The sequence below is a fragment of the Euphorbia lathyris genome, chromosome 9, assembly GCF_963576675.1.
Source record: "Euphorbia lathyris chromosome 9, ddEupLath1.1, whole genome shotgun sequence".
Lineage (NCBI taxonomy): Eukaryota > Viridiplantae > Streptophyta > Magnoliopsida > Malpighiales > Euphorbiaceae > Euphorbia > Euphorbia lathyris.
The window spans coordinates 18,220,779-18,364,957 of NC_088918.1; the positions used below are offsets into that span (position 1 = coordinate 18,220,779).

Genomic DNA, 144,179 nt, shown 5'->3' on the forward strand with positions numbered 1-144,179 from the left:
CCTCTTTTTTACAGCCTGAACTGCAGAAGCTTCCTCAAATCCCATTTCAATCAGTTTCACAACAGCTTCATTGGATGATGAATTATTGCCAGCCATGGCATTAAAAATAACTGGCAACACAGAAGAGTAAATAGAATATAGAAATGAAACTAGAGATGAACGGGGCCGGATGAATGGAGAATAAATGAACCTCTCTTATCATACCTATGATTGATGGAAACCGCACCCCTGGTACTTAAATTCCCCTGAATATTCAGAGAACTTAGCCTCCAATAAGGGATTGGATGACACTAAGTACCAAAGCCAAAGATAGGTATCAGCAAGAAGGAAGTAAATCGAAATATGAACAAACTAAGTTCAAGATAGTAAACGTGCACAATAGTAATTTAATCAGCTAAAGTAACGGTTCCGTAGTTCACACAGAACCACAAGAATTAAGTGACAAGGAAAAAGTAATACACAATGTGATTATGTTTATACGCAAATGGCATTTTCATTTCTTCCTACATATATGGTAAGAAGTTAATAACCTTAACATTACCATTATACAGAGCAAACTGAATAATGACTATGATCAGCCAACAACCAATTCTTAAAGAGGCATCTATGTGCCTCTGGAACAACAAAATGAAGCCTTGAAGACATAAAGATTGTGTGATTTAAAGGGCAAACAGAACAAAAATAACCTCATCAGGGACTCCATGGATGTAAAATTCTAGCATTCCAGCTAAAATGGAAAGCTCTCTTGAGTGAGCAAAATAGCAAACTACCTTTGAACTATTCAACAAAACAGAAAGTTCAGCACCCAAATCTGAAACTTACCAAATGCACATTGCAAGTTCCATCATTCTTCAGCTTCACCAACCATACATAGACCCATAAATGTTAAAAACATGTAAGCACCAATCAAACAAGCCTGCAGCATTGAATTAACTTTGATTTTTTATTCTTCTGAAACAATAAAGAAAAAACAAATTAACAAGCATCATAAAATGAAACTACAATTCCTCTTAATTATTCATATACCACAGCAACAACCAAAAAGGCATCTCGATATTTTACCTTAGAATGGATGTCTGAGGGTTGTCTTTAGCACCGAAAGAGGAAGCTGAAAAATAAATTAATCCAAAAGAAGACAACTTCTGCAAGTATCTGAAACCAATCAAAAGAACAAAACTCAAACTAGAATTGGAAGGGGGCCGCGCGAACGCAGGCCCCCACTGGCACAAATTATGACGTAAGCTCTCCCTCTTGGGGAGACTTTAGGGAAGCACCCCTCCAAGGTGCAATGGAGGTCACAACCCTAGGCCATGAGCCTCATTGATCACCCAAAGACCCCGTCCAGGTAAGTATGTTACCTCTTCGTTCTTGACTCTCATTTATACCGTTGCTGCTTCATCATCCTGCTCGTGCTTTCCGATGTGGGATTCGCTCTCCAGGCTTTTCTTCCTTGTTACGAGTTACGACCCGCTGTTGAAATTAAAATTAAAAAATCAGTTGGAAGAATAATGGTGTCTTTAAGCGGACAAAAATGGAGGTTTTCAATAAACAGGAAAGGTAATGGGAAAAGTTGTTCCATTGTACGGATGGCCACTATGATTAGAGAGTAATTTACATTCATCGCCTCTAACTTTGCTCTTCCTTGCAAGATTACCCCTCAATTTTCAAATCGATATAAAAGCCCCTCAATTGTATTTTTTTTTTTTTTTTTTTATAAACCTCAATTGTATTTTTACTAACATAAAATTCTTTAGGTTTTGACCACTCTAACATGTGTTGTTAGACACTCATTTTTTAACAAACGGATGGGTTGTAGGCATAATTTCACTACGAAAGAATCAAAATATTTGTGCGTGGTTTTTTAAATCATACAGATTTCTCATGTCCAAAAATTTATGATTCAACTGATGGAGAAGTTGAAAAGCTCTATGGCTCTCATATGCTTGTTCAGACCGGAAGGAAGCAGTTCAACAAAGGTGAAAATTTGCTGGTGAGTGAAGTTCGGTCAAACATTAGCGGTGGCGACCAAGGAGTGGTGGTGGAGCATGGTGGTAAGATCCAAAACACGACTCCCATATTTAATGGCATTAATGATGGGACTAATGGCGACATTAGTAGAATAATTAATATAACAGTTGATTATGAAGAATGAATAAATCATGGATCAGTTACTATGGAAAAAGTCCAAAACAATTGTCAATAATGTTGAACAAACTCCGATATTTAGTGGCATTAATCGTGAGACTAATGGTGACATTAGTGGAATAATTAATAGGACAGTTAATTATGAAGGAAGCGTAACTCATGGGTTAGTTACTATAGAAAAGACCAAAACAGTTGAACAAACTCCCATATTTAGTGATATTAATCGTGGGACTAATGGCAGCATTAGTGGAATAATTAATATGGCAGTTGATTATGAAGGAGACATAAATCATGGGTCAGAGCATTAGTTTGGAGCAGATATTATGGTTATGGAAGTAAAACATAGAAGGAAAAAAAGATGTTTTAAATGATGACGAGGAACCAGTTTCAAATAATAATTTAATTATGCATCCAAAAAATAGGTTTCAGGTGGGCTCTGCTGGCAGGCCCACCCATCATCATGAGTTTATTAGCCTGGAACTGTCGTGGACTGGACAATCCACAAGCAGTTGACGTTTTAGTAGATCTTGTTCAAAATTACACAGACACTTCAATTACTTCTGGGTCATTCTGGTTAGGCATTGGTGTTGTGCTTAGGGACAGCACCGGTCACTTTTGTGGTGCATTTTCAAAATGTATTGCTAGAAACTTTTCGGTTAGGGAAGGTGAAGCTATTGGTATTAGATAGGCTCTCAGTTGGATCAAACTCAAGAGTTTGGGTGGTGTGGATGTGGAGTCAGATGCGTTGTTAGTGGTAGAGCATATTCATCAAGCATATTTTCGTTCTTCTTGTAGTTCCATTGTAGAAGATTGTAAAAGTCTTATTTCTAATATCAATGACATTTTTATCAGAGTTATAAGTCGTTCTGCGAATGGAGTGGCTTATGTTTTAGCTAGGTCTTCTCATTCCTTATCAGAACTTGTGGAGTAGGATATTGTTTCTCCAGATTTTATTTTATTTTACATTTCTTGCATGTTAATTCCGTTTAATGAAACTTATTTTTTTCAAAAAAAAATGTAATATTATATATTTTTTTATTTTTTAAAATCAATTGTTTTATAGATTTACCTTTTATTATAATTTTCTTTTCAAAACCTTCTGATTTTTGTACTGAAAAAATAAAACATATTGTTCAAAAACTCAAAATCACCCATACAACCACCTGTGCTCCTCATCGTTCCTTCCCTGAGCTCTCAAGCACATCGACTATTATTTTCCTTTTTACAGCAAACACAAAAAATCACAAAAGGCATCTCTTTTAACTAAATTCGTAGCAAAACATAAATGGAGACATATTCACCTTGAAATATGACATGCATGTGTAGATCCAACTCTTATAGAAGGTGTGGTAGGGATAAAAAAAACGAGATAAGTTATCATGTGTTTGTTTAGAAGATGAGAGAGTGAGACAAAAGACACTAAATTGGAGGGTTAATAAAGGAATGGTAGAGAAAGGTAGGGAAAGGTAAGGAAAATTGGATGAAGGGTAGGGAAGGGTTAATAAATGAATGGTAGAGAAGGGTAGGGAAAGGTAAGGAAAGGGAAGGAAGGGTAATTTCTAACCCTTCCAAACCCACCAAATTGGAGGGTTGAAAATTGGATGGAATTTTTTAAAAAGAAACCCTTCAAAACCCCTCCAAACTCTTACCTTTCTAATTTTTTTATGTTCTAAACATGAGTTTGTAGAAACCCTTACTAACTCTTCCCCCTCCCAAACAAGGGTTTCTATCAACTCTTACTAACCCTTCCCTTGTTAACCCCTCTTAATCCTCCATCCAATCAAACCCTAAAGTTATACCTAGAAGGGGGTGGTATAAGACATAGGAGATAACTTATTTAGATGGAAATGTCTAATTTGTTCTCAAATTTTATTATTTATTCCATTTGGTGTGTTTTGAAAATTTAGTAGCATGTTTCAAATATTTCTCAAGTTAATTTTAATCTTGAACTTTTAAAAACCTAAGTTTGTCTATCTATTATTGTAGTATCAATGTCGAATAAAATTAATTAAATTTAATTTATCATCTTAAATATATTAGTTATTCCATTTTTTATGTTTTGAAAATTTAATACAGTGTTCCAAGTATTTCTCAAGTTATTCCATTTTTTGTATTTTGAAATTTTAATACAATGTTCCAAGTATTTCTCAAGTTATTCCTTTTTTTTTGTATTTTGAAAATTTAATACAGTGTTCAAAGTATTTCTCAAGTTAGGTTGATAGATTAAATTTAATTAATTCTAGTCCAGGTTGATACTACAATAATATATACTTTTTATTTAAATTTGGATAGGGGTAATATGGTAAAATAAATCATTTTATCCATATCTCTATCCCTATCCTACGTATCAAATGTGGGATAATAAAGCCTCATGTCTTATTTTTATCTATATCTTTATCCCAACCTTTATCCATATCTCTACCCCCCATAGAATATCAAACGTCCCGTTAAAGTATGCTTGTTTTAGGGTTAGAGGAGGTTAATTAAAGAGAGGTTATTTTGCTAACCTTGCCTGGAAAGGAGTTTAAATGGAGTTGAGGGTTAAATGAAGGTTAGAAAACTTTAAAATAACCGTAATTTCAGTCCTACCAAATTGGTGGGATTTGAAGGTTAACTAAAGGGTAAATTACACCCATAGCCACTGAACTTTACATATTTTAACATTGTAGCCACTGAACTTCAATTCTTACCCACTGAACTTTACACTTTTTAATACCGATGGCCACTCAACACCTCAAAACGACTGTTGACGGCCTTAAAATAAAAATTCGAAGAGTTAATGATATTCTAAGAAACTTTAATTCTTCAAAATGAAATATTAATTTGTGTTTACTTGACAAATTAATGTAATGTTTTATTTGTCATTAACAATATTGATTCGTGTTTAATTAACAAATTAATGTTATATAATGTTTTTTCAAAGCGTATATTCGAATGAAATTTCTTTGTATTTTGAAATAGAATTTACACATAGAGACAAATATTTACTCTTACAAATTTTATTCATGCTCCATACATTTTTTATGTCTCTATGCTTTCACTTCTTCATGTTCCGGTGATAGCTTCTCTGCACAAGGCGAAGTTTGTATGGTATCTTAAGATGTAAATGTGCATAATTGCTTGTTTAGGTTCTAATAATATAATCAATTCTTACGCAACATAGCATACGAAGAAATTGTGACATTTACATTGATTCTGAAATTTCGACAATCATCAAAGTTTTGTTTTTCTTTACTATAAACAGAAAAAAAAATCATAAGCAATTCAAAAAATTGTGACTATAAAAAAATAACATAATCACAAAATGATAATTTCAAATAAAATATCACAGAGCTAAGAATTTGCCACACGTTTAGAGGGTGAGATCTGTTAAGATTTCACTCAATTCTCTGACACGATAAGATTGGTGGAGCATATATTCTTTCTGAATGTTATAGTCAGCAAGTGTATGACCATCCTCAAGTTGTTTTCCATTATAACTCAACCTCTGTTTGTTTGGGGGTATCCTTTCTTTATCGTGGATTTTAGCCTTTACATTCTTAATGGTGTCTGAGCTTTCCACCTCCAAAGTGATGGTCTTTCTTGTAAGAGTTTTCACAAAGATTTGCATCTGAGATTAAATATGCAACAACACATATAAGAATTATTATAAATCATATAAATTCCACTTTTACAAATTTATTATAAATCATATCAATTCCACTTTTTCAAAATTCCAAATATAAATCAATAACATAAATTATAGATTAAGCTAAAATTAAAATGCCTTGAAAATTACCAACCATACTAGTAGTATGATTATAGAAAACCTCAACGTCAGCATCCAACAAAAGACTACCAAAAAAAAATATAAGCAAAATGTAAATCATCATCATGGCCTAATAAACATTACAAAACCTAATTTTAAAATTCCAAAAGTTAACTGTAAAATCACAAAGGATCTCTTCTAACTATGCAATAACCGCTCAAAATTAAGGTATAATTTCTTTCTATAGCAAATAGGACAATTGATGGATCTACAAATCCAAGAAGTTGTTCGATAAATGAAAGTGAAAATCAAAGAGAAATAGAGACTAACCGTGAAAGGTTGAAGAGATTTGTTGAAGAATTACGTAGTTAAAGATTTCTGATATCTCAGCCTAGAAAGGCGTTGGACACTTATTATAGTTATCTCGCCTCAAGGGACTTGAAAGTGAAAATTGAAGAGAAATAGAGACTAACTGTGAAAGGGATAAGAGATTTTTTTGAAGAATTATATAGTTAAAGATTTCTGATATCTCAGCCTAGAAAGGCGTTGGACACTTATATAGTTATCTCACCTCAAGTGACTTGAAACTACAAGTTGTTGTAACATAGACATTTTTTTATACTGAAACTATCTTATTAATTTGTTTAGAATTTATTTCATTATGTAAGTTTTTTCATTAAATCTAACTCGTAAGTTATAGTATTTTCCTTTTTTTCTTATTTGAGTATTGACTTAGAGTTTAATTAGTTCGCCAATTCATTCATTAAAAGACAATTAAGTCTATTACCTTCTAAAATTATCAATTATCAATTATTAACCTATACCTTGAAATCTGAATAAAATCATAATCTTCTAAAATTGTTAATTAAGTCTTCAACGTATATTGAAATTGCTAATAAGCGAAATAAATTTTTGGTTTGGTTTTTTTTATATTTTTTCTTCGATTTTAATAAGTATTTTATGATATTTTAAGTTTTGATTATTGGTTTGATTATTTTATATTTTTACTAGTATTTTCAGTTATATTTTTATCAGTTCAGTTTCAGTAAAAAAAACAGCTAAGCTTAACCAACATAAATATTATACATATGCATATAAACAAGTATTTTGGTAAAATAAATTTAATTTGGTTTCGTTTAACCGATTCGTTTTTCTAAAAACAAACTGATAACCGAAACTTGAAAAATCATAAAGTACATATCAAAATAGAACTGAAAACATAAAATAATTGAAATTTTATTTCAATTAAATGAGGGATCCAATCGACAGTTTTAGCTTACGTTAGAACTTAACTGATGATTTTACCTAATTGATTTTCAAGATATAGGTTGAGGACCTAATTAATGATTTTAGAAGGTTATAGATGTAATTAATGATTTACGGTTATAAGTAAACCCAACTATTTACATTATAAAAACACAAAAGAAAAACCCAAATTCATTGCCCCACCCACATTTTGCCTGCCTTTAGCGTATTATGTATTTTTTATTTTCTATCCTATCCCACGTATATATTAGGGTAAATTCAAAAAAAAAACCTTGTGGTTTCATGTTTTTCAAAAATAAATCCTATGGTTTGTTTTTACAAAAAAAAGGACCGTGTCATACTCCGTTACAAGAATTACGGAAAATGACATAACAATGTTTAACTTGATGACGTGGCAAAGGGTAAATGGTCCGAATTTGTTGGGCGGCCTATAGGTGTCTTTCCTTTGTTGGTCCCATGTGATTAGTTCCAAGGGGGGATTAGGAACTAATGTAACTTTTTCGCTAATTAATCTTGCTGACTTGATAATTTTAGTGAGTTTATTAACTCAGTTTGGTCAGCTTGGCCGATCTTAGTGTGAGACAGCTTTAGTCAGATGTTGACTAAGATTGTTTCACTTGTGAGTTGGGAATTGTCACTTTTGTGGTCAGCTTCCAACTCAGCACTCTAATTTTACTCAGTGTCAGCTTTAAACAGTTTATATGCTGAGTAAGTATAACAAACAACACATGCACATATATATATTAAGAGAGTTAGAAGTTACTCAGTATGACTTATCCTGTTTCGGCCGTCTCCGCCTACGTCCAGTCCCCAGACTCCTCCGGGCTTTTAGAATCCAATACTGAGCTTTTTAAAGGTAGAGCACAAACCGGTTACAAGGCAGTTGAATATGCAAGAGTACCTTCCTCTATTCGTCTACTCAACTCCTACTAAGTGCTACAACCCAGCACCTAGATTTCTCTACCACTGAGTACTTAATACCGAGTACTCAGCACAACACTCTCAATATTACAATTGAAAACAAACTTGTTCTTTTTCAGATAAAGAACACTTTAGATGATTACAAACAATCAGTCTAGCATTTACACAAGGAATAAAAAGTTGGTGTAAGATCTCTTTCTTGTTTTTGAGTGCTTTGAATTTGTATCTTTCTCACTTGTATTTTCTGTATTAATCGGCTTGTGATCCAAGAGGATTGCTTGTCCTTTTATAGTTGTATTTTGAGGATCAAATGATTTGAATTTGATTTGTCCGTTGAATCCAAAACGGCTCTTTTGGGGGACAAACTTCTGGTCAGCTTCAGATGTGCAGGCCAATCTTGTTTTCTGATTTCTTTAGATGTCAGGCTTGTCTTCTTCCTACATGCTTTGTCTTCTTATGGCAGTTTGTCTTATAGCAACGAACAGTTGACCCATGCATCTCGGAATTTGGCTTTTGCGTAATTCCAAGGCTTCAATTATTGGTGCAGACAGTTGTCGGATTTGTCTTTTAGCTAACGGATCATTCATGTTGTCCTGAAGATCACTCAGCTTCACTTCGATAGTCATTGTCTTTGATTGTCACCAAATCTCATACTGAGTTCTTTTTCACTCAGCTTCCATGGTCAGCTTCGTTCTGCAAGATCTAGTTCTGAAGCAGACTTCTTTTATGCTGAGCTTCGTTCCACTCAGCTTCTTTGATCAGCTTCATTCTTAAGCTGTTGTTTTGAAAATGACTTATCTTCTCTTGTGCTGAGTTGCTCTTCACTCAGCTTGTGTTGTGTTCTAATGCTGACTTTGTCCTGTCTTAATTTTATTTCCTTTTGCATTTATGTTTATACTCAATATTGAACAAACGGATTAGTATAATTAAATCAAAGCATTTAAATTTAATTGTCTCTTAATCATGGATTAAACTTAAATGATTTTGTTAAATCAAAATCTTGTGGAAAGGTGTTTCAACAAACTCCCCCATTTTGATGTTGGCAAAATATTTAATTTATGGAACTCAGTATTGAAATTCCCATGATTGAATTATTTTTTATTCTTCTGAAATTACTCCCCCGTAAGGGTTGCATATATTGTCTTAACTTAACTCTAAACCTTCTAAGATTTAATTGAGTAATAAGGGAAGACCTGTTTATACTGACTTAGTTCAATTCTAGACCTTCTAAGATCTAATTCAGATGAGCCTAGGTCAACTTTCAGAAGAGTTCAATGTTTACTCAGTTTGATACATGAATAGTTTTGGTATCAGAGTTTATGTGTGGATGTATCAGAGTTAATGTGTACTGAGTATATTTTTAACTCGAATTTATTTGTTTGTTCAATTTTAGACAGATCAGCATATAGTATAATAGTAAGCATCACTTATGAAAAACAATGTGAATGAAAAGATGCTTAAGATGATATAAATGGTCAGCATACAAAATACACAAGTCAATTTCTTAAAGCTAATCTATTTTCTATTGACTTGAGCTACCCCTTTGCCTTTGTCTTTCCTCTTTTGCTGACTGCCTGAAGTTTCTCCTGCCGTTGGTTGAGTTCCGTCAACTTGTGCTTTCTCCCCCGTTTTGCCACCATCAGGCGGAGGAGGGATGAAGGTTTCATTGAGAGCAGCACGAGTTAGCTTGACCGAATACGCCTTGAGACGTTTCGTGCTTTCAAATAACCCATCAAGCACTGGGACTCCATCATCCAGAACTGAACCGGGGACTCGAACAGATGCGCTGATCATGCTGAGTATGTATTCCTGTGATTTAGTTAGCCATGATATTGAGTCAGTTAGCTGGGCATAAGATTGATGGTACATTCGAAGTACAGCCTTGTCGTAAATGTCACACTGAGCATTTGTGTGACGCACATGTCGAAATAAGCTTTGAGTAGTTTGTAGGATAGTATTGGTTTTGACCAGGTCAGTTTCCATTTCCTCTTTACTCAGGTTTAGAATACGGACAGCTTCGCTAATTTCATCCATCGAACATTGGGAAGTTGAGGAGAGAAGTTCACGAGTGCCAGTCAGCTCAGAAGTTAACTTGGTAAAATAGTGACTTAACTTAGCAGATGCAGCATAGCCCATGTTGACTGCAGGTAGAGCGTTGATTTGTCCCTGAAGTGAATTCATATGATTCACCATCATCAATTGCAGTTCGGCCAGCTTGACAATAGATTCTTGCCTGGGTTGCTGGGCTTGGACCGTGGTCATGACACTTACTAAATCTTTGAGATTCTTGATCTCATTGAGAAGATGAGTGACGGACGAGAATTCTTGTGATCCAGCATTTGCAGGCCTAGCATGGTTGGTATGAGAAGAGTGTAAGTCCTGGAGAAGAGTTTGAGCGGAGTCAATAATGCGACGTCCAGACTCAGTTGCATGAAAATAGGCATATTGTGCCTCAGGATTTAGCTCAGTGGTCGGGATTCTAGTAGCACCAGATGGAGGAGGTGTTTGGTGTTGTCCTTGAGTGGAAGTGTCAGTATGGTCAGCAACTGGACTTTAATTTTGATTAGCAGCAGGAACTGACTGCTCAATATTCTGCGAAATGGGATGGGAAGGAGGTGGATCTGCAGAGATATTTACCTGCTCAACATGGACTTGAGTTGGTGCAGGAAGAGGCACCTCAGGTTGAGCAGGATTTTCCTTAGCTTGCTTGTCTCCTTGAGCAGCTAGGACATCGAGCTCTCGCTCGGCTTGGTTTGGATTTTCTGGAGTCTTGGCGTGTTGCTCAGTATAAGTAACAGAGGCTTGTTTTTCATGTGTAGAGGACTCAGTATGCTTTGAGAAGAACTTAAATTGTAGATCCATGAGGTCAGTGATTTGATCCCTCAGAGGCGAATCATCTAGGAGGTCAATGACTGGAGATTTGTAGGCCTTCTTCTTAAGCATTTTCAACTTTTTGGTCTTTGGTGGGGAAGGGTCAGCAGGAATAGAATCAAGAGATGACTCTACCCCGAGATCAGTGTTGAGGCCTTTCATGACTATTTCTTGCTCTGTGAGCTCAGCATCAACTGTCTTACTCTGTACAGCTGAATTTTCAACTTGCTCAAGATTCCCTGTTTGTTCTTACTCAGCATGAGCTTCTTGATGTTGCTCAACATCCTCATCATTATTATGCTGACATGCATTGTTTCTTAGTTCTTCTGCTTCTTGATCAGCAGGGATTTGCTCAAGGTCAATCTCGTGGCTTCTTATGAAGTGGGAATCATCAGGAACTGCAAAACTAAGAGGGATAGCATCAACTGGACTCAGATCAGAAGTTTTCTTCTTCTTCTTCAGAGGGATTTCCTCACTTCCCAGTTCATCGGGCTCATCTTGCCTCTTTCTTTTCTCTGCTGACTTACCCTGCTCAGTATCAACTTTCTTCCCCTTTGAGACAATCCGAATTTTCTTTGGAACAGCATCAACATCTTTTGAGCTGGTTTGGATTGCTTTCTGTTTCTTCTCTCGCTTGGTTTCATCAATAGGTTCAGCTATGGCGATGTTCTCTTCCTGAGGTTGCTCATCATCAACTTCCTTCTCGATTTCCTCGATGACCCCTTTTCCCTTCTTGGGCTTGATGGGTTGGTCATATACTAACCCAAACAACAAGGCAACCGTGATTTCAGTTCCCCAGGTTTCTGTTTTATTGATCAAGTCGATTTAATGATCTTCGAGGATTCTGGTAATAAGAGAACCCAGCCTGAGCTTGATAGTACTCCGTTGAAGTGCTCCTACCAGACATACGGGCATATTGAGAGGGTTGTAGGTCAGCATGTGCCAAATGAAGCACTGCTCGAAGTTTGAAGCTGATGATGCTGAGTTGATTTTTGGGAAGATGAAGTTAGTCAGGAGATAGTGAGCCATCTTTTGATTTTGACCCATGCATGTACTAGGTATTTCTCCTTTGTGTTTCGCTGGTATACAGAACGTTGCAACGTGGTCAAGCTTTTCTTTAGTAGTCCTGAATTCCATTCCGGTGTTTGGCAGATTTAGTAAGGTTGCGAGATAGGATGGGGTAATCGTTAGCTTCTTACCTTTAACGTGGGTTACCAGATGGTCAGCATCATTTCCATCAACACAGAGGTTGGAGTAAAATTCCCGTACTAACCTAGGGTAGGTTCTACCAGGAAGTGAAAAGAGTCCAGCCCATTCATTTTTCTCAATCCATTCACAGAACGGTTGCTCTTCTGTTATGAAGCTCGGAGAGAACCATCGACATCGAAGAACCTCATGATTCTTTACGCTCGGGTATACTTTAACAAAGAATTTTTCATTGGGCTGCTTGTCCTTCTTTTTCTTCTTCTTCTTTGAAGAGGTTGCGAGGTTAGTTTTAGGGTTCTTGTTTGGAGTTTGGTCATGTTGACCCTGTTCTTTAGTAGGGGTCTCGCTCTACTCCTACTGAGGAGGAGACTTAGGGTTCTCATCGGTGTGGTCGTCGTTGTAACCACCACCGGAGAGATTTTGGGAATCCGTCATGATTACGAATTCTTTGAGAGGATTTTGGGTTTTTGAGAGAGAGAAATTTGAATGCCAAGAATTTTGAGTGCAAGGAGTTCTAAGTGGGAATTCTTCCACTATTTATAGAGGTTCGGATTGATCTTATTCGTTGAACTAGCCGTTTTACCTCGAGATGATCAACCGACAGAGATTCTGGCATTTATGACACGTTCAGCGCATGAGTTTTTGAATTATTGCTTACGTTATCCTAGGTAGGTATTTAATACGTGTGCTAGCATTTAATGTTTAATTGAGTTTCACTCAGTATTAAGAATGTCAGACGTTTGAGATTCTGAGTAGTCAGTTTTACGTAGGATAGTTGTTTAGTAACTTAGCTTAGGGTAATCACTCAGCATATATGTCTACTCAGCATAGGGTGATTTTTGTCATTTTTAACTCAGCATGCAACAATTACTAATTTATCACAAATCACTCAGCATGGTAATCACTCAACATTCAATTAAGCACATAGAATTATTGAAGAGGATTAGACATACCGATAGCTTCCCTTAATATGTTAAATTGCTCACGAGCCAAGGGCTTCGTAAAGATATCTGCAAGCTGTTCATTTGTTGATACGTAGGTCAGCTTGATCTCACCCTTGAGTACATGATCTCTGATGAAATGATGCCTTATGCTGACATGCTTCATCCTGTTGTGTTGGATTGGATTGTTAGATAAGTCAATGGCACTCTTGTTATCACATTTGACCTCTATTGTTTCTGTTTTGACACCATAATCCTCAAGCTGTTGCTTAATCCATAGGACTTGGGCCACACAGCTTCCAGCAGCAATGTACTCAGCTTCAGTTGTGGACAAGGCCACTGATGACTGCTTCTTACTAAACCACGAAACCAGACAGCTTCCTAGGAAATGACATCCTCCTGAAGTGCTTTTTCGTTCTAGCTTATCTCGTCCATAGTCAGCATCAGTGTATCCAAACAGTGTGAAGTCACTTGTATTTAGATACCACAAACCTGCATTAACTGAGCTCTGCAAATATCTGAAAATTCTTTTTACAGCTATTAAGTGAGATTCCCTGGGGTCAGCTTGGTATCTTGCACAATAACATACTGAGTACTGAATGTCAGGTCTACTAGCAGTAAGATAAAGTAGAGAGCCTATCATACCTCGATATAACTTGTTGTCTACAGACTTACCTTTCTCGTCAGCACAAAGGACAGTGTCAGTACCCATTGGGGTTGATATGGGTTTACATTCTTCCATATCAAACTTCTTTAGCATTTCTTTGGCGTACTTAGACTGACTAATGAAGATGCCATTCTTACCTTGCTTGATTTGAAGTCCAAGGAAGAAGTTGAGTTCGCCCATCAAAGACATTTCGAACTCAGTTTGCATCTGTTTACTAAACTCTTTGCATATAGAATCCTCAGTAGCACCAAAAATTATGTCATCTACGTAAATTTGTGCAAGTAGGGTATTTTTACCCTTTTTCTTGATGAACAAGGTTGTGTCAGCTTTGCTTCTGACATAATTCCTGGTCAGCAAGAAGTTGGTCAACCTCTCATACCAAGCTCTTGGAGCTTGCTTTAGGCCATATAGGGCCTTTTTGAGTTTATAAACGTGGTTTGGAAATTTTGGATCTTCAAACCCTGGAGGCTGACTAACATATACCTCTTCGTTTATAAAGCCATTAAGAAATGCACTCTTAACATCCATTTGATATAATTTAAAGTTCATAAAACTAGCATAGGCACACAGTATACGTATAGCTTCTAACCTAGCAACGGGTGCAAAGGTTTCACCGTAGTCAATGCCCTCTTGCTGACTATAGCCTAGGGCTACAAGTCGGGCTTTATTTCTGACTATGTTGCCTAGCTCATCTAATTTATTTCTAAAGACCCACTTAGTTCCTATGGTCTTTTGATTCCTAGGTTTAGGTACTAAATCCCATACCTCATTTCTTGTGAATTGATCAAGCTCTTCTTGCATAGCGTTGATCCAATATTCATCGTGCTCAGCATCAGCAAAATTCTTTGGCTCATGCATTGAGACGAAGGCAACATTGCTGAGATACTTCCTAAGCTGATCTCTTGTCATCAGCTTGTTGTCAGCAGCATCAAGAATGGACTTCTCCGAATGTCCTCTTGGGATTTTTATTTCTTTGGGCAATGTTGAGTTGTTTGGAACATGTGTTTCTACAATCTCTGCAGGAATAGATTGGTCGGCAAAGGTTATTTCAATTTCTTGCTTACCTTTGGTCAGCCCTTGTATTGATGACTCAGAGGCTCCATTTTGATCAGCGGAAGCTGAGCTTGGTTCATCTTCATCGAGCTAAGTTGACTTTCCTGCAGGGTCAGCTTCATCGAACTCAATATGGACAGACTCTTCTACAACTTGAGTTCGTTTATTATACACTCTATATGCTTTACTGTTAGTTGAGTACCTTAAAAAGATCGCTTCGTCAGCTTTAGCATCAAATTTTGCAAGATTATCTTTTGTGTTGAGTATAAAACATTTACACCCAAAAGCACGAAAGTAGCCAATGTTGGGCTTTCGTCCTTTCCAAAGTTCATATGGGGTTTTCTTAAGAATGGGTCTAACTAAAGCCCTATTGAGAATGTAGCATGCTGTGTGGACATCTTCACCCCAGAAATACTTAGGAAGCCTATTTTCACTCAGCATTGTCCTAGCAATTTCGACAATTGTTCTGTTCTTCCTTTCAACAACCCCATTTTGTTGTGGTGTTCTAGGAGCAGAGAAATTGTGGTCAATACCACTAGCTTCACAGAATTCATCAAACTGTTGGTTTTTGAATTCTCCACCATTGTCACTTCTAATATGAGCTACTTTTAGGTCTTTGTCATTTTCAAGTTTCTTAATCAATGTTGTGAACATCTCAAATGTTTCATCCTTGCTACTCAGCAAGATGATCCAAGTGTACCGAGAGAAATCGTCTACAATGACTAAGGAAAATTTCTTACCTCCCAAGCTGAGTGGCTGGACAGGTCCGAAAAGATCCAAGTGTAGTAATTCCAATGGTCTCTTGGTTGAGACAATATTTTTACTTTGAAATGACTTCTTAGTTTGTTTACCTTGCTGACAAGCATTACATAATTGATCTTTTTCAAATTTAAGTTTGGGCAATCCCTCAACTAATTGCTTTCTAGCTAATTTGGCAAGAAGGTCCATGCTTACATGACCAAGTCTTCTATGCCATAGCCAGGAGTTATCCTCTTTAGACACTAAGCATATATTTTTAGAAAACTATTTTTCTAAACTCAGCATGTATACATTGTCTACACGAGGGGCAGTTAAAATCAATTCGTTTGTTTTTCCCTCGAGTATTTGACACTGAGTATCATCAAATACAACCTTTCTGCCGCTCTTGCAAAGCTGAGCTACACTTAGCAGATTGTATTTGAGACCTTTAACTAAGGAGACTGACTCAATAGTAGGGTTACCTCCGATAGTACCTGAGCCGACTATCTTACCCTTCTTATTGTCTCCAAAGCTTACACTTCCACCTCGTTTAAGCTCTAGTGTGATGAATTGAGTTTCATCACCAGTCATGTGCCTCGAGCATGCGCTGTCTATATACCACAGTTTTGATTTCTCCACGCATCTCAGGCTCACCTGCATTTTAGACTATTCATCTTTAGGTACCCAATTCTTTTTGGGTCCTCGTTTGTTAGCATAAACAGGTGCAAAGTCATATTTTAATTTGTGACGACATACTTTTATAGTGTGGCCACTTTTACCACAGAAGTCACAGTGAATTACCCTTTGAGGGTGATGTTGAGGGTGGTCAACATTATTGTTCTGAGCATGCTAACATACCTTAGTGGTATGTCCTTTCTTTCTGCAGAAGTCACATTGGACAATCCGCTTATTGTACCAACACACTTCTCTTGTGTGCCCCTTTTTCCCTCAACAGTCACACTGCGTGAACTGTTTATGCTGACTAGTACTTGAATACTCAGCATGGGATTTATTTTTATTTGAGCCTCTTATTTGGCTCTGTAGGGTAGTGACATCCTTTTTCAGTTTCTTTGAATCTGATTGGACCTCCGAGACAAACTTATGCATAAATTCTATGTTACTGTGCAAAGTTGAATTGTCTTGGAGAAGATATCGGAGATCACTGAGCTTGACCTCTTCAATCTCATCACACCGCCTGCTGAGTGCCTTTACTTTCTTATTGCATTTTTTAGTTAGCGCATATAAATCACTCAGGGAGTTTATCATCTCATTTCTAAGCAAAAGTAAGGATGTTACCTCATTATTGTGTTCCTCCTGGTCAGTTTCATCAGAGAGGTCAGCTTGCTCAGAATAAGTGCGGTCAGCATCATCGGCCATGAAGCATATATTTGCTGTTTCATTTGCATCAGCTTCTGATGAGGTTGACTCATCACTATCACTCCATGTGGCTACCATAGCCTTTATGCTACCCTTCTTGTCTTTCTTCAGCATGGGACAGCTTGACTTGATGTGCCCAGTTTGGTGGCACTCGAAACATGTGACAGGCTTTGAGTTGTCCTTCTTATATTTGTTGTCGCTAGGCTCAGCTTTGTATTTGTCATTTCTTCTGAATGGCCTTTTTTTGTTCCTATCATTCTTCCTTAACAGCTTCTTCATCTTCCTGGTGAACATTGCCATTTCCTCATCATCAGATGAGTCAGCTTCGGTGGAGTCAGCTTTCATGACAAGTGATTTTTGTTTCTTGTCTTCTGACTTCTCTTTTTCTTCAAAGTTTTTCATTGATATATCATGAGTCAGCAACGATCCGGTCAGCTCATCGTACTTATACGTAGTCAGGTCCTGAGCTTCCTCCACTGCAGTCTTTTTGGCCTGCCAGCTTTTGGGAAGACTTCTCAAGATCTTCTTCACCTGTTCTTCCTCGGTGAAGTTCTTTCCAAGTCTTTTCAGCTCATTTATAATGTTGGTAAATCTAGCGTTCATTCTCGAGATGTCCTCATTATCATTCATCTTGAACAGCTCGTATAATCTCATATGTTGATTTACTTTTGATTCCTTGACCTTGCTTGTGCCTTCGTAGGTTACTTCAAGCTTTTTCCAAATCTCCTGTGTTGACTCGCAACCTGAAATCTTATTGTATTCTGCAGCATCTAAAGCGCAGTGAAGCATATTGATAGCCGAAGCATTGTTTTGAAGTTTTCTAAGGTCATCGTCTGACCACTCAGTTTCACTCTTAACAACTTTCTCATTGTTAACAGTTTTATATGGCACGTATGGGCCTTGAACTATTGCAAGCCATGCACTCATGTTTGTGGCTTGAATAAAGTTCTTCATCCTATTCTTCCAGAATGTATAATTAGATCCAAAGAATAGGGGAGGCCGACTAATTGATAATCCCTCAGGGAGTATCTGTGTTGTTTGATTCCCGGGAAGGAAACGAGTGCTGTTCTCAGCCATTTCTTCGGGATCAGCTCAAGATTGTTAGATCTTTGAGTTAGTGAGCTATTATGGCTCTGATACCACTTGTTGGTCCCGTGTGATTAGTTCCAAGGGGGGGGGGGTTAGGAACTAATGTAACTTTTTCGCTAATTAATCTTGCTGACTTGATAATTTTAGTGACTTTATTAACTCAGTTTTGGTCAGCTTGGCCGATCTTAGTGTGAGACAGCTTTAGTCAGATGTTGACTAAGATTGTTTCACTTGTGAGTTGGGAATTGACACTTTTATGGTCAGCTTCCAACTCAGCACTCTAATTTGACTCAGTGTCAGCTTTAAACAGTTTATATGCTGAGTAAGTATAACAAACAACACATGCACATATATATATTAAGAGAGTTAGAAGTTACTCAGTATGACTTATCCTGGTTCGGCCTCTCCGCATACGTCCAGTCCCCAGACTCCTCCGGGCTTTTAGAATCCAATACTGAGCTCTTTAAAGGTAGAGCACAAACCGGTTACAAGGCAGTTGAATATGCAAGAGTACCTTCTTCTATTCGTCTACTCGACTCCTACTAAGTGCTACAACCCAGCACCTAGATTTCTCTACCACTGAGTATTTAATACCGAGTACTCAGCAGAACACTCTCAATATTACAATTGAAAACAAACTTGTTCTTTTTCAGATAAAGAATACTTTAGATGATTACAAACAATCAATCTAGCATTTACACAAGGAATAGAAAGTTGGTGTAAGATCTCTTTCTTGTTTTTGAGTGCTTTGAATTTGTATCTTTCTCACTTGTATTTTCTGTATTAATCGGCTTGTGATCCAAGAGGATTGCTTGTCCTTTTATAGTTGTATTTTGAGGATCAAATGATTTGAATTTGATTTGTCCGTTGAATCCAAAACGGCTCTTTTGGGGGACAAACTTCTGGTCAGCTTCAGATGTGCAGGCCAATCTTGTTTTCTGATTTCTTCAGATGTCAGGCTTGTCTTCTTCCTACAGGCTTTGTCTTCTTGCGGCAGTTTGTCTTATAGCAACGAACAGTTGACCCATACATCTCGGAATTTGGCTTTTGCGTAATTCCAAGGCTTCAATTATTGGTGCAGACAGTTGTCGGATTTGTCTTTTAGCTAACGGATCATTCATGCTGTCCTGAAGATCACTCAGCTTCACTTCGATAGTCATTGTCTTTGATTGTCACCAAATCTCATACTGAGTTCTTTTTCACTCAGCTTCCATGGTCAGCTTCGTTCTGCAAGATCTAGTTCTGAAGCAGACTTCTTTTATGTTGAGCTTCGTTCCACTCAGCTTCTTTGATCAGCTTCATTCTTAAGCTATTGTTTTGAAGATGACTTATCTTCTCTTGTGCTGAGTTGCTCTTCACTCAGCTTGTGTTGTGTTCTCATGCTGACTTTGTCCTGTCTTAATTTTATTTCCTTTTGCATTTATGTTTATACTCAATATTGAACAAATGGATTAGTACAATTAAATCAAAGCACTTAAATTTAATTGTCTCTTAATCATGGATTAAACTTAAAATGATTTTGTCAAATCAAAATCTTGTGGAAAGGTGTTTCAACATCCTTTTCTTCTTCTTCTTCTTCTTCTCCTCTCTTCTCTTCCCACATTTCTTCTCTTCGCCATAGCCATTTTCTCCTCTTCTCTCTCTTTCAATGAAGCTCAAATACACTCTCCCTTCCTAATTTCGCACCAAACTTCCTTCGCCATTCCTTATTCTTCAACATGTTGGATCTTAACCTCTCTATTCTCTCCCCCGATTCTCTCAACATTCCGGCAGACGGCGACGATCCTGGGATCACCCTTAACAACCTTTTAAAAGCTTCCAATCTTCAAATGGAAAGTTCTGGCAGCTTCAACTCTTCCTCCATGACGAGGCGACGATGGTTTTTTCCTTCTCTTCCTCCCTCAGTGGCCATCAATTTGAGTGACCAAGATCGGGCGAGAACCATCCTTGATGACGGTCCAGAAGCGGCGACGGTCGTCCGAGATGATTTCAGATGGCGGGTTAGATTGTTAATTTTGTAAATCAAATATTAAAGAGCAGTTGTATAAGTAAATACAAGACATAACCAATGAAATTTAGCTAAAATAGGATGAGAGATAGTAAAAAAACAAAAAACAAAGGATCAGTATAGATAAAAGTATTAGTTTGTATTGATGTTTGAGAAATAAGGTTGAGCAAAAGGCGTCGGCGGCCATGGCAGGGGAGCTGGCAAACAATCTGGTGCTTAGATAGGTCCCCCAACAAATTCGGACCATTTTACCCTTTGCCACGTCATCAAGTTAAACGTTGTTATGTCATGTTCCAAACAATCCAGCAAAAGGAGCGGCTCTTCAACTCCGGTCAATAGTGCGCAAGAAAACGGAGGGGCAACGCCTCTGTAGAAAGGTTATTTGCTTGCTCTTACATGACTTGTTTGTTTGTTCGTTTGTTTTTTTCTCGTAAATAGGAAGAGTTGAGTCATTTTTTATTCTGAATCCTCTAGTTTTCTTTCAACTCATGCTCTGGATGCGTGAATAGATATAGCAAGACATTCAAAACAATATGTACAAAAATAACACTTTGATGTGTCTTTTAAAAAATAATAATTAATATTTCTATTTTCCCAAAATATAGACGCTACATAAAGATTTCAACTTTGATTAGAATATCTCACTATCGATGAGTGTTTTCCTTTTTGTTGGTGATTGTTTTTTTTTTTACTTTTCTGTCTTTCAACCTATGGATCTCGAAACATCTTTTAGTGAAAGTGTTATACTATAGAGGAGGAATATACCCCTGGATTGGCGTTTCAACTAGATGATGTTGTTATTCAACTAAGACCACCAACATGGAGCTTGGTTGGACGCTTGCTCACTAATTATAACTTGTGTGTTCCGATGATGAAGAATAATTTTGTAAAGTTATGAAGGCTCGTAAAGAATATGTGCATTACTAATCTTGGCCTGAACTTTTTTCAATTTGATTTTTTACATCCATTGAAATGGGAACGAGTCGTGAAAGGAGGTCCATAGACATATGAACAAAATCTTTTGATCATTGAGAAACTAGAGGATGGCCAATGTCTTAAGTCTTTAGTGCTATACACCACTGAGTTCTGGGTCCAAGTCTTTGAATTACCGACGAGTTTTATGTCAGAAAAGGTAACGGTATGCATTAGGAACTATCTGGGGAATTTTGTGGAGTCAGATGCTAATCATTTTTTTTGGAATTAATTGGACTTATATGAGAATCCGGGTCTCGTTGGATGTAAAAAAACCATTGATGAGGAAGATGAAGATAACTATGATGGCCGGAGATTTTACTTGATACATTTCGATATGAGAAGTTACCAACCTTTTATTACTACTGTGGCAAAATCTGTCACACGGACAAATACTGCATGGATTTGCTAGAGTTGGATGATCTGATGAATGCTGAATGGTTGTATGGTGTTTGGTTGAGAGGTCAAACACACTGGAATTTAAATATGCTGCCTTTTTTTTCTGTTGATGGCACTGCCGGTAGTAGTTCCCTAGTCTAATGCTAGGTCTTGGAAGGAAGAGGTCCAACAGGTATGGAAACTAACAAACCCTTGGAAATCTGCACAATATCTTCTCAAGCAAGGCATGTACCAGTGATAAGGATAATTCCTTTTTTAGTGGAGTTGACAACTTGGTAGGAGTCAACGATCCTCCAATTGCGCTAACCAATAATAAATATGATGGGATAATACTTACAAACCCTAAAAGGAGGCGATAAGAAGAACTAGGCTTTGATAAGGCTACTGATGTTCACAAGTCCATGGACTGTGACAAGGCTACTGATGTTCTAATTTCTAGATTCGCCCAGTGTCATAAGTACTATAAGTTGGAACTATTGGGGGGGCATGAGCAACCAAATACAGTTCGGTTTTTCTATGAGCTTGTGTCAAAATTTAATACTGGTTTTATTTTTCTTATGGAGGGGAAGTGTGATCAAAAAAATTGAAATAATAAAGAAGAAAATTTCTTATATCGGGCTTTTCTTTGTTGATCTTGTTAATTGTGGGGTTGGTCTTGCTCTCAAATGGGTGTCGAATCCACCAGATAAATAATTGTTACAGACCGAACTACTGGTTTGTAGAAATGGTAAGTAAAGATCGTACCAGAAGGATTAATACTGATTCAATACGTATATAACTAAATCCAATTAATGTAAATTGAGGGGGGAAATGATTGTTTGGTTGTTAACTTGAAATAAGCTCCGTGAAATTGAAATGAAATTAAACTTGGTGATTACTATATGAGAGAATATCGATCAAGGGATATTCGCAGGCATAACAATTATTTCCTTGTTGATCATTGAAAGTGAGATGATATCATAATTAATATGATCTGGATTGGTTATAGTCGTTCCTTATTCATTCCTGACCTAATCCTTCCTTAATTGTAAAGCAAATCCTAGAGCACCTAAAGACAAGCCCTATTCGGCCAGACAGTTCTAGCTTAGCGCTTAGAATTTAATCTGTCGAAAGCATTAGGGATTAAAAGGACCCAATCTAAGTTAACCGAATTCTTAGCGATTTCGATTTAAACCAAGTCACACGTTTATGCGCTTGAACATAGTTAGGATTTCGGATGATTACAAATCCTATGGCCTAACGTTGTTTCAATAAATGAAAAACCCGAAGCCCGGCCGAACTGTGGCCTTAACTTTCATTGAAGGTCTGATTTTATAGATTAATAAATATGTGAACATATCAAATAAAATTAGATTACTGAAATTAAGAACAACAATCTCACAATTGGAAATAATGCTAGCCTTTAATTAATCCCTTAATCGAATGAAGAAATTAGTTACACATAGTCATGAATCGACTATAATAGCTTACAAAGGCGAAAATGGTGAATGTAAAGTAATATGAAAATAATGTTGAAGCCTACAAAACCCTAACAGTGAAGATAAAATTGTCAAAATCAAAAGTGAATCCAGAAAACAATGGTGGAGTTCCTTTATAGTGTTGATTACAAAAATCTTCAATCTTCTGAGTTCCTTCCTTGATTTCAGGGATTTCCTTCGTTCAAAACATGTTGTTGAGACTGTGGAGATAAGTTAGTTTCTGATTCTGCTGACTTAGCGATTTGAATAAGTCGACCCCATTAGTCTTGGCCAAGACTAAACCAGTGGCGATCGCAAAACTGAACTTTGAGTGAAAAAGGGTCCAAAACAGCCTTCCAAGCCTTCTTTTCTCCAATTTGATCCCTGAAAGCACTTATGCAATAAAACAAGTAAAAAGGCCCAAAATGATACAAATAAAGGGGAAATATCCATAAAAAGGGCCTAGTAAACTTGCCATTTTGGACACTTATCAGTCATTGACCTTTCCGTATTAGTTACAGTATAATTCGATCCTTTATCAACTACATCCTTGAACAGAATCTTATGACTATGGATTGTGTCAAGTCACATATAACGAGATGTTCATTTTACTTGTACAAGCCGAGTTAACTCTAATTAGATAGGTTAAGTGAAATCTCCATTTCAAGTCTTAAGCTATCACCTTGCAAGGATTTAGAGTCAAGTCTTACACAAGCGATCCTTGGACGTATCTCCCATTTATCAGGAGTGACAAATGCTCAATCCAATATTAACTATCCTACAATTACTTCATGTGATACCCAATGTCTGCCGTACACACCCCAAAGTCATCCCTGTTATGGATCGTGTTACAACAGGATCAAAGCATAATGTCCATTTGTGGATCTTTGAAGCACAATCCAATTGTAATCAAAGGACTATTAATTTAATCCTTGTATCATGGTCTTTTTGTGAACATTAACTAAATCAACAAAGAATATACAGACTCTGATGGTTAAAATGTCCCTGGCCAAGGGACTTAAAACAGGGGTTGTGTCAAGAAATGGGAAGTAGGGCTCAAAGGTGGCTAACTAAGGGCTGGTTCTGTCTTTTTCATCGTTAGTCTTGGGCAAGACTAAGGGTTCAAAGTTTATTTGAAGTGGCTGAAAGAAAGAAAACCTACTGCCCTTATCATGGTTAGTGCTTGGATTCATCAATATGGTCTCTAAATGCATAACATGGAAAGTTCTAGAATTCAAAACTAGAATTGGACAACACTCAGAAAAATAGAACAAAGTGTAATGTTTTTGTTCTTGCAATTCGGCTAAAAAACTTTCCAAAAATTGGGGCAAAAATGGTGGTAAAAGTTTCAAAACGTTTTTCGAGTCCGGGTTGAAAGACTTCATAATCAATTAAACAATTTAACAAAGCATGATGGGTTACCTACTGATCCCGGATCTTTTCAAATCAAAGGTTGTGAATTTTCATAAAACGAGCGGGTCTACGTACTAGAATAGCTTCGGTTGTCAACAATTCCAAGTGTGGAATAAAGACCACAATGACACTTAGGAACATGCATTTGAGCGCCCACCTCACACTTAGTCAAAAACTATAGTTATAAACAAAATTGGTGGGCACCTCACACTTAGTCAAAAACAAAAATTTGCACAAGTTTAGCATTTAGCACACAAAATTCACAAAACTGAAGCAAAAATAAAAACAAACTCCTAACACCTAGCAAACCCTTCATGTAAGACTCAATTGTCCCTCCCCCACTATTATGATGCATCATCTCGATGAAGAACTAAAAGCAGCAGAAAAAAGGAGAAATGATAAGAATAACTGCCCTGTGGAGGAGTGAATCCAACTGAATCAAGGAGCGAAGGGATGCGGAGGTGTGAATCCAACCTCCTTGAAATAGGCTGCCTGGTTCTGGTATATTTTCTGAATTATCTCTGCCATTGTGCCAACAACGACAGCCAAGGAAGCTAGTTGCTCGGTAGGGTCATCAAAGTTCCGGTTGAGAGCTGAAGTTTCTCCCTGTTCTGGAGGAGGTGCGGCTTAAGATGCAAACTTTTTGGGAATCTGACCTGCGTGGAGGGGTAAGTCGCCTGTAGGGATAAAAGAAACAGAACCTCCTTCCTCGGTCCGGATTAGCTTCATGGCTTTTAACAAATTTAAATCAAAAGGGAGCATGCGACAAGCAACATGCAAAGGGCATTCATTCACATCAAGTTCACATAAGTTAACTGCTAAGCATGTGATGATATGCCCTAAGTAAAATTTAGCTACCTTTTTCATCATTTCAGAAAATTTCAAGGCTAGCCAATAGCCTAAATTGACTTGTCTCTCAGTCACCATGCACCATAGGAAAAACAATTCCTGTTTAGACACAACAGTCGGGTCCTCATTCCTGGCCGACTAGTTAATAGCCAAAAATCTATGCATGAAACGGAGAGGTTCAATTAAAATTAAGTTCGCCTTAGATTTTGAGGGGCTAAAAACAGTGTCTGCTAAACCAGTAAACTCAGAATAAACGCTCACATCATTAAACTCAGCAGGATAATCACACAGCATATTAGAATAGGCATCAGTATATCAAAATTCTTTGTCAAACAAACCTAAAGCTACATTAAATTCAGCAACAGACAAGTTAAAATTTTTATCATTTAACTGAAATTGAATGCACGAAGCCTGTGTTCGCTTCATTTTCTTTTTATCCACAGTAAACGTACTGAAAAACTCATGCATTAGACAATTATAAACAGGGTAATTCAACTGAAAAAATGGCTTCCACCCAATATTATCCATCAAATCATGCACATCAGACTTAATATTTAAGGCAACCAATGTGGCCTCGTGCAAATAACGACCCTCAACAAAAGTTATGAGTTTTAAGGAATTGTACCTCTGTTGGTGCACAGGCAAGTCGAAAGTCAGTTCGATGTCGACGACTATGGGCTTGGATCGTTGCGTTCCTTTCTCTAAGGGAGCCCGGGTCATTTTCCTTGGTCGTGTGGAGCAAGTTGGAGCTGCGGCCTGCTCAAGTTGTTCACTGTGAGTTTCCGAAGCCTCTGATTCTGCTTGCTCGAACGAGTTGTTGTGCAAGCTGGAATCGGTCTCCATGGAGTCAGTGCAGCTTGACCCGGAGAGTTCAAGAGAGATGGTCCATTTGGGAGGAGGGGCAAGTCGCTGGGACTTTCGAGATGGGGTCGGTCTCTTAGGTGGCGGGGGCTTTCTCTTTCTCCGAGTCTTTGGTGGTGGAGAGCGGTGGTCAGATGTTGGGGTTTAGTGTCCTATAGACAATTGTTCTAGGATATAAACTAAATATGAATGAAGTGTTCTTTATGTCATTTGTTTTAATAAGATATGGTTTCATAACTATATAAAGGCAACCCCTTTTAAAGAACTAAATAAGTCTAATAAAAGGAAATCTCTAAGTTTGTTTAAAGTGATTATAAAGTGTTCATACAAGCATGAAGTGAGACGAAACTTTATAATAAACTAATAAACTTAAAACCACCCCAAGTCAAGTAATATGTTTAGGATTGACATATCACTGTTGAGACTTGCATGTAACAATGTCTTCTGTCAAGACAGAGAGCTGATCTCATAAGCTTCAGATATACAGATAATCTGAAAAGTTGCATGGATCCAATGAAAGGGAGTTCATTAGGATTGGGGACCCGACTTGAGATAACAGGATGGGTAGATTCATCCTTGTCACCTGTTCATCTCATTGGTATTAATAGGTATAAGTAATCCTCAGACTCAAAGGAATGTTAATTGGTGATTCTGGATTATGGAATGTGATGCTTTGATCCTATTGTAACACGATCCATAACAGAGATGACTCTGGGGTGTGAACGGCAGACGTTGGGTATCACAGGAAGTAATTGCAGGATAATTATACATTGGATTGAGCATTTGTCACTCTCGATAAATGGGAGATACGTCCAAGGATCGCTTATGGAAGACTTGACTTTAAATCCTTGCAAGGTGATAGCTTAAGACTTGAAATACAGATTTCACTTAACCTATCTAATTGGAGTTGACTCGGCCTGTGCAAGTAAAACGAACGTCTCTCTATATGTGACTTGACATTATCCATAGTCATAAGATTCAGTTCAAGGATGTAGTTGATAAAGGATCGAATTATACTGTAACTAATACGGAAAGGTCAACGACAGAATCAACCTGTCTTCCTATAGCTCTAGAGGAATGTTTCGGATTTGCTAATCACATTTTGCGTACTCATTCCGTTATGCAAAGATTAAATATAATTCTGTGAAAATTAATTTAATAGTTGCATACGGCTAGAAGCAATAAGAACCTAATGGGTCACACATAAGACTTGGAACCCAAAAGAGAAACATATGTTAATTAATTGATGGAAGGCCAACTGAGTCCATTAAGGCCCAGTTAGTGGGGGGCGATTTTATGTATGATAAATACATAAATATTTAATTTGATTTTAACAATTCTAATTAGATTATAATTGTGAATTAAATTAATTAAAGGATAAATAAGTTAGGAGTTTTAATGAGATTAAATTGCTCCTATTATTATCCCATAAAGTTATTATTATTATCTTTATATTTAAGATATAATTGTAAATAATAAATAAGAATTATATTCCGAATTAAATTCTTATTCAGTAACCTAATTCTATCTAACAAGGTTTTAGATACAAGAGAATATAAATACCCCCCTACATGTAATTTTCGAAAGATACATAGACAACCCGGGAGAGAGAATTTCGACCCACAGTATTGAGGACGAGATTATCTACCGCTTCCTTCCGTTCAATTGATTTTCATCTCTTTCTCTTATTTCTTGATCTTGTGTTGATTTATTGGAGACAATCTATTCTTGATTGTTTTATACAGTTGATATCTAACTTGATTTTGGATTGTGTTTTTGTCTTGTGCTCGGGAACTCGAAGTAAGAGTTGTGGGCACTTCAATTGCAACAGTAGATAGAACTCCAAAAGGTATTTCCTTCTATCCCTCTTTATATGAAATAACGATTAACGGATCTTGGGTTAATGGAAATAGGTTAAAATTTTTATATTTCCGCTGCCAAACGTTTGCCTATTTTCCTTCAGTGGTATCAGAGCTTGCGTTAAATCCGTTATTTCATATATGAAAATTTAGAAGTTTTTCAATCAGATTCAATAAATATTTATAGTTAGGTTAATTAACAAATCTATTTTGATTAATTAGTTCTAAAGATAAATAAGTTTTAATTAATTGCTAATTAAAATAGTTTATGCATATGTTCCTAATTATTTTGGTTGATAATCATTATAACAAAATCTATTAGTTTTATAGTTAGATTGATAAAAGTTAATTTTATTGATTCTAAAGATAAAACGGAAAATCTATAATAGGTTTTCTTATTTTCTGAAAATCGTTTTAAAACTGATATATATATATATAATTATATAAAAAAAATAAATGGACAGCAGCTCGAGTCGCGCCTCACGGCGCAACCCGGCCGCTGTCCTGCGGTTGCTGCCTCGCGGCAGCAACCGCGGAGCGGCTGGCCGCCACTGCCGGAAGGCAACGGCGGGGCCAGGCGCAGTAGGGCTGCTGCCAAACGGCAGCAGCCGCGTCCTCGGGCCCGTCCCGAAACCCACGTATTTTAAAATCGTTTTAAAATAGTTATATATATATATATATATATATATATATATATATATATATATATATATGTTTCAGAAATTAATAGTTTTTTGTTTTGATTATCGAATGAATGAATTTATTTAAAAGTTTGTTTTACCTATTTGTAAATCACAAGTATTAAATGAATTGAAATCAAAATAATTGGGACATGCATAAATAAAGTTTTGTATAGTTGTATTAATCTAAAAGGTTAATATAGAAGATACGAAACTATTAGAATTAAAATTGGATGAAAGTTAATTGATGAGTTAATGCGATTAACCTAAATATTACATAAAGTATTTTATGTAATCAACCAATTAAATTTATTTAATTGAGTCTATGCATGTTTGGAGTTATGGACATATTTGGACCCTCTTTTTAGTCTTTTGGTATTTTTGAAATAGGGCATGCGAGTCCTGTCTTTCTACTATCTATTGTAATTTCTCCTCTCATCTAATTCCCTTCAAGTTAATTGAAGTTTTCTTTAGTAGTATAGAAATTAATATGTAATTTCAAGGCACCATGGAGAAGACGGAGGACCTAAAGAGAAATATGTAATAGTTAGTATTTTCCTAGGTTTGGCCTTTTTATTCCGTCTCTGGCTCAACAGAATAATTTAGATGATATGTCCATAACACCAATGTATGTGTCTGATGTATGCTAAAGCAAATCAAGACTAAGTTAGATTATGAGACTTAAAATAAAAATCTCTCACTAATTAAAAGTTAAGTAAATAAGTAAGTTATTAAAATCGGTTGCCCCTCCCTAATATTATAATTCAGCCGGCAGTACTAGGGGCCTTTGGGTTGTTGAGCAAACTCAAGCTCGGGGTCTTATGGTAACACCTGAATTATTGAAAATCAACTTTTCATGAATATGGGGTAATACTTAAATTAGATTATGATAATTGGATGAGCAAACTCATATTATCATAAATTAATGGGCAATATGGTTGGGATTAATATGAATAGCATATTTGTTACTAATGTGGTTAGTAACCCAATAACCTAGGAATCACATCAAAGATGTGATTGATTAAATGAATCTACGTAACAAATGAGACTAGCTTGTTGAGCAAACTCAAGGTGAAATCTCAGGAGTTAGGATCCTAGCTCACTAAAGGATTTGTGAAATTCTTCGAATTAATATGGAGGGCTATTAATTTGGCAAAATAGTGGGAGCAATCTAAGATGAACTAAAAGACCTATAATTTTAGATTGATGTATTTTAAGGTAAATGAATAACGTACGTTTACTCTTTCTCACTCTCAGGTTTAAATTAAAACACTCCTAAAATCATGACTAAAACCAATCTGCAAAATATACTTACCGATAACAAGTTGAACGGTTCAAACTTCACCGACTGGTTTCGTAACCTCAAAATCATTTTGAAGTTCGATAAGATAGGGTATGTACTTGATACAACGATACCCCTTATCCCAGCTGATGATGCTCCCATCGAAGAGATTGATGCTTACCAGAAGCACAAAGCTGATGACGATCATGCGGGATGCATCATACTTGCATCGATGACACCGGAATTGCAAAGGCAACATGAGGAAATGGATGCATATTCCATCATCATGCACCTAAAAGAATTGTTTGGGAAACAAACTAGGTGTGAACGCTACGAGATATCAAAATTGCTATATCGTTGCAGGATGCAAGAGGGCACATCTGTGATGACACATTGTGTCAAGATGATTGGCTATATTACCAAGCTTTCTAGTATTGGATTCGCGATGGATAACGAACTAAGCATAGACTTAATTCTTCAATCCCTTCCAGAGAGTTATTCACAGTTCATCATGAACTACCAGATGAATGACTTGCAAACCTCTCTTGAAGAGCTTGCAAATATGCTCAAGTCAGTTGAGCCCAATATGAAGAAAGACAAGGCAATACCGGCTCTTGTCATAGAGGTGTTTGGGGAATGGAAGCAGAACTTCCTTTTGGTTCTCCCCGAAAACGCTTTGGTGCACTAAACTAAAGAGAGTTCCGCGAGGGATCAAAGAAGAGGAAGGGGAATTTTCCCAATCCTAAACATCCCAAGAAAGGCAAGAGGGCCATGCCCACTAGAGCTAAGGGAAAGGAAGTGAAGAAGCCCAAGGGAGAGTGCCACTTCTGTGGTAAAGATGGGCATTGGAGAAGGAACTGCAAGGAGTACCTAGCCTCCCTCAAGAAGGGAAAAGACGGTGCTTCAACATCTGGTATGTTTTATATTGAAATAAATACAATTTCACAGTCTGAATCTTGGGTACTTGATACCGGATGCGGATCTCATATTTGTACAAATATGCAGGAACTAAATCGGACTAAGGAATTGAAGAAAGGAAGCATAAACTTGCGAGTAGGAAATGGAGCAAGAGTTGCTGCCTTCGCTGTTGGAGATTATGCTTTAAGTTTGCCCTCTGGGCTTGTAATAGAATTAGGGAACTGTTTGTATGTTCCAGAAATATCCAGAAACATTATTTCTATTAGCCGTCTTGTTGACGACGGTTTTCATATTTCAATAAAATAGACCTGGGCATGGGCCGGACTCGGGCCGGGCTTGTCGGGCTTTTAATAAAGCCTGACGAGCCCAAGCCCTGCCCAGCCCGTAAGAAATTTAGTCGGGCTCGGACTCGGGCTGGGCTCGGGCCTAAGATATGAATCCCAAGCCCGCCCGTCCAAGCCCATCTGTATATTAAAAAATATATTATAATTTATATTTATATATTATAAATATATTGATGCAACTGAAAAATCTTCTCTTGACTCTTACCTCATTATCAACATAATCAAACGAATTTCATGTCATCTTCTTTTATAATTTCAAACCACTGTTACATTTTTTTTCTTTTTTGGATAAATATCATTTATGTTTTATTCAATATCATTGGCAATTACTTTGTTCTCTTCTATATATATAAAAAAAGAGGTAACTCCTTTCTTTTATCTTCACTAATAATCAACCTGTATATCAGGTCATTCTCGGTTCAATTGGGATAATAAATTTTATTCGACACTACTGAGATTAAGAATTCAGTTCCTCAACATACCAATTCTCAATATATATATTAATTTATATATATATCACAACAATTTTTTTTTTTTTGAGAAAAATCACAGCAAACATCATTTGTATTTATATTTATATAAATATATATATTATATAGTATATCGGGCCGGCCCGATGTAAAATTCGCAAAGCCCAAGCCCGCCCAATTTTTAGCGGGCTTATACGGACTTGGGCCGGGCCGGGCCTGACAGAATTTTCAAGTGTCCAAGCCCGGCTAAATGGGCTTGGGCCTGGGCGGGCTGGGCAGGCTTACCGGCCCATGCCCAGGTCTACAATAAAAGACAAACATTGCGAGTTTTATAGAGATGAGATTTTCTATTTTTCAGGAATATCACAAAATGGGATTTATGTGCTAGATGACAAAATTTCTATATTCGCAATTGATACCAAAAGACATAAGCTAGATAATTCGACTTACTTGTGGCATTGTCGTTTAGGCCATATAAACAAAAGACGCATGCTTAAGCTACACCAAGATGGGCTTATAGATTCAATTGATTCTGAATCATTGGAAACATGCGAAGCATGTTTAAAAGGTAAAATGACAAAGACACCCTTTAGCAATAAAGGTGAGCGTGTATCAGACACTCTAGGATTAATACATTCAGATGTATGCGGTCCTATGTCAGTCCAAACGAGAGGAGGATTCAGATACTTCATAAGCTTCATAGACGACCACACCAGATATGGTTATGTTTACTTAATGAAGCACAAGTCCGAAGCTTTTGAGAAATTCAAATGCTTCAAGAATGAAGTAGAAAATCAATTAGGAAAGAAAATAAAGATACTTCGATCCGATCGAGGTGGCGAATATCTTTCAGATGATTTTCTGAATTATCTAACTGAATGTGGGATATGCTCACAATGGACACCTCCCTATACACCACAACACAATGGTGTATCCGAAAGGAGGAACCGTACCTTACTAGATATGGTACGATCTATGATGAGTATATTGTTACTTCCAAAGACATTCTAGGGCCATGCCTTAGAAACTGCCCTCTTCACCCTAAATCGATACCAACTAAATCCGCTAGTTCCACACCATATGAATTGTTCGTTGGTAGGAAACCCACATTCTCATTCATGAGAGTATGGGGTTGTTCAGCATTTGTCAAACGCATAGCGTCAAACAAACTAGATTCTAAATCTGATAAGTGTTTCTTCATTGGATACCCTAAGGAAACTGTGGGATATTACTTCTATCATCCAGATGATCAGAAAGTAATAGTATTCAAGCACGCTACCTTCTTAGAGAAAGAGTTTCTCGAAGAAACAGAAAAGGGAAGCATGATTGAACTTGATGAAGTTCAAGAACAAGAAACACCGACTGAAACAACAGAGGCAGTTGAGGAACCCGAAGCAGTCCCATTAGATGAGACTCAAGTTCCACCCATTCGTAGATCACAAAGAGTTCGTGAACTCCCAATTAGATATGGTTTTCTAGTGGGAGATGATGATGAGGTTCCCGTGTTAGATGACGAACCCGAAAACTACGAAGAGGCTCTTACCAGTCCAGATTCTAAAGCATGGCTCGAGGCCATGGATTCTGAAATGGATTCCATGTACACCAACCAAGTTTGGACTTTGGTTGATCCACCCGAAGGGATAAAACCCATTGGGTGCAGGTGGATCTTCAAAAAGAAGACTGACATGGATGGAAAGGTTAGCACCTACAAAGCTAGGTTAGTTGCGAAAGGATATCGTCAGAAACAAGGAATTGATTATGATGAAACTTTCTCTCATGTGGCTATGTCCAAATCAATCAGAATAATGCTCGCTATTGCCGCTCACTACGATTACGAGATTTGGCAAATGGATGTGAAAACAGCTTTCCTAAATGGAAACCTGCTTGAGGATGTATATATGATGCAACCTGAAGGTTTCATATCAAAGGATGCAAACAAGGTTTGCAAACTTCAGAGATCCATTTATGGACTCAACCAAGCATCAAGAAGCTGGAACAAGCGTTTTGACGAAACCATAAAACAATTTGGTTTCGAACAGAATTGCGAAGAAGCTTGCATTTACAAGAAAGCAAGTGGGAGCTCAGTAGCATTTCTAATATTATATGTGGATGATATATTATTAATGGGAAATGACATAGCTCTACTACAGTCGATAAAAGTATGGTTATCAGGTAACTTCTCCATGAAAGACCTTGGTGAAGCAGCTTATATACTTGGTATAAAGATCTACAGAGATAGATCAAGAAGACTGCTTGGTCTTTCACAGGCTACATACATTGAAAAGGTGCTAAAGCGGTTTAGCATGCTTGAATCGAAACGAGGTAACTTACCCATGGCACGTGGAGTAAAGTTAAGCAATCATCAATGTCCTAAAACCGAAGATGATAAGAAGCGCATGGCTGTAATCCCGTATGCCAGCGCAATCAGTTCGATTATGTATGCTATGCTTTGCACTAGACCTGACGTAGCGTTCGCGTTAAGTATAACGAGTCATTATCAAGGTAATCCGGGAGACGAGCACTGGAATGCCGTCAAGAACATTCTTAAGTACTTGAGAAGGACTAAAGACAAGTTCCTAGTGTACAGAGAAGGGGATCTGAAAATAGAAGGATTTTCAGACGCCAGTCATCTCACAGATGAGAACGATTTTAGATCCCAATCAGGATACCTGTTTATCTTGAATGGGGGCGCGGTCAGTTGGAAGAGTTCCAAGCAGGGAAGCATAGCTTCCTCTATGACCGAGTCAAAGTACATCGCTGCTGCGGAAGCAGCAAAGGAAGCGGTTTGGATTAAGAAGTTCATTACTGAACTTGGTGTGGTGCCTGACATTGTAAATCCCATTATACTGTACTGTGATAACAATGGAGCCATTGCGCAAGCAAAGGAACCACGGTCTTATAATGCATCCAAGCATTACCTAAAGCGATAACACATTGTAAGAGAGATTGTGGCAAGAGGAGATGTGAGAATAGAAAGAGTACCTACTGAGGACAATGTTGCAGATCCGTTGACAAAGCCCTTAGCCCAGAAAGTACATGATCGTCATCTAACTTCTACTGGGATAAGTTGTAGAAACAATTGGCTTTAGTCCAAGTGGGAGTATGTTGGGGTTTAGTGTCCTATAGACAATTGTTCTAGGATATAAACTAAATATGAATGAAGTGTTCTTTATGTCATTTGTTTTAATAAGATATGGTTTCATAACTATATAAAGGCAACCCCTTTTAAAGAACTAAATAAGTCTAATAAAAGGAAATCCCTAAGTTTGTTTAAAGTGATTATAAAATGTTCATACAAGCATGAAGTGAGACGAAACTTTATAATAAACTAATAAACTTAAAATCACCCCAAGTCAAGTAATATGTTTAGGATTGACATATCACTATTGAGACTTGCATGTAACAATATCTTCTGTCAAGACAGAGAGCTGATCTCACAAGCTTCAAATATACAGATAATCTGGACAGTTGCATGGATCCAATGAAAGGGAGTTCATTAGGATTGGGGATCCGACTTGAGATAACTGGATGGGTAGATTCATCCTTGTCACATGTTCATCTCATTGGTATTAATAGGTATAAGTAATCCTCAGACTCAAAGGAATGTTAATTGGTGATTCTGGATTATGGAATGTGATGCTTTGATCATGTTGTAACACGATCCATAATAGAGATGACTCTAGGGTGTGAACGACAGACGTTGAGTATCACATGAAGTAATTGCTGGATAATTATACATTGGATTGAGCATTTGTCACTCCCGATAAATGGGAGATACGTCTAAGGATCGCTTGTGGAAGACTTGACTCTAAATTCTTGCAAGGTGATAGCTTAAAACTTGAAATACAGATTTCACTTAACCTATCTAATTGGAGTTGACTCGGCTTGTACAAGTAAAACGAACGTCTCGCTATATGTGACTTGACATTATCCATAGTCATAAGATTCAGTTCAAGGATGTAGTTGATAAAGGATCGAATTATACTGCAACTAATACGGAAAGGTCAACGACAGAATCAACCTGTCTTCTTATAACTCTAGGGGAATGTTTCGGATTTGCTAATCACATTTCGCGTACTCATTCCGTTATGCAAAGATTAAATATAATTCTGTGAAAATTAATTTAATAGTTGCATACGGCTAGAACAATAAGAACCTAATGGGTCACACATAAGACTTGGAGCCCAAAAGAGAAACACATGTTAATTAATTGATGGAAGACCAACTGAGTCCACTAAGGCCCAGTTAGTGGGGGGCGATTTTATGTATGATAAATACATAAATATTTAATTTGATTTTAACAATTCTAATTAGATTATAATTGTGAATTAAATTAATTAAAGGATAAATAAGTTAGGAGTTTTAATGAGATTAAATTGCTCCTATTATTATCCTATAAGGTTATTATTATTATCTTTATATTTAAGATATAATTGTAAATAATAAATAAGAATTATATTCTGAATTAAATTCTTATTCAGTAACCTAATTCTATCTAACTAGGGTTTAGATACAAGAGAATATAAATACCCCCCTACATGTAATTTTCGAAAGATACATATACAACCCGGGAGAGAGAATTTCGACCCACAGTATTGAGGACGAGATTATCTACCGCTTCCTTCCGTTCAATTGATTTTCATCTCTTTCTCTTATTCCTTGATCTTGTGTTGATTTATTAGAGACAATCTATTCTTGATTGTTTTATACGGTTGATATCTAACTTGATTTTGGATTGTGTTTTTGTCTTGTGCTCGGGAACTCGAAGTAAGAGTTGTGGGCACTTCGATTGCAACAGTAGATAGAACTCCAAAAGGTATTTCCTTCTATCCCTCTTTATATGAAATAACGATTAACGGATCTTGGGTTAATGGAAATAGGTTAAAATTTTTATATTTCTGCTGCCAAACGTTTGCCTATTTTCCTTCATCAGATACCTGAGGTGAGGACGTCGGACCTGTAGGAGGTGGTAAAGGTGCCGAATCTGCTGGAAGTGGTGAGTGGTTGCTCGCTGTAGGTAGCGGAGAGTTCAACCTAGCAGGGGGCGGTGATTGGTGGTCCGCCAGTGGTGGTGAAGGTGTCGAACCTGCAGGGGGCGGCGATTGGTGGTCCGCCAGTGGTATATCGCCGATGGAATCGGTCTCCTGAATCCACACCAACATCGCGGCTATTTCGGAGGCGGAGGGAGAGTGGAAGCGGTATGGAGAGTCGGAGAGTTCCTTTGGTGAAGGAGTTCGGTCCGCCATCGGTGCCTTCCCTTTCTCCTTCCTTGAGTATCGGCGAAGGTTCGCCGGAGGTGAAGGGGACTCTGCGTCGGTGCGGTACTGGCGGGGAGGAGAAGGCGGTGAGTGGTAGCGGCTCCGCCTGGGAATGTCGTTGAAGTAGCCGTCCATGGAAGCTTGAGGGAGATGAAGGGCCCGTTTGTTTTACCTACTGTTTGCTGTTGCGGTTTGCTGTTTGCTGTTACGGTTTGCTGTTTGCTATTATCATTTGCTGTTACGGTTTGTTGTTTGCTGTTACGGTTTGCTGTTTGCTTTTTGAAAAAGGTACTTTTCCAAAAAGCAGACATTCTCTCCTTTTGTAAAATGTTGCTTTTCAGGTGTGAAAGGCAAACAGGAGGTCACTAACCAAACACCTAGTGCTGCTTTTCAGATTTAAAAGGCAAACAGGAGATAACTAACCAAACACCTAAAACTCTCTTTTTTGAAATGAAAAGGCAAAAAGGAGCATGAAAAGTAGCAACCAAACCGACCCGAAAGGTTTTGGGTTTTTGGGTAAATGCTCGATGAAGAGGGAGAGGTTTAAGGGTAAAGGGTTTTAAATTGTGTTTAAACTTAAAGTGGGGTAAAAAGATGCATTTAAATTTTTAACCTATTTTAGGCCCATTATCCTTATCTCATTTAGCTTCTTAGCCCAACTCCATAAAAACCATTGCCTATACCTGCAATTAACAAAATGAAATCCAGAAATCATCTAGAGAAGGGATGAAGTTAGTTAAATTAGTTAAAGAATAAAAACAGTAAGAAAAGCTGATATGAAAAGAGTGGCTAGTCTTGGGCAAGACTAGGCTTAGGGTTGCCTCCCTGTAGCGCTGCTATTTTTCGTCTGAGGCTAGACGTAACTAAACTTCAGTGCTCAATCTTCGGGAACTTCAAAGCAAACTTCATCGGTCCCCTGGGCTTGGAATCCTTCGTAGAATGGCTTTAGGCGATGCCCATTTACCTTGAAACATTTGTCGTCCTTCAAGCTTTTTATTTCGAATGCACTATGTAAGAATACCTGTTTTATCACGAAAGGACCAATCCATTTGGTCCTTAATTTGCCTGCAAATATCTTGAGCCGAGAATGGTACAAAAGGACTTTTTGCCCGACTTGGAATTGCTTCCGAGTGAGTATGCTGTCGTGGTAATTTTTGGACTTCTGTTTATAGATTCTTGAACTTTCATAGGCTTCGCCTCTCAGCTCTTCCAACTCCTGTAGCTGTAATTTTCTCTCTTCCTCTGCTTCATCATAGGCCATATTACATTTTTTTTTACTGCCCAAAATGCCCTATGCTCCAGTTCCACGGGGAGATGACATGGTTTGCCGTAAACTATTCGATAGGGAGACATCCCAATTGGGGTTTTGTACACTGTTCTGTATGCCCATAGGGCGTATTCGAGTCTGACGCTCCAATCTTTTCTTGTGAAATTCACCGTTTTCTCTAGGATAGACTTAATCTCTCGGTTCAAAACTTCAGCCTGACCATTGGTCTGTGGGTGATGTGGACATACGATGATTGACCCTATACTTTTTAAGCAGGGATATCATTACCCGATTGCAAAAATGAGTCCCTCTGTCACTGCTTAATACTCGGAGCATGCCAAACCTGCAAAATATGTTTCCCTGCAAAAACTTGACAACTGTTTGAGCATCATCAGACTTGGTGGCAATCGCCTCCACCCATTTCGAAACATAATCCACTGCCAATAAAATATAAAGACAACCAAAAGAATTTGGGAATGGCCCCATAAAATCAATGCCCCATACGTCGAAGATTTTGCAAGTCAAAATCGACGTAAGTGGCATTTGATTACGTTGGCTTAAATTTCCCATTCTCTGACAATTGGCACAAGATTTGCAAAATAAGTATGAATCGCGAAAGATGTTGGGACAAAACAAACCACAGTCGAGTACTTTACGTGTTGTTCGCCTTGGTCCGAAGTGACCACCACACGAACCTGAGTGGCTGAACTGAAGTATGGACTCGATTTCGGTTTTTGGGATGCATCGCCGAATCATCTTATCAGAATAATGTTTCCATAAATACTGCTCATCCCAGATGTAATATTTGGCTTCCTTTCTCAACTTATTTCTTTCGTTCCGGGTGAGCTCTTCCGGCATTACCCCTGCAACCATGTAATTTACCAAGTCAGCATACCAAGGTGCAATTGTATTAATGCTAAACAAGTGTTCATCGGGAAATTCATCTTTGAGCTCTTCATTGTCATTATCCGGTGAGAGAAGTCGGCTAAGGTGATCCGCCACTAAGTTTTCAGACCCTTTTTTATCGCGTATTTCAAGGTCGAACTCCTGTAACAGAAGTATCCACCGAATTAGGCGAGGTTTCGCATCTTTCTTCTTCAATAGATACCGCAATGCTGCATGGTCAGAAAACACAATAACCTTAGTGCCAAGCAAATAGGAACAGAATTTTTCTAAAGCAAATACAATAGCTAAAAGTTCTCTTTCAGTGGTCGAATAATTGCTTTGGGCGTTGTCAAGCGTTCTCGACGCATAATATATAACGTGAGGTAGCTTGTCCACTTTTTGTCCTAGAACAGCACCGATTGCGTAATTTCTAGCTTCGCACATAATCTCGAAGGGGTAATTCCAATTTGGTGGTTGGATGATAGGTGCCGAAACTAGCTTATCTTTCAGTTCATCAAATGCGTTCTTACAAGTCTGATCGAACTCAAACGCCGCCTCTTTTTGCAGCAATTTGCACATGGGCGGTGTTACCTTGGAGAAATCTTTAATGAAACGCCGGTAAAAACCTGCATGGCCAAGAAAAGAACGGACCTCCCGGACACTTCCGGGGTAAGGTAAAGACTGAATTACATCAATTTTTGCTTTATCTACCTCAATGCCTCTAGCTGAAACCACATGTCCTAGAATTATACTTTGATTAACCATAAAATGACACTTCTCATAATTCAGGACCAGATTAAACTTTAAACACTGTTTCAGCACATTACCAAGATTAGCTAAGCATTCATCGAAGGAGTCACCATAAACAGTGAAATCGTCCATGAATACTTCGATAATCTGTTCGACATAATCAGAAAAAATGCTTACCATACATCATTGGAACGTTGTCGGAGCGTTGCATAGTCCGAATGGCATCCTTCGATAGGCAAATGTACCAAAGGGACATGTGAAAGTCGTCTTTTCCTGATCTTCGGGTGCCATCGGAACTTGGTAAAAACCAGAATAGCCATCCATATTACAATAGAATTTCTTACCTGCCAATCTTTCTAACATTTGATCGATAAAAGGGAGCGGGAAGTGATCTTTTCTTGTGGAAGCGTTTAGCTTTCTGTAATCGATACAGACGCGCCATCCGTTTTGCACTCGAGTGGGGACCATCTCTCCCTTCTCATTTTGAACTACCGTAATTCCCGTTTTCTTTGGTACCACATGGACTGGGCTTACCCATTTGCTGTCCGAAATTGGGAATATAACGTTTGCATCCAACATTTTCTGAACTTCTTTCTTTTTATGTTGTCGTAACACCTCAATCAACTGCCTCTCTTCGTCCGGACTTAATTTGTTCGAAATTATTACCGGCAATGTCTCTTCAGCTCCTAAATATGCATATTTCAGATGTTTAGGTAGCTCCTTCACCTCTAATTTAGGTGCCTGCACAACAGATGGTAAAGGGCGCTCATTAGCCTTGATTTTTTTAACATGAAAAGTATTTCCTACCTGCTGATCAGATTTCTCCAAAGCGTCGACGATTTCTCTTATGCTCTCCTTCATGTATTCACTGTCCATAGTCAAGCTTTCGCTTAGCGCAACCTGCAACTCATCTTTTCCACTCAAATCTAATATATTTTGGGTTACAGGTTCGATAATATCAATTCCACACACAGAAGATACGTCAATTGGATATTTTATAGCATCATAAACGTTAAATTGGACAACCTTACCATCGAATTCCATGGTCATCATCCCTTTATGGACGTCAATTTTTGTTCTTGTCGTGGTTAGGAAGGGTCTCCCAAGCAATATTTCAGAAGATTCTAAGGTATTGTCATCGTTTTGCATATCCAATACATAAAAATCTGCCGGAAAAACTAGGTCGTTGACCTGAACTAAAACGTCTTTTAAAACACCCTTTGGGTAGACTAAAGCTCTGTTGGCAAGTTGAATTACTACACCCGTTTCCTCTAGTGGACCAGCATTTAAAGTAGAGTAAATAGACATAGGCATGACGTTAATTGACGCACCTAAATCGCACATTGCCCTTTTGATACTGGTATTACCGATTAGACAGGAAATAGCAAACATACCCTTATCTTTGCACTTTTGGGGTATTTTCCTTTATAAAACAGCGGAAACATTTTCTCCCACTACTACCTTTTCATGCCTGGCTAGCTTAGTCTTATTTACACATAATTCTTTCAAAAATTTTGCATACCGAGGTATTTGCTTAATTGCATCAAGTAAAGGGATGTTTACCTCCACCTTTCGAAAGCTTTCGAAGATGTCCCTTTCTTCCTTCTCTCTCTTCGATTTGGCTAGACGGCTAAGAAATGGTGGTCTGATTACTAAAGGTGGGTCCTGGTCCTCAATTCCTTTTTCTGGAGGTTTGTCGTTTGTGGGAGTTTCAGTCTCTTTCCCAGTCACTTCGCTTTCATTCGTAACAACTTATTGCTGGGCGCAGGGTGGTTTAGTCTTGGGCAAGACCAAGTCTTTCCCAATGCGCAGTGTGATCGCACTTGCATTCTGTCTGGGGTTTGTTTCGCTTTGTGAAGGCAGCTTCCCCTGAGACTGTAATGCACTCAACGAGGTTGCAATTTGACTCATCTATTTCTCCAAATTTTGTAGATTTGCTTGAAGATTGGTGTTAACCTTGCCTTGTTCTTCCTGAAATTTGGCTAATTTTAGCGATAACAGACTGATCATTAGAACTAGATGCCATACCTGAGTTGGGGTCTGCCTGAGGGGACCTATATTATGGAGGCCGATGGTACTGTTGCGGGGCATTTGGTTGAAGAACATTGTTTTGTTGTTTATAACTGAGGTTCGGGTGATCGCGCAATCCGGGATTGTACATGTTAGAGTACGGGTCACACCTCCGCTGAGGTTGTCCTTGATACCCGAGAGCGGCATTGATCTATTCTGGAGTTCCCTCTTGCAACGTAGGGATTCGTCAGTAGCATTTCCGGACACCGCACAGATCCTGCATGCCTTTACCTGTACCGTTGTTCCTAAAACCAAATTTTGAACAAGAGAGGTCAGAGAATTAAGTTTTTCCTCAATGGCCGAGGTACTTACCTCATATGTTTTCCTTGGGCTCTCTTGTTGTTTCCCGAACTGTTGTGACGTTGCCGCCATGCTTCGGATCAGTTCCTTAGCTGCTGCTGGTGTTTTATCTATGAGGTTTCCCCCACTGGCAGCATCTACCATTCTTCTTTCCATGCTCAGTATTCCCTCATAAAAATATTGAACAAGAGAATGTTCGGTGATACCGTGTTGGGGGCAGTGATGCGTGCCGTCTAGTGTAGTGTTTTCTACGACAAAATGTATATTACGATAAGTGTGTTACGACTATGGATGTGATCTTTCTAAATGCTCTATATTTACTAGACGTCACTACTTAGGGGCAAGTGTACCCCGTCGTATCAAGTAATAATCCAATTAAGACCGGGTATCGAATCCACGGGATTTATAACTGCAAGTATTAAACGACTCGGTTTTATACGTTATTTAAGCGGTGAATACTTTGAGGTGATATGGGGACCAACTACAAACTACTCCTAACTACGGGTGAGGCGAATTTATATAACAAAACTCTACGAAGTGATGTGAATGCGATAAGTTATAACTATGACAAATAATGACTTCTAATGTTTATACGGTTGATGGTTTGCTCTTGCAATGACGATTACGTGTAGTGTGACCGACCCGTGAAGTACTTAGACTACGTGGTTCCTAGTCAAGGCGTGTCTAATGCTTGGGACCAGAAGTTAGGGCCTGTAAGTTTCGTGGCTTGTCAATTCCTACGGTTTCCGGTTTGTCACTTCTAGTAAGGCAACACCTATATGAATCCCTAAAGATAGCCCGAATGGCGTCGGAAATCGCGTTCTCCTACACAATAATCAATTATGAATATCAAAACAAGTAACAAACATCAACACATATATAGAAAAGAAGATTATGAATCATAGATTATAAATATGAAGAATGTAAATATGAATTACAACCAAGCCTAGTACATAGGATGAGTTCAAGCTAATTAGCAAGTGAAAAGGGAAGAATCCACCCTTGGAACTAGCTAACCGGACTCAAAGCCGTCTCTTAGGACTTGGATGGTGGAGCTTTCGAGCTTGGTGCACGGAAATGGAGCGGAACTTTGATGGAATGCCGGAATCAACGAACAAGCTCTCAAGGTGGAAGAGTTTGGCTATATAAAGCCTAAAATCTAAAACTAAAAATTACAAGGTGTCTAAGATATGTATGGTCTATATGGGGGTGTATAAATGAGTGCTAGTCACTCTTATTTATACATCAAGCTGGGGGTAAGATTGTAATTCCACAAGGTGCAAGCATGGAGGAACATAATTTTATGCAGAAATCCCATAATACGCCCCGCGTATGGTGGTATCCGCCCTGCGTGTGTGCCCATTCCGTCAGAAATCTCCTGCATGTGGACCAATTCCATATCTTGTTGTCTTAAACACGCCCCGCATAGACTGGGATGTGCCTCGCATGTTTGAGTTTCTGAGTTTTTATTGCTTGAATTGGGTCCTTTATGCCGTGCGTAGCTGAAGCACGCCCCGCGTAAATGTGTCTCTGAGCTTTTTGCATTGAAGAACTTCCTTACATGCCCCGCGTGTAAGGTGGTACGTCCCGCGTATGGATAGTTGACTCGGGGAGACTATGCACTCTGACTTTCAGGATTAGGCTAATCATTTCTGACATGTGTCATACGCCTCGCGTAGGTTGGCATATGCCTCGCGTATGCTGACTAGATCCCACGTGGTGCTTGTGGATAGGGTAATTATTTCTGACTTCATGTTTCACGCCCTGCGTAAGGAATGAGGCGCCTCGCGTATTGAGTGGATTTTCACTCCTTGCTCGTACCTGAAATACAAATCTCGAGGGCCGAGTTAGCTTGACGTTTTTTATTTCCTAAATTAATCAAAAACAAGGAAAATTAACTGAAAGCACGGAATTTATTTTTATTTCGTTATTTTTATTAAAACACTCTATTTTTGTAATTAAACTTATTTATTTCTTCTAAAATTAACCCGTAAATCACGTAAAAAGATAGGGGTAAAATACCCCTATCAAACCTCCTCGGACTTTAAAGTTTTACTTGTCCTCAAATAAAAGAAATCGAAAGACAAGGGATTGAGATTATTAAGAAACAAACCGTCGGTCGGTTTTACCAAGTGCGTGATTTCAAAGTTAAAGTTTTATGCAAAGTTTTCGGTGAATACCCACGCAAACAATCGAGTGACCAAAACTTATTTGAAACCTCCATGATCAAAATTAATAGGCAATATTAACGGGGGTTGATTATCTTTTGAGAACATGATAGTAACTCACCAAGGTATTTCACTCTTACGCTCAAACTTTGGTGGGTCGGTATTTTAGCACTCTTCTTTGTACTTACCCGAGATCACTTTGAGTTTGCATTTTTATCCGGGTTTCTCCTCTTATGTTATGGTTTAGACAATATTAAAAATGAACCCGGAGGGGGGTTGTAATGTGAGTGGCTTTTTTAGTGGTTAATTTTTAGAGACTCGAGTTTAAATACCACTTTAGTGATCGCACCGTATTTTTATTTAGGCCTTGGCGAGTTCGTAAGGTATGGCTCGAAATTGCTCAGGTGGAGCTTGAGAATGCCTTTTTGCTCTTTGTTATGTTCTTCCTTTTCTTTTTGTTTTGAGAGCGGCACAAAAACGATCTCGAGAACTTATGGTGTTCACTTATTAAGGCCTTGACTTATTTCGGGTGCGAATTGATTTTGTTGGTATTTAAACAAGAGGAAAAAGAGGGTTAATTGTTAAAAGGGTATTAACAAGAAAAGTCGGTTAGTAGGCTCAAGGTGGTTTCCTAGAGGTTGATAAAAACGAGAAAAATAAATTAAGAAAAGAATTAGACTAAGTGGGCTCGTTTTATCATCTATTGTCATTTTAACCAAAATAGGTGTACTTAACCCGATATTAGGTGCAAACTCTATGAGTCGAGTGAAGTCAAAGCTCTCAAAAAATTGTGAAAGAAATAGAGTTCTCGTACGAACTCCTTTAGGCTCAAAATTACCTCACAAAATTTTGGGTTCAAATTGTGTACTATCGAGTCTTCGCTAAACTTTCAAACATCCCGTTTTTATTGCCTTTTTAAATTTCATTATGGAGATGACATGTGGGTTAGGACTCGATGCTTTTGTTTAGTATAAACCTAGGCTTTGCATAAATTCTAGAACTTCAAAATTAAGACTAAAATTTCTTACTAAAGCCGATCCTTTGTGTTCCGTCTTTTTATTTTAAGGACAAATAACGGAACTTTTATTTTATTTCCGAGGGGGAGGTAGTGTGTCGAAAAAAATTTAGAATCGATAAATTTTATTTGATTTTTATTTATTTTTGTTTTTGTTAGTGCAAAACAAACTGAAATTGCGGGGTTGCACGGCCCTCCGCGTTATTAAAATGACGTCTATTCCAAGGACGTCGTAAAAGAAGAGAAAAACAAAAACAAAAGTATACATGAAATGAAAATTAGGCCCTTTAAAGGTTTGGTCCTACACGAGGCGTGCCCCTGGGGGCGCCCCGCGTAGGAGGTGTGTTTTGAGCTCTTTTTGGGCAGAGACTCAAATACGCGGGACGCAGGCAGAGGGGCGCCCCGCGTGTTTGAGTTTTTGGGCATTTTATACACGAAAAACGGTGATCACGCGGGGCGTAAAAGGGAACACGCCCTGCATGGAAGGTGCATTTTAGGCCGATTTTGGCCAGAGGCTCAGATGCGCGGGGCGTGATGGTGTGGACGCCCCGCGTGAGATATTTGGATATGTATGGGATTTGTTTTTCTTTTAATTTATGAAAAATAAAAATAAAAATAGAAAAATGAAAATAACATGAAAAAGCAGAAAAAAATAAAAATAAAAGTGAAAATAAAGATTTAAAATTTAAAAATAACACTGACTCAAAGGGGAAAAACTAAATCCACATAAAAGGGTAATTAAACAAAAACAAGTTTATGATACATATAAACAAGAGGTTCGAGAAATTCAAACCAATGTTACGTTTAGAGTCGAAGTAGCTCGACTTTCTCGTGCGGCGGCTCAATGTAAGTTGTCCGTGTTGGAACTTGACGGGTCCGAACTTCCACTATTCAGGAGCATTATCGCCTATCCGGACTCCCGATTTTTGCCCCGCGGATTTTGTTCGGTGTTCGCCGAGAGGGTTCCTAGTGGCCTTTCTTGTTGCTGACGATTCAGATGGGCTACTTGGCGGCTAAGGTCCCTGCAAAACACCTCACTATCGGCTAAACGAGTTAAGATATCCTTTAGTAAGGACGTTACGGACTGGCCGTGCACATTATCGGGGGGTTGTGTGTTCCGATTATCGGGCATCGCTTATGATTGCCCTAACCCGTTTTCCCGATATTCTTGCTTAAAGCCGGATGGGGGCCTCAACACATTATTATTATTGCCATATGACAAGTTCGGGTGTTGGTACCGAGGCTGCCAACCGCTGTTATTATTATTGTGGTGGTGATAGGAGTTCGGGTTAGGATTATACCTTGGATTGCCTCCTATATAACTTACATTCTCGATGTCACCGGCGAAAGGGCTGTCGGCTTGGCAATTGAGTCCGTCATGGTCTCCACCACAGTGATTGCACATCAGGACCTGTGCACTTTTGTTGAGGCTCAGCTGGGCTATTAACGCATCAAGTTTCTTATTCATCTCCGCTACGGAACTTTTCGGAGCCTCTTTCTCCACAGCGAACGTTTGATGTCGCGACGGTCCGGCAAGCCGATCCTCTTTCCACTGCACGCTTTTTCTCGCGAGCTCGTGAATGAGCTCGTAGGCCTCACTTGCCGACTTCCGAAATAGATCCCCACCTGCAGCGGAATCAACAGTCGCACGATTAGTGGGGGTTAAACCGTGGTAAAAGGTACCTATGATAAGTGCGTTATGGCTATGGATGTGATCTTTCTAAATGCTCTATCTTTACTAGACGTCACTACTTAGGGGCAAGTGTACCCCATCGTATCAAGTAATAATCTGGTTAAGACCGGGTATCGAATCCACGGGATTTATAACTGCAAGTATTAAACGACTTGGTTTTATACGTTATCTAAGCGGTGAATACTTTGAGTTGATTCGGGGAACAACTACAAACTACTCCTAACTACGGATGAGACAAGTTTATATAACAAAACTCCACGAAATGATATGGATGGTGATAAGTTATAAATAGGACAAATAACGACTCTCAATATATAAACGGTTAATGTTTTACTCTTGCAATGACGACTACGTGTAGTGTGACCGATCCGTGAAGTACTTAGACTACGTGGTTCCTAGTCAAGGCGTGTCTAATGCTTGGGACCAGAAATTAGGGCCCATAAGTTCCGTGGTTTGTCAATTCCTACGGTTTCCGAAGCATCACTTCCGGTAAGGCAACACCTATATGAATCCCTAAAGATAACCCGAATGGCGTCGGAAATCGCGTTCTCCTACACAATAATCAATTACGAGTATCAAAACAAGTAGCAAACATCAACACAAATATAGAGAAAGAGATTATGAATCATAAATTATAAATATGGAGAATGTATATGTGAATTACAACCAAGCCTAGTACATAGGAAGAGTGCAAGCTAGTTAGCAAGTAAAAAGGGAAGAATCCACCCTCGGAACTAGCTAACCGGACTCAAGGCCATCTCTTAGGACTTGGAGGTGGAGCTTTCGAGCTTGATGAGCGGAGATGGAACGGAAATTTGACGGAATGTCGGGATCAACGAGCAAGCTCTCAAGGTGGAAGAGAATTGTTATGTAAACTATAATCTCCAACAAAATAACAAGAACTTAAACTATACAAAAGTTGTATATCAAAAGGTGTGTCAAATGAGTGCTAGTCACTCTTATTTATACACATCAAGCTAGGGGCAAAATCATAATTCCATAAGATACAAGCATGGAGCAACATGATTTTGTGCATATTTCCCATGATACGCCTCGCGTCCCGCGTAATGACCCATTCCTTTAATAATTTCCTGCATATGGACCTAATCCAGATCTTGTTGTCTCAACCACGCCCCGCGTATAGTGATATACGCCGCGCGTGTTTGAGCTCCTGGCGTTTTATTGCTTGAAATACACCATTTACGCCTTACGTATCCTTAAACACGCCTCGCGTACCAATGGTTGACTTAGGAGACAATGCAGTCTGACATTTATGATTGGGCTCATCATTACATCTACGCCCCGCGTAGATTGGGGTACGCCCCACGTATCAGTGGTTGGATCCCACGTGGAGTCTGCGGATAAGGCAATTATTTCTGACTAAGTGTTCCACGCCCCGCGTGAGGAGTGATACGCCCCGCGTATTTTGGTAGATTTCCACTCCTTGCTCGTACCTGAAATATAATTCTCGAGAGCCAAGTTAGCTTGACGTTTTATTTTCTAATATTAATCAAAAATAAGGAAAATTAACCGAAAGTACGGAATTTATTTTTATTTTGTTATTTTATTAAAACACTCCATTTTTGTAATTAAACTTATTTATTTCATCCAAAATTAACCCGTAAATCACGCTAAAAGATAGGGGTAAAATACCCCTATCAGGCAGCTTGCACAAAGTCTCTTAAATCTTTCCCAATAATCATTGAGTGTTTCAATATCTTTTTGTTTGATGCCGCTGATTTCTCTTCGGATCATCGCTGCCCGCGAAGCTGGGAAATATTTTTCTAGAAATGCTTGGGTCATTCCGACCCATGTTGTGATTGATCCTTAAGGTAGGTTGAGGAACCAATCTTTTGCTGCTTCCTGCAAAGAAAAAGGAAAAGCTCTCAGTTTAACTTGTTCCTCAGTGATTCCTTGTGGGCTCATACCTGAACAAACAGCATGTAATTCCTTTAAATGATTGTGTGGATTTTCACTTTCCATCCCGTGGAACTTAGGTAAATAGTGAATCAGTCTCGATTTAAGTTTGAATGTTGCATCCAGATTTGGATACGTCACGCATAGAGGCTATTGATAAGCTTGGGGCGCGTGAAGTTGTCTGAGGGTTCTTTCTGCCATTGTTTTGGTTTCAGGTATCTCGCTTTCTTTGTCGGAAAATTCCTCTTCTTCGCTAGAACTAGGAATTCCAATGGCTCGTGATTTTTGTAACCTCACTTCTTTACGAAGTTTTCTCGCCAATAACTCTATCTCTGATTCAAAGAGGAGTTATTTAGAAAGTTCAGACCTGGTCATATACGAAATAAAATCAAGTTAGATTAATCCCCGACAACGGCGCCAAAATTTGATGGGTGTCGAATCCACCAGATAAATAATTATTACAGACCGAACTACTGGTTTGTAGAAATGGTAAGTAAAGATCGTACCCAAAGGATTAATACTAATTAAATATGTATATAACTAAATCTAATTAATTTAAATTGAGGGGGGAAATGATTATTTGGTTGTTAACTTGAAATAAGCTCCGTGAAATTGAAATGAAATTAAACTTGGTGATTACTATATGAGAGAATATCGATCAAGGGATATTCGCAGGCATAACAATTATTTCCTTGTTGATCATTGAAAGTGAGATGATATCATAATTAATATGATCTGGATTGGTTATAGTCGTTCCTTATTCATTCCCGACCTAATCCTTCCTTAATTGTAAAGCAAATCCTAGAGCACCTAAAGACAAGCCCCTATTCGGCCAGACAGTTCCAGCTTAGCGCTTAGAATTTAATCTGTCGAAAGCATTAGGGATTAGAAGGACCCAGTCTAAGTTAACCGAATTCTTAGCGATTTCGATTTAAACCAAGTCACACGTTTATGCGCTTGAACATAGTTAGGATTTCAGATGATTACAAATCCTATGGCCTAACGTTGTTTCAATAAATGAAAAAGCCGAAGCCCGGCCGAACTCTGGCCTTAACTTTCATTGAAGGTCTGATTTTATAAATTAATAAATATGTGAACAGATCAAATAAAATTAGATTAATGAAATTAAGAACAACAATCTCACAATTGGAAATAATGCTAGCCTTTGATTAATCCCTTAATTGAATGAGGAAATTAGCTACGCATAGTTATGAATCGACTATGATAGCTTACAAAGGCGAAAATGGCGAATGTAAAGTAATATGAAAATAATGCTGAAGCCTACAAAACCCTAACAGTGAAGATAAAATTGTCAAAATCAAAAGTGAATCCAGAAAACAATGGTGGAGTTCCTTTATAGTGTTGATTACAAAAATCTTCAATCTTCTGAGTTCCTTCCTTGATTTCAGGGATTTCCTTCGTTCAAAACATGTTGTTGAGACTGTGGAGATAAGTTAGTTTCTGATTCTGCTGACTTGGCGATTTGAATAAGTCGACCCCCTTAGTCTTGGCCAAGACTAAACCAGTGGCGATCGCAAAACTGAACTTTGAGTGAAAAAGGGTCCAAAACAGCCTTCCAAGCCTTCTTTTCTCCAATTTGATCCCTGAAAGCACTTATGCAATAAAACAAGTAAAAAGGCCTAAAATGATACAAATAAAGGGGAAATATCCATAAAAAGGGCCTAATAAACTTGCCATTTTGGACACTTATCACTCTCCTTTGGAAAATCATGGCTTTATTAATCTTATTGGTTTCTCTAAGAATTAAATTGATGTTATAATCTCTTTCCAACGTTTGTCGAAGTATCGATTGACCGGTTTTTATGGCTATCTTGAGTGTAGCCGTCGTCTTGATTCTTGGAATTTGATTAAAATGTTCTATTCTATTGACTCTTTATCGTGGTGCATAGTTGGTGATTTTAATGATATGATGACTCATTTTGATAAGAAGAGTGGTAATACACATCCTTCTTCTTTGCTTAGAGTGTTTTGTGAGACGATTGAGTAGTGTGATCTTCAAGAGATTTATTCTTGGGGACATCATTTTACGTGGGAAAAGAGTATAGGGTTCGGGCATCTTGTTGAAGAAAAGTTAGATTGGGCTTTTGCTTCGTCTAATTGACATAACTACTTTAAGGAAGCTAAAGTCTTTCATAAGGATGCCATCGATCGGATCATGTTACGTTAGTTGTAATGATTCATAAAACACCTAGTCACAGACACTATAACTTTAAGTTCAAGAATTTATGGTTTTAGGAGGAAGGGTTTCAAGAAAAATTTGCTTTGGCTTGGCATATCGGAGCTAGGCAGAATCTTTTTGAGTGTCAACATCTTTGTGGAGAGGCTTTGCTTGCATGGGGTGACCAGGTTCGGTGCAAATTCCTGACTAATATTGCATTATGTATGGAGGATTTAAAATGGTTGAAGAACTATTCAGATCAACAGATCCAAGACTTATTTATGGCTGTCTGAGAACATCTTGATGCCTTACTGCTTCAGTGTGAGGTCTTTTGGCGCCGGAGATCAAAACAGTTATGGCTTAGCTCAGGAGATCTTAATCCTAAATACTTCCATGCATTTGTGACCAATAGGTGGAAGAAAAGCCTTATTTACAAGCTATGCGATTAGGAGAGTGTCTGGTATGAATGATCCTCTAGACTTAGTGATCACTTGTTATGTTACTTTAATACTATCTTCACTTCTAATGGTTCAAATGGAGATCAGATTTTTAACTTTGTTACTCAAAAGATAACACCTGATATTAATGTTGAATTGCTGAGTGAGTTCAAGTACATCATGTTGTTGCTTCTCATCTCTGGGCCTAAACAACCTGGAAACAACATATATGTGTACCTAGCGCCACTCATTGAAGATCTAAAATTATTATGGGATGAAGGTGTGTACGTGTTTGATGCATGTAGTAAAACAATTTCACTTTATGTGCGATTATTTTTTGTATGATCAATGACTTTCTAGCTTATGGAAATTTCTCAAGGTAAATTATGAAGGGCAAAAAGGCATGCTTGATTTTCGAGGATGATATGGAAGCAATGTGCTTAGACCATTGCAGGAAACATGTATACATGAATCACCGTACATTTCTCCTTGTAAACCATCCTTTTAAAAGAAAGAGGAAAGTTTTCAATAGAAAAGTGGAGATAAAAGTAGCTCATTTTCCATTATGTGCTAATCGTGTTTATGAGCGGGTTAAAGACATTGAAATTGAGTCCGGTAAGCCTTACAAAAGCAATTCAATTGGCGGCTGCAATAAGATGTCAATATTTTGAAACATCCCACATTGGCAACATTTGGAAGTAAGGTAATGCCTAGATGTGATGCATATTGAGAAAAATGTATGTGTTGCCATTGTTGGGACACTTTTGAACATGCCGAGGAAAACTAAGGATGGAGCGAATGCTAGTAAAGACATGGTTGCAATGGATCGATCTTCGTTGGCACTGCAAGCAAAAGAGAAACACTACTATCTTCCTCTGGCTTGCTTCACTTTATCTAAAATAGAGAAAACTCATTTTTGTGAGTCTTTGCATGGCTAAAATGTATCCACTGGATATTCTACAAATTTCGGTAGACTCATATCGATGACCGACTTAAAATTAATTTGAACAAAATCTCATGATTGTCATGTCTTGATGCAACAATTCTTACTTATTGCAATTCGAGGAATATTACCACCACAAGTGAGGTATACCATTACCAGATTATGTATTTTTTTTCAACACTATTTATAGCCAGGTGCTCGATCCAACGAGATTAGATGCGTTGCAGACCGACATAATTCAGAAAATGTGTGGATTTCAAATGTATTTTCCACCCTCATTTTTTAAGGTGATGCCTTATTTGGTCATTCATGTTCGTAAAATAAAATTGTGTGGGTTAGTGCGTACGGGATATATGTATCCCTTTGAACAGAAAATGGGCTTTTTAGAAGGTAGAGTGATAAATCTTGCCAAACCTGAAGCTAGTATTGTCCAAGGAACAGTGGCTAAGGAGGTGGCAGTTTGGTGTGCTCAGTATTTAGCGAGTGCACAAGATATCGTAGTTCCAAAAACTCGACATGAAGGTAGGCTTCATGGTAAGGGTACTATTGGAAGCGAATATAAAAATTAGTCTTGAATTGATGGGAAAGGCAGAACTTTATATTTTATAAAACTGATGCATGTTTTACATATACGTGCATGTGAAGGCAAGTGTACCTTAGTCGTGTATCAAGTAATAAAGTGAAAGTAGAGTATCGTTCCCACGAGGATGGTGATTATAAGTACTAATATTTTTGCTCACTAACTATTATTTAAACAATCTAAAAGTAGAGTTTGATGGGTCACCAAGTTAAGACTTAATAAACAAGTGAAATGAAAATTAGACAAATCAATTGAGAGATTACTTATATTAAAGAAACTAAGGCTTATGGCTTCACTTAACCTCTTTGCTTGGTAATAACACTTAACCCCTTTTAAGTAGTTTTATCCTTTTTAAGATTGTGATTTTTCTTATTAACTAATAGATTCTCAAGATTGGCTCTAAACTCTCGATTAATTACTTTCCTTTGGTTCGGCTCAAGTAATTAATCCAGAGAAGCATTGAGTTTTATTAATCTAAACCTTTTTAACCTACTTTACCTTGGTCTGGCTAAAGTGATTACTTAAGATTCAAGAAAAACCGCTCGAGTAATTAGTTCTAAACTTCCGATTAATTACTTTTCCTTGGTCCGGCTCAAGTAATTAACCCAAAGAAGCATTAAGTTTTCTTAGTTCCAAACCTTCGATTTATTACTTTCCCTTGGTCCGACTCTAGTAATAAATCTAAGATTTGTAAATAAGATTTATGAAAAACCTTGAAAAACCAATAAGCCACACTAAATGATCATTAGGTCCAATTTATGAATTTCGATTAATCAATTTAATCACGGTCAATATAAACGATTAATTATATTCAAGTAGGAATTGGGTCCATCACCTATAAGCATTAAGAATTATAAGTTAGTTCTCAAAAAGGATAAACATAGCTTAAATAGGTTAAACATAATTACCATATAATTAAGGTTATGATCTGCTTTTACCCTTGGTTAAGGGGGTTTTAGCCTTAGAAAGATAGATAATGGAGTTCATAGTAATAAAAGAGATTAAAGTTTAGAAGAAACCGTAATGACGATTACCGAACGAACTTCTTCAATAACTTGAAACTTACTTTTATTGGATGAACTTTTACACAAACAACACTTTGAGAATAATAACAACAATTACAAAAAAAAAACTGATTCTTAAGGAGAAGAATCAACAAAATAACATTATAGAGGGAAGAATTAAGTCTAAGCTTGGTGTGTCTTCAAATGGCTCCCAAGGTCTCCTTTTATAGTAAAATGGCACACATAATTCCAAAGACCAAGTCTCCTTATGGCCTCTCACTCCCTAATCTTCTTAATTCATCCTTTAAGAGAGGGTGGTGAAAGACTTTGACAATTTAGGAGTTGAAATGTGTAAAGGTGGGAAATGAATCATAGGCTTCAACATGTTCATCAACTTTGGATAATTTTCTGGGCCTGATACACTTCGAATTTGGAGATGATTATTATCAATCATTTGTTCATCTTTCTCTTAGCTTTCCAACACATTTTGAATCGCTTCAATCCGAGTCTGTATGAGGGAGATATGTTGAAAATACGAAAATGTGTCAAATCTGTCCTAGTGTGAATAATTGAACGTTTATCTTACAGCACCCATCCACGATGAATGTATGTTAGTGTCACTAAAACTCCTTTTTTCTGGTCCTTTTTACTCCCGAGCTGTCGCCTTAAGCCCCAACTTGGTTATTTGTGCCGAAAACCTTGCGAACGTGCCTAAAAACACACAAAGTGGCTTAGATACATAAAATGAAGAAAATATACAAAAACCATTATTAAAATTTATTAAAATGGTACAAAATAACTAGTAATTAAATACTAAAAATGCTATAAATTACGACGATAACATAAACCTTAAAGAAGTTCATCCATACTTGGATGAGCATGTGACATTCCTTCACACTGGATATCCTTCTAAAGTTGATCATGCATTGATAAAGTTACACAATCTCTTAGTCGTAAATTGGTTCAAGGAAAAGGTAATGTCTCAATTATCCTTCAACCCTAACGTTGTATCGGACACACTAAGATGGTTGGTATATGGTTGTAAAGTTTGGATCACCTCACACGAAGGGTATGACATTAATATATATTCCTTTTACACAAAGCATCAAGATGACAAATCGACAATGCAAAACAGTGGTGTTACGTTGTTAGCTTTATCATCGGAATATGCTTATGGGAAGCATAGAACATTAGAATGTGTAACAAACCCTACTATGGAGTAATTGAAAAAAATAATTGAGCTAGATCATATTGATTTCAATATTTCCCTATTTCAATGTAACTCGGTTGATAGTAGTCGTAGTGTCCAACAAGACGAACATGGGTTCTTGAACCAAGTAAACTCTAATCATTTGGGGCATCGTGAAGATACATTCGTATTAGCATCTCAAGCAAAACAAGTTTTCTACATGGTTGACCATGTGGATCCTCAATGGTCTATTGTAATCGAAGGCAATAGACTAATACTTGACGTTGATTAATGGATGTCGTTCCTGATGTCGATCCAAATTTTACACGACAAGACCATGATGAAGGATTGTATGTCACAAAATGAAAATAGGTATAATTGATGTTATTATTGCATGAATAAGAAATTGGTTATTGCAAAAAAAAATGCATGCTCTTTCTTTCCTTGCTGCTTTTTTCTTTCCTTGATGCTTTTTCTTTCCATGAGATGTTACAACTTATGATTTCTTAACATGTTATTAAGATGCTACTAATTATGATTTCTTTTAAATTGCGGGCATATCATCACTTATGGCGGATGATGATATGATTGAGCTAAGGGGATCACAACATAGTGAGCCAAGTCTATCGAATAAAAATCCACGAGGTCCTTCTAAAGGCTTGAGACCCAATGTGAGAAAGGTGAGATCCCTAGATTGGGATGATCAAAGACGTGTTATTGTCCCATGTGCGAATGAGTTAGTGGCTAATATAGGCAATATTAGTCGGACGAGGGTCTCCATATTGTATGAAGCTTGGAATAATGTCACCCCCAAGGCATCAAGGACACCTTATGGGAATATGCTCGGGTAATTGATTTTCATATCTAAAACGTTTTTTCTTGAAAAGTAGTATTCAAACTAATTTTTAGTTGTTTTCTCTTATTTTCTTCAAAGAGAGTTTAACATAAAAGAAAACGCTACTATGAAGAGAACAATCTTACGAAAATGTAATGAGGCATGAAGGAAGTTCAAATGCTATTTGAATAAAGATTACATCTCTAATTAATATGAAAAAATGGCATATGAGAAGTACGATTATATATCTGGAGAGGTTTGGGATGAATTTGTGAGGATAAGAACATCGGAAAAGGCTGAGGTATTTTGTACATTATAATATCGGAAAAATCTACATTGTATTATGTTTATTATTATCTTCATTGTATTGATAATTTTTTTCTATTCTTCATAATAAGCATCCTCATTATATGGGACACACATCATATGCTCAAAACATATCCATTTGGTAAAACCAATGGTTGTATGGATCCTCTTCTGGTGTGAGTTAGGGTTCTTCTAGGGTGGTTTCTAGTCTATCGGATAGGGCTACTTCTTGGATTCTTATAGGAAAAAAAAAAGATAAGGAAATCTTTATGTGCCAAATCGATTGTAAGTAAATTAAATTTGTTTTATTAATTCAATTGCAAGCATACATTTACTAACTTCAACTTTAAATGGATTATGCACAGCTTGGATGGAAACAAAAACAAGATGATGGAGATTTTATTCTGACAAAGTCAGATGATCCTTTATCTTGTGGAATGGGAAGTAAAAAGTGTAATGGTCGTGTACGAGAAGTTGGTGGCCATTACGGGCATAGACATATTTGGGGGTCTAATGTTAGACAAAATCTTAATATAGTTCCCATGAATTAAGGGTATGTTTGGTATAACGTAATGCAATATAATGTAATCAAAGTTGTAATGTAATAGAATGGAATGGTGATTCCATTACCATTTGATTAACAAATTAAAAAAGTGATGAAATATAATTACTATTATAATACTTATATTTTTTTAGTTAAATGTAATTATAGATTTTATTTACACAATTAAAATTACGAAAAATATGAAAATATAAAAAATGAGAAAAAAATACAATAAACAAAAAAAAACAGAAAACCCGTGAAAAATGTTAGATTTAAGGATGAGAATCAGAATTACAATTTGTTTCCAATCGTACGAAATATTTTTAGCTTGTTGATAATAGTTTTGCTTATGGTAGATGTAAATATTTGTTTAAATATTAATTTCATTATTATCCTATTAATCGAATTTCAAATATAAACTTTCGTCATTCACATAAATTTTAGAATATGTTTACAATTCAATGGAATATTACAAATTCCAATATTTATATTTATTTATTTAAATAAAGAATGGGTTTATTAATTTGATTTTTGTTTACTAATATAATTATTAATTTGATTGTTATTTACTTTTACAGATTCTATAAAAATGTTCAATTTCCATGAGTTGTAGCAATTCAAAGAGTATATGCATCTATAATGTTTGTGAATGTAAAGAATGTTAGTTATTAATTTAATTTTTATTTATGTTTTCATTGGACTGGATTGCGTCTTATATATATATTTGTGTTTTTGTTATTCGCGTTTCCAGGTTTTTCAGATTTTCCGTTTTTTGTGTTTTTCAGTTTTCACATTTTTTCTAGTTTTTTGTTTTATGCATAATAAATATTATTAATAAAATTGCAAGAATTAGTCTTAATGAGGATTCATGTCTATTATTTATGTAATGCTCATTACATAAATTTGTAAAGAAAAATTGAGTGATGTATTTGTGATTCCATTACGCAAAACAATGTGACTAATCCAAACATGGTAATGAACTTCCATTGTAATGTTTATTCATTACAACACTCACTACGGCGTACCAAACGGGACCTAAAATGCATACAATACTTTCAAAGCATATCCAATGTTACCGTGTCAAAAAGTGCATTGTTGTTTTATCGAACGGACAATACTCATACCCATTGGATCCCGCTCTCTTAGAATCAGAGAATCTCCAGCATCCTTTTTCATAAGGTTGGAGATGGAAAAGAAAATGATCTTCATTCTCAGAGATGGATCGGAGATAGTAATAGCTATGCCCACCCATAGAAATCCCAACTCATTTATAGATATTACGCAGTAATATATAATATTAATATTATATAACATATTTTCTAGCATTTACCAATTAATTTTAAATTTAACATATTAATCATACCTTTATATTTCCTCTTTGGTTTATACAAAATGATAGAAAAAGATTGAATATTATATATATTTCATTTTTATTTGTGAATTTCTATTATAATTATTGTCTAGCTATTGTAATAAACAAATTGAATATACTAATTAATTTAAAAAATAACAAAATGAGATCGGTATCTCATAGGGATACCCAATACCCATTAAAATGACGACTAATTGATATAGATTTGAACAAAAAAAAACAACTAACTTATTTGTATGGAAAATAGCTGATTACATTAGTTTTTAGCTCATTACCTTTTTGATTAGCTGATTGTGTAAACTTGTTTGGTAAAATTTAACTGATTGTTAATAGTTGTTTGTATAAAATGACAAATAAAGACATGATAAAGTCTTTATTTGGAGTTAAATGGTAGTAAATAGGGGTAAAAATGTTATTAAAAAAATTAAGCAATAAGCTAATTAAAAAAGCTTCTAAAATGAGCTTTTTCAAAATTAGTTTTTTGGATTTAATAAGTTTTTTCAAACCCCTCTCCACCAAACATCACTATTAGAGGTTTGACTAGTCAAAACCTCTAAAGTGGTTCAAACCTCTAATTTTACTCCAAAAAATTCTTTACCAAATAGGACCATAGTATATTTACAAAAATTTTTTATTACATATGTTACGTAAGAAAGAGTTAAGAGTATTTTTTATCACTTAAATCCGAATGTTAATTCTTTTGGAATTCATTGTTTATTGTTAAATTACTTACCAAAAAATATTTATCCGACACTCGTTTTGCAAGTTTAGACTGATTTGAACGTGCAATACGTTCTATTTAACTCAACTTTGAATCATATAATTTAAGAATCAGATGAAAAAATACCCTTAACGTTTGGCCATAAAAAGCAATTTTATATAAAAACATCTGACATCTAGTAATACACAATGTGATTATGTGTCTCAGCTTCAAAAGCATCATAAAATATAACTCTTAGTTATTCATATACCCAAACAAAAACTTATTTTAAACACATACTTAAATGGAGTTCAAAACCAGTTCAAATTTTATATAAAACAACATGAAAGGCATTGTTATGGGTCCCGTCCATATTTAAGGTCCATTTAATATTAATTTTGGCTTCTTTGAGAAGCTAGGTTAATATGTATTTAAGTGAATTAATTATCATTTATTGAGACAAGTGAAGGAAGAAGAAAAGACACACACAAAAGAGATTTTCGGATTTGGTCTTTCTCTCTTTAGGTCAGTTCACGTTTTTGTCGATTCCCGGAGATTGAACAGTCGGATCGTCACGTTTTTTGGAAAGGAGCTTCTAGACATATTTTTCCTTGTTCTCACCGTTGGGATCGCCGTTCGGAGGTCGGAAAGGTCTGTTCGGAGTTGGGGCAGATTGTAGACTGATTTCTTCTCTTTCTTGGTATTTGTCTACTTCTTGAAATCTCTTATTGTTTCATGATTATTGGTGGGTTATAAACCTTTTGTAAGACTTTGTTGGGTTTGTTTTGCCCTCAATCTTATCATAATAAGAGAAGTAGGGTGGACTCCTCAAAGGTCCCGTGGTTTTTACTCTTCACACCGAAGAGGTTTTCCACGTATAAATCTTGTGTTGTTGATTGTGGTTTTGGATTTCCATTCTTGTGGTTATAGTTGCTATTTTGATTTGGACTTGGGTTGTGCTTTGGTTGATTGTTTGTTAGATTGATCCTTGTGGTGTTGTTATTGGTATTCCACGTATTTGATTGTTGTTATTGGTAACCCGTCTTTTGGGTCCTTCAATTGGTATCAGAGCAAGGTTAATTTTGAAGTTAGCTATGGAGTCTAATAGCAGTAATAGTTCCATGGTTAAATTGACATCAACCAATTATTCTATATGGAGACCTATGATGGAAGATTTGTTATTTTGCAAAGATTTGTATGACCCAATTGATGCAGAAACCAAAGAGGATGGTAGTTTGTCCAAACCAGTCAAACCAGAAACATTGGAAGATAGAGAATGGGAAAAGTTGAAAAGAAAGACTTTGGGGACTATCAGACAATGGGTTGATATTAGCATTTTCAACCATGTTTCTCAAGAGTCTGGCCCATATGATTTGTGGAAGAAATTAGAAGGTCTTTATGAAAGAAAGACTGCTCATAATAAGGCTTCTTTGATTAAGAGGCTTGTTAATTTGAAGTTGAAAAGTGGGAAGTCAGTTTCTGAACATCTTAGTGATTTTCAAGATATAATCAACAAACTTACCACTATGAAGATTATTCTTGATGATGAGTTGCAGGCTTTATTTCTATTGAGTTCATTGACAGATAGTTGGGAAACTCTTGTTGTGACTATTAGTAACTCTGCTCCGGATGGTGTACTTTCTTTGGATGTGATTAAAGAGAGTATGTTTAATGAAGAGATAAGAAGAAAGGAGATGGGAGTTGATAATTCACAAGCTCTTGTTGTTGAGAACAGAGGTAGAGGCAAGAGTAGAGGTCCAAAGAGGCGTGGTAACTCAAGAGGTAGGTCTAACTCCAGAGATGGGAAAGAGCCTATGGTATGTCATCACTGCAACAAACCGGGTCACATAAAGAAATATTGCTACCGTTGGAAAAGAGAACAAGGCAAGAAGCAAGATTCTCAGAAGGAGGGAGATGACAAAAATACTGCAGCTGTCACTTCTAAAAGTGATGATGGTGTTTCTTTGATTTGTGCAACTAGTGAGTGTCATCATGTTGATGGTTCAGGCACAGAGTGGCTTGTTGATACAGGAGCTTCCTATCATTGTGTTCCTAGAAGGGAATACTTCTTGAACTACAAAGTAGGAGATTTTGGTAGTGTCAAGATGGGAAATCAGAGTTCGGCAAGCATTGTTGGCATGGGTGATATTCGAGTGAAGACAAGTGTTGGGTGCATTCTTATATTGAAGAATGTGCGCCATATTCCCGATATACTTCTTAACTTGTTGTCTACAAATGTTCTTGATCTAGAAGGATTCAGACATACCTTTGGAGATGGAAAATGGAGATTGTCCAAGGGTTCATTGATAGTTGCATGAGGTGATTTGTGTTGTTCTTTGTATAAAACATACTTGAATGTATGTTTTGGTGAGCTAAATGCAGTTGAAGAAAAGAACTCTCCTAATTTGTGGCATAGAAGATTGGGACACATGACAGATAAAGGGTTAAAACTTTTGGCAGGTAAATCTCTTATTCCTGTTGATAAATCTGTTTCTTTTGACCCTTGTGATTATTGCTTAGCAGGAAAGCAACATAGAGCTTCCTTTTCTAAGAAGTCTACAAAGAAGGAAGGAAAGTTGGAGTTGATACACTCTGACGTTTGTGGTCCTTTAGAGGTGGAGTCTCTTGGTGGCAGTAAATATTTTCTCACTTTTATTGATGATGCTACTCGGAGAACTTGGGTTTACATGTTGAAGACAAAGAGTGAAGTGTTTGAAACTTTCAAGAAGTTTCACGTCATGGTAGAAAGGGAGACAGAAAGAAAATTGAAGTGTCTTCGATCTGACAATGGTGGTGAGTACACTTCTAAAGAATTTGAGAATTATTGCTCACACCATGGAATTAGACATGTAAAAACTGTGCCTGGCACCCCTCAACACAATGGTGTAGCAGAGAGAATGAACAGAACAATTGTGGAGAAAGTGAGATGTATGCTTAGAATGTCCAATCTTCCAAAGACATTTTGGGCTGAAGCTGTTAATACTTCAGTGTACTTGATCAATCGTTCACCATCAATTCCTCTTGGCCTTGAGATACCCGAGAGAGTATGGAAGGGTAGAGATCCTACTTATTCACATTTGAGAGTCTTTGGATGCAAGGCATACATGCATGTGCCAAAAGAACAGAGATCAAAGCTTGATTCCAAGACTAATCCTTGTGTATTCGTTGGCTATGGTGATGAGGAGTATGGTTTTAGACTCTATGATCCAGAGAAGAAGAAAGTGGTGAGAAGCAGAGATGTAGTATTCTTTGAGCACGAGATGGGCTCAGAACTTCTGAGTACAAGGTACACTTCTACTCCAGATTTGTCTTTTGATATTACTGATACTTCTTCTGTTTCTATTCCTATTCCTGTTTAGCAGCCAACAAATGAGAATGTTGAAGCAACACTTGATGGTGTTGAGGAGGTACAACCAAATGAAGATGGTGATGCACCAGAATTTGATAATGATGGTGATGGTGTACCAGAATTTGATGATGTTCCACATGATGATCAGAATGATATAGAGGATGTTCATGAGCAGGGGGAGCAGCCAGCTCCTTTAGTGGAAGAAGCATCGGTTCGAAGGTCAACTAGAGAAAGAAAGCCTTCTACAAAATATCCAAGCTCAGAGTTTGTTCTTGTCACTGATGAGGGGGAGCCAGAGAACTTTGAAGAAGTGTTGTCTAGTAAAGACAAAAATCTTTGGCTTGATGCTATGAAGGAAGAGATGGATTCCTTGAAAAAGAATGAGACATATGTGCTTGTTAAGCCTCCTAAAGGTAAGAAGGTCTTGAAAAACGGATGGGTTTTCAAGAACAAGAAAGATGGTGACAAGATAGTGAAGCGCAAAGCCAGATTGGTGGTAAAGGGTTGCAATCAGAAGAAAGGCATTGATTTTGATGAGATCTTCTCTCCTGTTGTCAAGATGACATCTATAAGAACTGTTTTAGGTTTAGCTGCAAGTCTTGATTTGGAGTTGGAGCAGCTTGATGTGAAAACTGCTTTCTTACATGGTGATTTGCATGAGGAGATATATATGGAGCAACCTGAAGGGTTTGAAGAGAAGGGAAAAGAAAAGTTTGTTTGTAAGTTGAAGAAGAGTCTTTATGGGCTCAAACAGGCACCAAGGCAATGGTATCGGAAGTTTGATTCTTTTATGACAAAGAATGGTTATAATAGAACTTCAGCAGATCCTTGTGTGTATTTTAGAAATTTCCCTGGAGGTAACTTCATTATCCTTCTTTTATATGTGGATGATATGTTGATAGTTGGACAAGATGCAGGGATGATTTCCAACTTGAAGAAGGATTTGTCCAAGTCATTTGACATGAAAGACTTGGGTCCAGCTAAGCAGATCTTAGGCATGGAGATAGTTCGTGATAGAAAAGCTGGAAAGTTGTGGCTATCACAAGAAAAGTATATTGAACGTGTGCTTGAAAGGTTTAATATGAAGAATGCCAAGCCTGTTAATACACCTTTAGCAGCACATTTCAAGTTGAGCAAAAGAACTTGTCCTAATACAGATGAAGAAAAAGCAAGTATGTCTTATGTTCCTTATTCATCTGCTGTTGGTTCTTTGATGTATGCTATGGTTTGTACTAGACCAGATATCGCACAGGCTGTTGGTTTGGTGAGTAGATACTTATCCAATCCGGGTAAGGTTCATTGGGAAGCTGTTAAGTGGATTTTCAGATATTTGCGTGGTACTTCCAAATTGAGTTTGTGTTATGGAGGTGGCAAACCGATTCTTGAAGGATATACAGATGCAGACATGGCTGGTGATCTTGATAATAGAAAGTCTACCTCAGGTTATGTGTTTACATTTTCAGGGGGAGCCATTTCATGGCAATCCAAGCTACAAAAGTGTGTAGCATTGTCCACTACTGAGGCAGAGTATATAGCAGCTGTGGAAGCGTGTAAGGAGATGATTTGGCTGAAGAGGTTTCTTCAAGAGTTGGGTTTGAATCAATGTGAGTATGTGACATTCTGTGACAGTCAGAGTGCTATGGACTTGAGCAAGAATACCATGTATCATGCTCGTACTAAGCACATTGATATTAGATATCATTGGTTGCGGAATGTGATTGAAGAGAAAGAATTGATGTTAAGGAAAGTCCACACAGATAAAAATGCAGCAGACATGTTAACCAAGGTGGTTCCTGGAAGCAAGCTTGAGCTTTGTAATAAGCTTTCTGGGATGAGATTCAAACGTTGAAGAATTTGAGTTTTTCTTCTCTCCGTGATGGGCTGGAGGGGGAGATTGTTATGGGTCCCGCCCATATTTAAGGTCCATTTAATATTAATTTTGGCTTCTTTGAGAAGATAGGTTAATATGTATTTAAGTGAATTAATTATCATTTATTGAGACAAGTGAAGGAAGAAGAAAAGACACACACAAAAGAGATTTTCGGATTTGGTCTTTCTCTCTTTAGGTCAGTTCACGTTTTTATCGATTTCCGGAGATTGAACCGTCGGATCGTCACGTTTTTTGGACAGAAGCTTCTAGACATATTGTTCCTTGTTCTCACCGTTAGGATTGCCGTTCGGAGGTCGGGAAGGTCTGTTCGGAGTTGGGGCAGATTGTAGACTGATTTCTTCTCTTTCTTGGTATTTGTCTACTTCTTGAAATCTCTTATTGTTTCATGATTATTGGTGGGTTATAAATCTTTTGTAAGACTTTGTTGGGTTTGTTTTGCCCTCAATTTTATCATAATAAGAGAAGTAGTGTGGACTTCTCAAAGGTCCCGTGGTTTTTACTCTTCACACCGAAGAGGTTTTCCACGTATAAATCTTGTGTTGTTGATTGTGGTTTTGGATTTCCATTCTTGTGGTTATAGTTGCTATTTTGATTTGGACTTGGGTTGTGCTTTGGTTGATTGTTTGTTAGATTGATCCTTGTGGTGTTGTTATGGGTATTCCGCGTATTTGATTGTTGTTATTGGTAACTCGTCTTTTGGGTCCTTCCGGCATCTCCACTATTTTACCTTGGAAAGAATACCCGACGGCTGTCTTTAGCAACGAAAGTGTAAGCCGATACATAAACGAATCCAGTATAATCGGAGGCCCCAACATAATGTCCAACAGAAAAATTGATAACAAAAAATAACGATTAAAATGTATCTTCCAAGAGAAGCAAAATAAGGAATAAGGCCATGTTTTTTATTACTTAATTTCAGTTTCAACCAATTCAGTTCAGTAACGAGTTCAGTAATTTATCATTACTTATTATAATTATAATTATTTTTTATAATTATTTTTTCATTATTATTATTACTATCATTATGATTAGAATCGTTATTATTTTTTTCAGATTTTTATTTTAATTATTGCTATTTTTGAAGGATTATATTATTATTTCAGTTTCAGTAGAATTCAGTTCAGTTCAATTTTTTTTCATTCATAAAGAACAGAGCCTAAGTTATCCTTTATTTGTTACATTAAATTAATAAATCGCCTCCACTATAGGACGAAGAGATATATAGCTATTGAAGACGTAAAAAGTAGACAAAGCTGCTTGGATACTGAGAATAATTAACGCTGAACCTTTTCAGGCTATGATGAGCAAGCTTCAACATAAACAATGCTCGAACGGAAGAATCCCCAACTTCTGAAAGTTTCTGAAATCAATTAAAAAAACTGAAACTAGTATTAGAAGGGGCCGCGCGAACGCATGCCCCCACTGCCACAAATTACGACGTAAGCTCTCCCACTTGGGGAGACTTTAGGAAAGCATCGCTCTCAAGTGCAATGGAGGTCACAATCCTAGGCCATGAGCCCCATTGATCACCCTGCTGCTTCGTCGTTCTGCTCCTTCTGTCCGATGTGGGATTTGCTCTCAACACTTTTCTTCCCTTGTTAGGATTTACAACTCACAATACTGATTTGGCTACTGAAAATTAAAATTAAAAGATCAGTTCGAGGAATAATGATTTTTTTAAGCGAACAAAAATGGAGATTTTCATCTAAATAGCAAAGAAAATGGGAAAAGTAGTTCCATATCCTACAATACTAATTTTTGAAATCAATTAAAAAAACTGAAACTAGTATTAGAAGGGGCCGCGCGAACGCATGCCCCCACTGCCACAAATTACGACGTAAGCTCTCCCACTTGGGGAGACTTTAGGAAAGCATCGCTCTCAAGTGCAATGGAGGTCACAATCCTAGGCCATGAGCCCCATTGATCACCCTGCTGCTTCGTCGTTCTGCTCCTTCTGTCCGATGTGGGATTTGCTCTCAACACTTTTCTTCCCTTGTTAGGATTTACAACTCACAATACTGATTTGGCTACTGAAAATTAAAATTAAAAGATCAGTTCGAGGAATAATGATTTTTTTAAGCGAACAAAAATGGAGATTTTCATCTAAATAGCAAAGAAAATGGGAAAAGTAGTTCCATATCCTACAATACTAATTTTATTCATATTCAAATACAATGTGGATGACCAATGTGATTAGAAATTAGAGTAAAATCCTAGCCGCATGGTGAGGAGTCTTTGACCTAGCCGCATGGAGGCTCCTTTTTAGAAAGGAGACGTTCCATGGAAGCTTCGTTGTAGATCCGAAGGCGTGCTTTGAGATGTGTGGTAGTTGATTCGAGGGCTCCTGAGATGCCACGTGTCAATGTCATTTTGTACGATATCAACTGATAAATGAACAAACATCAGATAACCACAATTGAAAGTGCTTTGGTTTCAGATTGCATCAGACACCAGCATTTCCTTTCATGATAAAAAAAAATGATTGGTAATTGATAGCACAATTTCTAAAATCAAAATCTATTTCTAAAATCAAATAATTGATATTCTATGGATCTAAAATTCTGGTGTTACAGGAAAAATGAGACCATGAAGCACAGTAAATTTATAGACACTGAATCGTAATATGATCTAACTAAATGAAAGAACACTCTTGATTGATGAGCAAATTACTTATGAAGCGTGTATCATTTTATGAAAATCAACTTCATCCATGTATCACAATTTACCATAAATGACAAAGCATGTGCAGTAAACAAACAAGCCTTAACAATAGTGCCTACGGCTAAGAATCAAAATCCTAATTGATAAAGATAGTTCGGTGATTATCAAAATCATCTTCCCAGAAATGCAAAATAAATAGACTAACAATAGATTTTGCAAAAAGGATGAAAAAGACGACATACAAAGCAGGAAATATATGCCTTGGAAGCTTCTAGAGAAGAATAAACTTGAGCAGTCGGTGATAACCGGATAAACTGGGCTTATTGCTGATGGTTGATCAGTTTCCACAAGCTAGTAGTAAACCTAAAATAGAATTCAAGCTGGGTATACTATATGAGAGAAACCTTGGCTACACTTAAGGCTAAGGAGCAAGCTGCAACATATATAAATAACTCTAGCTCAAACTACATTATTTACCAACAAAAGCTCCATCATCTGTCAGCTATTAATATGAAGTAGACCTTTAACTATTGGTATACTATATTGAGCTTTTAGTTAAATCGGTTCATGACATGGTATCAGAGCCGGTGTGACCAAGTGGTCCAGAGTTTGATTCCTGGCAGCCCCATTTGTTGACTTATTTGCAGGACATGGTAATATGGGTCTGTGTTGTCACGCTTCAAGCCCAAGTGTGCTTTCGCATGTGGGGGTGTGTCAGCTATTAATATGAAGTGGACCTTTAACTATCAGCTTGAGCTTTTAGTTCAATTGGTTATATGATAGGCTCATAATTAAATCCTTGAAAGGTTACAGAATCCACAAAACAAAAAAAAAAAAAAATTGAAACTAGAGATGGACCGGGCACCTGAACAGAGAATACATATTCAGAACCTCTCTGGCCATACCTATGATTGATGGAAGCAGTGCCCTGGTACAAGGGAATGGATGGCATGAAGTATGAAAGCCAAATATAAGCATGAACAATCTTAGTTCAAGAATGTGAGACACAACGGGTCAACAAATGGTCAAGATTTGGATAAACTCCTAGAAAATCAGCTACGTTTAGGAAGAGCAGGACAAGTAAACTAGTTTACCTCAATTCACAAAAAATCACAAGGCAGACACTAGAATTATGTGATTATGTTTTGTTTTTTTTTGAAAAGACAATCTGATGCCAGCATTTCTGTAATCACAGTAATACACAATGTGACTATGTTTATAGTCTTCTCAGGAATGGCATTTGCATTTCTTCCTATACACATAGTAATAATCTCAACATTGTCATTATATACACAGCAAACTAAAATAATGACTCAGTTCAGCCAACAACCAATCGCTAAGTGATCAATAGAGGGCGCGCTTCTACATGTTGACGTTACACAACAGGCATCTACAATAACTAACCCAAGCCTTAAAGACATAGACATTGCCTTATGTTTCTGATTTGGCTAAAAAACATTAAGCTCATTGGAATGCCTAATACTCCATGGATGAAAAATTCTAGCATTACATGTAAAACGGAACTACAATAGAAACTAACTCAATGCAGGAACGCTCTCTTGAGGAACGAGGAAGCTGATACATAAACGAATCCAGTATAATCCCTAATTGATAATGAGAAATAACAATTAAAATATCTTCCAAGAGAAGCCAAATAAGGAATAACTTATCCTATGTTTGTTACATAAAATTAATAAATCGCCTCCACTAATAGGACAAAGAGATACATAGCTAGGAGAACAGGTAAAAAGTAGAAAAACCTGCTTGCTTGGATACTGAGAAAATAATTAACACTGACCCATCTCAGGCTATAATGTGCAAGCTTCAACATAAACAATGCTCGAACAGAAGAATCCCAACTTCTGAAAGTTTCTGAAATCAATAAAATAAATAAAACTGAAACTGGAATTGGAAGGGGCCGCGCGAACGCAGGCCCCCACTGCCACAAATTATGACGTAAGCTCTCCCTCTTGGGGAGACTTTAGAGAAGCACCCCTCCAGAGTGCAATGGAGGTCACAACCCTAGGCCATGAGCCTCATTGATCACCCATTTGACCCCGTCCAGGTAAGTATGTTGCTCCTTCGATCTCGACTCTTATTTATACACTGCTGCTTTGCTATCCTGCTCCTTTTTGTCCGATGTGGGATTTTCTCTCATCACATTTCTTCCCTACTTATACCCGGCTACTAAAAATTAAAATTAAAAAATCAGTTCGAGTAATAATGATTTTTTTACGGGAACAAAAATGGAGATTTTCAATCTAAATAGCAAATAAAATGAGAAAAGTAGTTCCATACCCGACTTCACCCGTCTATAATACTAATTTTATTCATATTCAAATACAATATGGATAACCAATGTGATTAGAAATTAGAGTAAATTACATGATTCTCAACTTTGTACTTATTAGCATTATAGTCTCTTAACTTTGAAACTAAACATAAAGGTTTCTCAACTCTGCTATTTACTAACATAGCAGGTGTCATATAATATAACCCTTCATTTTAGACCTGGAGCAATTAATTAATATTCTAAACAACTTCAATTCTTAAATATATGCTAGGACAGAGAAAGTGATTGCAACAACATTCAATTAAACTTCAATATATGTCATGCCTCATACAAACCATGAAACTCAATAAAAATTCAGATCAAACTGTAAATGAACAGACAAGAAATACAATTTTGAATAAAATATATCCTTAATCAATCCATTAGCTCCAATATCAATCAGTACTCTGCTATTTTAAATAAACATAAAATATATCTAAACATGGAACTGTAGTTGGAGGGGTGAGCCAGGCCAATGCTATAGTGCAACACAATGGCAACTCTTGAAGACCCCAATGGCAAGCCATTGATATAGGCCTTCCCACTAGAAAAATTAATTTAATATCATGTGGACCATTGGCCCACATATCAGATATTAAACTGATAAAAACAGATACTACACTTGATCTTAGCCAAAAGGCCGAGAAAGGTATGCTTCTTCTAGTGCTAGGTTTCTCTTTTTATATTTCAATTCTTGGTCCTCAAAGAGCTTTCTTTCCAATGTGGGATTTTGTAAAGAAAATGACACACTTCCTCACTCACTTTAACACCCTGTCAACAATTTTAGCCACTGAATACCAGACCCAAGGCAAATACCTTGCATAGTGTGCAGATGTAGTCCTAAAACAACCATTTTTGCTTTCTCTCTGATCCCCTTAATAAGTTAGTATCATCATCGAGGATATCTTCACAACAATGTGATTTTGTTTATCTTCCTACATCAGATAAACATGACTGGAAGTGCCTTGGTTTCACAAGCATCGATCTAATGAAACTATAACTTCTTTTAGTTATTCATATACCCAAATAGAAAAATCCGTTTAGCACCTAAAAAGAATCGATCAAAGTTTAAACAGCTTCAAGTTTTTTTGTAAAACAATCTAAAAGGCACCTCTGCAATTTCACCTAGAAATGCCCCATGAATGCTTTTAGTAACGAAAGAGGAAGCGGAAACATAAATGACAAAGCTAGTAGAGTAAACACACAAGCCTTAACATAGTGCCGAAAACTAAGCATTAAATCGATAAAGAGAGTTCAGTGATTGATTATCAAATATCATCTTCCTAGAAATGAAAAATAAGCAAAGGTTTCACAAAAAGGATAAAAAAAGACAGCAAACAAAACAGGAAATATACGTAAAGCTACATGTTTAGATACCAGAAAATAACAAAAAGGACTATACCTTCGAAGCTTCTCGAGAAGAATATGCTTGAGCAGTCAGCGATAACCGGATAAACTGTGCTTATTGCTTATATGGCTGATTGGCGATCAGTTTTTAGAATTGCAAGCTGGGTATACAATATGAGAGAAACCCGGGCTAAACTTAACACGAAGGAGCAAGCTTCAACACATAAATAATCTAGAAGAAATGACATTATCTACTAACAAAAGGTCCATCCTTGGCTCATCATTTAACTAAATCCTTGAATGATTACCGAATGTAAAAAAAAAAACTGAAACTAGAGATGGACGGGGCTGCATGAATAGAGAATAAATATTCAGAACCTCTCTTATCATACCTATGATTGATGGAAACCGCACCTCTGGTACTTAAATTCCCCTGAATATTCATAGAACTTAGCCTCCAACAAGGGATTGGATGACACCAAGTACCGAAGCCAAATATAAGCATCAGCAAGAAGGAAGTAAATCGAAATATGAACAAAATAAGTTCAAGAATGTGAGACACCACAGGTCAACAAATCCTCAAGATTCAGATAGTAGACGTGCACAATAGTAATTTAATCTAGGAAGAGCAGAAGTAACAAAAATAACCTCATCAGGGACTCAAGATAATTAACATTCCGTTACAGCTAAAATGGGACCATGAAGCACAAAAAAAGAAACGCTCAATAAAGGAAGGCTCAATAAAGAAGACCAGACATGAAAACACACTACTTTGCATCTATAGACACTTATTTCAATCTTCTAGAAAGAGTGGATGGACCCTTTATGAAGCTTACGCACACATAGACAAAGCAGCCACACAACTAAACACAAAATTACAAAAAAAAAAAGTTAACAAACAAACAACATATTAAGTTAAAAAATACTATAATAAAATAAAAGCTAAACTAACAGACTTATTAGTAGTTATTGCCCCCTTTGCTTTCTCCCCGATGGTGCGTAGACAAAGGTAAGGCAAGATGTTATTCCAAATGTAGACTACAACCAATTGGATTCTTTGTCTATATATGTAATTTCGTTCTTTTATGGAAGGAATTTAATTCCCAGTTCGTAAGACTCTTTCTTGCTCTTGTCCATCTTCTCCTAGGTATGGTAATCCTAATTTGACTCATGAAAAACTTTCTTTTTATAATGTATTCATTTGCAATAATACCCCCTTATTATTAAGTATAAAGAAGGCCACAAGTAGAAGCAACCGATGCTTTGGTCATTCAGTTGACTACTTGCTGCCACTGCCAGTCCGTGCTTGCCGTGTGAAAGCCATACTCTATTAAGAACATGTAAGCAGCAGCAAAACAAGCCTGAGCATTGAATTAACTTTAATTTTTGGTTCTGTGAAAACAAATTAACAAGTACCTGATCTCCATGATTTTAACTTTGAAGTGCATCAGTTTCAAAAGCATCATAAAGTGAAACTATAACTCCTCTTAGTGATTCATATACCCAAGCAAAAACTTATTTCTAACAACATAAAAGGCATATCCGCTATTTTACCTTGGAATGAATGACCGAGGGCTGTCTTTAGCAACCAAAGAGGAAGCTAATACATAAACGAATCCAGTATAATCAAGCCCCAACATAGCGTCCAATAGAAATATTCGCAACCCTAATTGATAACGAGAAATAAAATAACAATGACTTAACCTTTGTTAAATAACATTAATAAATCGCCTCCACTAATAGGATGAAGAGATATATAGCTAGGAGAAGGAAGCAAGTAGAAAATAATATACACTCTACCTACTCAGGATTTCTACTGAGCAAACTTCAACAAAAACAATGCTTGAGCCGAAGACTACAATCTTCTGCAAGTTTACGAAATCAACCAAATGAACATAAACTGAAACTAGGATTGGAAGGGGCCGCGCGAACGCAGGCCCCTACTGCCACAAATTATGACGTAAGCTCTCCCTCTTGGGGAGACTTTAAGGAAGCACCCCTCCAAAGTGCAATGGAGGTCACAACCCTAGGCCATGAGCCTCCTTGATCACACATTGACCCTGTCCAGGTAAGTATGTTACCCCTTCGTTCTTGACTCTCATTTATACAGCTGCTGCTTCATATTCTGCTCTAGCTTTCCAATGTGGGATTTCTTCTTCATATTGTTCTCAAGGCTAGGCTTTTCTTACACTCTTATAAAACTTTATTTTATAATGTATTCATTTGCAATACCCCTTATTATTAAATATAAAGAAGGCCACAAGTAGAAGCAACCTATGCTTTGGTCATTCAGTTGACTCCTTGCTGTCATGCTGGCAAAAGCAGGGGTTTTGGCCGGTTTTACCTACTATTGGATTTGAACCAATGAGACTGTATTAAAAACATGTAACAGCAGCGAAACAATCCTGACCATTGAATTAACTTTAATTTTGGTTCTGTTAACATATCTCAGAAACCTAAGGAACATAGATGAATTTCACACTCTAATCAATCAATCATATCTATTCCAAAAACCATTAGAACAAAAATTCAACCTCAAATAAAATCAGAGTAAAATTAAAGGCATATAGAGTGCAGTTAGTTGAATAATTATAATAGAATCTCAGAAATTCATAGTAGATTTATTATGTGATCACATTTGGTTGAGCAACCTACAAACAGAGATATCTTCATATCAACTTAATTTTTTAATTTCACGTCTACATAAGTAGCAAATCATTATGAACTGCATTTCTTCCTTAGGTTATCCTAATAACAGGGGGAAAAATGCCTTAGAGAATCATAAGAAACTCAGACATAAAAACTCAGATCAAGATGTGAATGAACAGACAAGAAATACAATTCTGAATAAAATATATCCTTAATTAAATAAAAGTTAACAAATTAAAAATAAAAAACTCTAAAGATTGAACTGGAATCGGAGGGGTGAGCCAGGCCAATGCTATAGTGCAACACAATGGCGACTCTTGAAGACCCCAATGGCAAGCCATTGATATGGACCTTCCCCCTAAAAAAATTAATTTAATATCGTGCGAACCATTGGCCCACATATCAGATATTAAACTGATAAGAACAGATACTACACTTGATCTTAGCCAAAAGGCCGAGAAAGGTATGGTTCTACTAGTGTTAGGTTTCTCTTTTTATATTTCACTTCTTGGTCCTCAAAGAGCTTTCTTTCCGATGTGGGATTTTTGTCAAGCAAATGACACACTTTCTCACTCACTTTAATACTTTGTCAACAATTTTAGCCACTGAATACGAGACCCAAGGCAAAGTATTTCCATAAAGCACAACCGAACTTATTTCTTATAATCATCTTTTGCAGATGTAGTCCTAAAACAACCATTTTTGCTTTCCCTCTGATCCCCTTAGTAATTTAGCAAACACTTCTAACACTTCAGAAATTATATTCAAACTATACTGATACACTAGAAATAATGAATCAGAAATTAAAATTCCATCTGAAGCCAAAGCAAAGCAGAACATTATGAAAGTTATTAGCAATGCTGAGGGACGAATTGCCAACATAAAGTTTTCTCTTTAATACGTACAAGGAATGAGAAAGTTCTAAATTGAGAGAACTTAGCCTCCAACAAGGGAATGGATGACACCAAGTAAAATAAAAGCATGCAAGAAGAAAGAAAATCAAAATACGAACAAATTTAGTTCAAAAATGTGAGACACACAGGTCAACAAATCATCAAGATTTGGATAGTAGAAATGCACAATAGCAATTCAATAAACTCCCTAGAAAATCAGCTATGCTTTGGAAGAGCGGGAGAAATAAACTAGTATCTCTCAATCACTTCAACCAGACAGCTGACTTGTTATCAACTAACGGAAGTTCAGACAGACCCACAAGGCATACACGAACTGATTATGTTTATCCAGAGCAAACTAAAGATAATGACTAAGTGATCAACAGAGAACGCGCTTCTACATAAGGCACCATATCTAACACTTAGTTGACGTTACACAAGTGGCATCTATGTACCTCTGCAACAACTTACCGAAGCCTTGATGGCATTGTCTTATGGAGCACCTATGTTTCTGATTTGGCTAAATAACATCATTCCAGAGAGGAGGGACTAAAAACATTAATCATGTTGGAACGCCTCAGAGGATATGATAAAGATTGTGTGATTTAAAGGGCAAACAAAACAAAAATAACCTCATCAGGGAGGGACTCCATGGATGTAAAATTCTAGCATTCCAGCTAAAATAGCAAACTACCATACATCAGGAACTATTAATCACGCAACAAAACAGAGTCTGAAATTTATCAAATTCACATTGCAAGTTCCATCCTTCTTCAGCTTCACCTACCATACATAGACCCATAAATAATAAAAATAAACAAATTAACAAGCATCTGATCTCCATGAGTTTAACTTTTAAGTGACTCAGTTTTTAAAAGCATCATAAAATGAAACTACAACTCCTCTTAATTATTCATATACCAAAGCAACAACTTCTTTCTAACACCATAGGAGTTCAAAACCAGTTCAAATTTGATGCAAAACAACCTAAAAGGCATCTCCGCTATTTTACCTTGGAATGGATGTCCGAGGACTGCCTTTAGCACCACCGAAAGAAGCTGAAACATAAATGAATCCAGTTGGTAATCAAATTGCCCCAACATAGCGTCCAACAGAAACAATAGAATCCCAAATTGATAACGATTAGGGAATAACATCTTCCAACTTCTGCAAGTTTTAAAAACCAATCAAATGAACAAAATTGAAACTAGAATTGGAAGGGGGCCGCGCGAACGCAGGCCCCCACTGCCACAAATTATGACGTAAGCTCTCCCTCTTGGGGAGACTTTAGGGAAGCACCTCTCCAAAGTGCAATGGAGGTCACAAACCTAGGCCATGAGCCTCATTGATCACCCATTGACCCCGTCCAGGTAAGTATGTTTCCCCTTTGTTCTTGACTCTCATTTATACTGTTGCTGCTTCTTTAGCCTGCTCGTGCTTTCCGATGTGGGATTTGCTCTCCAGGCTTTCCTTCCCTTGTTACGAGTTACAACCATTGAAAATTAAAAATTAAAAAATCTGTTGTAGAATAATGATTTTTTAATATCTGTTGTAGCCACATCTTATGACATGAACCAAAATATATGGTTCATGTTAGCCGACCCCGAATCATTTCTGGACTAAGGCTTTGTTGTTGTTGTTGTTGTATATGGAGATTTTCAATCAAAAGAGGAACAACAATAATAAGAAAAAGTAGTTCCACAGTACCCTCACTCCATTACACCCCATTTACAATACTAATTTTATTCAAAAACATTGTTTTCTTATACCCAAAAGTTTAGTTTTCCCATCTAAAAGAGTAAATGCAAATTACTATCCTTAAAAACACTCGGAAAACTAAAAGCAATATTTGGTAAATGGGTTTTCCTTAAAAACTAAGAAAGTTGTAAAAGCTGCTCTTAGTATAAGTTACAATTTATAGCTTACAAGGAAAATAAGTTTCAAGTTGAACTTTTGGCTACAACAATGTCAAACACACTCTTAGATATGCAAAATAAGTAGTTTATAAAATGATGAGATACAGACAACTCGACTACCAGAGCAGCATTCAGGATTTCAGCTCGAATATATCATCCAGCAAGTTGATTTGGCACAGGAGAGAATGTTATTTTGCACATAATCACAGGGCATGCTACAAAAGATGAATCCAAACTTAGTTCAAAAATGTGAGACACACAGGTCAACAAATCATCAAGATTCAGATAGTAGACGTGCACAATAGCAATTCAATAAACTCTCTAGAAAATCAGTTATGCTATGGAAGAGCGGGAGAAGTAAACTAGTACTCTCAATCACTTCAACCAGACAACTGACTTGTTATCAACTAACGGCAGTTCATACGAACTGATTAGGTTTATACAGAGCAAAGATAACGACTCTGGTCAGCCAACAACAAATCCCTAAGTGATCAACAGAGAACGCACTTCTACATAAGGCACCATATCTAACACTTAGTTGACGTTACACAAGTGGCATCTATGTGCCTCTGCAATAACTTACCAAAGCCTTGAAGGCATTGTCTGATTTGGCTAAATAACATCATTCCAGAGAGGAGGGGGGGGGTGGGGACTAAAAAAATTAAGCTCTTGGAACACCTCAGAAGATATGATAAAGATTGCATGGTTTAAAGGGCAAACGAAACAAAAATAACCTCATCAGGGACTCCATGGATGTAAAATTCTTGCATTCCAACTTAAAATGGAACGCTCTCTTGAGTGCGCAAAATAGCAAACTACCTTTGAACTATTAATCACGCAACAAAACAGAAAGTCTGAAATTTACCAAATGCACATTGCAAGTTCCACCATTCTTCAGCTTCACCTATCATACATAGACCCATAAACTATAAAAAAAAAACAAATCAACAAGCATCTGATCTCCATGATTTTAACTTTTAAGTGACTCAGTTCAAAACCAGTTCGAATTTGATGCAAAACAACCTAAAAGGCATCTCCGCTATTTTACCTTGGAATGGATGTCCGAGGACTGGTCTTTAGCACCGAAAGAAGAAGCTGAAACACAAAGGAATCCAGCTGGTAACCAAATTCCCCCAGCATAGTGTCTAACAGGAACAATAGAATCCCAAATTGATAATGAGAAATAACGATTAGGGAATAACATCTTCCAACTTCTGCAAGTATCAAAAACCAATCAAATGGACAAAACTGAAACTAGCATTGGAAGGGGGCCGCGCGAACGCAGGCCCCCATCTGCCACAAATTATGACGTAAGCTCTCCCTCTTGGGGAGACTTTAGGGAAGCACCCCTCCAAAGTGCAATGGAGGTCACAACCCTAGGCCATGAGCCTCATTGATCACCCATCGACCCCGTCCAGGTAAGTATGTTACCCCATCATTCTTGACTCTCATTTATACTGTTGCTGCTTCATTATCCTGCTCGTGCTTTCCAATGTGGGATTTTCTCTCCAGGCTTTTCTTCCACTGTTATAATGAGTTACGACCGGCTACTGTAAATTAAAAATCAGATGGCAAATTATATGCCTCAATTTCATTAGAAGAAGAATCGACAACTGATAGGACTAAATCTTCAGTCAGCACACACTCCAACAACAAACAACAACAACAACAAAGCCTTAGTCCCGAAATGATTCGGGGTCGGCTAACATGAACCATCATATAAAACCGTGAAAATCAAGTCGTGTCAGCGACACAGATTCGCTCCCTCCACTCCGTCCTATCCACTACCATATTTTCCTCAATTCCCAATAAACTCATATCACTCTCGATCACCCTCCTCCAAGTTTGCTTAGGTCTTCCCCTACCCCTCACCACTACATCCCTTTGCCACTCTTCGGTTCTCCTAACCGGCGCATCAAGCGCTCTACGTCTCACATGGCCAAACCACCTTAGTCGGTTTTCTCTCATTTTATTCTCAATAGATGTGACCCCTACTTTTGTCCTAATTATTTCATTACGCACCCGGTCCTTTCTCGTGTGACCACACATCCATCTCAACATACGCATCTCCGCCACCGACATCTTATGGATGTGGCAGTGTTTCACTGCCCAACACTCCGTACCATATAACAATGCTGGTCTAATTGCCGTCCGGTAGAATTTTCCCTTCAATCTATTAGGCATGCCGGGATCACAAAGGAAACCCGTAGCACTCTTCCACTTCGACCAACCAGCTTTAATCCTATGAGCAACATCTCCATCTACTTCTCCATCCGTTTGGATAATAGATCCTAAATACCGGAAGCAATCCGAGGCCTGAACAACTCTCCCATCTAGGGTGATTGTCCCTACCTCCCTACTCCTACGGCCGCTAAACTTACACTCCAAATATTCTGTCTTACTTCGACTCAACTTAAAGCCTCTAGATTCTAGAGTTTGCCTCCATAGTTCCAACTTCATCTCCACTCCTTCTTTCGTCTCATCAACCAACACAATATCATCTGCAAACAGCATGCACCATGGTATACCATCTTGAAGTGAACTTGTTAGTTCATCCATAACGATGGCAAAAAGAAATGGGCTTAGTGCGGAACCTTGATGCACTCCAATCGTAATAGGAAACTCTTCAGTCTTCCCAACACTAGTACGTACACTCGTGCATACTCCCTCATACATGTCCTTTATGATGTCAATATATTTCCGCGAAATGCCTTTCCTTGTCAAGGCCCACCAAAGTACTTCCCTTGGTACCTTATCATATGCTTTCTCCAAGTCAATGAAAACCATATGCAAGTCTTTCTTCTTATTTCGATAGTGCTCCATTAATTGTCTCATTAGATGGATGGCTTCCATAGTTGATCTTCCCGGCATAAAGCCAAACTGGTTTTCCGAGATCTTCACCGTCCTCCTTAGCCTTTGTTCAATCACTCGCTCCCAAAGTTTCATAGTGTGACTCATTAATTTGATTCCCCGATAGTTGGCACAATCTTGGACATCGCCTTTGTTCTTATACAAAGGGATTAAGGTACTTTTCCTCCATTCTGATGGCATCTTATTGTTTCTCCAAATTTTGTTGAAGAACGTCGTCAACCATTCGATTCCTCTTTCTCCCAAACATCTCCAAATCTCAATAGGGATGCCATCAGGTCCTACTGCTTTCTTCAACTTCATCTTACTTAATGTCATTTTGACTTCACCCTTTTGAATTCTCCGCAGGCATTCATGATTTATCATATCGTGATGGATACTTATATCTCCAACATCTTGTTGGCGATCTCCATTAAATAAGTCATCAAAATAGGACCTCCATCGTTCCTTGATATCCTTATCTCCAACTAGGACTTTCTGGTCCACATCCTTCACACATTTAACTTTTCCGAGATCTCGCGTCTTCCTATCTCTCATCCGAGCAATTCTATATATGTCTCTTTCCCCTTCTTTCGTATCCAATCTTGTATACAGATCCCGATTCACCTTTGCTCTAGCATCTCGTATGACCTTCTTTACTTCCCTTTTAGCCTCTTTGTATTTTTCGTAGTTCTCGTCACTCCTACATTTCCCCAATAGTTTATAGGATTCTCTCTTACTCTTTACTGCTTGTCGTACTTCTTCTGTCCACCAAGATGTGTCCTTACCCGGTGGCATGCTACCTTTAGATTCCCCTAGAACTTCCTTCGCTACTTCCCTTATACTATGCTCCATCTTATTCCATATCGAATCTATATCTGAATCCATATTGCAAGTCCAAATATCTTTTTTGGTCATCTCATCCACAAATTTTTGTTGATTCTCCCCTTGCAATTTCCACCACTTAATCTTAGTCTCTACTTGAGGTGTTTGTTTTCTTATACATTTCCTACTTCGAAAATCTAGCACCACTACTCTATGTTGGGTTGTCGTACTCTCACCAGGGATCACCTTACAATCAATATAACTCTTTCTCCAAGCACTCCTTACTAAGAAGAAGTCAATTTGGCTCGCATTACCGCCACTCCGATAAGTCACTAAGTGGGATGTTCTCTTCATAAACCATGTGTTCATGATACTCAAGTCATAGGCTGATGCGAATTCCAAAATATCATTTCCTGCTTCATTCTTATCTCCAAAGCCATACCCTCCATGAACACTCTCAAACCCATCTCGCCTAGAACCCACGTGTCCATTGAGATCACCCCCTAGTACCATTTTTTCATCCCTAGGAACCTGTTGCACCACTTCCTCTAAGTCATCCCAAAAAGCTTGTCTTATAGACACATCTAATCCTATTTGTGGCGCATATGCACTAATGACATTCACAACCTCATCCCCTATCACTAGCTTAACACTCATAATTCTATCGCTCTTCCTAGACACCGCTACTACCTCATCAATATACTCCCTATCAATAAGAATACCTACTCCATTTCTACCCTTATCCTTTCCTGAGTACCAAAGCTTATAACCCCAAGGAGCTATCTCTCTAGCCTTGGCTCCAACCCACTTGGTTTCTTGTAGGCATAATATATTTATTCTCCTCCTCTTCATAACATCTACAATTTCAGCTAATCTTCCTGTCAAAGAACCTATGTTCCATGTCCCAAAGCGTAACCTACTACCCTTACCCCTACCCCTACCATTACCGTGGACTAGCTTATTTACCCGCAACCCTTGCATATTTGACACCACCCCCGGGTCCTGGGGTGGCGCGCCGCTTCGGGGCGACGACCTAGCAACCCTTGCACATTTATCACTACACCCGGGTCTAGGAAGTGCAGCGCGTCGCTGAGTAGGGAACGCCCCAACGGTATTTATATTATGGTTCATGTCATAAGATGTGGCTAAGTTTTACGCTGGCCGCCACAAACCTACCGCAACCCTCCTCCTTTGTCCGGGCTTGGGACCGGCTGTAAAGGCCACCAAGTGACCCTCACACTCCAAGTAACACAAAATATGTGATCTTTCAACCACTTCTCAGCTATGTTGCACTCGCACGGAAACGGATACAGATATGGAAATGGACACCGGAACGTTATTTCTAAAACACAACCTTCATAGAATAGCCTTCAAACAGAAGCACACACGGAAACGACACGACACAAAATGCAGAAACGCTACTAAAGAGAATTGTCCGATGCAACATAGCTTCTCAGCAATCACACTTTCATTTCAGACATTATAATAAGCAGTATCCTTCCATGAAAGCAAGGATACATCCATGGATAAAGCGATACAAAGACATTGGAAATAGAAAATGAACTGAGCTTAATGAATTGGAACTAGAAATTCTTTTCCCCAACAACAAATCAACCAAACAGAATAGAAAAACGCAAGGAACAGAATAATAGAATCAACAGAGAGATCTACTGCCTAAACTAACTATCAGCGGAAAAATCTCCATTGCCCAATCATAAGCCGAATACTAATTGAATTCCCAAAAGATGTCTTTCACAATCTAAACTCTCATATATATATAACCTATAGTATTCTCTCCTTCTCTCTCAACAAACTACAGCTAAACCGGTAAACCTTATGTCCTTCGATTCCCAATTTAGCCTCTTATTCCATTATCACATTCTTTATCAGACTCCAAAATAATTAATATTCCATGGATCTAAGATTCTGGTATTATAGGAAAATTGAGACCACGAAGCACTGCAAAATTTATACACACTGAATTGTAATATGATCTAACTAAATGAAAGAACACTCTTGATTGAGGAGCAAATTACTTATCATATGATTGCAAGTTCTATCATTCTTAAGTTCCACCAGCTGCGTATATGCACGAATATAAAATTGTAAGCTTGAATCACTGAATTAAATTTAGAAAAAAAGGTAAAGAAAGCAAAACTGAAATAATTTGTATATATTATTTATTTATTAGTTCATTATCTTTAATAAAATAAATACTAAACCAATCTGTACTACTTGATTATTTACCCCTAAATCAGACATCAATATGCTATTTTAAAGAGTCAAATTATAAATCAATCAAAAACTATAAAAATAAAACTGGAATTGGAGGGGTGAGCCAGGCCAAAGCTATAGTGCAACGCAATGGCGACTCTCGAAGACCCTAATGGCAAGCCATTAATATAGGCCTTCCCCCTAAAAAAATTAATTTAATATCGTGTGGACCATTGGCCCACATATCAGATATTAAACTGATAAGAACAGATACTACACTTCATCTTAGCCAAAAGGCCGAGAAAGGTATGCTTCTACCATTGTAAAGTAAATGACACACTTCCTCACTCAAAGAATTTTATCCGCTGAATTCCAGACCCAAGGCAAAGTATTTCCATCAAACAACAATTATATCAGCTGAATACCATATCTAAGGCAAAGTTTATCTGCTGATTCCTCCATATGGAGTAATAATCAACATTCTCAGTATATCAGAGCAAACAAAAGATAATGACTCTTGTCAATCCCTAAGTGATGCACCATATCTAATGCTTGGTCGATTGTACATGGGAAGCATCTATGCGCCTCTGAAATAACTAACCCAAGCCTTGAAGGCATTGCCTTATGGAGCACATCTGTTTCTGATTTCACTAAATAACATCATTCCAGAGAGGGACTAAACACATTAAATTAAGCTCATTAAAGTGCCTCAGAAGATATGATAATTGACAAAGATTGCACAGTTTGAGGGCAAATAAATATTTTGATTATGTTGAAACAATAAAACAAGCATCTAACCTCAGTTTCAAAAGCATGGACGAAATGAAACTATAGTCCTTCCTTCCAGTTATTCATATACCCAAACAAAAACTTATTTTCAACACATAATAATGAACAAACGGAGTTCAAAACCAGTTCAATTTTACCTTGCAATGTCTACAGCACGAAAGAAGAAGCTGAAAAACATAGCCAACGAAACCAGTAGATAATGAGAAATAATGATTAATGAATATCATCTTCCAATATAAGCATAATAATTTGATACTGAGAATGTAACAGAAACTCACCTTTTACATTCGATTAGATGAACATAAAACTGAAACTAGAATTGGAAGGGGGCCGCGCGAACGCAGGCCCCCACTGGCACAAATTATGACGTAAGCTCTCCCTCTTGGGGAGACTTTAGGGAAGCACCCCTCCAAAGTGCAATGGAGGTCACAACCCTAGGCCATGAGCCTCTTTGTTCACCCATTGACCCCGTCCAGGTAAGTATGTTACCCCTTCATTCTTGACTCTCATTTATACTGTTGCTGCTTCATTATCCTGCTCGTGCTTTCCGATGTGGGATTTTCTCTCCAGGCTTTTCTTCCACTGTTACAATGAGTTACGACCGGCTACTGTAAATTAAAAATCAGTGGGAGGAATAATGATTTCTTTAAGGGGACAAAGAGGTTTTCAATCTAAACAGGAACGGTAATGGAAAAAGTAGTTCCATAGTACCCTCACTCCAATCCACCCAATTTACGATACTAATTTTATTATAAGGTAAAAAAAAAAAAAAACTCAAACGACCGCTAGAAGTAATTTTATCTTTAATGTCTAAAATTATACAATTTACTTGACAGCTAAAAGAAATTTTACTCTTAATGTTATCAAATTGGGTCAATTTTTATGGCTATATTTCAAATGTGAGTCATTTTATCACTCCTTAATGACAAAACATAAATATATGATTAGACGTATTAAAAAAAATATAATGTCTATTTTACGAGTTGAACAAAAAAATTAAAATATTTCACCGAATTAACAAATATTAACCTCCAATTTTATTATTAAATCATAGAAAATATGATTTTTTTTTAAACGAACGGATATACAATTTGTGCAAAATAATGAATAAAATATATGTGTTATAATAATGTCTGAGATTGATCCAAATTTGCAATGTTAGGAGTAAATTGCTCTTCGCTACCCCTAACATTGGCAAAATTGTACTATTTTAAACGTTAGGGGTAGCGAAGAGCAATTTACTTAGAAAACTCAGAAAATGACAATTTAAAAGTCTAAAATGTTATTACATGAGAAATATGGCTCTAAACAATTTTAAATCTTAAATTTTTTTTCTATTTTGAAATCGTCGATGGTTATTTTGACATCGTTTACTATCGTAAGTAGGGTTATAAGGGCAAAGTGGGATGAGAACTACTCCCTAATCCACGTCTCGGTTTATATGGAGAATCTTCATCCCTGTTTTCTTTGATGAAATAGAGAAAAAATTATCCTCGCCCGCATCTTTGTGGAGATGTTCTTCGTTACTTAAATTCTAAATAACATTTTCTTTAGTGGAATTTAAAATTTTATCATATAATATAATTTGGTATAATCTATAAAATATAAGTATACTTAATACAAAAAATGCGCATCAATCATAATTAAAAATAAACATCTAAAAATGCATATAAACTATATAAATTGTCCAATTTAAAAGAGCACCAATTTACCAAACATAATATTAATTCAATAACATATCTTTTTTTCTCTTAATGTTCAATTCTTCAAGATTTGAATCATCCAATTAGGGATCAATTTGGCATTGTTTTCTTATACCCTAAAAGTAGTTTTCTCATCTAAAAGGAGCATTTGATAAATGTAAATTATTTTTCTTAAAAGTTCGGAAAACTAAAAGCAATATTTGGTAAATGGAAAATCGTTTTTCTTAAAAGCTAAGAAAGTTGTAAAAATTGCTTTTAGTATAAGCTGCAATTTGTAGCTTATGAGGAAAATAACTTTCAAGTTGAACTTTTGGCTAAAACAATGTCAAACTCGCTCTTAGGTATGCAAAATAAGTAGTTTATAATGATGAGATGTTGGAATCGAGTAGTGTTCTACCTTCGTATATGGTCACCTGTGTCGAAGCAGTCCCTAGAATACACTCTGACGATCAAGTTAGTAACCACGTGATATAGAAAGAATATCTTTAAAGTAGAGATAAAGATGAGAGATAAATTGGATCATTTAAAGTAGAATACAATCTGCACCATTTCTCCACATCACCATGTCTTTCTCTTCTTCCTCTCTTTATCTCTTGATTCTTCATCTTCCTATTCCTAGAAAACGAAGTCATGGTTCTTCATCTTTCTATTCCTGCTCGTTTCTTGGTTTCTTTCTTCTTGTGACCATCGAAGAAATGGTTATTCTATGTATTTTCATCGTTTTTCTCAGTTTATCATATTATTATTGACGATTTTAATGGTGAAAGACGCGAAAAATATAAGCATCTATTGTTTTCTCTGCGCTTTTCTCAAAAAATCACTTCGCGTAATCTGGTTTCGCGAAGATCTGCAATGAGAAAGAGTCTGAAACATGAAGATCTACTTCGCGAAAACAGATTACGTGAAGTCTGCGAGTAGAAAAGTTTATGATTTTTCACTCACAAACTTCACGTAATCCGTTTTCGCGAAGTAAATCATCACGTTTCAAACCTCGCAGACTTTGCAAAATCATCGATTCGCGAAGTAAAATCATCCTCTTCCCTGCACATTTATATTCGCATGCTTCGCGAAGCCAAGTCGTCATTTTTTCTACCTAACACGGTTAATTTTTTTTGAAGGTGGTTGAATACATAACATCCCTTTCTGGAATGCGGCGTACTGGGGTGTAGAGGAGATGGCTTTTCTTCCTGTACAGAGAGAAATTTCCATCAAGATTGGTCACATTCACTTTGAAATGATTAGTTAGGAGTTATTATGTCAATCTTGTTGTGTACCATGTGAAACGTCCATCCCAAAAGGTCTGGACTTCCAGGGAGAAATTTCCGTCCAGATTCGTCACGTGCACTTTAAAATGATTAGTTAGGAGTTTATTGTGGCAATCTTGTTGTAAATTTTGATAATGTTATGATTTTAATGTTGTTATTGTGGCAATCTTGTTGTAATTTTTGATAATGTTATGATTTTAATGTTAAAATCCCTTGTTGTTTGGCCTTTTTTTTGTTATATACCACTTCGCGAATTTTATAAAAAAACACATCCAAGACCACATATTGAGAAATATGCGAATTAAAATCATCAATTAAATCAAACAATATCTTCGCAGACATCGCATATCACGAAATCTGCGAAGTCAGATGGGAGGGAGACAGCCGCATCGTAAAATTACAAACGTATTGAGGGTATTTTGGGAAAGTCATACAAACATAGTCTAGATATGTAATAGGTTGAGTAAGTGGATTAAAATGTAAATGGGTCTCCTATCTGACCCAATTTTGTAATTTTCCTTATATTGTAATGGTTAGGGTACATGTCTTACAGTAATGAATTATGAGGTAACTTTAATGAATTAATGGTAGAAAAGATGTTAAACGTTCATTTAAGAAGTTAGGGGTCGTTTTCTTAGAAATTAGAATCGTATTTTAAACCCATAATCGTCTGTTACTTTGTCTCTTTGTCTTATCTGATGGTTTTTAGGATCGGGTTTGACAAATTAAGTCTTGAACGTGTATTGAAATGGCTAATTGGATCTCTCCCTCAATGGAAATAAGTTTTTGGCTTATTTATATATATATAAGTATTTTATGATATTTTAAGTTTTGATTTTTTTAAAGGAAGTTATGGTTATTGATTCAGTTATTTGATATTTTTATTTTTTTTATTAGTATTTTATTATATTTTCAGTTTTAGTTTGAAAAAAAACTAACCTTAACCGATTTAAATATTATATATATGCATGTAAAATAATATTTTGGTATAAGTATTTAATTTGGTTCCATTTAACCGAATTGTTTTTCTAAAACCAAACTAATAACTGAAACTTGAAATAATTAAAATTTTATTTTAATTATAGGAGTTGTCTACTTATTCTATGAAAATATCGGTTACAAGGAGCTATCACCACATCGAATTCATTTCGCTTTCAATTTCATTCACGTGGGAGGTTGTTGGGTAGAAAATGAGTTTTCTTTGTCATTATCAATATTAGTTTATTTAATTAACGTATTAATGTTACGATGTTTTTATTTTTCATCAATAATATTAAGTTGTGTTTAATTGACTAATTAATGTTCAGATGTTAATTTATCACTAACATTATTAATCTGTGTTTAATTAACAAAGTAATGTTAAGACTTTTTTTCAAAACGTTTATTTCAATAAAATTTCTATATATTTTGAAATAGCATTTACACATAGAGACAAACATTTCCTTTTGCAAATTTTGTTCGTGTTTTTGCGCTTTCAGCTCTTTTTGTTCCGGTGATAGCTTTCTTAGACTCTAATAAAATAATCAATTCTTGCACAACATAACATATGAAGAAACTGTGATATTTGCGTTGATTCTAAAATTTCGACAATCATCAAAGTTTTTGTTTTTCTTAACTATAAACATAAACAAATCATAAACAATTCAACAATTAACTTATAGACATCTAATAGTTTAAACCAACACCAGTATAATGACTTGTAATTATAAAAAGCTAACATAATCACAAAATAATAATTTCAAATAAAAAATCTCATAACTAAGCATCCGCCACACGTTTAGAAGGTGAGTTTTGAAAATGTTTCACTCAATCCTCTAACACGATGAAATTGGTGGAGCATAAACTCCTTCTGAATGTTATAGACAGCAATTGTGTGATCATCCTCAAGTGGTTTTCCATTAAAACTCAACCTTTGTTGGTCTGGAGGGATCTCTGCCTTGTCATGGATCTTAGCTTTCACATTCTTAATGGTGTCTGAGCTTTCCACCTCCAAAGTGATGGTCTTTCTTGTAAGAGTTTTTACAAAGATTTGCATCTAAGGTTAAATATACAACAACGTGTACAATGATTAGTATAAATCATGTAAATTTCACTTTACAAACCATTATATAATCATATGCAGACTAAATTTTCAAAATTCATAACATAAATCAATAACATAAATTATAAATCAAGCTAAAATCAAATTGAGCTGAAAATAACCAACCATACCACTAGAGTGATTATGGAGAACATCAACGTCAACATTCAACAAAGAACTATAAAATGAACAATAATACCACATACCAAATCCAAATATATTTCTCATAATAGACAAAAACATGAGAAAAGAACCCCATTAATTAGCTTAACAAACACAAAATTTACATCAAATTAGGTAACTCCTTAAATAAATAATGCTATATACATATATAAGCATAATGTGAATCATCAAACGTTCCAAAACCTAGTTTCGAAATTCCAAAATCTAACTGTAAAACCATAAAGGTGTTGAAACACCTTTCCACGAGATTTTGATTTGACAAAATAATCCATGATTAAGGGACAATTAAATTTAAGTGCTTTGATTTAATTGTACTAATATGTTTATTCAAATGTCGAGTCTAAATATAAATACAAATAGAAATAAAAAGTAAGACAAGACGAAGTCAGCATGAGATTACAGCACAAGCTGAGTAAAGTGGAACTCAGCGTAAGAGAAGTTAAGTCATCTTCATAATAGAAGCTAAAAAGATCAAGTCAATCAATGAAGTTGAGTGGAACGGAACTCAGTATCAAAAGTAGAAAAGACCTCTTAAGAACTATGCGGAACAAAGCTGACCATGGAAGCTGAGTAAAAGAGAACTCAGTATCTATATTGGCAACAATCAAAAGACAACGAATAACAAAGTCATGCCGAGTGATCTTCAAGTCAGCACAAATGATCCGTTAGCAAAAAGACAAGTCCGACAACTGTCTGACCCAATAATAGGAACCTCAGAATTACGCACAGAAATGATTTCTAGATGCATGGGTCAAACGTCCTTTAGCTAAAAGACGAAACATGTACAAGAAGACAAAACTGCAGGAAAAGGACAAGCCTGGCACCTGAGGAAATCAGACGATAGGATTGGCCTGCAAACCTGAAGCTGACCAGAGCCTTGTCTCCCAAAAGAGCCGTTTTGGATTCAACGGACAAATCAAATTCAAATGATTTGATCTTCAGATTGCAACTATAAAAGGCAGTGTTTTGAAAATCGGACCGGACCGGCCGGTCGAACCGCGAACCAGTTAAGTGTCCGGTCCGGTTTTAGCTATACAGGTTCAACTATATTAAACCGCATCAAACCGGGGTTGAACCGCGAACTGGTGTTGAACCAGTGAACCGGATTAACCCTGGTTTTTTGCCATTTTTTGAAAAAATATATTGAATTAAGGAAAAAATTTAAAAATTAGGTAGAGAACAACCTCTTTAATAATTGGTGTTAATTAATTTAATTCTAATCTTAATATTGTGTTAAACTATGGGTTTGATTTTAAATGTGTGAATTTTTAATTAATGTGTTAAATTAAGAATTGGTTACCGATGTGTGAATTTTTATATTATCTGTATACAACAACAACAACAACAAAGCCTTAGTCCCGAAATGATTCGGGGTCGGCTAACATGAACCATCCTATAAAACCGTGAAATTAAGTCGTGTCAGCGACATAAATTCGCTCCCTCCACTCTGTCCTATCCACTACCATATTTTCCTCAATTCTCAGTAAACTCATATCACTCTCGATCACCCTCCTCCAAGTTTGCTTAGGTCTTCCCCTACCCCTCACCACTACATCCCTTTGCCACTATTCGGTTCTCCTAACCGGCGCATCAAGCGCTCTACGTCTCACATGGCCAAACCACCTTAGTCGGTTTTCTCTCATTTTATTTTCAATAGATGTGACCCCTACTTTTGTCCTAATTATTTCATTACGCACCCGGACCTTTCTCGTATGATTTTTAATTTTTAATTAATATGTTAACTTAAAAATTGTTTATTATACGTATGAAATTTTTAATTTTATGTTCAATGAAACATCATTTTATTTTTTATATATATATTTTTTTTATTTTTTTATCCGGTTGAACCATTCCGGTTGAACCAGTTGAACCTATTGAACCTTGAACCAGTTGTCTCACCGGTTCAACATCTGGTCCGGTTTTCAAAACATTGATAAAAGGGACAAGTATACCTCTTGGATTATAGCCGAATCACAGAAAATACAAGAGAGAAAAATACAAGCAAAAAAGCACATAAAAAAAAGATCTTACACTAACTTTCTATTCTTGTGTAAAAGCTAGAGTGATTCTTGTAATCATCTAAAGTGTTCTTCATTCGAAAAGAACAATTCGTATCAATTGTAAATTGAGAGTGTTGTGCTGAGTGTTTGGTTGTAAATACTCAGTGGTAGAGAAACCTAAGTGTTCGGTTATAGCACTTAGTAGGAGTTGAGTAGACGAATAGAGGAAGGTACTCTTGCATATTCAACTGCCTTGTAAACGGTTTGTGCTCTACCTTTAAAGAGCTCAGTATTGGATTTTAAAAGCCCGGAGGGACTCTGGGGACTGGACGTAGGCGGAGAGGCCAAACCAGGATAAGTCGTGATGAGTAATCTCTAACTCTCTCAATCTATATATATCTGTATGTGTTGCTTGTTATATTTACTCAGAATATAAATTGTCTAAATTGATATTGAGTAAATAAGAGTGCTGACTTGGAAGCTGACCACAAAAGTGTCAATTCCCAACTCATATGTAAAATAGTTCTAGTCAATAACTGACTAAAGCTATCTTACGTTACAATCGGCCGTGCTGACCAAAGCTGAGTTGACAAACTCAAGAAAATAAATTAAGTCAGCTTAATTAAATAACGAAAAAGTTAGATTAGCTCTTACCCCCCCTGGAACTAATCACACGGGACCAACAAGTGGTATCAGAGCTAAATAGCTCACTATTCAAAGATTTAACAATCTTGAGCTGATCCCGATAAATGGCTGAGAACAGCACTCGTTTCCTTCCCGGGAACCAAACAACACAAATACTCCTAGAGGGATTATCAATTAGTCGGCCTCCCCTATTTTTTGGATCAAATTATACATTCTGGAAGAATAGGATGAAGAACTTTATTCAAGCCACAAACATGAGTGCATGGCTTGCAATAGTTCAAGGCCCATATGTGCCATATAAAACTGTTGAAAATGAGAAAGTTGTTAAGAGTGAAACTGAGTGGTCAGAAGATGACCTTAAAAAATTACAAAACAATGCTTCGGCTATCAATATGCTTCACTGTGCGTTAGATGCTGCAGAATACAATAAGATTTTAGGTTGCGAGTCAGCACAGGAGATTTGGAAAAAGCTTGAAGTAACTGATAGGGGTATTTTACCCCTATCTTTTAGCGTGATTTACGGGTTAATTTTAGAAGAAATAAATAAGTTTAATTACAAAAATAGAGTGTTTTAATAAAATAACGAAATAAAAACAAATTCCGTGCTTTCAGTTAATTTTCCTTGTTTTTGATTAATTTAGGAAATAAAAACGTCAAGCTAACTCGGCCCTCGAGATTTGTATTTCAGGTACGAGCAAGGAGTGAAAATCCACTCAATACGCGAGGCACCTCATTCCTTACGCGGGGCGTGAAACATGGAGTCAGAAATAATTGCCCTATCCACAAGCACCATGTGGAATCTAGTCAGCATACGCGAGGCGTATGCCAACCTACGCGAGGCGTATGACACATGTCAGAAATGATTAGCCTAATCCTGAAAGTCAGACTGCATGGTCTCCCTGAGTCAACTATCCATACGCGGGGCGTACTACCTTACACGCGGGGCGTGCGAGGGAATTCTTCAACATAAAAGTTTAGAGACTCATTTACGCGGGGCGTGCCTCAAGCTATGCACGGCGTAAAAGGACCAAATCAAGCGATGAAAAGTCAGAGTCTCAAACACGCGAGGCGCATCCTAGTCTACGCGGGGCGTGTTTGAGACAACAAGATCTGGAATTGGTCCACATGCAGGAGATTTCTGACGAAATGGGCACACACGCAGGGCGTATACCACCATACGCGGGGCGTATTATGGGATTTCTACACAAAATTATGTTCCTCCATACTTGCACCTTGTGGAATTACAATCTTACCCCCAGCTTGATGTATAAATAAGAGTGACTAGCACTCATTTACACACCTTAGACATTAGATACTTTTTGACATACCTTAGACACCTTGTAATTCTTGTCATTTGTAGTTTTAGATTTTCTTTTAGGCTTTATATAGCCAAACTCTTCCACCTTGAGAGCTTGTTCGTTGATTCTGGCATTCCTTCAAAGTTCCGCTCCATTTCCGTGCACCAAGCTCGAAAGCTCCACCATCCAAGTCCTAAGAGACGGCCTTGAGTCCGGTTAGCTAGTTCCAAGGGTGGATTCTTCCCTTTTCACTTGCTAATTAGCTTGAACTCATCCTATGTACTAGGCTTCGTTGTAATTCATATTTACATTCTTCATATTTATAATCTATGATTCATAATCTTCTTTTCTATATACGTGTTGATGCTTGTTACTTATTTTGATATTCATAATTGATTATTGTGTAGGAGAACACGATTTCCGACGCCATTCAGGCTATCTTTAGGGATTCATATAGGTGTTGCCTTACCGGAAGTGACAAACCAGAAACCGTTGGAATTGACAAGCCACGGAACTTACGGGCCCTAATTTCTGGTCCCAAGCATTAGACACGCCTTGACTAGGAACCACGTAGTCTAAGTACTTCACGGGTCGGTTACACTACACGTAGTCGTATTTGCAAGAGCAAACCATCAACCATATAAACATTAGAAGTCATTATTTGTCATAGTTATAACTTATTGCATCCACATCACTCCATAGAGTTTTGTTATATAAATTCGCCTCACCCGTAGTTAGGAGTAGTTTATAGTTGGTCCCCATATCAACCTCAAAGTATTCACCGCTTAAATAACGTATAAAACCGAGTCGTTTAATACTTGCAGTTATAAATCCCGTGGATTCGATACCCGGTCTTAACCGGATTATTACTTGATACGATGGGGTACACTTGCCCCTAAGTAGTGACGTCTAGTAAAGATAGAGCACTTAGAAAGATTACATCCATAGTCGTAACACACTTATCATAATATACATTTTGTCGTAGAAAAACACTACGCTAGACGGAACCTACATCAGTAACCTACGAAGGTACAAGAAAGGTCAAGGAATCAAAGGTGAACTAACATATGAGATTATACGAGCTGTTCGAGATGAACGACGATGAGGACATCTCCGGGATGAACGCTAGATTCACCAACATCATAAATGAGCTAAAGAGGCTCGGCAAGAACTTCACTGAAGAAGAGCAGGTGAAGAAAATCCTGAGAAGCTTACCAAAGAGTTGGCAAGCTAAGAAAACTGCCGTGGAGGAAGCTCAAGACTTGACCACATATAAATATGATGAGCTGATCGGATCTCTGCTGACTCATGAGATCTCTATGAAAAAATTTGAAGCTAAAGAAAAGTCAGAAGACAAGAAACAAAAATCACTTGTCATGAAAGCTGACTCAACTAAAGCTGACTCATCAGATGATGAGGAAATGGCCATGTTCACAAGAAAGATGAAGAAGCTGTTCAGAAAGAATGAAAAGAACAGCAAGAGGCCATTCAGAAGAGGTGATAGGTACAAAGCTGAGTCCAGTGACAAATACAAAAAGGATAGCTCCAAGCCTGTCACTTGCTTTGAGTGCCATCAAACTGGGCACATTAAGTCAAGTTGCCCTAATCTAAAGAAAGACAAAAAGGGAAGCAAAAAGGCAATGGTAGCCACATGGAGTGACAATGACGACTCAACATCGTCAGAAGCTGAAGTCACTGAGTCGGCAAACATATGCTTCAAGGCCGATGACGCTGCTGACCACACTCAATATGAGCATGCTGACCTCTCTGAAGAATCTGAACAGGAGGAATACTCAAATGAGGTAACATCCTTACACTTGCTTAGAAAAGAAATGATTAATTCCCTGAGTGATTTATATACACTAACTAAAAAGTGTAACAAGAAAATAAAGGCACTCAGTAGGCGGTGTGACGAGATTGAAGAGGTCAAACTTAGTGACCTCCGATATCTTCTCCAAGACAACTCAACTTTGCATAGCAATATGGAAATTATGCACAAGTTTGTCTCGGAGGTCCAATCAGATTCAAAGAAACTGAGAAAGGATGTCACAAACCTTCAGAACCAAATGAAAGGTTCAAATAAATCCCATGCTGAGTACCCAGATACTAGTCAGCATAGACAGTTCACTCAATGTGACTGTTGTGGGAAAAGGGGACACACAAGAGATGTGTGTTGGTATAACAAGCGGAATGTCCAATGTGACTTCTGCGGAAAGAAAGGACATACCACTAAGGTATGTTGGCATTCTCAGCACAATGGTGCTGACCAAAAACAAAGTCACCCCAAGAGGGTAACATTCTGTGACTTCTGTGGTAAAGCTGGCCACACAATGAATGTATGCCGTCACAAGTTAAAACATGACTTTGCACCTGTTTATGCTAACAAACCAGGACCCAAAAAGAATTGGGTACCTAAAGATGAATGATTCAAAATGCAGGTGAGCCTGAGATACGTGGAGAAGTCAAAACTGTGGTATATTGACAGCGCATGCTCAAGGCATATGACTGGTGATGAAACTCAGTTCATCACACTTGAGCATAAACGAGGTGGAAACGTAAGCTTTAGAGACAATAAGAAGGGTAAGATAGTAGGATCAGGTACTATCGGAGGTAACCCCATCATTGAGTCAGTCTCCTTAGTTAAGGGTCTCAAATATAACCTATTGAGCGTAGCTCAGCTTTGTGATAGCGGTAGACAGGTTATATTTGATGCTACTCAGTGTCGGATACTCGAGGGAAAAATAAACAATTTAATTTTAACTTCCCCTCGTGTTGACAATGTATATATGTTGAGTTTAGAAAAACAGTTTTCGAAAAATATATGCTTAGTATCTAAAGAGGATAACTCCTGGCTATGGCATATGAGACTTGGTCATGTAAGCATGGACCTCCTAGCCAAATTAGCTAGAAAGCAATTAGTTGAGGGACTGCCCAAATTAAGATTTGAAAAAGATCAATTGTGTAATGCTTGTCAGCAAGGTAAACAAACGAAAAAGTCTTTTCATAGTAAAAACATTGTCTCAACCAAGAGACCATTGGAATTACTACATTTGGACCTTTTCGGACCTGTCCAGCCACTCAGCTTGGGCGGTAAGAAATTCTCCTTAGTTATTGTAGATGATTTCTCTCGGTACAATTGGATCATCTTGCTGAGTAGCAAGGATGAAACATTTGAGATGTTCACCACATTGATTAAAAAGCTTGAAAATGACAAAGACCTAAAAGTAGCTCATATTAGAAGCGACAATGGTGGAGAATTCAAAAACTAACAGTTTGACAAATTCTGTGAAGCTGGTGGTATTGACCACAATTTCTCTGCTCCTAGAACGCCTCAACAAAATGGGGTTGTTGAAAGGAAGAACAGAACAATTGTCAAAATTGCTAGGACAATGCTGAGTGAAAATAGGCTTCCAAAGTATTTCTAGGGTGAAACTGTCCACACAGCATGCTACATACTCAATAGGGCTTTAGTTAGACCTATTCTTAAGAAAACCCCATACGAACTTTGGAAAGGACGAAAGCCCAACATTGGCTACTTTCGTGCCTTTGGGTGTAAATGTTTTATACTCAATACAAAAGATAACCTTGCAAAATTTGATGCTAAAGCTGACGAAGCGATCTTTTTAGGGTACTCAACTAACAGTAAAGCATATAGAGTATATAATAAACGAACTCAAATAGTTGAAGAGTCTGTCCATATAGAATTCGATGAAACTGACCCTGCAGGAAAGACAACTCAGTCCGTCGAAGATGAACCAAGCTCAGGTTCCGCTGACCAGACAGGAGCTACTGAGTCATTAGTACAAAGACTGACCAAAGGTAAACACGAACCCGAAATTACCTTTGCTGACCAATCTGTTCCTACAGATATTGTAGAAACACCTATTACAGACAACTCAACATTACCCAAAGAAATAAAAATCCCAAGAGGACATTCAGAGAAGTCAATTCTTGATGCTGCCGACAATAAGCTGATGACAAGAGATCAGCTTAGAAAATACCTCAGCAATGTCGCATTCGTCTCAGTACATGAGCCAAAGAACTTTGCCGATGCTGAGCATGATGAATATTGGATCAATGCTATGCAAGAAGAGCTTGATCAATTCACGAGAAATGAGGTATGGGATTTAGTGCCAAAACCTAGGAACCAAAAGACCATAGGAACTAAGTGGGTCTTTAGAAATAAACTAGATGAGCAAGGCAACGTAGTCAGAAACAAAGCCCGACTTGTAGCCAAAGGCTATAGTCAGCAAGAGGGCATTGACTACGGTGAAACCTTTGCACCCGTTGCTAGGTTAGAGGCTATACGAATATTGTGTGCATATGCTAGCTATATGAATTTTAAATTATATCAAATGGATGTTAAAAGTGCTTTTCTTAATGGCTTTATAAACGAAGAGGTATATGTTAGTCAGCCTCCAGGGTTTGAAGATCCAAAATTTCCAAACCACGTTTATAAACTCAAGAAGGCATTATATGGCCTAAAACAAGCACCACGTGCTTGGTATGAGAGGTTGACCAACTTCCTGCTGACCAGGAATTATGTTAGAGGAAAAGCTGACACAACCTTGTTCATTAAGAAAAAGGGTAAACATATCCTGCTGGCACAAATTTACGTAGACGATATAATATTTGGTGCTACTGACGAATCTTTGTGCAAAGAGTTTAGCAAACAGATGCAAACTGAGTTCGAGATGTCCATGATGGGTGAACTCAACTTCTTCCTTGGACTTCAAATCAAGTAAGGTAAGAACGACATCTTCATTAGTCAGTCAAAATACGCAAAAGAAATGCTAAAGAAGTTTGATATGGAGGATTGTAAACCCATATCAACCCCAATGGGTACTGACACTGTCCTAAGCAAAGATGAGAAAGGTAAATCTGTAGATAGCAAGCTATATCGAGGTATGATTGGCTCTATACTTTACCTTACCGCTAGTAGACCTGATATTCAGTACTCAGTATGTTACTATGCAAGATATTAAGCTGACCCCAGGGAATCTCACCTTATAGCTGTAAAAAGAATCTTTAGATATTTGCAAAGCTCAGTTAATGCAGGTTTATGGTATCCAACCTCAAATGACTTCACACTCATTGGATACACTGATGCTGACTATGGACGAGATAAGCTTGAGCGTAAAAGTATTTCGGGAGGATGTCACTTCCTTGGAAGTTGTGTGGTATCTTGGTTCAGCAAGAAGCAGTCATCAGTTGCACTGTCTATAACTGAAGCTGAGTACGTAGCTGCTGGAAGCTGTGTTGCACAAGTCCTGTGGATTAAGCAACAGCTTGAGGATTATGGAGTCAAAACGGAAACAATTGAAGTCAAATGCGACAACAAAAGCGTCATTGACCTATCTAAAAATCCAATCCAACACAGCAGGATGAAGCATGTCAGCATAAGGCATCACTTCATTAGAGATCATGTACTCAAGGGTGAGATCAAGCTGACCTATGTTCCAACAGATGAACAGCTTGCAGATATCTTCACCAAACCTTTGGCTCGTGAGCAATTCAACATACTAAGGGAAGCTATCGGTATGTCTAATCCTCTTCACTAGAACTATGTGCTTAATTGAATGTTGAGTGATTACCATGCTGAGTGATATGTGCTGAATTAGTAACTTCTACATGCTGAGCTTAATATGAGTATAGAAAATCACCCTATACTGAGTAAGACATACATGTTGAGTGATTATTTTAGGCTGAGTTACTAAAGCAGTATGAAAACTCTCTACGTAAAAACTGTGCACTCAGTACCACAAAATGTTTAGTATTCTAACAAACTGAGTAAAAATCATTTGCCCAATTAATGCTAGCACACGTGCTATAAATAGCCACCTAGGATGACATAATCGTAATAATGGACGCACCGAACATGTCATAAATGCCAGGATCTTTGTCGATTGATCATCTCGAGGTAAAACGGCTAGATTCAAACGTTTAGGATCATTCGAACTTCTATAAATAGTGGACAAATTCCCACTTCTAACTCTTCACACTTGAAATTTCTGGAAATCAATCTCTCTCTCTCTCAAAATCCCAAACCTCTCAAAAGATTTATAAGAATCATGTCTAAGAACTCACAAAACCTCTCCGGTGCTGGTTCCGATGAAAACCGCCCCGATGAAAATCCTAAATCTCCTGCTCAGCAGGAGCAAAGCTCCCATGCTGACTTGGCTACTTCATCGAAAAGGAAACAGAAGAAGGATAAGGGAAAGAAACCCATGGAACGTACCTATTCCCTAGTGTACAATAGCGTACGGGGATATAAGGTTGACCACTCCCGCTGGTTCTCGAAGGGATTTGTGGAAGCTGAGCAACCCTTTTGTGAGTGGATCTCAAAGAACGGCTGGACTGAGCTCTTCTCGATTCGAGAAGCCACTTATCCTGAGTTAGTGAAGGAGTTCTACGCTAACCTAAGAGCCGCTGATGATGACCGGGACTACATGGTCACCAAGGTTCAAGGAAAAGATATCTTCATCAACCCTCCTTACCTTTCCAAACTGCTAAAACTGAAAAACGAAGAAGCTAAACTGCGAAAAACAGGTGACCATGAAAAAATTGACTATCCCACTAAGTTTTGCAAACCTGCCGGTCATGTTGGGGAAATCTCTAGCACGTCCATGGGTCAGAATCAGAAGATGGCTCACTATATATTGACCAACTTCCTCTTCCCAAAAATCAATGTTGCGTCCTCAGCATCCAACTTCGAGCAATGCTTTATTTGGCACATGCTGACTTACCAACCGATCAACATGTTTCTCATCGGTGGTTTCCAACGGAGTACGGGTACTCTTAGATTAGGCTCCCTAATCACCAGGATCCTCAAAGACCACCAAGTAAGCTTAGTGGAGGAAATTAATGTTTGGGGCACAGAGATCACAGCTACTGTATTATTTGGTCTTGCCTTTGACCAACCAATAGTGCCCAAGAAAGGAAAGGGGGCCGCGGTTGAAGACCAGCAAAAAAGAAAAGAAACCTGCTAATCGCACTCGGCAGGATAAAAAAAGGAAAGCTGACCAGGCAGCTAAAGACGTTAACACAGCTCTAAAGAAGCTGAAAATTGTGTCAAGGGGAAAGAAAGTTGGAGCTGAGCAAGGTCAGGAAGAACCTAAGTCAGCTGAGAAAAGAAAAAGGCAAGATGAGCCTGAAGACGAAAGTGAAGAAACTCCAGATCAACCTCTGCTGAAGAAGAAGAAGAATTCTGTTTTGAAACCTATTGAAGCTGCTCCTCTTAAGTTGATAGTAACTCCTGACTCCCATTTTGTGAGAAGTCAAGGCATTGATCTCGAAAAACCACCCACTGACCAAGATGAAGAAGAAGTTGAAAATCTCGGGGGACAGGTTGATGTTGAGGAGCAAGAAAATGTTGAGCAAACTAAAGAGCAAGAACATGTTGAGCAAACTGAGACAGCAAATGTTGAGCAACATGAGGAAGTGGATGATGAGCCAACAATGGGTGCTGAGCATGAACAGATAGTCAATACTAAGCTGGTTGAAGAGCAAGCTGAGCCCACAGCAAAAGAACATGCTGACCTGGGTGTACATTCACTTTCTGACTCTCTTGATTCTATTCAAGCTGACCCCTCTCCTCCTAAGGCTAAGAAATTGAGAAGGCTTAAGAAAAAGGCTCAAAAGTCGCCAATTATTGATCTTTTGGGTGATTCTCCTCTGCGGGATCCCATTACTGACCTATCGGATATGCAGTTCCAGTTCTTCTCGAATCCCACTGAGCCTTCTCTAACGGAACTTCAGAAAAATCAAGCCTCTGTTACTCATCTTGAGGAACAAGCCAAGTCTCCGGAAAATCCAATTCCTACCGAGCAAGAGCTCGAAGTCCAAGCTGCTCCAAGTAAAAAGCATGCTAAGGAAAATCCTGCTCAGCCTGAGTTAACTCCTCCTGCACCAACTCAAATCAACACTGAGCAGGTCAATATCTGTGATGATCCACCTCCTTCCCATCCAATATCGCAGAATGTTGAGCAGTCAGTTCCTGATGCTAATCAAAGTCCAGTTGTTAACCAAGCTGGCCCCTCTGCTTCCACCAGAATTCCGGTAACTGAGTCAATTCCTGAAACAACATATGCCTATCTTCATGCTACTGAGTCCGGACGTCGCATTATTGACTCCGCTCAAACCATTCTTCAGGACTTGAATACTTCTCATGCCGATGCTGCTGGGTCTGCAAATTTTGAGTCTCCCTAAATCTCATCTATCACTCAGCTCCTCAATGAGATCAAGGGTCTCAAAGATCTGGTAAGTGTAATGGCCACGGTCTAAACACAGCAACCCAAGCAAGAATCCATCGTCAAGCTGGCCGAACTGCAATTAATGATGGTGAATCACTTGAATTCCCTTCAAGACCAAATTAATGCTCTTTCTGCAATCAACACGGGCTATGCTACCTCTGCTGAGTTGAATCAATATTTTACCAAGTTGAACTCTGAGCTGACCGGCACTCACGAGCTAATCTCCTCAACTTCTCAATGTTCGGTCGAACAAATTAGCGAAGCTGTCTGTCTACTCAACTTGAGTAAAGAGGAAATGGAAACTGATCAACTAAAGACCAACAAACTGTTGCAATACTCTCGGGCCACTTACAAACATGTGTGTCACACAAACGCTCAACGTCAGTTTTATGATTCGGGTCTGTTTAAGATGTATTATCAAGCCTATGCCCAGCTGACTGACACAATCACATGGCTTGGAAAATCCCAGGAGTACATACTCAGTATGTTCAGTGCCTCCATCCGAATTCCCCGCGATACCTTAGACGATTGTATACCTGTTTTTGATGGTCTACGAGAAAGCACGAAAAGGCTTAAGGCTTATTCAGTGAGGTTAACTCGTGATGCTCTCAATGACACTTTCGTTCCTCCTCTGCCTAATGGTGGCAAAACGGGGGAGAAAGAACAAGCTGATCGAACTCAGCACATAGAAGAAGCCTCTGGAAGTCAGCAGCAAAAGGGCAAAGGCAAAGTCAATCCTGCCCAAGTCCAAGTCAATAGGAAGAAATAGTCTGGCTAGTCTAGTTTGCCTAGTTCTTATTCTTGACTTGTAATTTTTTTTATATGTTTCCCATATCTGGCGTATTTTGCTTTGCTGACTATATAAAATCATGCATCTCTTATTCCAAATTGATTAATCTTATGCGATGCTAACTGCTGTATTATGCCGATCTGTCTTAATTGAACAAACAAACAAAGGAAAAAGGAACAAACTCAGTGCACATTAGACTTGATACATTTGCTCTGAAAAAGTTTTTTTTATAACTGTGTTATCAAACTAACCATGTATCAAAACTGAGTTAAAACACATTAACCTTTTCTGAAAAGCTGACCTAGGCTCATCTGAATTAGATTTTGGAAGGTCTAGAATTGAACTAAGTCAGTATAAGCATGCCTTAATTTTACTCAATTGAATCTTAGAAGGTTTAGAAGTTAAATTAAGTCAATAGATGCAACCCTTACGAGGGAGTAATTTCAGAAGCCATAAAAAGAATTTAAATCATGGGGAATCTCAATGCTGAGTTCCATCAATTAAATATTTTGCCAACATCAAAATGGGGGAGTTTGTTGAAACACCTTTCCACGAGATTTTGATTTGACAAAATAATCCATGATTAAGGGACAATTAAATTTAAGTGCTTTGATTTAATTGTACTAATATGTTTGTTCAAATGTTGAGTATACATATAAATAGAAATAGAAATAAAAAGTAAGACAGGATGAAGTCAGCATGAGATTACAGCACAAGCTAAGTAAAGTGGAACTCATCGTAAGAGAAGTTAAGTCATCTTCAGAACAGAAGCTAAGAAGATCAAGTCAATCAATGAAGCTGAGTGGAACGGAACTTAGTATCAAAAGTAGAAAAGACCTCTTAAGAACTATGCGGAACGAAGCTGACCATAGAAGCTGAGTAAAAGAGAACTCAATATCTATATTGGCAACAATCAAAAGACAACGAATAACAAAGTCATGCCGAGTGATTTTCAAGTCAGCACAAATGATCCGTTAGCAAAAAGACAAGTCCGACAACTGTCTGACCCAATAATAGGAACCTCGGAATTACGCATAGAAATGATTTCGAGATGCATGGGTCAAACGTCTGTTAGCTAAAAGACGAAACATGTACAAGAAGACAAAACTGCAGGAAAAGGACAAGCCTGGCACCTGAGGAAATCAGACGACAGGATTGGCCTGCAAACCTGAAGCTGACCAGAGCCTTGTCTCCCAAAAGAGCCGTTTTGGATTCAACGGACAAATCAAATTCAAATGATTTGATCTTCAGATTGCAACTATAAAAGGGACAAGTATACCTCTTGGATTATAGCCGAATCACAGAAAATACAAGAGAGAAAAATACAAGCAAAAAAGCACACAAAAAAAGAGATCTTACACTAACTTTCTATTCTTGTGTAAAAGCTAGAGTGATTCTTGTAATCATCTAAAGTGTTCTTCATTCGAAAAGAACAATTCTTATCAATTGTAAATTGAGAGTGTTGTGCTGAGTGTTTGGTTGTAAATACTCAGTGGTAGAGAAACCTAAGTGTTCGATTATAACACTTAGTAGGAGTTGAGTAGACGAATAGAGGAAGATATTCTTGCATATTCAACTGCCTTGTAAACGGTTTGTGCTCTGGGGACTGGACGTAGGCGGAGAGGCCGAATCAGGATAAGTCGTGCTGAATAATCTCTAACTCTCTCAATCTATATATATCTGTATGTGTTGCTTGTTATATTTACTCAGCATATAAATTGTCTAAATTGATATTGAGTAAATAAGAGTGCTGACTTGGAAGCTGACCACAAAAGTGTCAATTCCCAACTCATATGTAAAATAGTTCTAGTCAATAACTAACTAAAGTTATCTTATGTTACAATCGGCCGTGCTGACCAAAGCTGAGTTGACAAACTCAAGAAAATAAATTAAGTCAGTTTAATTAAATAACGAAAAAGTTAGATTAGCTCCTAACCCCCCTGGAACTAATCACACGGGACCAACAAAAGGCTCTCGTCTAACTATGCAATAACCACTCAAAATTAGGGTATGATTTACCTCTATATCAAATAGAACAATCAATTGATCTACGAACCCAAGGAGTTATTCGATAAATGAAAGTGAAAATCGAAAAGAAATAGAGACTAACTTTGAAAGAGAAAAGAGATTTGTTAAAAAATTATGCAGTTAGCAATTTCTATGTCTCAACCTAGAAAGGGATTGGATACTTATTATAGTTATCTCGACTCATGTGGCTTGAAACTTCAAGTTGTTGTAACATAAACATTTTTTAATATTGGAACTCTCTTATTAATGTGTTTAACTTAAGATTTATTTCATTATGTAACTTTCTTCATTAAATCTAATTTATAAGTTATATGACTTGACTTTTTTTCTTCTTTTATTTGAGTATTGACTTAAAGTCTAATTAGTTCGCTAACCCATATTTTAAAAGTCAATTAGGTTTCTAACCTTTTAAAATTATCAATTATCAATCTATATATATCTTGAAATCTGAATAAAATTATAATATTCTAAAATCACCAATTACGTCTTAAACGTATGTTGAAATTGCTAATTGGATTTCTCTCTTAATTGAAATAAATTTTTGGCTTGTTTTTTAATATATATTTTTAAGTATTTTATGATATTTTAAGTTTCAATTTTTTTGAAAGGAAGTTTCGATTATTAGTTCAATTATTTGAAATTTTAATTTTTAATAATATTTTATTATATTTTCAGTTTTAGTTAAAACAAAGGGGCAAACTTAACCGATGTAAAAAATATTTTCGTAAAATATATTTAATTTGGTTCCGTTTAACCGAATTGTTTTTGTAAAACCAAACTAATAGCCAAAACTTGAAAATTCATAAAGTACTGATCAAAATAGAACTGAAAATATAAAATAATTGAAATTTTATTTCAATCGTAGGAATTGTTTACTTATCCTATGATAATATTGGTTATAAGGAGTTATAATGTCATATATGGCCCAAAATAGAATCAGATATGATGGTGAGACATTACCACATACATCTACGAGCCGGAAGCAATGTCTCACAATTAAATTTTAAGAAATTCCAATTTTTTTAAAACTTAAAAAAAACGTTTTAAAACTTACTTTTACATTTCAATAGCTGGTTCTTCCCAGAATAGGCCGAAAAATTACTTACAAATTCCAGCTTCGAATCTTTTTTTTTTTTTTTTACTAAAACGTGTTTGGAACATAGAAAATTACGTCCAATTCTAAGCTGTTAACTCTTCAACTGTCCAAACTCACAAATTAATACCATAATTGAATATTTCAAACCAGAATTATGCATATCACAACTCAATTACCCTTTCAAGGTTACATTGGCAACTAAAGTGCCCAACTATTCATTAAGCATAAAGATATTCATATATATATATATATATATAAAATGGTACGCAATACCCTAAGAGATGACTTAGGCAATTGTGGCCGTATCCAATCCTCGCCCTAGTGTCGAATACCTTTCTTAGTATCTCGTATTTCTTCGTCTAAAAATATTAAAACATTTAAAAATATGAGACAAAAATTCTAATAAACAACTATCAATTGTAGAATTATTTATTTTAAATAGCTATACGTGTATATTTATAAAATCATTTAGTAAAAAGAGTACTTTAAAGTTTATAACTTGAAAATAACATTTTTATTCAATTACCAAACTAACCTGCTTAAAAAAAACCATATTTATATCACATCTCTTCAATCAAACATAATCAAATCATAAAATCATCATATAAACACTTTACTGAAACTAAAGTTCAAATAAAATTTCAACCTTGTATCCATCACCAAGTATATCCCCTCATATATCAACCCATAACACAAACATATTCGAGACGTCTCTTTAACACTTTCTAATCTTGTATGGTATTACTCAACACTTTACTATCATACCCGATAGGTCTTTAGACTATGTACGCAACCATGTTCATCACTTAGCATGATCTTTTAATACCAAAACACCCATCCGGACTACTTCTGATGGATAATAAACACTTTTTTTTTTCATAATAGACATTTCAAGTATAGACATCAATTATAAATCCTGCCACTAAAATACCAATTAAACCAAAAATCCATGAAAGAATCAAACCAAACTTCAATTTATATAAAATTCAACTTCAACTTGTATAATCTTTCCACCAAAACAACAATTAAATCAAAATTTCACCATAATTTCCTTAAGAAATTAAATTCAACTTCAATTTAACTAAAATAACAATTAAACCAAAAATTCATTATGAATTCATCAAGAACCAAACCCATAATATGAACATCAAAATAAGCCAAAAACTACACATAATATATTTATTTTCTTTGACTTTAAAACAAATTCAAAATCAAAAACTAGTTCGAGAACTCTCAATTAACTCAAATCATTTATAAGAAACCCCTAATAAGTAAATTTTTGAAATTTTATAGTTCAGTATACATATCTATATATGCAAGCCTTAAGGATAGTTGATAGTTTAATATACTAAACTAATAAAATTAATAAAGTATCGGCCCGTTTATATCTTATCTCATATTTTTCTCTAATGTTCCGAGTTTTGTGACTACTATAATGTTACATTATTGCGCAGTTAAAACGCACTAATAAAGCGTAGTTTAAAAAAGCAATATATATATATATATATATATATATATAGGTTTTGAAAAATAATAATTATATAATATTTGTGAAAATATAGAGTAATTAATTTAATTTAGTTATTTTGATTATTTTTTATTATTTTTTGTATTATTTTTTATACTTTTTTCTTTTACCGATCTTTTTTATACTTTTTATTTTTAACTATCTTTTTTATACTTTTAATTTTTGTTTTTGAAACAAAAAAAAAATCTTCAAAAAACAAAAATTAAAAGTATAAAATAGAATACAAAAATTAATTAAAAATAATTATACTTTAATTTAAAAGATATCTATACTCACATTTCTCCTCTCACAGGCTATAGTTTACAGGGAATGGAGATCCCCTAATCAAGATTGCTCAGAATTCAAAATTTTGGCGGGTATCAAAATCAAGTCGCCTGGTTTCAAGCAGACGAAGAGAAAGCAAAACCAATCCCTTCGATTCCTTGCTCTTCAAAGTTGTATTTTTTCATCACCGGTCTTTCACTTCGTTCGATATCTCTAATCTGGTTCTTGTTCTCTTCAAAATCGATCACTTCACAGTTCGAATAGGTCAGTTTATTTATCATAATGCTTTTTTCCCCCTTCTTCTTTTGATTTGACGTATTTATTTATTTATGGGTAGATATATTCCTACTTATACTTTAGGTGTTATTTGTCTACTCGGCACCTACATTTGTCTGCGAAATTGAATTTAGGTTTTCTATGCAATGTTGGTTCCTTTCTGAAAATTTTCCCTCAATGCCATTGCTGACTTTGGGTTTTCTTCATTTGTATATTCTATTTACTCTTCTGTGTTGCCAGTTATTTTTAATGCTATGGCTGGCGATAGTTCATCTTCCAATGAAGCTGTTGTGAAACTGATTGAAATGGGATTTGAGGAAGCTTCTGCAGTTCAGGCTGTAAAAAAAGTGGGTTCATCACTTAATGATGCTGTTGAGTATATCTTGAATGCGCCTTCTGAAGATTATTCAGGTGGACCTAAAACTTACACTAGTAGCAACAAAAGGGCTCTGGGTAAAAGAAACTCGCGTTCCACTCTTTCAAGTCACTCTAGACAATCTAGCATATTGGATCATTTCCAATCAACAGAAAGACCCAAAAGAAGCAAAACTAGTCGAGTGCCTGATATATCAATTCCTGGATCAGACTTCTTATCCCATCCTGCAGATCAAGTTAAGCTGCCATTGGGTAGCGTGGATTGTGGTAACCTTAATACTGTGCCAGAAGTTTTGACAATTGGCTCCCGAGAAGAAGTAGATATCGGCTTAGATTGGGAACAGAGAGCTAATAATTTGTTGCAAAAACATTTTGGTTATCCCTGCTTGAAGAGTTTCCAAAAGGAAGCCTTAGATGCTTGGGTAGCTAACCAAGACTGTCTTGTTCTTGCTGCAACAGGATCTGGTACTGATCTTTCGCCTCATTGCTATATATATGTATTCTGATTATTATGCCATTTGGTTGGTATTTGATTTTTCACAATTACTTTTTTTTTTGCAGGAAAATCTCTGTGTTTTCAGATTCCAGCATTATTAACAGGAAAGGTTGTGGTTGTCATATCGCCATTGATAAGCTTGATGCATGATCAGTGCTTAAAGCTATCGAGACATGGAATATCTGCTTGTTTTCTTGGATCTGGGCAACCTGACAGCAGTGTGGAGCAAAAAGCAATGAGAGGCATGTATGACATAGTATATGTTTGCCCAGAGACTATTTTAAGGTAAGAAACGTGATTTTTAATGTCATGTCTGGAAGAAGCATTGTTCAGTCCTTTTGATTGTGAAACATATAATTTGGCTGCAGACTGATAGAACCACTGCAGAAGCTTGCAAAAAATCGTGGAATTTCCCTATTTGCAATTGATGAAGTTCATTGCGTATCTAAGTGGGGCCATGACTTTCGACCTGACTACAGGTTCTCAACTCTGCTCCATTAGGCTGAATGTTAATTTGTTAGCATCGTACTTTTCACTATCCAATGTCAACATCTATAAATGAAATTTAAAAATGACCAGGATAGCTACCATCTTTTCCCTTTTAATCGTATTTATTATTGTCTTAGTGTCATACTCACCTTAATTTTTTCTTAAAATTTCAGGCGCATGTCTGTATTGCGAGAGAACTTCAATGCTCTTAGTTTGCAGTTAAAATGTGATATACCATTGATGGCTTTGACTGCAACTGCCACAATTCAGGTTCGAGAAGACATTGTTAAATCCTTGCGTATGTCAAAGTATACAAAGACTGTGCTTACTTCATTTTTCCGACCAAATTTACGATTCTTGGTAAATCTCTTATGCCTCTCTTCTGCACAATATTCAGAATATCATCCTTCTTGTTTTCCCTTAGCTTTTGGACTCATTGGTTGCAGTTTGTGGGAATAAGATTCACCTTTCAGAAATAATTTAATGGCTCCAAAAATAGAGGCTGCCAGGAATGCAGATTTTATGACACAAATATAGCAATTATAATTTCTAAACACAAGTCCTTTGCATCAATATTTTACTACAATAGGGGACTAAAATTTAGTTGCTGGTGTTACAGGTAAAACATAGCAGAACCTCTTCTCCTTCTTCTTATGATAAGAATTTCCGCCAATTGGTGGGTCTGTATGCTGGAAAGGGAAAGAATGGTTCCAAGAAACAAAGCAACGTGTCAAAAGTATTTAACAATTTCTCTAACAACTTTGCTGATAGTCAGATATTAGAGACTAATAGATCTTCTCCAAATGACATGGACAGCACTGAGTATGAAAGCAGTGATGTAGATGATGATGATGATGATGATGAAGTACATTCAATTAATAAAAGTGAATCAACTGCATCAGACAGAAAAGAATTGTCAATTGACTATTTGGAAAATGAAGTTGATGTCTTTCAGAGTGTAGATGACTGGGATGGTATGCATTTTTTCATTATTCTATAATTCATATTCCATTGTTGTATATTGCTTACTGTCTATTAGTATGCATTCTGTGCAATAGAGCTTGATAATATAAATGAAAGTGGGAAATCTATTCTATCTCTATTGTTTCTAGTTTGTTTCTGATGTTATATTCTAATTCTTGTATATTTCATTTTTTAATTTTAAAGTTGCATGTGGTGAGTTCTATGGGCAGTCTCTTCCCAGGCACTGGGATATATCTGGGTCAACAGAGACAGGGCCTCCCCCTACTTCAGGAGAAGACATATTAAAACTCTTGAAAGAGCCTTTAGAAGAAGGGCCAACCATCATATATGTTCCTACAAGAAAAGAAACATTGAGTATTGCAAAGTATCTTTGTGGTTTTGGTGTGCGGGCTGCTGCTTATAATGCAAAGGCATGTCTTTTCTGGATATTACTGTTAGGTATCTGTTATATTAAGTTTGTTGTATTATTGGGTTACCTTCTCTGATCTAGCAAATTAACCTACATCCAAATTCAAGTTGTTTTGACTGTAGTCCTGAATTACTGCAAACTACAGCTTTAAGCTCTGAAATATGCTACAAAATGTATGATATTTGATGATATGGAACCATGATATTGTGCAACCATTGATGGTGAAAATATGCTAAATGATCTGTATTGCATAACTTTGCAAACATATGCAGTTCTCAGATCTCTCATCTGCAGTCCCATAAACAGCATTTCTACATATCATGTTTCCAAGTTTCTTTGAGAAGGCAATCCTCGATTTGCTGTGAAACTTATATATTGTAGTTTTCTGCAGTTGCCAAAAGCACATCTGCGGCGAGTTCACAAGGAATTTCAAGAAAATATGCTAGAGGTATGGATTATGGAAACCAATAATCTCAGGTTGCACTATTTTTGCATTTTCTGGACCAAAAAGTTTCTGCTGATGCTAATGACTAGAGTATACCTATCGGTTATGGAAACCAATGATCCCAGATTGTATTTTATTGGCATCATCTGAATCTAAATATTCTGCTGATGCTAATGATAAAAGCTGTATGAACCTAGCATATTGTTTACGTCTTTGTGCACAATCCTCTCCACATTATTTATCTTGTACCTTGTACTTATATCATTATATGTGACAATTTGCCAAACGAATCCAGATATTTTTGTGTTTCTACTTTACTAAGGACATGCTTGTGGATAAGAGTTATCGAGGAACTTGATAGTATATTTATCTTCATAGTTGTGAAAGGCGAAAGGCGAGCCGAGGCGATAAGGGTAAAATACCGCCTCAAGGCGAGGCGAGAGGCGACAAACAAATTAGAAAAACACAAAAAATAAAACCATAACTCAAATTGACTAATTTAACTTCTGAATCATTTGAATTCCTTGCTTGACCTTGCACATACTTCCAACAAGGATTTGTCGCTTTCGATGTATTAGAATTACTAATACTCATGTCCAAGAGCCTGCAAAATTTGGAAAATTACACTTGTAAGCCACTGTTTCATACATTCTTACAAACTTTCATACAGTTTCAAACACTTTCACGCATTTTCACTTCACACACATTCATACATTTTCACAAACTTTCATACAGTTTCAAGCACTTCCACACATTTTCACTTCACACATTCATAAACTTGCATAATAGTATCATTAACATAAAATTTCACACACTTCTATAAACTTCACATAAACTTTCATAACTTAGCAATAATAACAGAAATCACAAAATTTGGGCAGCATAACGTTTGCATAAGTCATAATAAAGAATAGAAATTTGGGCAGCATAACAGTAGGACGAAGATGAAGAAAGAAAAATAGAAGAAAGTAGAAGAGTATGAAAAGAAAAATAAAACAAAGGAGAACAGACAAGAGAGAACAGTATAGAAAGAAAAATAAAAGAAAGGAGAACAGACAGTACCTGTAATCGGTGGTGGGTGGTCGCTGGCCTTCTGTCTATCGCTGCTGTTGGGTGGAGAGGAATTTTCTGTCTTGATCGATCGGTGCTGTTGTGGCTATTTTGCTTTTTTTCTTCTTCTTTCAATCGACAGTTTCTGATTTTTAACCTAAAAATCCCTTTTATACTTGTTTCTAATTTTTTTTCAAGAAAAACTTCAACTTACAGCCTGAAGTGCAGAAGGCGACCGCCTCTCGCCTCCAACCGCCTCTCGCCTGTGATGGCCAGGCGGTCGCCTTATGCATAACACCCGCCTTCCAGTTGAGAAGGCGGGGGAAGGGACGCCTGGGTCGCCTCTCGCCTCAGGCGATCGCCTTTCACAACTATGTTTATCTTGTTTCTAAATTGAAGCTGAATTTCTTATGGCCATCCTTACTAATTCAAAAATGAGAATATCCGAAGATAATCATGCATGAGATTCCTTTCATTTCTAGATATATCGAGTGTGACAGGAGACAAGCTTGGCCTGACACTTTTCCACTTTTCACTATAGGTCGTTGTGGCGACAATTGCTTTTGGAATGGGGATTGATAAGTCAAATGTTCGAAGAATTATCCACTATGGCTGGCCACAGGTTTGTATATGTGGAATTTTGCCAACCCTTTGTGAATGAACTTACTCTAGTACTATTCTACATAATCTTCAGTTGTAATTGGTCTCTTAAATTTTCCTTTAATTAAATTGAATCACAGAGTTTGGAAGCATATTATCAAGAAGCAGGTCGTGCTGGCAGAGATGGGAAATTAGCAGAATGCAGTAAGTCCCCTTTAACACGTTAAAATACAGATTCTGATTGAGCAAACATGTGCAATTCATTACAGGGATATGTATGCCATTCAAGACTTGACTAATGCACTCCCTGTATTATATGTGTATTGTTATTTAAATTATAGTTGCGTCCAAGAGGAAAGAGTTCATTTTGAAGTTTTAATTGTTAGGTGAAACACTATGATTTGTGATTGAGGTCACGTTAACTAAATTTCTGTGTTAAACTAAATCTTCGTTCTCATTGAACAAGCAGTTTTATATGCAAACTTGTCAAGATTTCCAACCTTGTTGCCGAATAAAAGAAGTGAAGCTCAGACCAAACAAGCATACAAGATGTTGTCTGATTGTTTCAGGTACATGTTGAAAATATCTCTTTCTGCAGTCCTGTTTTTTTTTTTTTTTTTTTTTGTAATATTTTACTATTGATTATTCGCAGATATGCAATGAACACCTCAAGCTGTCGAGCTAAAATACTTGTGGAGTATTTTGGGGAGGATTTCACCAATGAGAAGTGTCTCTTGTATGTAAATTCTTAATTCCTTGCTTGTTAGTAATCATAGATTCAAAAGGAAGAACTAGAAAAAATAGAAGTTACTCTCAGACCCATAACTAGATTCTTGGACCGTATCAAATTCTCACATCATATGCTTATTCTTGTAATTGCAATGTCATGTTTGTGCAATGTCATGTTTGTCGTATCCGACAGCTGATGTTTGTGACACTAACCTGATGCAGATGTGACGTGTGTGTTGGTGGCCCTCCAAAAGTGCAGAATTTGAAGGAAGAGGCCAATATTTTAATGCAGATTATTGCTGCTCATCATGCAAGTGTAATGATGAATTTTGTGTTTTTTTTTTCCGTTCCAATTAGCATAATTATCTTCGTTATACAATGAAATTAAGAACAGAACTCATCCCTATATGGATGCTGAGGTAGTGATTTTCTTGTTTTTTTGCTAATTTTTTTAATGGAAGTACAATTCTAAATTCCAGGGGCAAGGCACTTCTTTTGATGCTTCATTTGATGACCTAGATTGCAACACAAAATCACATAGATTCATGCAGAAGCCAAACCTCGCAATGTTCGTCAGCAAATTAAGAGAACAAGTAATACCCTATCTTGCTACTCGTTTTTTTTCCTAATTGCAAGTTGAATATTAAATTGTTAGATGCTACTTTAATGGTTTTTACATTGTGGCGGTACAGTCTCAGAAGTTTGGGGCAAAAGATCAACTTTGGTGGCGTGGTCTTGCACGAGTTATGGAAGTTAAAGGATACATCAGAGAGAGTGATGACAAGGTAATTGTTAAAAATTTTTACATAAGGGGAACCATTGCTTTTTGACCATTTGCAGTTTTGGAATTTGAAATCTATATTTGGTATTTCTATCTCACTTATCTTACATGATGATACATATATATATATACACAGATTTAGTATACTGAACACCCTAGAGTCAAAGGGATAAGTCTATCCTACAAGCAGCCCATACCTACCCTACAAGCAGCCTAAAAGTCTTGTAGCAACCCTTGTCAGTTTACACCATACAATTACACTCCCCCTCAAGCTGCGGCATAGATATTAATCATGCCCAGCTTGTTACATATATAGTTGACTCGACTACCCGGCAATGCTTTGGTAAATACATCTGCTAATTGTCCCCCTGTTCTGATATGTGGAGTTGTGATTGTGCCATCTTCTAGCTTTTCCCGAGTAAAGTGGCAATCAACTTCTATGTGTTTTGTTCTCTCATTGAATACAGGATTGTTGGCGATATAAATAGCTGCTTCATTGTCACACCATAACTTCATAGGTTTAGTCTGAGCAAACCCAATCTCACCAAGAAGATGCCGTAGCCATACAAGTTCACACGTAGTTTGTGCCATAGCCCTGTACTCAGATTCTGCACTGGATCTGGATACCACACTCTGCTTTTTACTCTTCCAAGATACGAGGTTGCCTCCGACAAATACACAATAACCCGTAGTAGAACGTCTATCTGTAAGATCTCCTGCATAATCTGCATCTGTAAAACCTTCTACAGTGTGGTGACCATGATTTTGATACAATATCCCATGTCCTGGAGTTCCCTTTAGATATCTCAGAATGTGACTAACAGCATCCCAATGTGAAGTTCTAAGAGATGACATAAATTGACTTACAACACTCACTGCGAAGGAAATATCAGGACGAGTGATTGTAAGATAGTTCAATTTTCCAACAATCCGTCTGTATTTTTCAGGATTCGGAAGTAACTCTCCATCGTCAGGCTTCAACTTCCCATTTGGTATCATAGGTGCATCACAAGTCTTTGCCTCAATCAATCCAGCATCATTTAACACGTCCAGGCAATACTTTCTTTGAGTGAGATAAATCCCTTTACGGCTCTGAAAAACTTCAATCCCCAAGAAATATTTCAATTGTCCTAGGTCCTTTGTCTGAAAACAAGTACCAAGGAAGTCTTTCAATTTATTAATACCAGTCTCATCATTCCCAGTAACAACAATATCATCAACATACACCACTAGTAAAATGCACCCGGAACTAGATGATGAGTAGAACACAGAATGATCATAAGCACTTCGACGAAGACCAAATTCTTGTACGGCAGCACTGAATCGCCCAAACCAGGCACGTGGAGATTGCTTTAAACCATACAAGGACCTACGTAACCTGCAAACTTTCCCGGACTCCCCCTGAGCAACAAACCCAGGTGGTTGCTCCATATAAACTTCCTCACGTAAATCACCATTCAAAAAGACATTTTTGACATCAAGTTGATGAAGTTGCCAATTGTAAGTAGCAGCCAAGGAAACAAACAATCGGACAGATGATAGTTTGGCAACAGGGGAGAACGTTTCTAAATAGTCGATGCCATAAGTCTGTGCATAACCTTTTGCAACCAAGCGAGCTTTTAGCCGAGCAACAGAACCGTTCGGGTTGAATTTGACAGTGAACACCCATTTGCACCCAATAGCACGCTTCTGAGATGGAAGTGACACAAGATCCCAAGTATGATTCTGTTCAAGGGCATGCATTTCCTCTTTCATTGCTTGGAGCCAACCAGGATGATTCAGTGCTTCAGAGAGGGAGGAAGGAACAACAACTGAATCTAAAGAAGCTACAAAAGACTTCGATGAAGGTGATAATGCATCATAACATACAAATGAAGAGATCGGGTAAGTGCATTGGCGGGTACCTTTTCGGAGGGCGATAGGAAGGTCAATGCTAGGATCTGAAGATGGGGAAGGATCTGGAGACGAAACTGGAGGGGGAACGTTGGCAACTGGAGCACTAGAAGGTGCATCACTTGAAAGACGCTCACGCCGAGAATAAACATGACGGACAATTGGTCGAGAAGGAACAGAAACCACCTGCTCACTTACAGTATAAACAAGATAATTATCGTCAGACGGACTTGCCGGATCAACAGAAAGAGTTGATCCAAGACTATAAAAAGGAGTGTTTTCAAAAAAGGTAACATCAGCGGACACCAAATAACGACCCAAAGAAGGAGAATAGCAACGATACCCTTTTTGAGTCCGAGAATAACCCACAAAGATGCACTTGATGGATTTGGGATCAAGTTTGGAGACTTGTGGTCGCATGTCTTGAACAAAACAAGTACATCCAAAAACACGTGGTGCAAGAGGAAATAAAGAAGACGAGGGAAAAAGAAGGGAGTATGGAATCTGACCGTTAAGGACTGAAGAGGGCATACGATTGATGAGAAAACAGGCAGTGGAGACCGCATCTGTCCAAAAGGTTTTAGGAACCTGCATATGAAACAACAGTGCTCGAGCGACTTCTAATAAGTGACGATTCTTACGTTCGGCAACACCGTTTTGCTGAGGGGTAACGATGCAAGAAGTTTGATGAATAATACCATGCTGGGAAAGATACGATTGGAAAGTGCAAGATACATATTCTTTAGCATTGTCACTTCGCAAAATACAAATAGATTTGTTAAATTGTGTGCGAATCTCAGCATGAAAGGTACAAAAGATAGTAAATAACTCTGAACGATTTTTCATAGGATAAAGCCAAGTAACACGAGAATAATCATCAACAAACGTTACAAAATAACGAAAACCAAGTTTGGACACAACAGGACACGGACCCCATACATCAGTGTGCACCAAATAAAAAGAAGACTCAACACGTTTATTGATTCGCGGTGGATACGAAACTCTGTGATGCTTAGCAAATTGACAAGCTTCACATTCCAGAGTAGAATCACGCGGAAGACTAGGACATAACTTTAGTAAAACTGGAAAAGACGGATGGCCAAATTGACAGTGAAGTCGCAAAAGAGACGCGCTTGTGCAGATAAGAGATTTTGACACTTGTTGATAAGTTGAATCAAGTACGTACAATCCATTTACCAGGTTCCCTCTACCAATAATTTTCTTCGTCCCAAGATCCTGAAAAAAACAATGGGTAGGATAAAAAACAACAGAGTAGTTAAGAGTCTTAGTAAGTTGGCTGACAGATAATAAGTTAAGAGGAAAATTGGGTAAACATAACACAGAGGATAAAGGAATATTAGATGTTGGGTGAGCTGTCCCTTGTCCAATTACAGAAGCCATTGAGCCATTGGCTAACATAACGGATGGAGAATTGGCCAGATGTTGGAAAGAAGAAAGAATACCTGTGTTGCCGGTCATATGGTCTGTAGCACCAGAGTCAATCACCCAACTACGAGAGGAGGTGGAGAGGCATGCCACATGATTACCTGTATCAGCCAAAGCGGAGGTTGAGGTTGATGGTTGTTCTGCATCATAAGTTGCAGAAAGTTGCTGAAACCGAGCATACTCATCGGCAGAAATGGTGACGGAGGACGGGGTTGGAAGGATGCCACCTTGAGTTGCCATATTTGCAGATCTTCGAAGAGGGTGCTGTCCCGAGTGTTGGGGTGGTTTACCATGCAGTTTCCAACAATGTTTCTTAACATGCCCTTCTCCCCCACAGTGATAACAAGTACGAGGGGAGCTACGGTGGCCACTAGAAAGAGTATTGTCTCCCCCTCGACGGCCTTGGCTAGCATTGCTTACCAATGCTACTGTGTCAGAAGACAATGTACCAGAAACCATTACGCCATCCTTACAGACGTTAAGTAAACGAGAATAGACTTCCGCGAGAGACGGGAGTGTCCCACTAGTCAACAGCTGTGTACGTGCCACATCATACTCAGGACCTAAACCGGCCAAAAAACACTGAACAACAACGCGCTCCTTCTGTGCTTGCATTTGTTTCACATCAGACACAATTGGAAACAGACTGTTCTCTTCCTCGTATGTCTGTTTCACTTCAGTGTAATATTGCAGAAGAGATCGATTCTTTTGTTCTGCACGATAAATCTTTAACAACAACATATGAAGATGAGACATATCCTTTTTGTTAGCATACAGAAACTCAAGATATTCCCATAGTTCCCTGACGGTCTCACAATGAGTCACGACATCATCAACTGTGGGATCGAGAGTGTTTTGAATTTGATTAAACAGTTTGTAATCTTCCATCAACCATTTCTTACGAACATCAGCATTTGTTTTAGGCGGAGGATTACCAGTTAAATGATCTTCTAAATCAGCACTGTTGACAAACCTACGGATAGTCCGTTGCCACTGAGTGTAATTTTGACTCCCAATTAGTTTTCTATCCGTAATTCTGGAGGAGCCTAGTGTAACTTCAGTCACAATTTTCTTTTCGATTCCTTCTGCCATGAAACTAGATTGAAAAAGCTAAATATATATATATATATATATATATATATGTTATTTTTTTTAGATCCCTCTCTTTTTTTCTTTTTCTTTTAACTTTTTTTGTTTTTGTTTTTTTTTTTAAACTCTCCTTTCTTTTTATTTTATTTTATTTTTTTTTTACTGTCTCCCCCTTTTTTTTTTTTACTGTTTTTTTTTTTACTTTACTTTTTTTACTTTAAAAGTAATACAGTTAAATTAAAAAGTAAGACACTTAAAATTAAAAGTAGTAAACCTAATTTAAGTAAAACTCTATTTCTAAAGAAAAGAACAGAACCCTAAAGGAAAATACGCGTGAATGAGAAGGGTACCAGAAAAGCAGATCCTGAGAGGGGCGTGTACTGGACGACGGCGAGCACACAGGGTGGCCGGAATTAAGACTCCGACGCCGGGAAGGTAAGACGGAGTTGCGGAGGAGACTTCACGCGCCGGCGCGTGGAAATGGATGAATCTGATGACAGTGGCGCGTGGGACTCACGCACAGATCAGACGGCGGTCGTAATTCGGAGAGGGGCCGGTCGGAGACGGGAAAGAGAACTGGGACGGGTGGTGAGATAAACGGAAGTCTTGAAATATACCCAAGAGACCCACGCTCTTCACGATACAGAACCTGGGAAATACTACCCAGACCGTGCAAACCAAAAAATCAGAGAACCTAAAGCTCTGATACCATGAAATCTATATTTGGTATTTCTATCTCACTTATCTTACATGATGATACATATATATATACACAGATTTAGTATACTGAACACCCTAGAGTCAAAGGGATAAGTCTATCCTACAAGCAGCCCATACCTACCCTACAAGCAGCCTAAAAGTCTTGTAGCAACCCTTGTCAGTTTACACCATACAATTACAGAATTTAACCTGTGGCTTAATACATAAGGGGATCTCTGTACTTGGCTAGATAATCCGATTGGCCCCTAGAATTTTGGAGATGTCTCATTAGTCTTCTATACTTGCTTAAAGTAACCTATTAGCTCGTTGAACTTGCTTAAAAGGACCTATTGGTCTTCTGAACTTGCTTAAAGTGACCTATTGAACCTTTGAACTTGCTTGCTTAAAGCAGTATGTGCTTCTACTTGTCCAAATTGTCCACTTCCTCTACCACCTAGACTTTAAGTGGTTAATCATGTCATTTAATGGGTAGTGAGATATCTCCAAAATTCAGAGGGCCAATCAGATTATTTGGCCAAGTACAAGGATCGTGGTGTGTTAAGGGGTAAATTACATCCATGGTCCCTCAACCTTTTCCCTTGTTTTCATTATGATCCTTGAATTTCAAAACCATACATTATGGCCCTTGAACTTTGCATTTTACTAACATAATGACAATTTTTACCGTTGATCAAATCAAATGACAGTTAAGAACTTCAAAATAGAATTAAAGTTGTTTAGAACCATATTTTTCATGTAGCCACCATTTTTTCGATTTTCCAAATAAGGAGTTATTGAATGTAATTGGACAAGATTAGGGAGTTATTGAATGCAATTGGATAAGAATAAGGGGTCATTTGTAATTTCTGAAAGTTAGAGGGCAGTTGCAGTTTTGGACCAAGTACAAGGACAGCAGATGTATTAAGCCTTATATATACCTATAAAACTTCGTTGAACTTGATCATCCATGATTAAACTACCTTTACAGAAATTTGGGAAACATTGCTTTTTGACTATTTTTAGTTTTGGAATTTAGTTTCTGGTTGGATACATCAAGCGCTCTCTATACTTGGTCAGATAATCCGATTGGCCCCTTGAATTTTGGAGATGTCCCATTAGTGACACATTAGCTTATTGAACTTGCTTCAATAAGGTATTAGCTCCCTGAACTTACTTAAACTGACCTAGTAACCCTTTGAACTTGCTTAAAGTAGTTAGCATTTCTACTTGTCCAAATTCTCCACTAACCCTAGTACCCTACCATGTAGGACTTATGGGGTTAATCATGTCATTTTAAGCAAGTTTTAGAGAGCTAGTGAGATATCTTCAGTATTTAGCGGGCCAATTGGATTATATGGCTGAGTACAGGGATCTTGATTTGTTGAGGGGTAAATTACACCCATGGCCCCTCAACCTTTCACTTATTTTCATTATGATCCTTGAACTTCAAAACCATACATTATGGCCTTTGAACTTTATACTTTACTAACATAACATAATGACCTTTTTTATCGTTGACCAGATCAAAATGACCATTGACGATCTCAAAATGAACAAGTTTTTGAATTAAAGTTGTTTAGAACCACATTTCCCATGTCGCCCACCGTTTTTCGATTTTCCAAATCACCATCTTCGGGAGCTTTTTCCCTCTAAACATCAACTTACTCTGTCTCTCCTAACCGAAATACATCTAAATAACCTCAAAACCAAAAACTTCAAGAATTAAAGTTTTTTAGAATATCATTTCCATCGGTGCTACGATGGAGGGGTCATCTTATTTAATGGTAAAAAGAACTATTGTATTGTAAAGTGCAAAGTTCAGAGGCCATAATGTCTGGTTTTGAAATTCAGGGGCTATAATGGATGTAAGGAAAAAGTAGGCTGTAGGTGTAATTGAACCATGTATTAAGCCGTAATTTGTCATGGCATTAGCATTGTTTGCTTTCTCAAGCATGTCCTATGAATGCTACACTTTCTTGCTATTCTACTTTCTTAAATTTTCACTTCATTGTTCTTTTTTGCAGATTCATGTTCAAATAAAATTTCCAGAGCCTACAAAACTTGGATTGGATTTTCTGGAATACCAAAGAGATGACGCCTTCAATGTTTATCCTGAAGCTGACATGCTGCTCTCTATGGACAAATGCAACTCCTACAGTAGTTTTGCAGACTGGGGAAAAGGTTGGGCTGATCCCGAAATCCGCCGTCAACGCTTAGCAAGAAAGCAATCAAATGGAAAGCAACGAAAACGAATGAGAAAGTCGAAGAAACGGAAACCGGATTCCAGAACTGCTAGAGGGAGAATAACAGCAAAACTATTGAAACAAAAGTGATGAGTGATGATATTATTTTGGCAATGTATTGATGTAATTTTTGTATATTAAGAATAACTAACTAGGATCAATTTAGTTTAGGAGAAATTCATTGTAGCACACTGCCATTGTTAATGCAGCAGAACTTGCATAAGATTTTGGGGGTTGTTTGGGGATATTTGTTAGAAAAAATTGATCGGATTGGTTAGTGAATTCCGGATAGAGCAACAAATACAGCAGCTCACGATTTGAGAATAAAATTGACAGATTTTATGTAGAAATGGAGAAAATATTGCCTCCATCTGTCTTCTTTGAGGGAACAAGATCCGTGAGTTCCAATATTCTAATTAATATTTACTTTAGTGAAATTTAATTTTTTACCATATAATACAATTATGTAAATATAATTTATAAAATATTAGTATATTCGGATTATGTAATTATGTAGTGTACATATTTTCTAATGCAAAAATACGACCGTATGAGAATGGGATCCATGTCCTATCCCACCCTTGCCCCTAGAGCGTCCTCACTCCATGGAGGAAATATATCGGAATTCCCAATTCTCATCCCTATCAGTAATGAACCCGTATTTGTGTAGAAGGTATTTGAAAGGTTATGGTTATTAAAAGTAAAATGTAAGGAAATAGTTTTCCTTTTCTTTTTCTCCAATTTTCAGTTTTGCAGGATAATACTTCAAAATAATGTAAAAAAATTTGTTCGAGAAAATATTGTTTTACGAGGGTTATTTTTGGTTGAGATTGAGAGGGAAACTAATGTTTTCAAAAATAACTTAATGTTTGTTTGCGGTAAGCCAAATGACATGAAAGCGCATCTGGTGTAGTGGTATCATAGTACCCTCCCACGGTACTGACCAGGGTTCGATTCCCTGGATGCGCAAATGTCACATTTTTTTCTCAAATTATATAGTATTCTTTTTATTTTTTCTTATTTTTTTTTAAGAAAGTATTCTTTTTATTAAAAATAAGCATAACACCTATTCAGGAGGCTTTTGGTTTCTCTAAAAACTTCTGTAAATATGTCACATTTTTTTTCTCAAATATATATAGTATTCTTTTTATTTTTTCTTATTTTTTTTTTAAGAAAGTATTCTTTTTATTAAAAATAAGCATAACACCTATTTAGGAGGCTTTTGGTTTCTCTAAAAACTTCTGTAAATATATACATCTGTTTGACAATTTAACTGACTGTTAGCTGATTACATTAGCTTTTAACTGGTTATCTTTTTGGTTAGCGGATTTGACTAACTGATTTGATTAGCGAATTGTACGAACTTTGTTTAGTAAAACTTAGCTAATTGTTAATAGCTATTTATGTAAAATGACAAATAAGGATATGATAAAACATCTATTTGGGATTAAAGAATATTAATTAGGGGTAAAAATATACATAAAAAGAGATAGCGCAATAAGCTAATTGAAAAAACTCATAATCAACATTTTGAACTTAATAAGCTATTTCAAATATCTCTTCACCAAACAACATTATTATATGTTTGACTAGTCAAAACCTCTAAAGTGATTCAAACCTCTAATTTTACTCCAAAAACACAGGACCATAGTATTCTTTTTTTTTTTTTTATTAAAAATAGGCATAACACCTATTTAGGAGTTTTTTTTTTCATGTTTGCCTTTTCATTTTAAAATAGAGAACTATTTACCTTTTATAGTTGAAATATATATATATATATATATATATATATATATATATATATATATATTTATAAAAGCAATGAATCCCTACTGGAAAAATAATTTTTTCGAACAATAAACAACAGGTAAACCAAACAGACTTTTAGCTCCCTAAACTAAAACTTCTAAATCATCGTGTCTTTAAACTAAACAAAAATCATTAATTGGTACAAATTTAAGCAAAAATTATTAATTAAGTCTTCATCAAAAATCATGGTCATCCTAAATCTTTTAGGTGTCATATGCTAAGTTTTTTTTATCAAACCCTTAATATTTAAAAAAATAAAAAGAGAAATAAATGAATGGTAAAGTTATTAATTTTGAATGGTTTGAATATCTAAATCACATATCCCATCAATGTAATGAAATAGTGTAAATAGATTTAATTATTAATTTTTTTTAAGTTTCAGCTAATATCTATATTTGATTAAACACGTCTTAAATTTTAGGACCCTTATAGTTTTGAGGCCCTATGCGGAAGAGTTTCTTGCATATCCCCATCTATCTCTGCAAATGAGTATTATGCCTTAAAAATACCATAATTTAGAGGCCATGATAAAAAATTCATGCACTTGACCAAGTATAAATACAGAATCATTCGTAGTATATTAAAAAAAAATTCATAGTGGTAAATTTATCTGCCCTTTGCTTTTCTGAATTATACTCGTATGCCCTTTACCTTCTAGACAGGAATGCACATATCATAAAGACGACCAGAAATATGGTCCAGAATGTATCCTCTATGCAAAGCCTCATCTTCTTCTTACTTATGAGGTTCAACCACGATCCTATTAGTATCCTTGTCACTTTGTTTCGGAATATACTTCAGATCAGTATTCAGAATGTAAAAGATTTTCAGAGTAATCAGAAATAATTTGGGAAAATTACACAGAAAAGCCTTTATAAAAAGTAATTTACAGTTATAACAAATCATATTTTGCATTTTGTCAATTAGGAAGTTATCAATAAATGATTGGTTAGAAATGGTTAGAGAATGTTAAAAGATGACAGAAATTCAAAAATATCTGACATTTTTAAAATAAAAAATGATATATTTGATATAATACTAATCAAATTACCAATTTGATTAAATTATAAATATTTTTATCATTTCTGATCTTTATGTAAAAGACCCAAATAATTTCATAGTCTCCTTTCAATGTGTAAAATTAATTTGTTCCATCGAAACGGTCAAGTATCACCAACGTTCTTCAATATATATTTTTTTTATAATATTTCCTCAATATGGTTAGAAATGGGGATAGTGAAAAGGCATAAATTTTCACATGCACCTTAATGAGCAAGTGAATTTGCTCATTCACCGTTAGATATAGGTTTATTAAATCTAAGCCTCATGATGCTTTGAATTTCCACCTTAAAATTCTAATAAGCCTAGATCTAACAGTGAATGAACAAATTCTACATAGTCATTAAGGTGTATGTGATCAAAACTGAAAGGTGCGTGTAAGTAAAAAGAAATAAGTAACATAAATAATCACTATCCTCGTGAACACACCCTGATTAAAATAATATTAGTTTGCATCATTTTGAGTATTCTCGATTGTGGATTCAATTTGTGTGATTATAAAAGTAATTTTCTTTTTACTAAAATGATTTTATAGTTATAAAAGAAATACCAGATAAACGTCAAAGCGCATCTGGTGTAGTGGTATCATAGTACCCTCCCACGGTACTGACCAGGGCCCGATTCCCTGGATGCGCAAAGTGTTTTATTTTTAATTTTTTTTTATGTGCCTCACTCTTACTTCAATTAAAAAAACTATGTAATTTATATTTATTATTGGGTTTTATTTTTAATTTTTTTTATATGTGCTCAACCTTCGGTTAAAAAAAACTATGTAATTTATATTTATTATTGGGTAAATTAAAAAAAAGGGTAAATTCAGAAAGAAAATATCTCACTCTTACTTCAGTTAAAAAAAACTATGTATTTTATATTTATTATTGGGTAAATAAAAAAAGGGTAAATTCGGAAAAAAAATATATTTGTGGGTTCACTTTTATCAATTTCGTTCTTATAGGGTTCATTTTCAGAATGTGAAACTAAAAGATTCTCGAACAAAACGAGAAACCTCAGTTTTTGTTTGAAAAAAAAAACCACAAACATGCCGTTCATGTTATTTTATTAATTTACATTTATTATTTAAAAGTACAAAAATGTAGACTTTCATGCATTTCACATTGTTACCAAAAGAAGAAATATATGCCATTAAATAATGTAATATCAGCAAAAATCAACAATTTAACCAATTCGTATAAACAAAAACTAACATGTCATCTCAATAGATAGATTAACTAACACCAATTATCAAACACGTGATCATCTTAAGTATCCAATCAGAGTTTAAACCTTGAAGATGAAAATGATGTTGTGATTGAAATACTTGTTATGAGAGCCTTATTTCCCAAAAAGAACTTATCTGATTGGAATCTGAATTAGTTTGAACAACTGTCGATATAAAATACCATATGATTAGACCACGAAAAAAAATTTAACTAATATCTATTTTGTTAACGGTGTAAAAACATAAAATTGGGTTGCAACAAAAAAATTCACATTAGTCATAACTAAAGAAAACTATATGTAAAAGAAAAATGTAAATTAAAAAAAAATTGATGTGGTTATATTTTTTTTGTCAATTACATATCTGTTAATTTTTTTTTTGCGGCCGAAAAGAACAAAAGTTTTTCGGTTTACTAAAAACGAGAATATTTTAGTTTGATATTAAAAGAATGATTGTGTCAGTTAATCAATTCGGCTTTGTCCAAGGTAGAAGTATCCATCACTGTATTGCTGCTGCCTCCGAGGGGGTTAATATGCTTGATAAGAAGTGTTTTGGGGGAAACATGGCTCTTAAAATCGATATCAAAAAGGCCTTTGACACTCTTGACTGGAATTTCCTGCTGTCAGTAATGGAAGCTTTTGGCTTCTCACTTGCCTTTCGAGATTGGATCCTGACCATCCTATCTTCGGCTAAAATTTCAGTGCTCCTTGGTGGTAATCCAAAAGGTCACTTTGGCTGTTCCTGTGGTGTTCGACAGGGGGATCCGCTCTCCCCAATCCTGTTTGGAATTGCAGAAGACTTTTTTAGTAGGTGGCTATCCAAGCTCGAAGCCGAAGGTATTTTTGCCTGCATGAGGTACGGCAATGGTAAATCTTTCCCCTCTCATCTCCTGTACGCAGATGATATGCTCTTATTTGGTAAGGCAACTTTGAGAAATGTGAGGAGCATCAAAAAACTTTTCAAGTTATATGAGAAGCTTTCGGGTCAGGCTGTTAGTTGGGAAAAATCGGCTATTTACTTTGGTTCCTCCGTTAATGGCAGCAGGCGCATGAGATTGTCCTCGACCCTTGGCATCCGGCCTGCCCTCTTGCCTTTCACCTATCTTGGCGTGCCATTATTCAGGGGTGCCCCAAAGAAAAGGTACCTTCTGCCCCTTGCTGATCGTTTTTTAGCAAAGTTTAGTTCCTGGAAAGGACATTCCCTTTCCATGGCAGGCAGGCTTATACTGATCAAATCCTAGCTTACTGGGGCTTTAATTCATTCTATGATGATATACAAATGGCCAATGGGAGTCCTGAACGCCATCAACAAAGCAATCAGAAATTTTTTGTGGACTGGTGATAAAGATTCACGCAAGCTTATCTCAGTACCGTGGGAAACTTGCTGCAAGGGTATCGACGCGGGAGGCTTGGGCATAAAACACATGTCCTGGTTCAACCAAAGCTTATTGGCAAAATTCTGCTGGGACTTGCTACAGGGGAATAACTTTATAATTGATCTCTTAAAATCCCGCTTGCTAACAAGCTCTGGACAGCCCAGAAACTACATCTGTAACTCAATGATTTGGAGTTCCTGCAGGAAAATTTACTCTGATATCAGAAGTCAAACTAATTTGTGGATTGGTGAGGTTTCTCAGCTGAATTTCTGGACTGACCAATGGATTAAACCCCTAGTCGCTGTCGAATTGGGAATCCCGCCTAGATCGCAGGCTAATTATGTTGAGAGTGTTGAAGAGTTTCTTAATGGAGATAACTGGGAAAACATCCAATTCTTACCTGATAGTTTACAGTCAGATATCAGGCGAATTAAGCGAGGCCTTGACCCAACTGACACTTGCTACTGGACGCTTTCGCCTTCAGGACTCATCACAGTCAAGGAATATTACAAGCATCTCTCTGATTCTCCTGTTTCTGAATGGGGAAAGCGGATATGGGCTAATTTCATTCCGCCTCGTAGATCCTTTGTGTGTTGGCTGTCACTACATAGCAAACTCTCTGTGCAAATATCGCTACAGAAACGCGGTTTCCACCTTGCCAGCCATTGTGAGCTTTGCAAATGCAGTGAGGAATCTATTGACCACTTGTTCGTCCACTGTTCCTTTGCGAAATCAGCCTGGAACTCGGTCGGCCGGCTCCTTTCAATGGCGATCTCTTGTTCAGGTACATTCTCCTCCTTTTATCTGTGCTTGCTGCAGCGAAATTTTTTGAAGTCAAAATCCAAGCTCTGGCGAACTGCTATCATCACGGTTCCATGGCTCCTTTGGCATCTAAGAAACAAGGCGATTTTTTATGATGAGCCCCCTTCAATCCAAATGGTTCCGACTCTGGTTGTTCATTATATCAAGGAAATCTGCATGATTAACCCGGAGCCGACCAGGCCGCCTACTGCACCAAATCTCACTCTTGTGCGATGGTTACCGCCCCCAGATGGTTGGGTAAAAGTGAACACTGATGGCTCCACAAGTGGTTCCCCCGGCCCAGCAAGTTCAGGAGGCATTTTTCGAAACTGCAGGGGATTTCCTAAGGGCTGCTTTGCCTTCCCAATCTCAAGCGCCCATGCTCACATTGCTGAGCTTAAAGCAGTAATGTTTGCAATTGAGTTGGCGTGGGAGAAAGAATGGACGAATTTGTGGATAGAATCGGAGTCCACCTTTGTTGTTGATCTGTTAAATAGGCGCTCTTCTGTCGTACCCTAGACTGTCAGGCAAGATTGGCTCAGAACTCTTGCTCTCTACAGGAACATGACCGTTCGGATACCTCATATCTTCCGAGAAGGCAACCAACCGGCTGATGCCTTAGCTAATTTTGGCCTCAATTCCTCCGGCATCACGTGGTGGCCCTCCGCGCCATCTTTTTGTTCTCCTTTTATTATTAATGATCGTTTGAACATTTTTTATACTCGTTTCTCCTAATCCTTTGTACATACAATTTACTCTTTTTATTTTATTTATATAAGGGTTTGGAGTTTGTGGAGGCCTGGGGTGCCGACCTAGTTGGGATGTCAGGCTAACACATCTCCTCGTCTCAGATTCTTATTAAAAAAAAGATATTAAAAGAATGATTACTAACGACTTCAAATTAAAAAATTTTAAGAATTAAAGTTATTTATTATATAATTTATTATAGAATTATGTTTTTTTATTTTTTAAAATCATAATTTTTAAAGCTTTATCTCTTTAAATATTCACTTTCTCTCTACTCATCAAACAACACCTAAATGATCTCAAAATCAAAAGGTTGAAGAATTAAAGTTATTTAGAATATCATCAATCTTGGAAGTTTCTAATTTTGAGGTCATCAATTGTCATTTTAACAGTGTCAACTTAAAAGATCGTTTTTAGCAAACACAAAACCCGATGTCCTCTCCTGGTAAAAAAAAACCCACTGCTATGCAATTTATCCAAAATTAAATAAAAAAAATGACATGTTCTTTCCCCTCAAAGGAAGCAAGGAATGATTAAAAAACACACTATTAGCTATGATTTTTTAGTTTTTACACATAATCTCCATTGTTGTCTCTCTAGAAAAGCTTTTTATTGAAATAGTTATATATTGATGGGTTATTATGGTTGCATTATTTACACCATCATAGGCTTCTCTACATCATTGTTGTTCTGTTTGCCAAACATAAATAAATGGCAGAAGCAACAATTAGCAACAAAGAAACTCAGGATTGTAAATGAGGCATTGAAGCAAGCTCAAGAAAGGGCTTTCAAATTTCAACAAAGGCATGATTCTTTATTAAACCTTATTTCTTCTTATTATCTTTGTCATAAAGATCTTGAAGATGCTTTGAGTTCTGCTAGAGTTTCCATGAATGATGCTTTGGATTTTGTTGCTAGATTGAGAGAAATTCAATTCAATATCTTGATCAATTTGGTCGATGAAAAATAATGGGTAAATAATTTATTAATTTCTCGTTTTTTTTATCTTTTATTTTTTTGAATAAAAGAATATCTTTATTGCCTTAAATCTGAAAGAAGAACATTATTGAGAAATGAGGGTGGAACAAACCACTCTCGACAACCAGACCTAGAACTAGCCGCTCGGGCAATACAGTGAGCCGCGTAGTTCGCTGATCGCTTAACAAAAGAGATTGAACAACTATCTAAATCTCTAATTAGATTGACACAAATCGAAACTATATCAGCAAGGTAAGATAAAGACATTGAATGTCGCTGTATAGCTTGAACAATTGACAAACAGTCTGATCGAATCACAATATTATTAAGACCAGAATTTTTGATCCATGTGAGAGCCTCCTTAATTGCAATTGCTTCAGCCATCACCGGATCAGAAATCCCCTCCGTAACCGTTAGACCAGCATAAACAAATACCCCGTCATGATCTCGAATTAAAAAACCAGCCGAACAGAATCCTTCTTCTGCAAACAGCCCGGCATCAACATTGCATACCAGCTGCCCAGGCTCCGGATATTTCCATTTCACATCCCATCTTTCAGGAGGAACAATAGATTGCCGGAGAATTTGAGCCTTTCGTCACTCCTCCGCTGCACTTCTTGCCGATTCAACAATAGTCTGAGCCCGTGAGATTTTCCTCTCCCAGACAACAGTATTCCTATGCGCCCAGATACGCCATATCAGAACAACTAGTTTTGATGATTCCTCATCATTCTTTGATAATAGCTGACATTCAAGCCAACATAAAAAATTACCCACATTCCTCATCCTGTCATCACCAAAATATAAAGACCAGACCTGCCTTACCACATAACATTCCAAAAAAACATGATTTTCGTCTTCCCCAACATTCTGACATATCGGACACAGATCAGGTAAAGCACTATGTCGCCTAACTAAGTTTGACAACGTTGGCAAACAACGCGCAAACAACCTCCACACACAATTCTTTACTTTTGGTGCAGAATTCAACTTCCATATACAGCTCCATACATCAGACTCAGCCACAACGGGGTTAGATTCCCCCAACTCCCGACAAATCCTATAACCACTCTTCACCGAGTAAACTCCAGATTTTTCAAAAAACCAATACCAACCATCATCCAAACTCAAATTTCTACTTCGTTTTTTTTATCTATTATACTAGTTTTTGTTAAAATATTATAGGCGTAATAGATTCTAGTTGTGCAACTGACTTTCTAAATTTCAAAACATTACCACTAACTTTCAAATAGGTTAATTATGTGATTTTGGGAGTTTTTTTCTTTTTGCCATTTTCTGGATGTATCACCATATTAGTTAGGTGTATGAGTAAATATTTTGGAGATCTTTTATTTCTGCTATAACATTATGTTGAATTGTTTTTTTGGATTAAGGGATTATTTGTTCCAAATAAGTAACTTGATGGATTGCTTGTTTCAAATAAACAAGTTGAAAGGGTTAGTTATGACATTTTGAAGTTCAGGGCAGTTGCATGCAGTTTTTGGACAACTTGGGAGCTAGGAATATATTAAGCTAATGTTATATTATTTTGTGGTTTTAAGTGTAGGAAAAATAATGTATTTTCACGAAAAGATATCACTATTAGTCCACTTTCTAAATATAATATAAACAATTAACTCTTAGTAATTTAAAGAATGACTAAAACATGTCATGTCCAAAAATACTCTTCACACACTATTTTTTTTATGGAATAAAGTGCAAACCTCTAACGTTCACACTCAGAAACAATTTTACTCCTAATATTAGTAGCCAAAAGCAATTTTAGTTCTAATGTTGGCAGGTAGGATCAATTTCAGACATTATTATAAAATACATATATTTTATTCCTGATTATGTACTAATTGCATATCAGTTGGTTTTAAACAAAGATTTTATATTTTTTATGATTTAATAATAGAATTAGATATTAATATTTATAAATTCGGTAAAATATTTAATTTTTTTGTCCAACTCGTACAAAAGATTGTGTATTTTTTTTATTTTTTTCACGTCTAATCATATGTTTGTGAGATACTACTAATGAATGATAAATTGATGCACATATAAACTGTAGATAACAAGATTTGTAACTTAAAATACAGTTTGATAAATTTCAAGCTAAATAATTTATTAATTTCTACTATTATCCAAACAACATAAGGTACTTTGAAATTATGCAGCAGGTCAAGTTTGAGAACAAAGCAACCCGTATTGCCCCATGTATTTGGCTTAATACATTTGTTACTTATATTTGGCGTAAAATTCTAATTGCCCCCATGAACTTTAAAATTCTAAATGACTTTCTATTTTTATCCAAAGGTATTCAATAACCTCCTCTTTCTGAATGGAATTTATTAGATGCAGAAAATGAAAGATACATTTCATTATGTGTCAAAGTGCTAGTCACATATCAAAAAATGTCAATTAGGAACTTTTGAAAGTTCACGAGAGTAATTGCATGCACTTGGAAAAGAATACGATGTTATTAAATACAACTGGAGAAGCAGCTCCTAACAATTGAATTGGTATATGAAAAAGCAAAATTAGTTTGTCATCAGAAATTACGCAGCATGTATATATTGGCATATATAATCAACTGATTTTCGACAATGACAAAAATTGGACATAATACATGAAATATTATTAAATATAACGAGTTCTACATTGACTACTTCGAATTATAAATATGAAGTGTACCACAAAATAAAAAAAAAACTTTAAAAAACTTTTACACATTTAGATATTCTAAGTTGATTAGAACATAACAGCTCTACCGAGACTTGTTGAGAACGCCTTGGAATGTTTGACAACTTCTGAAAAACTTCAATAAAAAAATCATTCCTGCTGTCTTTTATTACTACAATCAACTTTTCTAATACTGTTGCATTCTCAAGAAGGTATCGAATAAAGTCGAGAACAATGCTATGTGTATCATCACTCTCCGAGAGACCAATAATTTCAACCAACTTTAGATACGACACCACGCAATTGAGAACTCTTCCTTTAGTATTGCAATGGTTCTTTCCCCGACTATTCAAGTTCGGAAGATATATGGGTTGAGACTGAAGACAAATAAATAAAAGTATTTGTTAAATAAATTCCAAACATAATGCGTTTTTATTCATAAAATGAAAATAAAAAATTAATTAAATATTATAATAAACATTTTATAAGTAAAATAGAAAATTTCGAATAGTTTTACCTTGTAATTTGGAAGCTTTATAACTAATTTCTCAAGCTCATTAAAATTGTGAAGTGCAGATGCAATTCCATCGGGATACTCTTTTAAATCAGGAATATCCAAAGTTAAGGATTTGTTGTTCCATAATAGAGACGATAAGCCAACTCCACGTAAATAAGATAGATTCTACAAATATAATATTAAATATGAGAATTCAAAAATTAACGATAATTTAATTTCAAGTTCCTTACCTTGATGAATTGACTTCCGAATTTCAGCTCCTTTACATGTTGGAGTTGTTGTATAATCTCAATCTCACCACACAGACTCAAACAATAGGAGTCAAAATCAATAGTAGCGAAAATTAAAGATGGCGAAGTCATTAATATAGGCATACTTTGAATTGAAAAGATACCCAAAAACTTCAATTCTTCGAGTTTTGGACAAGAAATTTGAAGAACGTTAGTACTAACATTTTCCAACACCAATTTTTTCAAGGATGTAGAAGCAATAACATAACTATAATCACTTAAATTATCATAATAACTTAAATTATCGCTTAATTCCAAGAATTCTAGTGACGGGCTACCACATAGAATATTTTCAATCGCTGTAGGAGGCAACGCGAAATGCTTTATACTCAATACCTTGAGACGTTCCCACCTTACCTTCACATTAGATATGGAATCAAAATCACAATAATCCATCTGCAATTTAACCAAGGAAACATGATTGAAAAGGGATTCCCGCAGCCTATACAAGCTATACATGAAACCAAATTCCAAAATCAGTTCTTCCACATCTTTTCTGATTGCAAAATCGATTCCCGCATTCCAATCCAGAATAGAATTCCAAACACCGTTGTTACAGTCTGATCGTATATGAAATTTCTGGATCTTGGAGCAGTCGTAGAGAAGTAGGGTATTGTCAATAAATTTAGCGAATTTTTCAGCAGACATACCAGCGGAATGGAATTTGAGAACTGAAACATGAGTCCATTGATTATGAAAACTGTGCGATAAAACACTAGTTCGAATAGCTTCGTCCGTTGATGGCAAAAAATAGAGGATATGTTGAATGAGACACTCTGGCAAAGCACTGATACGATCTTCTGTCGACATTATTTAGGAGAAAAGAACAGCAGAACAGTTGAAAGAAATATCAAAGAAAGATTAGTCGAATATCAGAGGAGTTGAATGAAATATAAAAGAAAGACTGGTCGAAACAAGGTAAGGCTTCTGATAATATATAGTTAGATAATTCTAATTCTAGTGTAACTTATAATTCGAATTAAATTTAAGTGATTAATACAATACATATGTTTCAACTAATTACAATTCTAGTATAACTTATAATTCGAATTTGGTGATTAATAAATCTTGGGTTAAGGTGCAAAAATACTCCTAACGTTTTGGGCCAGGAGCAATTTTACCCCTAACGTCTAAAATAGTGCAATTTTACCCCTAACGTTGGAAGTCAAAAGCAATTTTACCCCTAACGTTAATAAATTCGGTCAATTTCAGACACTATTATAAAACACATATATTTTTGTTCATTATTCAGTACCAGTTGCATAACAATTCGTTCTGGAAAAAAATGATTTCATGTTTTTTATAATTTAATAATAGAATTTGAGATTAATATTTATAAATTTGGTAAATTTTTTGAATTTATTTTATCTAATTCGTACAAAAAGACAGTAAATTTTTTATTTTTTTATTTTTTCACATCCCAACGTATGTTTATGATTTGTTACTAATAAAATAAAACACGTATGAAGTTTAGATGATTAGATTCATGACCGAGAAGACAGTTTGATTAATTATTTCTCAAATTGACTCAATTTATTAACGTTAGGGGTAAAATTGCTCTTGGCTTCCAACGTTAGGGGTAAAGTTGCATCATTTTAGACGTTAGGGGTAAAATTGCTCTTGACCCAAAACGTTAGGGGTATTTTTGCACCTTAACCCATAAATCTTTGAACTAATTATAATTACAATTCTAGTATAACTCTAATAAATATGCAGTCTATTCTAATAAGTATATATAAAATAAAATAGTTTTTTTTTTTATTACAGATTATTAGTTTTAATTAGATAAATATAGAATTCAATTTAAAATTTTCGATTCTAAATCTCTACCATTCAATTCCATCTTTCAAGTTTTATTTTGTCCCAATAAATTCATTCTGACGACTTGAAGATTAAAAAAACATTGGAAATTTGACATAACTACCACCAGTGGCGAATACAAGATTACTCGGCTGGGAGCTGATTTTACACGTATGTTCGCAAAAAAAAAAGTTTTTGCTAAATCGAACTTGTTCAATTTTTTTATATATATATGTGTGTTATAATTTGAATGGTCAAAAATCAATTTTTAAGTATTAATGTACAATTTCTCAAAATTAAGATAGATTTCGTTTAAGAGTCCTAACATGTAAAAAAAATTGGATTTAGGGAGGGCCGAACAGGTAAAAAAATTAAAATTTTGATTTCAGAGCGCCTATCAGGCCAAAAAAATAATAATTTGGATTTAAGGATGGCCTAATAGGACAAAAAAAATTAGAAATTTGGATTTAGGGAGTACCTAATAAGCCCAAAATATTGAAGTTTTGAATTTTGGACAAGCCTAAAGTGTTGTTTGATAAAACTGAAAATTAAGTGCTGAAAAAATGAGTACTGAATATTAAGTGTTGAATATTATAAGTGTTGAAATTATTAAATAATATAAATGTTTGATAAATATTAAAAATAAGTGTTGAATATTAAAATATTAGTTGATAATGTTTAACTTAAAATTTTAAGCTAAATATTTTGACTTAACAAAATAAGTGATATGTAGCTTAATTGAATAATTTAAGTGGTTAATAAAAAATCATTATCAAACATACTTAAACTAAATAAGTGCTTAATCTATTCATTTAAGTGATTTTTATTGTTATCAAACAAGGCTTAACACTTAATGGACCATTTTGTATGATTTTGCAAGCCTTCTCTTTTGTGGATCTGCGTTAAGGAGGAAGAAGGAAGTTCCTTCTTCCTCCTCTCGCCGGGTTAGATTTACTGTATTGTTTTTTATTGTATTTTTTAGTTTGTGTTTATATATTTTATTAGATTTCTTTATCCGTTTGAATTGTATCTACTCTCTATTATTCTGTTTATACCTTTTTCGGATTTAGCAAAAGAGGAAACGATTTATTTTATACGTGGATCAATATATCTGCGTGGTTGCAACAGAAGAAAGGACTCAGATCCGAATATTCAGAAGGGCCTAAATAATGAAGATTCGATTGCAGTTGCTTTTCTGCGGACTATGATTTCAATGAAGTATATGTGTTATTGTTTTTGTGTATGTTTTATAGTACCTTTAATGGATTTTATTGCTCTTTGTAGTCGTTTTCGTCCCATTGTGGATTTTGTAAGGTTTTTTACCTTTTTCGTTTCTTGTTGTACTTGTTCTTTTCGTATCTAATGAAGATAGATACATTTTCATCAAAAAAAAAAAAATCAACACTCCAATATTATTATTTTTTTGAGACAGTGGGACCGAAACTACTCGGAGTCAAGGTAGTTCCGACGGCCGGAGGGGTCCGGGCCCCCCTGTCTACGCCCCTAACTTCCACATCGGTAATACTCAACTTTCACCGCTGGCCGAAACGACACGTGTCAGCTAAGTGGCAGTCATATGTCGTTTCGATCAGCTAGTTAGTAGACACATATCGTTTCGATCGGCGATGCAAGTTGACTAGTGCTGATGTAAAAGCCATTTTATATTTCCGATGCGTTTTTGGTTTTGAATTCGCTGGAATGACGTTATTAAGATAAAATTGAATAATTTTGTTGAGACAAATTGAAATTGAGTTCTCATTTTGAAACAACAATTAAAATATAATGAGCAATGGTGCATTTAATCCCCCATTGAATGGAGGTTGAATGGAGTTGTGCTAATCCGTGAATGAAAGGAAATCAAAAGTCTTAATATATCATTTACCTCTTAAATTTATCCAAAAAACTTGATTGGCCCCTTGAACTTTCAAAGTTAGTTAGCCATTGCATAAAATATAATCAATTGATCACTCGGTTGCAAAAAAAAAAAGTAAGTTAAATGCGAAAAATGTATTCCACGCATCTTAGAATGTTATTACATAATTCAAAAGTGGATTAAAAATGAAGTTATTACTTGTTCAACTATAAAACTTGTCTTCTATAATATTAGAATCACATACCTCCATCTTGGTCGTTTTATATTTTTTTAAGATGCGTGCAATAATCTTCCGCATTTAACTTACTTTTTTTTACCACCGAATGATCAATTGATTACATTTTACATAAATTCTGGAGGCTAATTGAACATTTTATGTAAGTTGAATGGGCTATTGAGATACTTTGAAAGTTTAGGAAGTCAATCAAACTTTTTGAACAAATTCATAAGACAAATGATGTATTTAGCCAAATCAAAATGAAAATTTTAAGACTTAATAAATCTTTAGCTCTTCTATACTAATCTGAAAAATTAATTGCCGTGTACTTTGAAAATGTCCAAATTTAAGAGTAAATTGGATGTTATTTAAAGTTGGGAAAAGTACCAAAATAAAACTTGTGGTTATACTTGTTTTCAATTGTAGACTTGTGGTTTAAAAATTTATAAAATGGTACATTGAAGTTTATTCCGTTTGCAAACACATATCAAATTGACTAACGATGTTAAAAATCAAAGGGAAAAGAGTTAATTTGGTCATTGTATTTATTTATTTTATAAATTAACACCCCTTATTATCTAATTATCATAAACAAACCCTAAAATTAAAAATAAAAATCAAATACACCTTCTCCTTCTTTTTCTAATTTTTTTTTTCTTTCTCTCTTCGATGGTTTTGCAGAGGTTTTCAAATGATTTCTTTTTTTCCTCCTTTTTCCTTTTTCTCTTCCTCAGTTACATCGTGGAGTTTCAGCCCTTCTTTTTTTTTTTTTTTTTTTTTTGCTAAAACCAGCTTCTTTCCGTCATACTCTTTCAATTGCCCAACAGCGTATTCATCAATGGCGTCTACCATGAAGAGAACTTCGTATCCCTTCTTTTTGAGTCGCTCCAGGAATGGAGAATTCTCGACGGCCTTTTTGCTTTCACCTGTGATGTAGTCAGGGGCGTATACAGGAGGGCCTGGGGACCCGGGCCCCTCCGGCTGCCGAAACCACCATGGCCGCGAGTAGTTTCGGCCCCCCAAATATTAGTGTATATACACTCTGTGTAGTAATATTTCATTGTTTAAAGGTAGATGAGATAGTTAAAACACTTGCTTAGTTTTAAAAGGTCCTAAGTTCAATTCCTCCTAACCTCAATTTATTTTAAAAAGTGTTTATTTATTTAAATTTTATTTTTCAATAATTATAAAACTATGTTACCGTTATTTATTTATTTATTTTCATAACACTTTTGAACTCATTTTTATTATGTCTTTCTATTAAAAAAATTAATTTCTTATTTTTGAGACTCAAAGGACTTAATTTCTAAATTAAATTTTAAAATTTTAAAACTAAAAATAAAATAAAAGTAAAAATGTTATAATTTTTTTTAGAAACTAGTATTGAACTAATAAAAAAATTTAAATATATCCCATTACGTGTTTGGCTTGTCCAAAATTCAAACTTTCAATATTTTAGACCTATTAGGTACTATATAAATCCAAAGTTCTAATTTTTTTAGGCTTGTTAGGCATTTCTAAATCTAAATTTCTAATTTTTTTTTGTCTTGTTAGGCCTCTATAAATCCAAATTTCTAATATTTTTTTTGGCTTGTTAGTTCTTTCTAAATCCAAATTTTTAATTTTTTTTTTGCCTGTTAGGCCTCCATAAATCTAAATTTCCAATTTTTTTTGCCTCTTAGGTCTCCTTAAAATTGGTTCTTGACCATTCAAATTATAACACACATATATACAAAAAAAATTAAGCAAGTTCGAATTAGCAAAAAAAAAAATTTCTGAACACACGTGTAAAATCGGCCCTCCCAACCGACTAATCCTGTATTCGCCACTGGATGTAGTAAATGTCCTTCTGGCCTTCTTTCATTCTGGTCACATAGTCTTTCAAGCTCGTCATCTCCTCACCACTCAACTCTTGGTTGAGTGGTAGCGAAGTAAATCCGCTAACTTGGTTCTGTTCCGACTATCCTCATGAATGCCCAATTTCAAGTTCTTTGAGAAAGACTCGTAGAACTTGTTGTAATCATCCTTGTTCTCTGCAATCTCATTGAACATCTCAATGCATTTCTTCACAAGATTCTTCCTGATTATCTTGAGGATCTTGTTCCGTTGGATGTGCCGGCATAAAGTTGATTTTGTATTTTTAACTTAATATTCGGATTATGTTACCTATTATATAAATCAAAGTTGATTTTGTATTTTTAGAGAGAAAGAAAAGAAAAATACGAAATTAGAGAGAGATGAAGAGGAAGTTATATTTGATTTTTATTTTTAATTTTGAGGTTTGTTTATGATAATTAGATAATAATGGGTGTTAATTTATAAAATAAATAAATATAAGGACCAACAACAACAACAAAGCCTTAGTCCCGAAATGATTCGGGGTCGGCTAACATGAACCATCATATAAAACCGTGAAAATCAAGTCGTGTCAGCGACACAGATTCGCTCCCTCCACTCCGTCCTATCCACTACCATATTTTCCTCAATTCCCAATAAACTCATATCACTCTCGATCACCCTCCTCCAAGTTTGCTTAGGTCTTCCCCTACCCCTCACAACTACATCCCTTTGCCACTCTTCGGTTCTCCTAACCGGCGCATCAAGCGTTCTACGTCTCACATGGCCAAACCACCTTAGTCGGTTTTCTCTCATTTTATTCTCAATAGATGTGACCCCTACTTTTGTCCTAATTATTTCATTACACACCCGGTCCTTTCTCGTGTGACCACACATCCATCTCAACATACGCATCTCCGCCACCGACATCTTATGGATGTGGCAGTGTTTCACTGCCCAACACTCCGTACCATATAACAATGCTGGTCTAATTGCCGTCCGGTAGAATTTTCCCTTCAATCTATTAGGCATGCCGGGATCACAAAGGAAACCCGTAGCACTCTTCCACTTCGACCAACCAGCTTTAATCCTATGAGCAACATCTCCATCTACTTCTCCATCCGTTTGGATAATAGATCCTAAATACCGGAAGCAATCCGAGGCCTGAACAACTCTCCCATCTAGGATGATTGTCCCTGCCTCCCTACTCCTACGGCCGCTAAACTTACACTCCAAATATTCTGTCTTACTTCGACTCAACTTAAAGCCTCTAGATTCTAGAGTTTGCCTCCATAGTTCCAACTTCATCTCCACTCCTTCTTTCGTCTCCTCAACCAACACAATATCATCTGTAAACAGCATGCACCACGGTATACCATCTTGAAGTGAACTTGTTAGTTCATCCATAACGATGGCAAAAAGAAATGGGCTTAGTGCGGAACCTTGATGCACTCCAATCGTAATAGGAAACTCTTCAGTCTTCCCAACACTAGTATATAAGGACCAAATTAACTTTTTTCCCTTTGACTTTTAACACTCTTAATCAATTTGGTATGTGTTTGCTAACGGAATGAACCTCAATGTACCATTTTGCAAACTTTTAAACCACATGAGTGTTGATCGAAAACAGGTGTAGTCACAAGGTTTATTTTTGTACTTTTCCCTTTAAAGTATATGTATATTGAAAATGGGTTTGTCTTTTCATATTAAAAATGAGAATTTTAATGTTTAGTTAGGAACTATTGTTTGTCTTTTATATATGAAGTGTTTCATTTTTTTGGAGGAGCATTTAGTGTGTCACTCCAAACCGCAGGAAATATAGTGTTTGACTAGGTTTATATAACCGCAGCGTTTAGCATTTTCTCTGAAAACTGCAGAGTTTTGAAGCTTTTCATAAACAGTTGTTTATAGTTATTTGTTATTGACAAAATTATCCTTTTTATTTCCATAAAATATGTTTTTTCTTTAATATTATTTTTTTATAGAAGCTGGGACGATACAGTAGCAATGATCCTGGAATCCCAACTAGGTTGGCACTCCAAGAGCACGCACTAAAAACCCAATTTTTTTCTTTAATATTTTTTATATTTCTACGACATAATTACCGGAAGAACAAAATTTTGTTGCGTTCAATTAAATATTTTATTTTTTATACAGATTATTTTTATTAATTTGTGTAACACATTTTTTTATTTTATAATAGGATAAGGTGCAAAAATACCTCTAACGTTTATAGCTATGAGCAATTTTATCCTTAATGTCTAAAATGGTGCAATTATACCCCTAAAGTTGGCAGCCAAAAGCAATTTTACCCCTAATTGGGTCAATTTGAGAAATAATTAATCAAATTGTCTTCTCGATCATGAATATTGTCATCTACACTTCACATGTGCATTATTTTATCATCATTAATAACAGATCACAAACATATAAATTGTTTGTTGATTAATTTAAAACATGTCCATATTAGATATTTTAAATCCAAACAGCAACATTTCAATATAATTTTATCAAACACTAATAATTAAACAACTAATAACAAACAGGTAATAGTTGTTGCTGTTAACTGTTTGCGGTTGCAATAAGCTGTTTGTGGTTGCTGTTAGCTGTTTATTATTAGTTGTTTAATTATTAGTGTTTGGTAAAATTATATTGAATTGTTGCTGTTGATATTTAAAATGACTAATATGGACATGTTTTAAATTAATCAATAAATAAATTATAAAATAATAATGTATTATACAAATTAATAAAAAATTTAAATAAAAAAAATATTGAACGCAACAAAACTTTGTTCTTTCGATAATTATGTTATAGAAATAAAGATAAGATAAAAAAAACATATTTTATAAAAATAAGAAAGATATTTTTGTCAATAACAAATAACTACAAATAATTGTTCAGGAAAAACTCCAAAAAGGATGTTTTCGTGAAATGCTCCAAACACTGTAATTTTCATAGAATGTGTTAAACATTACGGTTATATAAATCTAACCAAACGTTGTATTTCCTGCGTTTTGGAGTGAAATGCTAAATGTTTATTCGAAAAACTGAAACAAACCATTTCATAGTTTTTCCAAAAATAGAGAATCTTTGTTTTGTTTGGAAAAGTAGCTTTTTATAAAAGTAAACAATAAACTTCAACCAGTAACATCAAATAGCAGGTAAACCAAACAAACAGTTTAGATCAATTTTTAACTGTCTTGTGCATTTGTGTGCATGCTGATGTAATTTGATGCGTTTGGTTTTTGTTTTGAGTAAAAAATAATTTATTAATGTTTATGTTTTTATATATTAATACTAATAGCCTTTATGTTTTTAAAATTACTTATATGTTCCATCGTTTTTGAGAAGGTGAATTTTATCCTTACCGTATAAAATGGTATATAAATAAATTTCCAAACAAGATTAAGAGGTGTTTGTTTCAGTTTTTCGGAGGAGCGTTTATCGTTTCACTCCAAATCGTAGAAAATATAGTGTTTGGTTAGGTTTATCTAACCACAGCGTTTAACATTTTCTCTGGAAACTGCAGCATTTTGGAGCGTTTCACGAAAAGCTCATATTTGAAGCTTTTCATAAACAGCTGTTTGTAGTTAGTTGTTATTGACAGAATTATCCTTCTTAATTCCACAAAATATGTTTATTCTTTAACATTATTTATATTTCTACAATATAATTATTGGAAAAACAAGGTTTTGTTACGTTCAATAATTTTTTTTATTTTTTATATAGATTATTTTTATTAATTTGTGTAACACATTTTTTTATTTTATAATAGGATAAGGTGAAAAAATACCCCCAACATTTATATGTAGGAGCAATTTTATCCTTAACGTCTAAAATGGTGCAATTATACCCTTAATTTTGGCAACCAACAGCAATTTTACGTATAACATTGACAAGTTGGGTCAATTTGAGAAATAATTTATCAAATTGTCTTCTTGGTCATGAATATTCTCATCTACACTTCACATGTGCACGATTTTATCATCGTTAGTAGCAGATCACAAACATATGATTAGACGTGATTTTTTTTTGAAGAAAATAAAAAAATATATATATTATCTTTTGTATGAGTTGGACTAAAAAAAATTCCAATATTTAATCGAATGTATAAATACTAATTTTCAATTTTACTATTAAATCACAAAAAAAAATATGAAATCTCTTTTTTTAGAACCACTGGTATGTGTAATTGGTGTATAATAAGAAATAAAATATCTATGTTTTCTAATAATATCTGAAATCGACCCAACTTGCCAATGTTAGAGGTAAAATTGCTCTTAGCTGTCAGCGTTATAGGTAAAATTGCACCATTTTAGACATTAAGAGTAAAATTATTCCTAGTTGTAAACGTTATGGGCATTTTTTCACATTTTTCCTTTTATAATTCATCGTTGATCAATTTAAAACATGTCCATTTTAGACATTTTAAATCCGAACATCAACAGTTCAATATAATTTTACTAAACACTAATAATTAAACAGCTAATAACAAACAGCTAACAGAAACAGCTAACAACTTACTGCAACTGCAAACAGCTAACAGCAACCGCAACAGCTGAACCAAACAGGCCCTAATTTTACCATTGTTTAATAGAAAATTTATGGCCCTAAAAAATAGAAAATTTATGGGAGTGTTTGTTTACTCATTTTTCTCCTCTTATTTAATATTTCATATTAAAAATGAGAATTTGGGGTGTTTAATTGGAAAATTAATGTTGTTATTTTATACGTGAAGAACAATTTTTTTTCCAAAGCAGGTACTTCCTATTTTTTTGGGCTCCTGTTAACATATTTTTTTTCTCTCCCTTTAATACCATTGTAAAATAACAATAAAAATTTATATAATTATTTAAAACATGTCTATATTAGTCATTTTACGTAATAACAGCAACATACATTCATAGTTTTACTGAAAAATAATAATCAGCAAACCACAACGTTAAATAACACGTAACCAAACGAGTCCTATTTACTGTTAATGAACTCTTACCTTGAAAATATCAAACATCAATTATACGTAAATACTTATTTACAAAAAGGTCAATATTTAATTAGGAAGATACAAGTTGATAAAAAAAAAATTGTCTAAAATGTTTAAAATATAATTAAAATAGTTGTAAAGAACTTGTTAAAATACACAAAATTGCTTCAGTTTATCGACAAACTTGTTATAAAAATCTGATGTGGCAATCGAATAATTATAAAATCAGTCATTTTAAATTTTCACTAATATGAATAAAATTAGGCTTAATGCATCTTTACGCCCTTAAACTTGGCACGTTTTGCCTATTGGCACCCTGAACTTTTAAAATAACCTATCACACACCTATAGTTGGCTTTAAAAACATATCACACATTTATAGTTGGCTTTAAAAATCTATCACATACCTATACTTGGCTCATTCGGACCTCCTGTACACAAAATCGTAGATCTATCATCTTTGACAATTGAGGTGGCATACGTGCTATATGAAAAAATAAAAGCGTGTGAGTTCGTTCTGTATGTCGCCTCATCTGTTAAAGATGACAAATCAACAATTTTGTGTGAAGGAGGTCCGAATGAGCCAATTATAGGTGTGTGATAGGTTTTAAAACCAACTATAAGTGTGTGATAGGTTTATATAGCCAACTATAAGCGTGTGAAATGTTATTTTAAAAGTTCAGGGTGCCAATAGACAAAAGTTGCCAAGTTTAAAGGTGTAAATATACATTAAGCCATAAAATTAATATTGTTTAACAATGTAATAGGTAAAATTGCATCATTATACACTTCATAAAATATGACAGAGATAAATGGTCAAATAACATTTAATATAAATGTGTCTTCTATGCGTACTTTGTTTTTAATTAATTTTACACTCTTTGTTTTTTTCATCTAATAGTGAAAAAAACAAAGTAAGGCTTACTTTGTCAAAAACAAAGTAAGACTTACTTTGTCAAAAAAAAATAAGCATAACCTCTGTTGAAACACATTTCCACATGATTTTGATTTGACAAAATTATTTAAATTAATCCATGATTAAGAGGCAATTAAATTTAAGTGCTTTGATTTAATTGTACTAACATGTTTGTTCAATGTTGAGTATAAATATAGATAAAAAGTAAGACAGGACACAGTCGGCACAAACAGTACAGCACGAGCTGAGTAAAGAGCAACTCAGCATCGTAGAAGATAGGTAACCTTCATAACAGAAGTCTGAAGATAAAGCTAGGTAAAGAAGCTGAGTGGAACGAAACTCAGTATCAAAAGAATAAAGTCTTCTATACAAATAAGGCCTGCAGACCAAGCTGACCACGGAAGCTGAGCAAAGGCAACTCAGAAAGAAAGAACAAGAAGCTACGACAGAGTCAAGCTGAGTGTTCTTCAGGACAGCATGATTTGTTCGTTTACTAAAAGACAAATTCTGACATCTATCTGCACCAATAATAGAAACCTTGGAATCTTGCATGGTAACAGTTTCGAGAGACATGGGTCAACTGTCCGGTTGCTAAAAGACAAACTGCCACTAGAAGACAAACCTGCAGAAAAAGACAAGCCTGACATCTGCCTGATTCAGACGACAAGATTGGCCTGCACACTGAAGCTAACCAGAACGTTGTCTGAAGATAGAGCCGTTTGGATTCAACAGAAAGATCCAAATTCAAATCATTTGAACCTCTGATCTCAACTATAAAAGGACGAAGATCACTCTTGGATCAAATGCACAAGTACAATAGACAATCGATCATAGAAAGGCAAAAAGAGCTAAAGCCAAAGCACACAAATACAAAAGAGAGATCTTACACCAACTTTCATATTCTGTGTAAAAGCTAGAGTGAATTTGTATTCATCTAAAGTGTTCTTCTTCTAGAAAAGAACAGTTCTTGTATCAATTGTAAAGATTGAGAGAGTCAAGCTGAGTGCTCGGTTTTTGTACTCAGTGGTAGAGAAAATCTGAGTGTTCGGTTATAGCATTCAATAGAATTGAGTAGACGAATAGAGGACGGTACTCTTTCATACTCAATTGCTTGTAAAGGGTTTGTGATCTACCTTTAAAGAGCTCGGTATTGGATTCTAAAAGCCCGGAGGAGTCTGGGGACTGGACGTAGGCGGAGAGGCCGAACCAGGATAAGTGATACTGAGTAATTTCTAATTCTCTTAAAATATATATATGTGCATGTGTTGCTTGTTA

The 144,179-nt window shown here is 36.3% G+C and overlaps 2 protein-coding genes, 1 long non-coding RNA gene, 12 other non-coding genes and 3 pseudogenes across 20 annotated transcripts; 2 read left to right on the plus strand and 16 right to left on the minus strand.

Moving 5' to 3' along the window:
* Positions 1-1,192: 1,192 nt before the first annotated feature.
* Positions 1,193-1,353, minus strand: LOC136207849 (U1 spliceosomal RNA). The gene has a single exon (XR_010676945.1). It is a non-coding gene; the product is annotated as a U1 spliceosomal RNA (small nuclear RNA).
* A 4,144-nt stretch (positions 1,354-5,497) lies between these two features.
* Positions 5,498-87,662, minus strand: LOC136207275 (polyubiquitin-like). The gene is made up of 3 exons (XM_065998565.1): positions 87,439-87,662; positions 87,311-87,314; positions 5,498-5,755 (listed from the first exon to the last, which is right to left on the minus strand). Exons 1-3 carry the CDS (start codon positions 87,660-87,662, stop codon positions 5,498-5,500), a joined length of 486 nt encoding a protein of 161 aa, XP_065854637.1.
* On the minus strand, positions 65,581-65,734 carry LOC136207502 (U1 spliceosomal RNA). The gene has a single exon (XR_010676649.1). It is a non-coding gene; the product is annotated as a U1 spliceosomal RNA (small nuclear RNA).
* LOC136207503 (U1 spliceosomal RNA) lies at positions 65,979-66,132 on the minus strand. The gene has a single exon (XR_010676650.1). It is a non-coding gene; the product is annotated as a U1 spliceosomal RNA (small nuclear RNA).
* On the minus strand, positions 66,581-83,329 carry LOC136205572 (uncharacterized). 6 transcript variants are annotated; one of them, XR_010675993.1, is made up of 6 exons: positions 82,938-83,329; positions 82,797-82,826; positions 77,416-77,534; positions 75,081-77,198; positions 70,582-70,687; positions 66,581-69,034 (listed from the first exon to the last, which is right to left on the minus strand). It is a non-coding gene; the product is annotated as an uncharacterized lncRNA (long non-coding RNA). The 6 variants fall into 6 exon arrangements; XR_010675994.1 differs by having other exon boundaries at positions 75,081-76,199; positions 77,033-77,534; XR_010675997.1 differs by having other exon boundaries at positions 75,081-75,543; positions 76,105-77,534.
* LOC136207869 (U1 spliceosomal RNA) lies at positions 68,759-68,920 on the minus strand. The gene has a single exon (XR_010676955.1). It is a non-coding gene; the product is annotated as a U1 spliceosomal RNA (small nuclear RNA).
* On the minus strand, positions 69,637-69,832 carry LOC136207532 (U2 spliceosomal RNA). Its single transcript, XR_010676677.1, has one exon. It is a non-coding gene; the product is annotated as a U2 spliceosomal RNA (small nuclear RNA).
* LOC136207871 (U1 spliceosomal RNA) lies at positions 72,442-72,602 on the minus strand. Its single transcript, XR_010676957.1, has one exon. It is a non-coding gene; the product is annotated as a U1 spliceosomal RNA (small nuclear RNA).
* LOC136207531 (U2 spliceosomal RNA) lies at positions 73,447-73,642 on the minus strand. The gene has a single exon (XR_010676676.1). It is a non-coding gene; the product is annotated as a U2 spliceosomal RNA (small nuclear RNA).
* Positions 74,525-74,607, minus strand: LOC136207847 (small nucleolar RNA snoR127; annotated as a pseudogene).
* On the minus strand, positions 75,286-75,446 carry LOC136207675 (U1 spliceosomal RNA). The gene has a single exon (XR_010676805.1). It is a non-coding gene; the product is annotated as a U1 spliceosomal RNA (small nuclear RNA).
* LOC136207823 (small nucleolar RNA snoR127) lies at positions 76,445-76,615 on the minus strand (annotated as a pseudogene).
* On the minus strand, positions 77,249-77,410 carry LOC136207664 (U1 spliceosomal RNA). Its single transcript, XR_010676794.1, has one exon. It is a non-coding gene; the product is annotated as a U1 spliceosomal RNA (small nuclear RNA).
* LOC136207535 (U2 spliceosomal RNA) lies at positions 81,985-82,180 on the minus strand. Its single transcript, XR_010676680.1, has one exon. It is a non-coding gene; the product is annotated as a U2 spliceosomal RNA (small nuclear RNA).
* LOC136207850 (small nucleolar RNA snoR127) lies at positions 82,457-82,539 on the minus strand (annotated as a pseudogene).
* Positions 82,983-83,143, minus strand: LOC136207709 (U1 spliceosomal RNA). The gene has a single exon (XR_010676838.1). It is a non-coding gene; the product is annotated as a U1 spliceosomal RNA (small nuclear RNA).
* Positions 87,663-105,832: 18,170 nt separating the features above from the next.
* On the plus strand, positions 105,833-120,018 carry LOC136207083 (ATP-dependent DNA helicase Q-like SIM). The gene is made up of 16 exons (XM_065998356.1): positions 105,833-106,055; positions 106,308-106,907; positions 107,004-107,223; positions 107,307-107,417; positions 107,601-107,787; positions 108,047-108,401; positions 108,595-108,821; positions 109,212-109,268; positions 110,857-110,937; positions 111,056-111,119; positions 111,385-111,484; positions 111,568-111,651; positions 111,867-111,960; positions 112,124-112,237; positions 112,337-112,429; positions 119,577-120,018. Exons 2-16 carry the CDS (start codon positions 106,322-106,324, stop codon positions 119,883-119,885), a joined length of 2,682 nt encoding a protein of 893 aa, XP_065854428.1. The 5' UTR covers positions 105,833-106,055; positions 106,308-106,321; the 3' UTR covers positions 119,886-120,018.
* Positions 120,019-120,693: 675 nt separating this feature from the next.
* TRNAG-CCC (transfer RNA glycine (anticodon CCC)) lies at positions 120,694-120,764 on the plus strand. The gene has a single exon. It is a non-coding gene; the product is annotated as a tRNA-Gly (tRNA).
* Positions 120,765-144,179: the final 23,415 nt, after the last annotated feature.

Bases quoted from the DNA above. Each gene is read 5' to 3' on its own strand.
- LOC136207275 (XM_065998565.1), bottom strand. From the start codon at position 87,662: ATGCAAATCTTTGTAAAAACTCTTACAAGAAAGACCATCACTTTGGAG.
- LOC136207083 (XM_065998356.1), top strand. From the start codon at position 106,322: ATGGCTGGCGATAGTTCATCTTCCAATGAAGCTGTTGTGAAACTGATT. The intron at 111,485-111,567 runs GTACATGTTGAA...GATTATTCGCAG, and splicing joins ATGTTGTCTGATTGTTTCAG to ATATGCAATGAACACCTCAA. The intron at 112,430-119,576 runs GTAATTGTTAAA...TCTTTTTTGCAG, and splicing joins TCAGAGAGAGTGATGACAAG to ATTCATGTTCAAATAAAATT.